Consider the following 144179-nt stretch of genomic DNA (forward strand, 5'->3'; position numbering starts at 1 on the left):
TTTGTCTTTACCATAATTAATTTAGAGACACATTTTGTTGTTTCTAAGCACATGACTTGGAAAAATCTGTTTATTGTGGACTTTCAACTTAATTGCACTAAGTCGGAGAACATGAAATATATGATAACAGTTCTTAGGAATTTGTAAAACTTTGTGAACTAGGATTTGGTAGATTATTAAAAATATTCCATGAGTACTTGAAAAACAATGTCCTATTTGTTAGGCAGAGTATCATCTCTCTCTCTCTCTCTTCGTATAGAGCTATTAGATAAAGTATTAAAGTTTATAAATTTTTGCTCGCATTTACTAAGATTTTATAGGAGTTTCTTTTTCTTTTCTTTTAAAGATTTATTTCTTTATTCATGAGAGACACAGAGAGAGAGAGGGGCAGAGACACAGCCAGGTGGAGAAGCAGGCTCCTTGTGGGGAGCCTGATGTGAGACTCTATCCCGGGTCTTCAGGATCACACCCTGGGCTGAAGGCAGATGCTAAACCACAGGGTCACCGGGGTTGCCCTTTCTAGGAGTTTCCAATCCTTACTAAGATTTTTGTGTGTGGTTGGTCTAAGAGTTTTGATGGTGATATATTTTTAAAATGTCTTCTATTAATTCTCTCACTTTGTGTTCTAGAGGTTATTCTATCTAATAGGTTCTCTTTGTGTGTGTGTGTATGTGTGTGTACTAGGCTTCTTTCTTCTTCTTCCAAATTTTAGGGGCTAAATTATTGTGATGGATTAAATAATCCCCTCACCCCAAAATTCAAGTCTGCTCAGAGCCTCAGAATGTGACTTTACTTGGAAATAGGGTCTTCACAGATATAATTGGTTAAGAAGAAGAGAGGACACATAGAAGAATGCAACACAAAGATAGAAGCAGAGATTAGATGTACTACAGGCTAAGGAATGCCAAGGATTGCTAGGGGCCACCAAAAAGGAGGGAAAATCAAGGAAGGATTCTTTTCTAGAGAGTATGACCTTCAGTGAGAGTATGGCCCTGTCAACTCTTTGATTTTGGATTTCTGGTTTCCAGAACTATAAGAAAATAAATTTCCTTTGTTTTTAAACCACACACTTTGACTTCCTTTCTTGTATTTATGGATGATCTTGTATTTTTTTCATTTATTTATTAAGATTTTATTTGTTTATTTGACAGAAAGAGAGAGAGCATGCAAGTAGGCAGAGCAACAGGCATAGGGAGAGGGAGAAACAGGCCCTTTGCTGAGCAGAGAGCCCAATGTAGGGTTCGATTCCAGTATCGAACTGGTCATGGAATCATGACCTGAGCCCAAGGCAGATGCTTAACCAACTGAGGCACCCAGGTGCTCCTATTTTTTACAGTTATGCCTACAAGGTATCCTTAGTCTATAATTTCCTCTTAAGTGAGTTCGGGTTCAGTTGTTGATTTGTAGCCTGTCTTAGCATTACATTTATTGATATATTTTGAACTTTTATTTTGCAGTTCCGTTTTGGGTGGAAAGGTAAGTTTTTGTTTGTCTGCTTGTTTTTCTACTTTTCTTTTTTTCTATGCTCTCTCCTGTCTTATAACATCAGTTCCAGGCTGATATTCCAGAGCCAGTTAGAACAGTCTGATTCCTCTTTCCTGGGTTTCTACAATTCTTTGTAAACAAGCAGTCATAACAGAGCTGCTGCTGTTGGTGGTGTTAAGAGCCAGGGAGAACCAGGAGTCTGTCTCTGGATTACTTTTGGTCCCTTCTTAGATCTAAAACATAGGCTAGTATAACCATGTTTTTTTCTGACATGTGACTTTGTGGGTTCCCTCCCCCTATTTTTAGTCCATAGAAATGTTTATCTTGGCTTAGGCTCTAGCTCCTTTTGTTTGCTTATTTTCTCATTTTAGTTTCCATATCATTGCTATGAATTTGGAACAGAGGTTCAACAAGAGAACCTTTTGTGTCTTCTTGCCAGTTGGCCTTTCCAGAGCCTAGATAGCTATCAAAAATATTTTGGGCTACACTTTTGTATTGCAATTAAGTAGAAATTAACTGAATGAACAATAATCTGATTACTCACCTGGTCCTACTCTGATCTATCCTTCCTATTACTACATTCCCCCCAATCACACATGCCAAATTTGCTTGCTTCTCTCCATCTTTATCTCTGTTGTTACCACCATACTTCAGGCTACCATCACCTTTCATCTGGATTACTTCTAGAGCCTCCTAACTGGGCATACTGCTTATCCCTCTATAATACGTCACTTATACAGCAGCCAAAGTGATTACTTAAACCTAAATCCAATCATGTCAGCCCTTTGTTAAAACCCTCTAGTGATTTCGTTGTTTAGTAAGATGAAAAGTCCTTGGAGTGGCCCCGAAGACAGACTTGGCTCCTGTCTACCACTTGACATCATGTCATACTACTGCCTTCCAAGGTTATCATATTTCTTTTCTTTTTTCTTTTTTAAGATTTTATTTATTTATTCATGAGAGACAGAGAGAGGCAGAGACATAGGCAGAGGGAGATCCTAGGTGGCACTTGATCCTAGGATCCCAGGATCACGACCTGAGCCAAAGGCAGATGCTAACCACTGAGCCATCCAGGTGCCCCAAGGTTATCATATTTCAACATATTATTATTTTTAAAGATTTTATTTATTTGAGGGAGAGAGAGAGAGAGAGCACACAAGTAGGGGGGGGGAGGAGAAGCAGGCTCCCTACTGAGCAGGGAGCCTGATATGGGGCAAGATCCCAGGTGAGCTGAAGGCAGATGCTTAACTGACTGAATCACCCAGGAGCTCCTCCATTCTTTTTTTTTTTTTTTTTAAGATTTTATTTATTTATTCATGAGAGACACAGAGAGGCAGAGACACAGCAGAGGGAGGAGAAGGAGAGGGAGCCTGCTGGCTCCATGAAAAGAGCCTGATGTGGGACTTGATTCTAGGAATCTGGGATCATGCCCTGAGCCAAAGGTGGACACTCAACCACTGAGCCACCCAGGTGTCCCACTTTTTTTTTTTTTAAAGAACTCTATTGAGTTATAATTGATATACTTCATTCATTTATTATTTTTTAAGATTTTATTTATTTATTCATGAGAGACACAGAGACACAGGCAGAGGGAGAAGCAGGCTCCACTCAGGGAGCCCGATGTGGGACTCGATCCCGGGTCCCCAGGATCACACCCCAGGACGTCGGCAACACTAAACCACTGTGCCACCGGGGCTGCCCTACTTCACCTATTTATTTATTTATTTATTGGTTTAAATTTTTTTTTATTATTTATTTATGATAGTCACACACAGAGAGAGAGAGAGAGAGAGAGAGGCAGAGACATAGGCAGAGGGAGAAGCAGGCTCCATGCACCGGGAGCCCGAACGTGGGATTCGATCCCAGGTCTCCAGGATCGCGCCCTGGGCCAAAGGCAGGCGCCAAACCTCTGTGCCACCCAGGGATCCCATACTTCATCCATTTAAAGTGCACAGAGTTATAATTGATATACTTTACCCATTTAAAGTGCACAATTAAAAAGTTTTTAGCATATTCATTTATATTTATATATCATATATATTACTACCTAACGTTAGAATATTTTCATCACTCACAAAAGAAAACCTATTCACATTAGTAGTCACTCCCTAGTCTTCCTTACCTCTAGCTCCAGGATACCACTAATCTTCTTGTCTGCATGGATTTACCTATCCCAGTCATTTCACATAAATGGAAGAATACAATTTGTGGCCTTTTGTTACCAGCTTCTTTCATTTAGAATAATCTTCAAAGTTCACTCATGTTGTAGCATGGATTAGCACTTTATTCCCTTTTTATAGTCAAATAATATTTTATTGTATGGATCTAACACAGTTTACCCATTCTTGATAGACACCTGAACTGTTTCTAATTTTGACTATTATGAACACATAATAGCTTGGAATATCTGTGTAGCAAGATTTCGTGTGAATGTGTTTACAAGTCTCTTAACTGGAGAGGAATTGCTGGGTCATATGGTAACTCTATTAACATTTTGATGTTTATTTTCAAAGTAACTGCCATTTTAGATTCCCAATAGCAACATGTGAGAGTTCCTATTTCTCCATATCTTCAACTCTTGCTGTTGCTCATCTTGGTTATAGCCATCCAAGTGGGTACGAAGCGGCATCTCAGTGTGGTTTTGAATTGTGTATCTGTAATGGCTAATGATATGGAGTATCTTTCCATGTACTTATTGGTAATTTATATATATTCTTCAGAAAAAATGCCTATTTAGATTCTTTGCTCATTTTTAAATTGTATTGTCTTTTTACTCTTGGGTTGTAAAAGGTATGTATGTATGTGTATATATGTATATATACATATATATTTTTTCTGGACATAGGTCCTTTAGCAAATATATGATTTGCATTTTTTTCTCCCATTCTGTGGTTTGTCTTTTCATTTTCTTGATGGTGTCCCTTGGAACACAAATTCAAAATTTTTGTAAAATCCACTTTAATTTTTCCTCTGTGCTTATGCTTTTGGTGTTGTATCTAAGAAGGTTTTATATAACCCAAGAATATGAAGATTTACTACTCTTTTCTTCTATGAATTTTTTAGTTTTGGATTTTACAATTTGGTCTATGATGTGTGTGGTCTAAGGAAAGGGTACAACTTCATTCTTTTACACATGACTATCTAGTTGTCTCAGCTTCATTTGTTGAAGTGACTACCTTTGCCCCTATTGAATTGTCTTGTCATCCTTGTTGAAATCAATTAACCGTAATATGAGGTTCATCATATCATGTAGAAATGTTATTTCTTTTATTATCCATTTTGACATTATCTGTCCTTTTTTTAAAGATTTTATTTATTTATTCATGATAGACATAGAGAGAGAGAGAGAGAGAGAGAGAGAGAGAGAGAGAAAGCAGAGACACAGGCAGAGGAAGAAGCAGGCTCCATGGCCTGACGCGGAACTTGATCCCGAGACTCCAAGATCCTGCCCTGGGCCAAAGGCCAGCGCTAAACCCTAAACTGCTGAGCCACCCAGGGATCCCTATCTGTCCTTTAATTGTTGTGTTTTTAACATTTACATTTAATGCAATTGTTTTTCTTTCTTTCTTTTTTTTTTTTTTTAAGATTTTATTTACTTAGTCATGAGACACACAGAGACAGGCAGAGACATAGGCAGAAGGAGAAGCAGACTCCCTACAGGGAGCCCAATGTAGGACTCAACTTGAACTCCAGGATGACACCCTGAGGCCCTAGCAGAAGGCAGACAGTCAACTACTGAGCCACCCAGGCGACCCATAATGAAACTGTTTCTATGCTCAGATTTAGAAGTAATGATATAACTTAGATATGAGATCTGGATATCTAGATATTTAGATATATAAATCTATACTTTAGATATAAGATCTGGAAAATAATAATAAAGCCCTTACGATCTGTTACTGTAAGAATTCCACAAGAATCCTTTTTAAAGACATTGACTATTAGAATTTCACTTAATTTAGGAAGTTTGTTCTGAAGAGTTTGCCCATTGCATATAAAACATAATATTGTATTATCATTAATATATATTAAAATCAGAAGACATAGGCTTGTCTCTTTAAATTTTTAAAATGAGATATAATTGACATATAACTTTGGATTAGTTGTAGGTGTACAATGAGTTATGTACATATTGCAAAATGATTCTAAGTTCAGTTAATATCCATCACCATACAGCTACAATTTTCTTGAGAAGTTTTGAGATTTGCTGTCCTAGCAACTTTCAAATGTACAATACAGTATTGGTTTTTTTTTTTTAATACTTTATTTATTCATGACACACACACACACACACACACACACACACACACACACACAGAGGTAGACACACAGGCAGAGGGAGAAGCAGGCTCCATGCAGGGAGCCTGACGTGGGACTTGATTCTGGGTTTCCAGGGTCACGCCCTGGGCTGAAGGCGGTGCTAAACTGCTAAGCCACCGGGTCTGCCCACAATACAGTATTGTTAACTATACTCTCCATGTTGTACATTATATCCACAGGACGTATAACTGAATGATTGTTTGAACCTATTGACCACCTTCACCCACTCTCCACTTTGGCAACCACCAATTTGTTCTCCGTATCCACGAGTTTTTTTAGATTCCACCTATAAGTGCAGTCATTTAGTATTTATCTTTCTCTGACTTCTTTCACTGAGCATAACGCTTGCAAGGTCCATCCATGTTGTTGCAATGGTTTTTTTATGGCTAAATAATTGTCCTAGGTGTGTCCGTGAGAGCTCGCTCCACATTTTTGTAAATCTAATTATCTGTTAATGGACTCATTTAGATTGTTTCCACCACGTCTTGCCTATTATAAGTAAGGTGCAATCAACATGGGGGTGGACGTAGAACAATTCAAAAACATCAATATTATCAATTTATTCCAACCGCCCGAAGATTCCTCTGGTTATCACAAATATAACAGAAATGTTTCCTTTCATACTCATTTTTAAAAAAGCTTTTATTTATTTATTCATGAGAGACACACACAGAGAGAGGCAGAGACACAGGCAGAGGGAGGAGCAGGCTCCACGCAGGGAGCCCGACGTGGGCCTCGATCCCGGGTCTGCAGGATCACGCCCTGGGCTCAAGGCGGCGCTACACCGGTGGGCCACCCGGGCTGCCCCATACTCCTTTTTCTACTTCTTCGTAAACTAGGAAGTTTGCACTTGACAATGAACGCGTTAAAGCATTACTGCCTTACTCCGCCTCCAACCTCACGGGTGGGTGCCGTGCTCTCCGGATGGCGCCGGGCACGCCAGAGGAACCGGCCTGGAACAAACCTAACGCCAGAGTGAGTGAGTAACCTAAATCGTAACCCGTGCAAGTGCCTCATCAGTCTTGCTGCTCCACATGTGATGGATGAGCTGTGATGCGCACAACGTGCAAGATCCATTATTCCAACAGGTTCCCCGCGTGCAGCCGCCGTGGGCCACTCTCCGCAGAGCGCCGCGCTCCCTCGGCTGCTGTGGCTCCCCGGTTTCTGTCTCTCAGAATCGTCCAGACTGGCTCCCTGGCCGGGGCCGGGGCCGGGGCCGGCGTTCCCAGGCTTCCGAGCCATTGTCCTCGGCCTCGGGTCACTAAGGTGCGTCTGTCTCCTCGGCGAGCTCCGGCGTCCGGCGGGGTCTCGCGCAGCCGCGTCCGTGGAGGCCGGACTCGGACTCGCTGCGAGACGCTCTGCCCCGCGCGCCGCCGAGCGGTCCGTTCCGAGACCTCCGCTCCGGGCGCTCGGGCTTCCCGGGGCCAGGCGGGGCCGCCTTCCCGCCGGCCCGGGCGGCTCCACCTGCCTCAGTACCCGGCCCCCTGGAGAACCGCCTCCGCGCTCACCTACGGCTCCGGGAGCGGCCCGAGGCGGCCCCGCGGCCTGCGCATGCGGACTGGGCGGCCGCCTCCCTCGGGCCGGCCGCGGCCGTTTGGAGCGCCCTGACAGCTCCACGACCCGCGGACGCAGCCTCGTCTCGTGCCTCCACGTTGTCCTATCAGAGACGGGGCGGGGCGGCGGCCCCCGCAGCCTATCAGCGCCGACCACGACCCCGGCGAGCCCAGTAGGCGAGCGGCCAGGAGGAAGGCGATTGGACGGCGGCGTCGCCCGGGCCCCGCCCCCCGCCCCCGCCCCCCGCCGCCTTCCTCCGCGGGCGCCAGCTGCCGCTTAGGCCTGAGCGGGAGCCGACGGCGGGCGGGCGCGCGGGCGAGCGGGCGCGGCTGCACCCTGAGCGCCGGCGGGGCTGCTGGGCCCCGCACCCTGTCTCCTCCTCGCCGCGGGCGCCCTCGGACATGGTGGCCCCCGGCTCTGTGACCAGCCGGCTGGGCTCGGTGTTCCCCTTCCTGCTGGTCCTGGTGGACCTGCAGTACGAAGGTGAGTCCAGGCTGCCCTGCCCGGCCGGGGGGCGGGGGGCGGGGCCGGGGGGGGGGGCTGTCCCGGGCGCCCGCCCCCGCCCCCGCCCCACCCCCACCCCCACCCCCGGCGCGAGTCCCGGGGCGGCCCGGGCGGCTGGGCGGGAGCCGGGGAGACCGCGCGGCCCGGCTGGGCCTGAGCCCGCCCCTGGGCGGGGGCCGGCGCCCGGTTCCGGGTTTGTGGGGGGGGGAGAGGCGCCGGGACGGGCGGCTTCGGAGCGAGGAGCGGGGCCGAGGGGAAGCGGGGGGGCTGCGGCGCGGCGACTCCCGGCGCGTCGGGGGACGCGGAGCCCCGAGCCGCCGTCGGGTCCCGGCCCCGCTGGGACTGCGCCTCGGCGCCGGGGCACTGGGTCGCGGTGGCTGGGAGCAGGCGGCGAAGGCGGCCGGAGGGGAGGCTGCTTTCGCTTTGGAGTTCCGGGCGGGGGGAGGGGAGCGTGTCGGCTGCGTGCGGCGGGGCCGGCGTCGACTGCCGCGAGTTGGGTAACCGCCGCCTGGCTCGGTTCGGCGGGTCGAGGTTGCCGGGTCGGGGCGTGAACCAGCCGGTGCAGGAGTTGCAGCTCCCGGAGGGCGAGGCACGGAGTTTGTGGTCCTTTACTACTTCCCCCCTGCGTGGTGTCCCCTTCGGCTTAGGGCTGGCTTTCCTTTTTTGCGAGTTCTCTGAAAAAAAAAAAAAAAAAAAAAAAAAGGTCCCCTTATTAAAAGGTACGGAACGCTTCGATTTCGCAAGAGTCCTACAGATTGGATGGTTGGCTGCTCTTAACAGAATAGCAAAAGTTAGAGGGCTGTCCCATCTTGAGATGCCCCGGGGGGGGGGCGGGTAGTAAGAATTAAAGCTCAAAGTGCCAGTGGAAGTCGTGCTGCCAGCCTGATGACCCCGGTAGAGTGACAGATCTCGTGCTCTGATCTACTTTCAAGCCTATGGGAAGGGCGAGGGAGGGGGTCACACATTTAGGTATGAGTTTTAATGTTAGATTTGGAGGGAGTAAGGAGCCACAGTTGGGAATTTTTTTTATGGTACCTCCCCCCCCCCCCCCCCCCCCAGAATTCTCAACCTGAAAAAACATTTATAATACACTCCACTTTTTAGGGCTCATTCAAGGCATTGTTGGTGGTGGTGTTCTCCTGGTGACCCCATATTTTTTGAACCCCAAATCAGAGCATATATCATGACAACATTGGGACAAAGTATTTGACAAAGAATTTGCCTAGATTGCCCCCAGACAGTCTAGGGAATTGAAATTTGGATGCCCGGACCACTTTAATATGGGTTGAGTATTCCAGTTCTCTTGCATTTTCTAATCCTGACACTCTCCTCCCCCCCCCCCCCCCGTTCCCCCCCCCCCCACACTTTGTCCAGTTACTACTAGTAATTTATTTTGAGCACTCAAGAAAAAGTTGCCTGTGTTCTCTTCAATGCTTTTTTTTTTTTTAAGTAATGTGCACATTTTTATAGGATCTGCATGTCCTGCTAGCTTTTGGACTACCTTTTTGCAATTGCTGTTCTGTGGGATTCTTAGTACTTCATTTCCTTCCTTTAGTATTTTCCATAAGAAAAAACTTCCTTAGTTTTTCTGTATAGAAGGCAGTTCTCAGAGGAGTGCCAGCTGTGCCAGTGCTGTTCTTGAGGAACATTGCCTGTATCAAGTAGCAGGGACTTGGTACAGGTAGTAGGGAAGAAAGGGAAAAGATCTTAAATTGATTAAAGGTTTGTGTGCCAGGCACCTTTCAATAAGCAATCTCTCACTCATGGGAAGATGTGATAATTGTACCTATTTTACAGATGAGGGAACAGAGGCTCCAAGAGTTTAAGTTTAGCTATGACGTCATAGAACTGTTAAATCCAAGCACCATAAATTAAACTCACTTACGTGGCTTTAAAGTTCATCTTGTGTGCAGGCTGGAGACAGAGATTAAGTGGGTGACAGTATCATGAGGGCCCCAGCATTTGTAAGTGGTGGCAGCTGAGAGAAATAAGCACTTTTTTTGTTTACCACTGGCAGTAATGAGGTGATTTCCTGGCATGTTGTTGTTTTGTTTTAAAGATTTTATTTATTCATGACACAGAGAGAGAGAGGCAGAGAGACGCAGGCAGAGGGAGAAGCAGAAAGAGCGCCACACAAAGAACTCGATGTGGGACTCGATCCCGGGACTCTGGGATCACACCTTGAGCTGAAGGCAGACACTCAACTGCTGAGCTACCCAGGCGTCCCTTCTGGCATGTTTTATACAGTGGTTCTCAAACTTGAGTGTGTATTAGAATCTTAATTGGAGGGCTTTAAAACAGTGCTGGGTCCCTCTCGCAGGGTTTGTGATTCAGTACGTCCGGATGGGACCTGAAATTTCACATTTCTAAAAAGTAACCACTGGTGAGAACCACCGGTCTAATAAGTCATATAGAGGAGTAAAATTAGGTGGCTGCCATGTAATAGACACTAAATTTGGTGATGGGAATGTAAAAGTAAGAAAGAACCTCTGACCTAAATTGGCAAACTGTTAGCTCCTGTTTTCCAAAATAAGTTGTGTTTGGCTTCAGTAACCTCAGAGTCCTCCAGGGGGATGTAGGTCTGAGGTTCAGAGGGAGAGGAAAGGAAGGAGAAAGGTGTGAGCCATTGAATGTGAAACAAAATTGCATGTGACAAGAGGGTCACCAGTAATTAGCTTAGTTGGCCTATTTTTTTTCTGACTTAAAAATATTCATCTTTTTTTCCCCCCTAGGCTTTTCTATTAATTGTGATCCAAAGAAAGAAACTATGTAATAGTCTTATGAATTGAAAGATTACATCTTTTAGCACCCCCTTTAGAAATGGCCTTTGAAAGAAGTCCAAAGCACTAGGTTAGGAATAGAATTTTTGGAGCTGAAAGAAAACTTTAGTAGTTTCTAGTATTCTCATGTTACAGATAACATAGCTATTTTAATTCTTTGCTAATGATTTGTTCTGTTTGGTGCCTTGACTAGGAACACAGCCTGGGAACCAGGCCTTCTTTTATCTTTTTTTCTTCCCTAACATGCTTCCTGGACCCAGTTTTTCTTTATTTCACTGAACTGACTTGACTAAACCATTTATTTGGCCATTGTAAAGAATAGTTGGAAATCTTTAGGTATAAATGATATTGATAATTTTTATATTCATCTAACCTACTTAAAGTGTGCTTTGTCTTTTCTTGGATTTTTTCTGGCATTATTTAAATTTGGAAAGAAAAAATAAAGTAGGGAAAATGAATGATACCTCAGTAATTTATATATACTAAGTATTTTAGCAGATGATCAGATAGCATTTAGAGTTCTTTTAATGTGATAAGCTGTAGTTAGTAATATACAAGTTCCAGTTCACTTGACTAGTTATCCTGAAATGTAGTAGTTTTGATTCTGTGGGACAGGTTGTTGCTCTGAGATGGGATTCCCTACAGGAATTATTAGGCTTCTCATATGAAGTGGATTAATTATGGTTAAATTTAATTTCTTTTTTCATGGTTTTCCTTTGATTAATGTCCAGCAGTTTATCTTTGTTTATATGAAAATATCATGGGAACCCAGTCACCTGCTTTTTAGATTTTAAAGATATATATATATATATTTATTTATTTATTTATTCATTCATTCATTCATTCATAGAGGCGCGCGCGCGCGCACACACACACACACACACACACACACAGAGGCAGAGACACAGGCAGAGGGAGAAGTGGGCTCCATGTAGGGAGCCTGATGTGGGACTCGATCCTGGGTCTCCAGGATCATGCCCCTGGTTGCAGGTGACACTAAACCGCTGTGCCACTGGGGCTGCCCTGCTCTTTAGATTTTAACCATAGGTATTTTTCTTTCAAGATCTTTAGAAAGCTGGTTTTAAAGAAAAATTATTTTTTGTTTTGTAAATCTAATACGTTTGTGTCTTTTGGAGTTCCAGTATATGGGAATCAGTCAGCAGAGGCTTACTCTAAAGCGCTTTCTGGTGAGATAATCAGAGTATACAACTCATGATTTTGTCATCGAGTTTACAGACCACTTGGGGGTATTAAGATATGCTTTGGGAAGCATGCATGTCCTCTTCCCTCCTTTCTCAGTTTGGATTTCATGATCCACCTATAGTCACTCCATTGCAAACACCCTTTAATTTCCTTGCCCCTGTATTCTTTTGTTTTACTCAACTATCAACGTTTGACACCTGTGAAACCCAACTTGGCCAATTTGTTTGTTGTACCTCAGAGTTGAACATAGGTGGAGAAAAATGGAGACAACCCTGCTGACTGGTCTCATTGTAAGCATATAACCTCAATTTCAGGAATATTGCCAATATTCCTACAGTTCCCTAGTATGTCTTTTCCTGGAAATCAGGATTTCAGACCTTTTCTTTCCTTAAATCTCCAGTGTAACCCTCTTTTCCTCCATCTCTTTACCTCATTTTTTTAGACTTTGTTCTTATTTGAGAAAACGAAAGCCACCACAGGGCGATTCCTTTACTTTCTTCCATGAAAGTCATTAGCCTATCTATGTTTATATTTGTCTGCTACTTTTCTTATATTAAAATGGATAAAGTATCTCTATTCCTGGCAAAATCCAATTCCTATACTTATGCCCTGGATTTTATTTCCTCCCATCTTCTGAAAATATTGCTCCTATATTTATTGTTTCTTTCCTTGTCATCACTTTGTTTCTCTCTGTGGGATCTGTTGACATCAGCACTCCAAAGTGCTGTAGGGTTTCCATCCTTTTTTTTTTTTTTAAACTTTTATTTATTTATGATAGGCACACAGTGAGAGAGAGAGAGAGGCAGAGACACAGGCAGAGGGAGAAGCAGGCTCCATGCACCGGGAGCCCGACGTGGGATTCGATCCCAGGTCTCCAGGACCGCGCCCTGGGCCAAAGGCAGGCGCCAAACCGCTGCGCCACCCAGGGATCCCAATCCTAAACTGTTCTTTGATGTCATGTGTCCCTTCTGCTACTGAACTGTGTCTTTGCTTCTCTAAAAAGCAGGACTTTGAAGAGTTGTTGATAGTCTATTTCCTCATCTTTTGTTCTTTCTTTAACACATTACTGCACTGATAACTGCAAATTCTTACTATGTGACTCCTATTTACTTACACCTCTTTCATCTTACTCTTCCCTTCATCATTAGGCTCTCACCATGCCAACTTCTTTTTTTGATTTATTTTTCTTTTATTATTATTTTTTTTAGAGAGAGAAAGTGGTGGTGGGGGGTTGGTGGGAGGGGCAGAGAGAGAAGAAGAGAGAAAATCTCCAGCAGGCTCCACACCCCGTGCTAAACCTGATTCAGGGCTCAGTCTCAAGACCCCAAGTCTCAAGACCCCAAGATCATGACCTGAACCTCAATCAAGAGTCCAATGCTTAGCCAACTAAGCCACCCAGGTGCGGCTACACCAACTCCTTTTACTTCCAAATGCCAACCTCATTTCTGACTGATTCTTGCTGTTCCCACAGTCTGGAAAGCTTCAAATGAGGTCTTCATTTTTTTTTTTTTTTTTAAGGTTTTATTTATTTAGAGAGAGAGCGCGCATGAGAGCACACACACGAGTGGGGAGGTGGGGAGGTGGGGGAGGGTAAGGGGCAGAGAGAAGCAGACCCTCCCCACTGGATAGGGAGCCCAATGTAGAGCTCCATACCATGATCCTGGGATCATGACCTGGGCCCAAGGGAGATGCTTAACTGACTGAGCCACCTAGGCTCCTGCACATAAGGTCTTCAAATGAACATTCATATTTCAGAGAAGCCTATCCTGACACACTATGTAAAAAGGACTCTCTCCTTCAGTTAATAGTCTCTGTTTACCTTTCTGAATTTTCTTCACAAAACTTCATATTGTCTAAATTATCTCATTTATTTTTCTTTCCTGTCCTCTCTAGATTATAAGCTTTATGGAAAGAGCTCTTGTCTCTGTACTTGAAACATAGTGACGTGAAGTAGATGTGCAATAAATATTTTTTAAATGGATGAGTGAAGTTGACTATCTGAGCTGGTTTTTTTTTTTTTTTTTTTTTGCATGGACTCTTCTAAAATTATTTTCTAAGTTTAGAAGATAAAATTCATTTATGCATTCAGAGTTAATTGAAGCAAAGGCAAATAATGTCCATTGAAATTGAGCAAACCTAGTTCAATAGATTTTATTATCCTAATTCACCTAGGAACATTTTAATGCACACATTTAGTTCAGATGTACCACACAACTATTCAGCCCTTTTTTCCTTTCAATGTGGCTTAACCACTTTTTGGGTCATGGTGGCTGGAGAGAGATGCTTGGGGTTTCCAACTCAGTGTATTTATATTGAAACTGTTTTGTCATTGGTCCTTAGTTGACCATGGAATTGCTAAGATAATGCACTTTTTGCTCTTTCTGTGGCCAATTTCCACTTTTTCTGTTTTTGCTCTGAAACTTCAGACTCTGCCCCATCTGTCTTGACTCTTGGATTCAGATCAGATTTTTTTACATAGTATTTTGTCATTTTTGCCTCAGGTGCCTTTGTAGGATGACCTGTGGGTTTTCCTCTTCCATCACATTTTTTTTTTTAAGATTTTATTTTTAGTGATCTCTACACCCATCATGGGCCTCGAACCCACAACTCCCAGGATCAAGAGTGACACTCTGCTCACCGAGCCAGTCAGGAGTTCCTCTCTTACCTCACATTCTAAGTTGCTCCAATTTGAATAACCACCCTGGGCTTGCTACCTGTGACATCACCTGGTCTTAGCTTGAACCTTAGAATCTTTCATCACTAGTTCTTGCCTTTTTCATTCTTGTTCTTGGACTCTTGATTCTGACTCTCACCACATTATACTTTTAACCCCTCAATTTCACATTTCTTAAAATTCTGTATTTCTTGCTCTCTAAAATATGATGGATTCTAATACTAACTTCATGGAAAGACTTAGCTACTGTACCCTTTTTCTTACACTTCCTGTATATTTTGCTGAACTATAGCTATGCTTGTCTAAGGAGAAACCTACTATTTAATACTGGTTAGGAAATGGCATGGCATTTGATTGCTTCTTTCTCTCTTAGAGAGTAGGAGATAGCTCTTGTCACTGTCTCCTAGTATGTGGCAGAAGAAGAAAAAAGTAACCATGGCTCAAAATAGGGTTGAGATACTATAAAAACAGCCACAATTTGCAAATAATTTTCTCTTTTTACATATCAATGTCTCAAAGAATCATCTTTGGTAGTATCAGTTTGATTTGATAATTGTTAATATGTATCCTGGATTCTATTCTTTTTTCTTTTTTTTTTTTAACTTTTACACTAAGTATCTTGTCGTATGCTGTGTATATAAAATGATTACCCTTGTAAAATAGAAATTTATGAAAATTCAGAGAGGTACATGTTAAGGACTGACAGAAGTAGTAGTATGGCACCTGTTTAGGGATAAGTTTTTGTTCAGGCTTCAAATTTAGTTCTTCTTTGAATATTCACTAATTCATGAAAAGTGGTTTAGAACATTATCCAAAAGATTCGTTTTACTACAAAAAGGAACAGACTTATCGCTTGTCAGGCTTTTGGCTAAGATCAAGTGAAGGAACAGACTTCCTGGAGTCTGAAGGGATTCCTACTTGAAGTTACTCTGGTCAGCTGGGATTGTGTTGAACATTCTGTAGACAGAATTGTTTCAAATCTGCAGCTACCTGGGAAACCTTCAGGTGGTTGAGCCTGGCTCACACAGGAGGAACCAGATAGATGATCCAGACATCAATTCTGTTATTCTGATGACTTGTGATACTTTTAAGTAAGAGGGAAGATTGGATAATGAGTGTCCACTTTGCACAAGGTACTGAATTAGGTGATTTAAAGAAGAAAAGATGTTTTTTTTTTTTTTCTTTTTTTCTCTGAAACTTTTTATCTGGATTGGGGTATTGTGTTGTGAGAGGCTAGCAAACTGTGAAGGTCATTATATTGAGATGGTGATATTGCAAAGTGAAGTCATGTACTTGTGAGTGTGGAGATGTCATAGCAGCATAGAAAGGGCTTTCCCCCACCCTCTCACTGCAGTAGTTAGGGAAGGTCTCACGTAGGAGCCAGCATTTGGGGGCAGAATCCTGATGGAGGAGTAGAAATTTCCCAGGGGGCAAGCGGGAAAGGTCTTTTGGAACAGCAAGTTCAAAGGGATGTGGCTTGAGAACATAGTCTATTCAGGGAAGTACAGCTAGTTCATTCTGGTATAGAAGTGTAAAGTAAGAGGTGGAGGAATGAAGGATGATAAGGCTGGACCCACATCATGGGATCTGATCATTAAGGGTATTATTTGCCTTTAGATCTGAAGGGGTTTAGACTGAATCTAGCCACTGATGTGAAAATACTGCATACTTTTTATTAGGAGTGCATTTTTTAAAAAAGATTTTATTTATTCATGAGAGACACACACAGAGAGAAGCAGAGACATAGGCAGAGGAAGAAGCAGGCTCCCTGCAAGGAGCCCAGTGTGGGACTCAATCCCAGACCCTGGGATCACGCCCTGAGCTGAAGGCAGATGCTCAACCGCTGAGCCACCCAGGCGTCCCTAGGAGTGCATTTTGGAAGGATTGCTCTGGTCCAGCATGGGAGCTGGATTTGGAGGAAGATGAGGGAGGATCCCAGTTGGGAGGCACACCATCTTTTGCAGGGAGAAAGGAGACTGCATAACAACCCTTAGACTGTGGCAGAGTCAGTTATGGAAATGGGACCAAGATGCACAGAAGGAATTCTTTCTGCATGATTGGGGTAGGCCATGGAGAATTTTCTTAGAGGAGGTGGTATTTACTTATTTTAAATGGAAATCATATTGGATAAAAATTGTGACATAATAAAGATCAGAGTTTTATTCAGAAGGGACAGAAATGCTGGATATGTCTTTTAATCCTAGAAGGTGAGAGAAATTGAGTTTGAAGAGTAATTTAACTTTTGGGGTGACAGTAGAGGGCATACCAAATTACTTTTATTGGAAGGAATAGTAAAAATGGAATAATTTTAAGTGGGTTTTGGTACAGTTTACAGAGAAGTTAAAGGTCACCCCGAGGCGCATGCCTGGCCTTAGTGACCATGGAAGTCAACCCCTAAGGCTTAGCTCTTGTTGTCCTGTCTCCCAGGATATGCTTATCAGAGAGGTAACTCTGCTATGCCAGGTTCTGGGGCCCCCGTTCTTTGATGAATTTCACCTGTTTATTCAGGTCATGAATGTCAATGAAATCAGATAAGTAGGGGTCATTTTTGTTCATGACCAGTTGGTGTAGTTCCAGTAGTGACAGATTTATGCTTTTTTCCAAGTGTAACTCTAGCACACCCTTATATTCAGCCAGTTCTCCCGGTTACCATAGTCTGGTCAGTCTTTCCTTTTTTCTCTCTTTCTCTCTTCTTTCTTTTTTAGATTTTATTTATTTGACTGAGAGAGAGAGAGAGAGAGAGAGAGAACATAAGCAGGAGGAGCAGCAGGCAGAGGGAGAGGGAGAGGGAGAAGCAAGCTCCCCTCAGAGAAGGGAGCCCAATGTGGGGCTTGATCTCAGGACCCTGGGATCATGACCTGAGCCAAAGGCAGGTGCTTAACCGACTGAGCCACCCAGGTTCCCCCATATTTGGTTTCTTGATATCCTGAAGAATTTGGGATTTGGCCATCTTGTTGCTCTGCAACTTCTGAGTTTCTCAGCATCTTTCTCCTCTTGAGATTGGTGAAGAAAATATTTGGCAAAGTTTCTCAAAGTCACACCACTGGGGTCAAAGTAGTAAGAAAAGGACAGGTAGATAGATGTAGGAGGCATAGAGCTCCAGGTTGATTTGGCAATTTGATGGTGTCTCTGATTCCTAGATGTAGTTTTGGTGCAGCTCTGAGAGGAATGCATAATCGTGATGGGTGGCCAAGAAGGGGTCCTCTGAGGGCACTGTTAGGAGGTGGTAGAGAGCCAGTGGGATGTTGAGCTCTTTTTCCTTCCAAAAGGCACTGTGAAAGTAGGAAACCACAATGACTCTCAGTGGGGAATGTCTGTCTTGAAATAGCTTGATATAACAAACAGTTTGAAGAGCTTTGCAAATGCATTCTTGTCTGCTGCTAGACTTAGGTTCAAATTAGCGTTAGAGGTTGGAAACCATTCTGCTAAGATGTTATATTAAATAATGGGTTGAGTGAGTGAAGCATACAGGGCTTAGTAACTGGAGCACCTAGCCTGGATTATAGGGAAGAGGATCGTGAGCTGTGCTGAAAAGAAAGTTGGGCTTTGGGATCGAATCTTGTTTTGCCAGTTGCTGTGAGTCTTCCAGCAGGATGGGTAACTTCTTTGAGTCTCAGTTTCCTGAGTTATAAGAATATGAAGGATATTTACTTTCTATGGTCGTTGTGAAAATTAAGTGAAATTATGACACTCAGAGTATCTAGCACATGGTAGATTCTTATTTCCTTCCGTGTTACAACTTTCCTGTTAAATATTTTCATAGCTGGAAAAGGAAAACATTTTGACTAATAGTTTATTTCATCCAGATTTCTTCCTTCCTCACGCAACCTGGAATCTTCTATTCAGTGCATTAATCTGATCCTTTGAGAAAATGTAACAGGGAAAAGTTTGAAACCTTCATGTTATTTTGAAGTCTGTCCCCTTCCTATTCCCTGCATTTTGGAATACACAGAATCCCATCAACATGCCACTGTAATTACTTGTACCCCCTGTAATAGGTTGAATTATTCCAGAGTTCATACACAGTGCTTTCATCATTCATATTTGATTCTTAGTTAGTCTCTACTGTACACATACTTCAAAGTGAATGATGCACAGATTTTTGTATTTTACACTAGGAACTATGTAAAATAACTATATTTATGGATGGATAATTCATATTAGAAATTATCTTTAAAAATTGAAAATGAGCAATCTGTTTTATATCCCTACCTCTAGTCCCTTAAAAAGATTTATTTATTTTTTTTAAAAGATTTTATTTATTTGTTCATGAGAGAGACAGAGAAAGAGAGAGGCAGAGACACAAGCAGAGGGAAAAGCAGGCTCCATGCAGGGAGCCCGATGTGGGACTCAATCCCGGGACTCCAGGATCACGCCCTGGGCGGAAGGCAGGTGCTCAACCACTGAGCCACCCAGGCATCCCCACATAGTAAGTTCTTTGTTAGAACCCATTCTAATGACGTCTCTTTTACTTAGAATAAACTGTGATTTTCCTACCATGGCCTGAAGGGCCTAGTGTGATCTATCTTGCTTATATCTTCTTTACCTCCCTCCATACTGGAGCCTCCTTTTGATTCCTTGAAGGTGAGCTAGGTGCTACCCAAGCCTTTTGTACTGGTTTTATGTTCTTTGCCTCGTCATATTTTGACTTCTTGGAGGCAGCATTCAGGATTCTCCTTCCACTCCCTGATCTCTTTCCTCTCCATTATGTTTGAACTCAAACATTATCTTCTCAGGGAAGACTTATTTGACCCTTTTGTCTGTATTAAGTTCTCTTCCTCCTCTTTTCCTCTGGCAGTTGGTCAGGGCATTTAGAAATGGTTTTATCATCTTCTCCACAGCTAGAGCAGTTCAGTGCATAAATACTTGGTCTGGTTTTTATAAATGCTGCATCCTTTTTAATTTATAAGAATGTCAATTATATTCATTTTTGGAATTTTTTCCCCTATTTTTTCCCTTAATTCTCTTATTTGATGTTAGTTTCTTAAAGATTGATTTTATCATCTTCGTAAATTTCTTTTTCTTTAAGATTTTATTTATTTTTTTATGAGAGACACAGAGAGAGAGAGGCAGAGACATAGGCAGAGGGAGAAGCAGGCTCAATGCAGGAAATCCAATGTGGGACTTGATCCCCGGTCTCCAGGATTAAGACCTGAGTTAAAGGCAGAGCCATAACTGCTGAGCCACCCAGGCGTTTCATCTTTGTAAATTTCAGAACTGCTCATTGCCAATCTGTGAATATTGATTGTGGGAGAGGGCTGATTGCCTGGCTGGAGGCTGGGAAATCCAAGGGTTCCTTTCTTTTCCTGTATCAGAGTTTGGAGCACTCAAAGAGTTGCATTCACCTGCATGGCACACTTCCCCTTGGGAAGGTGTTTGGATGTGATTTTGCCCACTAACCCTATCCTGTCCTTTCTGTGTCTTTTTTTCCCTAAAATTTTGTTTTTCTGACGGCCCTCCTTGTTTAAAAGTTTTTTTTTTTTTTTTTTTTTTCCTGAACAAGTTATGCATTTATTCTTTAAATAGCTTCTGTCATTTCTGGAATCTGAGCACATTGGGAGGTAGGCTCATGTTTTCAGTTGGCTGTCCTGATCTAGTCTCTGTGGTCCACTTCAAAACATTTTTTTTTTCAATGTAAGAGATTTTTATCAGCCAGTTGTCTCTTAATTGAAGAGATTTAAATAAAAAAAAATTGGTTTGGGGAAATATTAAAAATAAACCAAAGTAGAGAGAATAATATTGTGTACGAGGGTGTACTGTTACTCAGTTTCAGAAATTATCAACACATGGTCGATCTTGTTTCACTTATACTTTCATTTTCCTTTCAAGATTATTTTGAAGTCAGTCCTATTCTTCATATTTTGTATTCTATAAATACTTCAGTATGTGGCAGAGATGCCAGTGTAATGCTTAAAAACAGCCGGACTTCTTCCAGAGGGTGGTCTCCTAAATGGCTAAAGCTTAGGTGATTCTTCTCATTGCTTCTTTGGAAAAGACCATCCTATTCATCTCTGTTATGGCCACAGTTTTACACATAGTATATATTTAGTATCATTTGTTTAATGAAATACATTGGTTTCCATAATCTTCATTATGCAAAGCAGGCTGTGTTTTGGCTATGGTGTGGAATTAGGTGACCCTTACTATCAGAATATAACTGGTTTCTGAATTGCATAGTGAATTTTCAGAACAAGAGCCTCTATTCTCATTTTAAAAGGAAAAGCTAATGCTTTCCCAGCCCATTGAAAACTCCAAATAATTTCTCTAAATGTTACCCACGCACTCTTAAATAGGTTAGACATTTTTACATTGTTGCCCCAAACTACAGGGCTCTGCAGGAGCCTGTTTTTGGGTCTCTTTACCTCCCTCCCCTTGCCTTTCTCCTGTGGAGGGGTCCATCAGGCACCTTAGGAAATAAGACACTGTACAGAAATTAGGAACACAGAAAAGGCTACTTTGCTTAGTAGGGCAAATAACAACAAGATAAAGTGAATTTCTTCCAGCTCTCTGCTGTAGTAGAGGAAGAGAATCCAATTGCTTTTGATGACTAAAATGGCACACAGAGTTGTTCACATAGTTGTGGCTGGCATCCTGGATTCTGGTTCTTTCTTCACTTGGCTTCCACATCCAGATAGTCACTGTAAGCCATGTGTAGTCTTCTTTCTCTCTCATATTTCTCTGAGCAATCTGTTCTCTATTTCCATGGCTACTCCACAGTCAGATCACCATGATGTCACCTGGATTATTGTACCAGACACCTTATGGTTTCCCTCTTCCCTTCTGGCTGTTTATGACACTCACCTAGCACTTAAATCGAACCATTCCGGAATAATGAAATCATGACAGAGGACGGCTACCTAAATGTAAGACTTTAATTTCTCTGAAAGCCACATTCATTCTCTTACTTCTGGGCATTTAAATGTGAAGTTCTTTGTGTTTGGAGTGTTGGTTTTTTCCCTGTTAAGGCCTTTTCACATTGACGATGTTCTCATTTTTCCTTCAGGTTTCAGGTGAGACCTCAGGAAACGCCCTCAGTGTTGTCCAATAGAACTTTCTATGATGAAAGGAAATATTCTGTATTGTTTGCAATGTTTCATGTACTATCCACTAGCTTTCAAGCACTTAAACTGTGACTAGTGTGACTGAGAAGTTGCATTTTAAATTTTACTTAACTTTAGGTGTTAGGTGCCCTAACTTGTGCCCTTACAGCATCTTGTGTTTATTCCCCCCATCATAACACTGTATTACATATTTTCCTAAATTTTTTTATTAAACATTTCACAAAGTTGGAAGAATTTTTTAGTGTACATTCCTGTATCCATCACCCAGATTCTACCATTAGTACAATTACCATACTTGGTTTTAATACATATCCATCTGGCCTTTCTCTATCTATCCGCTAATCCTTTTTTAAAAATACAGGGATGCCCGGGTGGCTCAGTGGTTGAGCGCCTGCCTTCGGCTCAGGGCATGATCCTGGGACCCAGGATTGAGTCCCACATTGGGCTCCCTGTGGGGAGCCTGCTTCTCCCTCTGCCTATTTTTCTGCCTCTCTGTTTGTGTCTCTCATGAATAAATAAATTTTTAAAAAAATCTTAAAAAAATACATTTCAGGGGTGCTTTGGTGGCTCAGTCAATTAAGCGTCTGACTTCCTCAGATCATGATCCTGGGGTCCTGGGAGTGAGCTCTGCATTGGGCTCCCTGCTGGGTGAAGAGCCTGCTTCTCTCTCTCCCTCTACCTGTCACTCTGCCTGCCACTCTCTCACTCTGTCAAAGAAATAAAATCTTAAAAAAAAAAATCAAAACAATACCAGTACACATTCCTCTAAACACTTTAATATGCATATCACCAATAGCTTTTCTTGCTATAAAATTTATATATGATAAACTATCCATATTTTTTTAAACAAAGATTTAATTAATTTATTAGAGCAAGAGAGAGAGAGAGAACATGAGCCAGGGTGAGGGGCAGAGGGAGAAGTAGACTCCCTGCTGATCAGGGAGATGCCAGATCCTGGGACCACAACCCGAGACCAGCTCGACTCTTAACTGACTGAGCTACCCAGGTGCCCTTAAACTGTCTATGTTTAAGTATCTATTTGCTAAGTTTTGATTATTGCACATCCCAGTGTACCCCATACCTCTATCAAGATTAGAACATTAGCATCACCCCATAAGTTTCTCTCCTGCCCCTTCCCAGTCTGTCCTTTCTCCCACCTTCCCAAGTGATGACTGTTCTGATTTTTTTTTTCCTACAGTGTCTGTTTAGCATCCTGAATAGCTTAACATCATGTTCACTGTAAGAGAGAAATGCTTTGGCTTCTTAGTTTTCATATGCACCCTTCTACACACAAAATTAAATTTTGTATTTGGTTTTCAGCTAAATCAGCTCTGTGGCTACCAAAAATAAGAGATTGTTTTAGGGTTGCCCTGGAAGTTCACAGTGGGAGACTTGAGCTGAGGGTTTGAGCTGAGCTGTTTTTTCTCTCAGTAAGTGCTCTAGTGCACTCAAAAGAATCCTCCCCCCCCCCCCCCGAAAAAAAAGAATCCCTGCACATCACAATCCTTACCTTCATCACTACTTTCATTGCTGTTGTGCAACAGCCTTGGTTTTCCAGTTAGCATGTGATTATTGTCAACCACAAATGATATCTTGATTAATTCTGATTCTAATACCTGCTTTGGATTACTGATATCTTATTTCTTATTGACAGTGAGCTCAGCACTGTACTCAAGCTCAAGGGCATGACCAAACCAGTCCTCAAAACCTGTCTTTGTGGGTCTGCCTGCTAGGATAGTGTATAAGTTTGGCTCCATTTAGGGAGATACAGACCATAGAGTAATTTAAAACAGGGAAGTTTATATTAAGCAGGAAATAACCTCCTCAGGTATAGGTGAGTCTGGGTTGGTTGGCCTGTGTGTATGGGATGTGTGTGGGGGGACGCATGCAGCTTGGAGCTCTTGGTGTCCTCACTGGGAGATAGTGCCTAGTCAAGACTGCTGGCTTGCTGAGGGACTGGACCTGTGGACATATGGCTAGCATAGGGCACCACTGGATATCCTCCCCATATGCACCATGTAGCAGGAGCCAGAAAAAAATAAAGACAGCAACAAGATCCAGAAAATATGCTTCGGTACATTTTACTGTGACAGAGTGTACAATTGTGCTCAGCATAAAGAAGAAATGCTTAAAAACCAGTCCATTTTTATTTTACTTTAAAAGATTTTATTTACTTATTCATGAGAGACACACAGAGAGAGGCAGAGACATAGAGACATAGGGAGAGGGAGAAGCAGGCTCACTGAGGGGAGCCTGATGCGGGACTTGATCCCAGGACCCTGGCCGGGATCATGACCTGAGCTGAAGGCAGATGCTTAAACACTGAGCCACCCAGGCATCCCAGCTAGTTCATTTTTAAAGCCAGGTACTGAAGGATGAATTTAGATCGGAGAGGTAGCAGCACATTGATAATTGGCCTAGTCAGTCAGATCATGTTATTGTACTCACAATTCCTAAGTAGCTCTCCATTTTACCCGGACTGTACACAGGCAGGCCCTCTACTTCTTTGACCTCATCTTATACTACTGTCTTCCTTGTTCGCTCTGGGGTAGCCATCCTGGCTTCCCTGCAGTTTTGAAACATAACCTGGCATGCTTCTGACTTAGGGCCCCTGCACTCGCTGATCCTTCTTGAGAAGCTCTTTTTCTACATATTTGCATGGTGGATTCCTCACTTTGCTTCAAGTAAATCTTTGCTCAGATGTCAGTTTCTCGGTGAGGCCCACTCTTGACCACCTTCTTTAATACTGAAAGTCCCAATACTCCTGATGGCCTCACAAGGCTTGATTTTTTTTTCCATGGTACCTTTCACCTTGTTAGGTGTCTGTTGACTGTGTAATTTATGTATTTCTTATGTCTGTCTCCTCCCTCCATAATGTCCAATAAGTGGCAGAGGTTTTTGTTTGTTTTGCAGTTGTCCCAAATACCTAGGATAGTGCCAGGTGCCTTGTAGATGCTCATTAAGTACTTGAATATTAAAGTGGACTTGATGATAACTCATGAAAATGAAATTCTAGTTTAATAAAGCAATTATGATAGCAATTATGATTTTGTCATTTGACATATTTTTACTACTGTGTTAGGCAGTTTCCTTTATATTTTGAAGATTGGTTACATTCTTTTTTTTTTTTTTAAGTTTTATTTATTTATGATAGTCACAGAGAGAGAAAGAGAGGCAGAGACATAGGCAGAGGGAGAAGCAGGCTCCATGCACTGGGAGCCCGACGTGGGATTCGATCCCGGGTCTCCAGGATCGCGCCCTGGGCCAAAGGCAGGCGCCAAACCGCTGCGCCACCCAGGGATCCCTGGTTACATTCTTTTGACAGACCAGTGATATGGGTATATTTTGGGGTCACTCATACTCTATAAACTGAAGCACTGTGCTTTAGTGTTATCTTTTCTGTGTCACTCTTTAGCGTCTGTGACTCTTATCTGAGGTGCCTGAGGCAAATAACTATACATACATGTGTGTGTGTGTGTGTGTGTGTATACACACACATATATATATATATATTTTTTTTTAAAGATTTATTTGAGAGAGAATGCGTGAGCACAAGTGGGGGGACAGAGGGATAGGGAGAAGCAGATTCCCTGTTGAGCAGAGAGCCCCACGTGGGGCTTGATCCCAGGACCCTGGGATCATGACCTGAGCCAAAGGCAGACACTTAACCAACTGAGCCACCAAGGCACCGCATATTTTAAAAATTTTATTCTTCAGAACTAAATCTTGATCATGGAAAGTTAACTTATTTTTGTTGTTGTTTTTAGGTGCTGAATGTGGAGTGAATGCAGATGTTGAGAAGCATCTTGAATTGGGCAAGAAATTACTTGCAGCTGGACAGCTAGCTGATGCTTTATCTCAGTTTCATGCTGCAGTAGGTTTGTATCTTGGAACCAAAATCCTCAGTGGTCATCCTTGTGAATTCTAATTAACGGCTTCTTCTTTGGATAACATTTAAGAAAAACATTATTTAATGTTTTGAGAAAACATTTAAAAATATTTGCAGGATTCTGGATGAAATAGATTAATAAATGCACAACGCCTAAATGCATATGTATCTAACATGAGAGAATTTTCCAGATAATTTAGACTTTCTATTGTAAGTACCAAGAATAATTCAAAGTAGTTTTGACAGAAAGCTTTTCTGTCTTATACAGTTTTTTTGCCCTCAAAAGATTTCACTGAAGGCAGTTTAATTTTCTTGATGACTTGAGATTGTCACTATAGTTATTTTACTTTGAGGACTTTTGGGGATTCTGTGTCCATTGCCTCTTCTGAGTTGGCCGAACTTCCTCCATCTCTTAGGCTGTTCTTTTGCTCACTTGCATTTGTCTGTAGCGTCGATTATCTTTGCAGCTGTTAGTCTTTTGGGACTGAGAGAAACGAAATGACCACAGTAAATAGGTTATAAGTGAGCCCTTAAAAGATTTTCTTAGGAGTCACTGCATACACTTTTGTGCTAGGACTATTTGACACTGACTTTTCTGAATTCTTTTTAAAATTAACTTATACATTCTCACCTTTATTTGGGATGGTTAGGAATGACAAGTTAACTGCAGAGTAATGAGGTAGGGTTTTTTTTTTTTTTTTTTTTTTTAAGATTTTATTTATTTGAGAGAGTGAGTGAGTGAGTGACAGCATGAGCAGAGAGAGAGGGAGAAGCAGACTCCACACTGAGCAGGGAGCCCAATATGGGGCTCAATCCCAAGACCTTGGGAATATGACCTGAACCAAAGGCAGATGCTTAATTGACTGAGCTACCCAAGTGCCCTGAGGTGGGTTTTTTTTTTTTTTTTTATAAGATACAGTTCTGCTCATCAGAAGAATTATCATCCTACTCTTATAATTTACCTTATAAACAGAACATGATTAGATTTTGGTTTGGCAGTATTTTTCTTCATGTTTTTTAGTAAACTCAGACTTTTATTACTGGTGTTATTAACTTTCTGGAATAATAGGAAAGCTAGATTTTAATCCTGACTTTGCCTATGTTTGATAAACCTATGTTTATTGCTCAAGTTATGTAAGTAAATTTTGGCTTAAACAAGCTACTTGCATATTTCTAGCAGTTTTCACTGTGCCACCCACAAATGGATTTTTTGTGAAAGTTAGGTGAGAATAATGTATATAAAGATTTTTTTAAAAATAGTGTACAATCACACATGGAAGGTATGTAGAAATATAATTTTTTTTAAAATTTTATTTATTTATGATAGTCACAGAGAGAGAGAGAGAGAGAGAGAGGCAGAGACACAGGCAGAGGGAGAAGCAGGCTCCATGCACCGGGAGCCTGACGTGGGATTCGATCCCGGATCTCCAGGATCGCGCCCTGGGCCAAAGGCAGGCGCCAAACCGCTGCGCCACCCAGGGATCCCCGAAATATAATTTTTATGTCTCTGAAAATTAAGACTTTTAATAAACAGACTTGATATGTTAATAGTTTCTATAAGGAAATTCTTTCACTTTAGCGATTAGCTCACCTTGGCGAATGGTAGGTAATTGGCACAATAATTGCACAAGTTACTATATGACCATATCATTACTGAGTTCACACTTTTCTAGAGTTTTGAACTGTCTTCAATGCTGTGCAGGGTAATGAAAGAAAATTTCTGTTATTGTTTTAGATAAAGCGTGTCTTAAAAAAATACTGATTCTTCCCTAATAGTGCAAGAAGATTTGCAGAAACATATATCTTCTACCTACTTTATTATTTGCTTTCTTTAATCTCAGGTTTAGCAGAAACATCAGGGCCATGGCATATTGTTACAGTAGTTTAAAACTATTGCCTGTTTTTCTTTAGCTTCACTGCTAAAGAATTCTTGAGATGGCTCTTTCCCAAATACTCAATAAAATGTTACTGTATTCACTGAGAGATGTGAATTAGTAAAGCTAAAACATGGTAATCTATTTGTGGAATTCGGTGAAGGGAGAAAGTGAAGCACTACTGGTGCATTCAGAATTCAGAGAGTACCATTCTGGCTGTCTTAATTTGGTGGGTGTAGCAATTCTCAGATGGTGCCCATGTCATAATTTCTGAGGAAGACCTGTGTAGTTTGGGACATTCATCATTTTAGTTTGTGTAAAATACTGATTGTAACTGTAGAAAATAAAGTTTAAATTGTATATGATGGTAATATACAGGAGGTGGTGATGGGGATAGTGGTGTTATGGCCTGTTGAATCTCTTATGAGATGTGTGTTTATCAGAAAAGAGCTTTAGATCCTCTGTTTCAATTGTTTCATTTACCAAACAACAAATTTAGTGTGGCCACACTGGCTGCTTCGGATAGCCCAGTGAATTAGGGAGACCCTGTCACCAGCATTGAGTTAGTCTAGGTCTCCTGACTTGTAGATTAATGAGTTACACAGTTCCTGGTGTAGGCCATGGAGCCTTGTCTGTGATGAAATGTCATTTGTGTTTTAATACATTGCTTTAAATGGACCATATAAAGGACTCATTAAATGTTTACTCATTTATTATACTGCCCAAATTCTCAATTTTGTGATGTGCTTTATTTCTTTAACTTCTGTGATTAGAAATTGATGTTAAAGTTTGTAATTGAATTTGGCTTGCAGCATTTGTAAGTTATCAATGGATCATTTTTTATTATAATACTGTAGTTGACATTTTTTGTGGTTGTGGCACCCTTCCATTTTCATTTTTGAAAAATTAGGTGCATTTTGAAAATTACCTGGGCCTGGTATGTTTTATGATTACATTTTTAACACAATAAAAGGTTTATATATTAAAATTCCATAGCAACACAAATTGTTTCTGTACTGTGGTACAGATCTATCAGTGATTTGATTTGAAGCTTTTTTTGTATCTGGAATATGAATATTTTTTGGCAGGAGTTTTAAGATTTGGAACTGATGGAAATATTCTTGATCTGTTAAAGAACAGTGATGAGTACCACTTTCTAATTTGTCTTCTGAAAGTTGCATCTATTTCAGTGTTATGAACCAGACACAAGTTTTTTTTTTATAATAAATTTATTTTTTATTGGTGTTCAATTTGCCAACATACAGAATAACACCCAGTGCTCATCCTGTCAAGTACCCCCCTCAGTACCCGTCACCCGTTCACCCCCACCCCCCGCCCTCCTCCCCTTCCATCACCCCTAGTTCATTTCCCAGAGTTAGGAGTCTTTATGTTCTGTCTCCCTTTCTGATACTTCCCACACATTTCTTCTCCCTTCTCTTATATTCCCTTTCACTATTATTTATATTCCCCAAATGAATGAGAACATATAATGTTTGTCCTTCTCCGATTGACTTACTTCACTCAGCATAATACCCTCCAGTTCCATCCACGTCGAAGCAAATGGTGGGTATTTGTCATTTCTAATGGCTGAGGAATATTCCATTGTATACATAGACCACATCTTCTTTATCCATTCATCTTTCGATGGATACCGAGGCTATTGTGGCCATTGCTGTTATAAACATCGGGGTGCAGGCAGACACAAGTTTTGTTTAGAGATTTACCATTAGAGAAAACTGCAGTGCAGTGTGAAAATCCCCTCTTATTCTCACAGCATGATCTTATGGAGATAATGAATTCTAGGGTCTGAAATCACTTTTTTGATAGACTTAACAGAATGTCTTAGCTGTATCTGACAGGAACGAATGTCTCATGAGGTGGATTAAATGGTGTGCATTTCTGAAATGATATGTTCCTCCATTTATTTGGTAAGAAAACCAGTATCACATTTACAGTTTTGCTAAGTCAAAAGACAAAAGCCTATCTATATTTATTGTCACTTAACTATATCATGATGCTTTCTCATTACATTTGTACTTCATTTGCGAAATGGGGACAGGCATTACTATTCACATTTAGACAGAAGGACACAAAGGGTACTTTAGTGACTTTCTAGATGTCACATTCTAATTCAGAAGATTGTGAACTTCTTAGGGATAGATAGAATCTTATTATTATTTTTATTGAAGTATAATTAGCATACAATATTAGATTAGTTTCATTGTACATGTTGATTTGACAGTTCTATACATTATCCATTGCTCACCATGATAAGTGTAGTCATCTGTCACTATACAATATTATTACAATGTTGTTGACTCTATTCCTATGCTATACGTTTCGTCTCTGTGAGATTTATAAAATGAATAAGTCTGTGCCTCTTAATCCTCTTTATTTTACCCATCTCTCCACTTCAACCCCTCTGGCAACCACCAGTTCTCTATATTTGAGAGTCGATGTTTGTTGTGTTTTTTTTTTTTTTTTTATTTATGCTATTTCTAGATTCCACATATAGGTGAAATCATAGGAAGGGTGCCTGCTGGCTCAGTTGGTGGAGCATGTGACTTTTGATCTTGGGGTTGTATGTTCGAGCCCCATGTTGGGTGTAGAGTTACTTAAAAATAAAATCTTTAAAAATAAAATAAATGAAGCGGTGCCTGACTGGCTCGGTCAGTGGAGCATGCAACTCTTGATCTTGAGCCCCAAGTGTAGAGGTTACTTAAAAATAAAAAAAACTTTAGTAAAATAAAATAAATGAAATCATGTGGTCTTTTCCTTTTTTCTGACTTATTTCACTCAGTGTAATACCCTCTTCGTCCATCCATCTTATTCATGTTATTGCAAATGGTAAGATCTTTTCTTTTCTTTTCCTTTTCCTTTCCTTTTCTTTTTCCTTTTCTTTTTCCTTCCTTTCCTTTCCTTTTCCTTTCCTTTCCTTTCCTTTCCTTTCCTTTCCTTTCCTTTCCTTTCCTTTCCTTTCCTCTCCTCTCCTCTCCTCTCCTCTCCTCTCCTCTCCTCTCCTCTCCTCTCCTCTCCTCTCCTCTCCTCTCCTCTCCTCTCCTCTCCTCTCCTCTCCTCTCCTCTCCTCTCCTCTCCTCTCCTCTCCTCTTCTCTCTCTTCTCTCTCTTCTCTCTTCTCCTTCTCTCCTTCTCCCTTCTCCCTTCTCCCTTCTCCCTTCTCCCTTCTCCCTTCTCCCTTCTCCCTTCTCCCTTCTCCCTTCTCCCTTCTCCCTTCTCCCTTCTCCCTTCTCCCTTCCCTTCCCTTCCCTTCTTTTCTTTTCTTTCGATGGCCGAATGATATTCCTCTGTGCATGCACTTTGTCAGCCACATCTTAAGGTTAGGTGTCATCCTATTTTGTCATTATTTTAATCTCTGATAGGCACTCAGTAAAAGTTTGAATGAAGGAGTGGGTAGAGTTGGGTTAGCTGGAAGCGAGGATAAAAATTTTTTGTGTCTAGGCAAGGGTGTTGGTCTTTTCTGCTTTCCACCACCACTGTGTACATCATTTGTATGTATTTTCTGATGTATTTTCTCCAGATAGTAGTTGTGGGTTTTTTTTTTGTGGCTAATTTTCTCATATTTGAGTTGTTTGGTAGTTTGAGAATTAGACCTTAAATCTAACTCTTATGTTCAAATTTCCAATAAACTATTATAACAATTTGGGATCCCTGGGTGGCGCAGTGGTTTAGCGCCTGCCTTTGGCCCAGGGCGCGATCCTGGAGACCCGGGATCGAATCCCACGTCGGGCTCCCGGTGCATGGAGCCTGCTTCTCCCTCTGCCTGTGTCTCTGCCTCTCTCTCTCTCTCTCTCTGTGACTATCATAAATAAAATAAAAATTAAAAAAATCTTTAAAAAAAAAAACTATTATAACAATTTGAATGACCTGTTTTCAAATGAAATTTAATATTTCTATTTGTAGGCTTGTAAGTATTTTAAATAATGAACTGTATTGTATATTGAATGGATAACATAATGATTATTTTCAAAGTTATCAGATTTTGTATTATGAGAAACTAAGCATGAATTACTTAAGCCAATCTTTATTCAGCTGCTGCTTTATGCACAATGATACAGGAATGGACACTAGTTCTAGGAACTAACTGTTGGTGTTTTAAGATGAAGATGTGGGAAAGCCTTTTTTTTTTTTTTTTTTGCCATTCAGGTGACCCTATACAGCTAAGAACATTGGTTCTTTTTTTTTTTTTTTTAAGAACATGGATTCTTGATTCACACATTGAGCCATTATCATTTGATTCCTTGTTTTTGTAGGTTTTGTTACAAATTGGGGTTCTAATCCCATTTCATGTCTCAAGAAATACCTAAAAACTGAAGAATAAAGCAAATGAAAGTGAGCGCTCCAGAATTATTATTTTTTAAAGATTTTATTTATTTGACAGAGAACGAGCAAGCACAAACGGGGAGCAGCAAAGGGAGAGAGAGAGAAACAGACTTCCCACCGAGCAGGGACCTTGATGTGGGGCTCAATCCCAGGAATTTGGGATTGTTACCTGAGCCAAAGGCAGATGCTTAATTGACTGAGCCACCTAGGCACCCCTCTGGAATTATTTTATATAGATATTTTTAAATATATGCATAATCAAATACTTAATACAAAAGCTATATCATATATAACCCTCTTTGGAGGTTTTTCTATGTAGACTGTAATGATCAGTTTTTTCCTAAATAGAAGTCCAATGCAATTTTTAGTGAAGGTGCCTTTTTGATAAAACACCCAACATCATCACTGAGCATTCTTCTTTTCTTGAAAGAACTAGATACAGAGTTCAAAATAAGCAACATCTGTGTTTGCAAATGCCATTGCCAATCTCATATGAGAGAATGATCTGGATATCCTGGTGAGACACATCTCTATAAGAGCTATGTCTGTTCTCTGGAATCCCTGAGTGGAGTGGCTAGCAGGGAAAAAGGGAACTGTGTGATCAGATGTTTGCTTTGCCACCTGGATGGAAAGTACTCCAAATGGAAAACTTTCCCAGACCAATGATGTCACAATCTATGAGCAGCTCGTCTTCCAAAAGCAAGAGATGGCAGTGTCTGCCAGAGCTTCTGTGCCAACTCGGGAGGACTGCTGGGACCAGAGGACAGGCAGTGTAGCACAGACCTCAGCCCTCTCTCTCTCTCTGGTCCCCTCTGACAAAAACCTCTTCTGGACTGAACAGAGTGAGGCAACAAAACATTTACTCCCCAGGATTAGAGACCTGGCTCTGGAAGGTAAGACCCACGGGAAGGGAGCCATATTCATCTGGAAGCTGGGAAATGTTTTCCTTGGTCAGTGGCTGGGCTCATGTTGGCGTGCTTCCTTCTTGTCCACAACAGGTTGGCACTAAGGAGAGCAAACAAAATAGAAGCCAATTTAAAGGGTCTGTTGGACTTTCTCAATGAGAAGGACCCAGGAATCAGGGCCAGAAGCAAGGGACGAGTAGGGTAGGGGTGAGGAGACCCTGTGGGAAAAGCTGGCTAGCTCCAGGGACCTGTGAAGTATTACAGTGTCCTGTGGCAATAAGAAAGACCAAAGAAGCTGTGTCTCTTCTGACTTCTTTTAGTCCCTTGCTTGTCCTAGGCATGTCTCAGTGTTGGTATTTATTGTGGTGATCAGCAATTTGTTTCCATTTCCTTTTATTTGAATACCTGTGGGCCGGGTGATACAGTGACACAAAAGTGAATTCACTCGAATTTATTTCTCTAGACTGACGTGGTATATAATAGTATCAGAGGGAGTGGTAAGTGTTATGGGCACAGTAAGAGGCATACTATCTTACCGAATGCTATGGAAATGGAGGGAATGGAAGGTATATTTTCACATGTATAATCAAATAAGTCATTTGAGCTGTGCCTCTGAGATCGAATAGGATTTGGACATATGAAGATGATAGTGTGTGATGTATACTCCAGGCCTTAAATTGTGTTATATCTAGTATTTATTTTTTGCTTAGTGTAAATAAGTCATGGAAAACATGAGGTTTTTTTTTCTCTGATTAATGAATGTAGAAATACTCCCTGTTCATTGTGACACATTTTGGGATATGTATATACAGTATAAACAAAACCCCATCTGTCTGCCCAGATGACTTCTGTTGACCTGTGGTAAATTTCCTTTTACTTTCAGAGGAGGTCACTTAAGCATCAGAAATCCTCAGGTATCAAATCATTCTTACAGCCAACTATGCTGATCAGATTCACATATTTAATTTATTGCATATTCTAAATTGAATATGAACTGAACCTAAAAATATTCTATATCATGTGTGCTCTAAATATAGTTACTCTGTTTACTTTTTCTTCAGGCTAATTACAGTTTTTTGTAGGAAATGTCCTATATACAGGCTGCTGACCGTGTTCTTTTTCCCTTATCTTCTAAGCCAAATGGGCCAGGAAAGAAATTTCAGTGATACTTAGCTGGGATACATGGATTGTTTTTGGTTTTTGTTTTAGATTTGAGAAAAATTAAGTTTATTTTTATTGTTAAAATTCCCAGTTCTCTTCGTTTTTTAAAAATTTAACTACAATAAAATATGTAGTACAATAGAATGCATATTACAAAATTTACCATTTTGACCATTTGTAAGTGTATGGAGTTAGTGACATTAAGTACATTCACATTGTTGCATGACCTGTACGACCATCCATCTCCAGAGTTTTTTCATCATCCCAAACTGAAACTCTGTACCTATTAAACAATGTTCCCCATTTTTCTTTCTCATTTCCCTCCTTCCTCTTTCTTTCTTCGTTTCTTTTTATAATAGCCATTCTAATGGATGTGAAGTGGTATCTCAGTGTGGTTTTGATTTGCATTTCCCTAATGAATCGCTAATGATGGTAAGCATCTTTTTGTATGCTTTTGACCATTTGTATATCTTCTTTCATAAATGGTTTTAGAGCCTACTTTCTCCTCCTGCTCCACCTTTGCCCAGAAGTACTTCAGGTAGTTTAATGCCATTAATGACTGTTCGAAACCATGATTTTGAATGATTATATACTATCTGCCATACAATTTCCATTTATCTTGTTTTTCAGTTGATAAGATCTTTAGGGAAAGAACTTTCAGAGAGTTTTATTATTTATTTATTTATGATTGAATGAATGAATGGATGAGAGATGGAGAGAGCATGAGTGGAGAGAGGGAGCAGTAGACACCCCTGCTGGGCAGGGAGCCAGATGCAGGGCTCCATCCCAGAACCCTGAGATCTTGAGGTGAACTGAAAACAGACACCTAACCAACTGAGCCACCCGTATCCTGCCCCCGCCCCCCCCCCCCCCCCCCCCCCCCCCCCCCCCCCCCCCCCCCGGCCAGGGAATTTTAGTTGTAAATCTTATAATGTTGAAACATCTGTGTGCATAAATAAATATTTATTTGTTTAAGACACATGGCTGTATTTGATCAAGAACATATATATTTCAAAATTGCTTTCTAGAAGGACTGAAGCATGAGGTTTACTTCTAATTTTAGAGTAGAATTAGCTCAGAACCTAACGCATCCATTTTCCTTCTTTCAGATATTGTTAACTTAAATAGTCTTGCTCTCATTTCCATTCTCCTCCTCTGTCCTAAGATTGCACCTTTATTTTTTCATTGCCATTTTAGTTGGACTTTGTGAGGGAGCAGAGATTGCTCATTTAATATACCAGTTTAATTAGAAGTCTATAATGATTTTCTAAAATCCTATAAATAAAGCATAGTCACATTCTCAGTATTTTACTTAAGGAAATTTCCGTGAAGACAAAGATTGAGTTGCATACTTATAAAAGTTATGAGTTGAATATAGTTAATATCTTAACCCAGAGGTTGGCAAACTTTTTCTTGAAAGAGCCAGATAATGAATATTTAAGCTTTGCAGCCATATAGTCTCTCCGTACATATATTTTCATTTTTATTTTTTGATAGCTCCTTAAAAATATAAGATATTCTTGACTTGAAGCCTGTGGGTTGGTTTGGCTCAGAGACTCTAGTTTGTCAATCCTGTTCTCGTTTTATTTGCAGTGATCTTGCTAGTCAACACAACTCTTTATTGATGAAGAATTATTTATTTATTTATTTAGAGAGTGCTTGCACATGCATGAGAAAGAGCAAGCAGGGGGAGGGGCAGAAAGAGAGAGGGAGAAGGGAGAGAATTTCAGGGACTCTGCTGAGTGCAGAGCCCAACATGGAGCTCAATCTCATAACCCTGAGATCATGACCTGAGCTGAAACCAAGTCGAGTGCTTAACCCACTGAGCGACATAGGTGCCTCTTGTTTTAAGAGAACTGCAAACTCTCGTACTGTTCAGATTTTGGGTTTTTGAATAAATTACCAAGAGCTAATATTTATTATTTTAATTTTCAGATGGTGACCCAGATAACTATATTGCTTATTATCGGAGAGCTACTGTCTTTTTAGCTATGGGCAAATCAAAAGCAGCACTTCCTGATTTAACTAAAGTGATTGAATTGAAGATGGATTTCACTGCAGTAAGTGGGTCTGAACTTTCTTTAAAGGAGAATATATGGGAATTTGGAAGAGGTAATTTCACTTTTTTAAGGTGAGGATTGGTCTGCTAGGCATAGCTGGAGGATGTAGAAAACTGCTGTGGTGTAGTGGCCTGGGCAACAAGAAAAAATCCAAAGTCCTTGGAATCAAGGGTCTTTGTGCAAGATGAACAATGGGTATAGCTGCTGATTTTTAGAAGCTTGGCAATGGTGTTAGCTTTGTGGTTTAGAAAGACTTCTCGAGGGTGGAGTGTAGGATAGGATGTGAGTCTGAGTAACCAGTTGATCATGAAGCTGTTGAATTAAAAGACTGTCAAGTGACTGACAACAGTTCTAATTAAGGCTGTAGCAGAAAGAATAAAGAAAAGGAGATAGGTTAGATAAGCAGTGGTTTGTGGAGAGGACACAGTCAGGAATTAGACTGATCCTTCCCTGCAACCAACACACAAGCCTCAGAAATGGAGGAATTTACAGTCTAATGGGATGTCCTGATGATCGGCAGGCCAATGTAATGGCTTAAAATAATAGAATAAGTTAGATGGTTTCAAAATTAGTTTGGTAACTCATTTATTGTTTATATCTTACTGTATTCCAAAAAGAACTTGAGATAACTGATTAGGTAGGGGTGAATGTTTGGTTTGAAATATTACCCTCATTTTAGGACGGAATTCCCAAAGGTCAGATTTTTTTCTTTAATCTCTTTACCTAGCTAAGCACAACCTTTCACAGAGGGTAAGTAGTTTATTTTCCTAGTATTATAATAGCTAATAGGTAGTTTAAGTGGCTTTCATCTTGCTTTTTGTGTGTATTGATGCACTTAACAGAGGATTAGGGCCTTTTTTATGTATTGTAAAAGTAATATATAAGTTTTAACGGACTGTCAATGTGGTTTCTGTCTTATGGTCACATTGGTCATCAGAAAGTTGGTATTCTTGGAAGAGATGGGATTATGCACATAAGAGGAATATCAGACAGAGTGGGGGAAATGATGCATGTGGAAAGGAAGAAGTGTTGTTCTTTGGTTATAGTAGAGTGAATATTTCTACTGAGAATTAATAAAAACATAATTATTCCTAGAATTTTGATTGGTAAAGTCCCAAATTATATAACTTTTTTTTTGTGGTGACAAAAAATTATTACAATGGCAAAAAAAAAATTAAATTGAGATATAACATCAAATTCATCCTTTTTTAAATTGTATAATTCAGTGGTGTTTAGTATATTCACAAGGTTCTGCAAGCATCACCATTGTCTAGTTCCAGAACATTTTTGTTGCCTCCAAAGGAAATCTAGTACCTATTAGCCATCCCTCCCCATTTATGCCCTAGCCTCTGGCAACCATTTATCTTTCTGTCTATATGGATTTGCTTATTTGGACATTCAATATAAATGAAATCATACAGTATGTGGCCTTTTGTGTCTGACTTCTTTCATTTTGCATATTTTCAAGTCTATCCATGTTGTAACTTGTATCAGCACTTCATTTCTTTTTATGGTTGGATAATATTCTACTGAATGGATATATCACATTTGCCTATTGATTTTTTAGGTGATGGGAGTTTGGGTTGTTGCCACTTTATAGCTATCGGTATGAACTTTCATGTACAAGATTTTGTGTTGACACATTGTGAATTTTGGGGGGTATAGCACAAAAACTATTTTTAACAAGTATGGTTATGTAAAAGTTAATAATAAAAATTACACACATTCATTGGTTCCAGGAATTGTTCTCAAAGTGCCAAGTCAAATGGGCATTGGAAAAGTAAATATTTCATTAATGCTTCATTAGCATATTTGGTTTTGTTTTTTGTGTTTAAAGAAAATTTGGAAATGCATGGTACTCAGAACACCTTTTTTTTTTCCTAGGCAAGATTACAGAGAGGTCACTTATTACTCAAACAAGGAAAACTTGATGAAGCAGAAGATGATTTTAAAAAAGTGGTAAGTTCAGTTTGTATTTGACTTTATTAAGAAGATGTTGAACATCATTATGAAGATGAGTGAACATATTGGACTTTTTTTTAATAGTAAGACATTTAGTAATAACCTTATAGCTAAAAGGGAAAATCTTTTGATTTGTGTATATAAAATCACAGTTTCTGAATTAATACATAGTGGCTGACATGAAAGAATCACTTTAATAGTTGAAAGGTAAAGTTTTGAGAAAGAATATATAATTTTTTTAAAAGATTTTATTTATTTATTCATGAGAAACACAGAGAGACAGAGACACAGGGAGGGGGAGAAGCAGGTTTCCTCTGGAGAGCCCGACGTGGGACTAAATCTTGGGACTCTGGGATCATGCCCTGAGCCAAAGACAGACACTCAACTGCTGAGCCACTCAGGTGTCCCAAGAATATATAATTTTAATTCAGTTTATATAGCTCACATGTTCTGCTTTGTTTTCCAGGAGAATCAAGAGATGTCAGCTTAACTATTCTAAAACTCCCTTCATTTGATTTGAAAGGAATAATAAAAGGGAATTTTGTAATTACCCATATGGCTACAGATTGTAAAGTGTTTTGGATATGTTAGGGGGTGGTACAGATTACATGTAACTGAAAAATGATTTGGAGAGACAGCCGATGTCTTTTTGCCCTCATGAAGCTTGTTTTTAAGATTGCATTTTTGTTCCTTTTTTTTTTTAAGATTTTATTTATTTATTCATGATAGAGAGAGAGAGAGAGAGAGGCAGAGACACAGGCAGAGGGAGAAGCAGGCTTCATGCTGGGAGTCTGACGCGGGACTTGATCCCGGGACTCCAGGATCACTCCCTGGGCCAAAGGCAGGCGCTGAACCGCTGAGCCACCCAGGGATCCTTCATTTTTGTTCTATCTGGATTTGTTTCTGGAGTGGTCTAGAAAAAAGCATGTATAGGGTTGACCTTTGAGCAATATAAGTTTGAACTGCATGGGTCCACTTATACATGGGATGTGTAAGTACTATTAAGTGTATTTTCTCTTCTTTATGATGTTCTTAATAAGTTTTTTTTCTCTACCTTTATTGTAAGAATACAGTATGTAATGCATATACAAAATATGTGTTAATTGCTTGTTATTGATAAGGCTTCTGGTCAACAGTAGGTTACTAGTAGTTTTGGGAAGTCAAGTTATGTGCGGATTTCAACTGCATGGGGTGGGTGGCGTCAGATCTCTAATCCTGTGTTAAGGGTCAACTGTCTAAACTTCATTGTTCATTATTTGCATTTTTGTAGTTTTTAAAAATGCTTAGTTACTAGATGGTAACCACTCTGAAAATAAAACCGAAATTTCTAATATTTCATAACCTTTGTCACAATGCTCAGTCATATGCAGAGAAATCCAAAAAATGTTAGACTTAATTGTATTAAAATCTAATCAGTAGCTGTGTCATGGTCTCGGTAAAACTGGATGTCCATTTATGTTTATCTAATTTTCCCTACTAGGTAAGATCTTGAGAGCAGGCTGAAGGACAGGTGATGGGGAGATCATGGTGTTGGAGTCACCTTTCCTCAGCCCCGTTCTTGTATATAGAAAGTATTGTGAGAAATTTGTTGGATGGATGGATGATAAAACACAATAATGGATTTCCTTCTTTTTAACAGATGGTTAAATCTATTACAATTTTTTTTAAATCACAACATTAGAATAGTCTTTTAGAAATAACACAATTTAGAATAAAGCTTTAGCAAAAATTAATCCTTATTGGGCAATGGATGTGTTCTTTTGGAAAAGTGAGTTTTTGGAACTTTGGGTATGTCTTGAGTTAATATCTTTTTCTTTTCTTTTCTTTTCTTTTCTTTTCTTTTCTTTTCTTTTCTTTTCTTTTTTTTTCTATTCTTTTCTTTTCTTTTCTTTTGAGTTAATATCTTTTCTGTGATCAATATTAAAACCTCAGAAACATGAAGGGAGACTTTCATGAGACTTTCCACTTATAGATTGTTTTCTGATAGTCCTACTTCCACTAGTGCTTTCTTAAAACTGCTCTTATTATTGTTACAGGATTCTTCCATGAGAATGTGCATCTGTACTGAATGATTTTTCACTTTTAGTTGAAATTTTTATTGAGATAATTATGAAGCAGAGAGATCCTGTGTACCCTTTACCCGACACCCACTTTCTCCCAGTGGTCTTAGAAACCTGTAGTACCATATTACAACCAGGGAGTTGACATTGATACGATCTATGAACACTCAGATTTCCTCAGTTTTAGTGTTTACTTCTTTGTGTGTGTTTAATTCGATAGCTTTTTTTCTTTATGCCACAGTTAACATACTGAGTGCTTCTGTTGTCACAAGGATCCCTCCTGCTGCTCCTTTACAACCACACCCACTTCCCTACATACTGTTCCCGCAGCTCATCTATAACTTTGGGCAACCGCTAGTTTGTAATTCATTTTTAAAATTTTGGCATTTCAAAACTTCCCCTTTTTCACTGTTTTGAATAAAACTGCTACAAACATTCTTGTATAGGTTTTAGTGTGAACAAGAGTTTTCATTTTCCTGGGACAAATGCCTAGAAATACAATTTTCTGGGTTGTATCATAATTGCCTGTTTAGTTTTATAAGGAACCACCAAATTGCTTTTCAGAGTGCCATTTTATGTTCCTCTACATCCCTGCCAGTGCATGGTTTGGTCACTGTTTTTTATTTTAGCCATTCTGAGAAGTGTATAGTGACAGCTCATTGATTTTTAATTTGCATTCCCTAATGTTTAATGATCTTTTCTTGTGCTTATTTGTCATCCTTTTTGGTGTAAAGGCGGTTCGTGTCTTTTGCCGATGTTCTAATTGGATTGTTTGCTTGTTTTACTATTGTGTTTTGGGACTTATTTTTGTATTTTAAATGCTTTACCACATGTGTGGTCTGAAAATGTGCTTACTCAGTCCATGCCTTGTTTTCCCCTTCACAGGGTGTGTCAGAGAGCAAACATTTTTACTTTTGGTGATATCCAATTTATTGGTTTTCTGTTTTCTCCTGTGTATTGTGTTTTTGGTGTCATACAAAGAACTAGTCATCAAGCCATAGGTTTCAAAGATTTTTCTCCTGTGTTATTTTTAAAAACTTTTATGATTTTATGTTTTACATTTAAGACTGTGATCTATTTTGAGTTAATATTCATGTAATGTATGAAGTTTTGGTTGAGGTTGATTTGTTTTGTCTTTGGGTATACCATTGTTCCAACTGTGTTTTGAAAGGCTTTCCCTCCTTCACTGAACTGCTTTTGCACCTTTAAAAATAGGACAGTTGGCTGTACTTGGGTGGGTATATTTCTGGGTTCTCTAATCTGTTCCACTGATCTATATGTTTATTCCTCTGCCATTGCTATATTCTCTTGATTTCTTAGCTCTGTAAAAAGTCTTTTTTTAAAAAAGATTTTATTTGAGAGAGAGAGAATGAGAGAGAATGAGCAGGGGGGAGAGGGAGAAGCAGGCTCCCTTGCTGAGCAGGGAGCCTGATGCAGGGTTGACCCTGGGATGATGACCTGAGCCAACGCAGATGCTTAACCTACTGAGCCAGCCAGGTGCCCTTGTAAAAAGTCTTAACGGGGAGTGGAGTGATTGCTCTGCACTTTATTCTTCTCTGTCAATATTGTTTTAGATGTTCTCTGGCCTGTGCCTTTTTTCTTTCTTTTTTTAAAAAATATTTTATTTATTTATTCATGATAGAGAGAGAGAGAAAGGCAGAGACACAGGCAGAGGGAGAAGCAGGCTCCATGCAGGGAGCCTGATGCGGGACTTGATCCTGGGACTCCAGGACCACGCCCTGGGCCGAAGATAGGCGGCAAACTGCTGAGCACCCAGGGATCCCCTGGCCTGTGCCTTTTCATATAAATTTATTTTTTTTATTGTTTTTATTTTTTATTTTTTCATATAAATTTAAAATAAACTTGTCTGTTTACACAAAGCCTTGCTGATATCTTGGTAGGAAAGGAATTGCGATAAAGGTCAGTTTGGGGAGACGTGAAATCTCTATTATGCTGAGTCTTCTGATCCATGAATACAGTATGCCTCCCCATTTGTTTAAGTCTTTGATTTAAAAAAAAAAAGGGGGGGGGGGAATCCCTGGGTGGCGCAGCAGTTTGGCGCCTGCCTTTGGCCCAGGGTGCGATCCTGGAGACCTGGGATTGAATCCCACGTTGGGCTCCCGGTGCATGGAGCCTGCTTCTCCCTCTGCCTATGTCTCTGCCTCTCTCTCTCTCTGTGTGACTATCATAAATAAAAATTAAAAAAAAATTTAAAAAAGGTCTTTGATATCTTTAATCAGTGTTTTGTAACTTGCAATGTACAGATCCTGTACATATTTTGTTAAATGTATATATCTAAGTATTTCTTTTAGAGTGATCTTAAGTCATACTGTGTTTTTAATTTCATTTTTCACACTGAATAATCTTTTTGTTATTTTTTTCTTCAGAAAAGTACTCATGTATTTAATTCTGTAAGATAAATCTTAATGCATATGGATGGGAGGCCAAGTTAAATCTTACCACTAAAGAAGCTACATTTAACATGTAACAAAAATTGTGTTGTGTGTAAGAATAATTATAATTAGATTGGTTTTGGTTTAGAGAAAAATACAAGTACAGAATTTATGTAGTTTACAATTATTTTGTGTTTTATTTGCAGTAACTTGAGGTAACCTAGAAATACCTGGATTTAAGATTCAGATTAATAATAAGAAAATCTTATGTGTTGGGGTACCTGAGTGGTTTAGTTGGTTAAGTGTCTCCTTTGGCTCAAGTCATGATCTCAGGGTCCTGGGATCAAGCCCCATGGAGCAGGGAACCTGCTTCTCCCCCTCCCTCTGCCTGCTCCTTTCCCTGCTTGTGCTCACTCTCTCATTCTCTGTCTCTGTCAAATAAATAAATAAAATCTTTAAAAAAAATAGAAAAAGGAAAATATCACATGCATGTTTTTTGTCTGAACAGTAATTATAATGTCCTAGAGATGTTTGTATTAGAGGGTCAAAATAAGAATATTGGGAAGAACTTTTTCAGTTAACATATATGAAATTGATTACATTTTAAGCATTTGGGAATCTAGATTCTACTGGGCAAATAATAAAAGAATATTATCAGATGGACAAGAGATGAGAACCCAGTGTCTACAGTGTCCAGTGTTTGTAAATGAAGAGATAAACATTAGAACTATTCACAGGATCACTAGCTGTTATGTGTAGCAAAAATAAATAACACAGAGCCTAATATTGATGGGACTTTAAGGAGATGTTTCTAGTCATATAATACTGTTGATATGGCAAATATAAACTTTTGCAGAAAAATATGGCAATAAGTGTTATGGAAAAAACACATTTTGCTCAAAGATACTTATTAGAACTCTGTTTTGGAAACTCTTAGAGAATATTGTGTCAGTATGACAGAATAATGTTAACAAGAATTATTTATGTATGCTATTGATTTATAGATCTAGATGTACAAAAATAATGTCAATTAAAAAGCAAAATAAAAATTGTGTGTAAATGTTATTTTTAATTACAGAAAACTTTTATGTGTGTTAAATTGGTATAAGTGGCAAATATTTCAAAATCTCCTGCTTTAAAGTTGTATAAAACAAATTTTGAAGAAAGAAAAGTTTTAGAACAAGAGGCAGGAAACCTTGGGTTTTAGATCTGCCTTTGTACTTTAACCGGGTGTTTGCATAGCGCTCAGACTGTATGGGGCATATCACTAAGGGGTTAGTCTGGATTGTTTCACTTAATCACTGTTCCACCTTTGGAGTGTGGTATACTGGTAGTCTCATTTTACAGCTGAGGAAATAGAGGTTTATAGAAATTTGGTGACTTGTCCGAATTTACACTTATAGTAAGCATTTGGTTTTAAGATTCCAGATCTTGTATTCTTAAGCACTATACTATTGGCTCTTTGCTATCATTAGTAATTGTATGCATTCTGTGAGGGCTGTTCCTACTGGATTTGGTCACAGGACTCAAACACATGTATATGTTTCACATGTTGCAGAACATTTGTTGCTATTTGCATAAGAAAATGAGAAAACATGTATTTGCTTATATACAGTATACAGATGAAAGCCTCTGGAAAGGTATGCAAGAAACAAATAATATTAGTACCTCTTGGAGGAAAAGTATAAATTGACTTTGAAAAGTTCTTACTTTCTGGGGACCTTGTTTACCTCAGTGTGAAGCATAGAGATTGTGTAGGTGATATCCTGTCTTTAAAGTTTGGTACAGGGCAGCCCCAGTGGCGCAGCGGTTTAGCGCCGCCTGCAGCCCAGGGTGTGATCCTGGAGACCCCGGGATCGAGTCCCACATCGGGCTCCCTGCATGGAGCCTGCTTCTCCCTCTGCCTGTGTCTCTGTCTCTCTCTCTAGCTGTGTCTCTATGAATAAATAAATAAAATCTTTAAAAAAAAAAAAAAAGTTTGGTACAGTAAAATAGATGATTTCAGGGTCTGGTTTGAAAAGATAAATTTTGTGCTAGGACTGTATTTTATCTTTACCAATTCTTATACTTTAATATTTAGAGATTTGTGAATATAGATGATATATAATACCTTCTTTTTATGTTTTTAGTTAAATGGGCTTTCTGTGGTATTTAAGAGCATTTATCAGCCTATTAGGTATAGTAAAGATTTAATCTTACTAATAAAGTGCAATACACAACCAGGTAGATGTATTCAGTTACATTTTATATGATGGAACAGAAGTTTGGATATACTCTTTTTGAGCTACAGTAAGAATCTCATTCTTTGTCATGGGTACAGGTTACTCTGCTGCTGGAGGGTCTTCTGTAAATAAGCATCACCTCAGGTCCATACCAGCTATCCTATTCCTAAACAGTCTCTTCCATGATTTAGTTTGTCTTTGAGCTATCACTGACTCCTGCTGTAACCAGCGCATGTGGTCACTTGTTAGTTCAGTTACTACTCAGTGCGTATTATTTGCAAGGCAGGGTGGTAGGAGTTAGAGGTTGCTGATGAAGAAAATTGGTCTCTGCCTTTGGAAAGATTATTCTAGGGTAAGAAATGATAGGCAAATATTATACCATAATGACGAGTGTTATGATTGAGCCCTGTGGGAATGGACAGAATGGTCACCTACCTTAACTGGGATTTGGGGGTCTGGAGTCAAGAAGGGCTTTCTTAAAGGAGGGAATGTACTGGAAATTTGAATGTTAAGAGGATGAATGAATCTGTGTTAGCAAGGTGGCTGGGAGGGCCATCCTAGCAGAAGGTGAGCATCCTTGTCAGTTAAGAAAATGATACCTCTATTACGATGGGAGCAGGAGTTATGAAAACTGGACAGGGAAGCAGCAATCTAATTGCAGAGAGGACATATGTAGTGCCAGGAGCTGAGTTTTTGGGTTTTTTTGTTTTTGTTTTTGTTTTTTTGTAAATAGCTTGGAGGGTTTTACTTCTATAAAATCCAAGCTACTCTGAAGGATGAATTAGAAGAAGACGTGAGTGGAAGCAATCAGTCTGATAACAAAGGTGTTGCAGTAAGTAATCCAAGTATGACTTTATGGAGACCAAAGATGAGGCTAGAGTAAGTGGGGTTTGAGAGAAGTAGGTAGACATTTAGGAGATTGGCTCCAGAGAGATGCAATGAATGGGGTAAGGAAGAAGGAAGAATTAGGTATGATGCCCAGGTTTCTGGATTGTTCAAATTGGTTACAGGTCCATGCTATTCCCTAAGATAGGAGTCCAGAGAGAAATTATTTAGGGGAGAAGGATGGGTAGAGAAAATAGAACTCTCTTTTTCTTTTTTCTTTTCTTTTCTCTTTCTTCTTTTTTAGAGATAGAGAGTTGGTGGGGAGGGAGGGGCAGAGACAGAGAATCTTAAGCAGACTTTGTGCTGGACATTCAGGGCTTGATCTCACAATCCTGAGATCATGACCTGAGCCGAAATCAAGAGTTGGATGCTTAACTGACTGAACCATGCAGATGCCCCTAAAGTTTATTTTAATTTCAATTAGTTAACATACAGTGCTTAGTTTCAAGTGTATAGTGTAGTAATTCACCACTTCTATACATTACCCTGTGTTCATCACCACAAATGCAGAAGCTTTTTATTTTGATGTAGTTCCAGTAGTTTATGTTTGCTTTTGTTTCCCTTGCCTCAGGAGACCTATCTAGAGAAAAGTTGCTATGGCCAATGTCAGAGAAATTACTGCCTGTGCTCTCTTCAAAGACTTTTATGGTTTTAGGTCTCACATTTAGGTCTTTTATCCACTTTGAATTTGTTTTTGTGTATGGTGTAAGAACGTGGTCCAGTTTTGTTCTTTCGCATGTGGCTGTCCAGGTTTTCCCAGCACCATTTGATGAAGAGACTCTCTTTTTCCCAATTAGATCTCCTGCTTTGTCAAAGATTAATTGTCAAAGATTAATTGACCATATGAATATGGGTGTATTTCTGGATTTTGTATTTTGTTCCCTTGATCTATGTGTATGTTTTTGTGCCATCACCATCCTGGTTTGATGACTACAGCTTTGTAATATGAGTTGAAGTCTTACATTTTGATGCTTCCAGCTTTGTTTTTCTTTTTCAAGACTGCTTTGGCCATTTGTGGTCTTCTGTGGTTCCATACAGATGTTAGGATAGTTTGTTCTAGCTCTGTGAAAGATGCTGTTGGCATTTTTGAGAGGGATTGCATTAAAGGTGTAGATTGCTTTGGGTAGTATAGACATCTTAACAGTATTTCTTCTTCTAACTTGTGAACATGGAATGTCTTTCCATTTCTTTGTGTTGTCTTCAATTTCTTTCATCAGTGTTTTATACTTTTCAGAGTACAGGTCTTCTTCTTTGGTTAGGTTTATTCCTGGGTATCTTATTATTTTGGGTGCAATTGTAAATAGGATAGCTTTCTTTTTTAAAATTTATTATTATTATTAGTATTAGTATTAGTATTAGTATTTTTAGGATAGCTTCCTTTTCTATTTTTTTATAAATTTATTTTTTATTGGTGTCCAATTTGCCAACATATAGAATAACACCCAGTGCTCATCCTGTCAAGTGCCCACCTCAGTGCCCGTCACCCAGTCACCTCCACCCCCACCCACCTCCCCTTCCACCACTCCTAGTTCGTTTCCCAGAGTTAGGAGTCTTTCATGTTCTGTCTCCCTTTCTGATATTTCCCACTCATTTTTTCTCCTTTCCCCTTTATTCCCTTTCACTATTTTTTATATTCCCCAAATGAATGAGAACATACAATGTTTGTCCTTCTCCGATTGACTTACTTCACTCAGCATAATACCCTCCAGATCCATCCACGTCGAAGCAAATGGTGGGTATTTGTCGTTTCTAATGGCTGAGTAATATTCCATTGTATACATAGACCACAGCTTCTTTATCCATTCATCTGTCAATGGACACCAAGGCTCCTTCCACAGTTTGGCTATTGTGGACATTGCTGCTATAAACATCGGGGTGCAGGTGTCCCGGTGTTTCATTGTGTCTGTATCTTTGGGGTAAATCCTCAGCAGTGCAATTGCTGGGTCGTAGGGTAGATCTATTTTTAACTCTTTGAGGAACCTCCACACAGTTTTCCAGAGTGGCTGCACCAGTTCACATTCCCACCAACAGTGCAGGAGGGTTCCCCTTTCTCCACATCCTCTCCAACATTTGTGGTTTCCTGGTTTCTTAATTTTAGGATAGCTTCCTTAATTTTTCTTCCTGCTCTTTCATCACTGATGTATAGAAATGCAACAGATTTCTGTAGATTGATTTTGTATCCTGTGACTTCACTGAATTTGTTGATCAGTTGTAGCAGTCTTTTGGTGGAGTCTTTTGGGTTTTCTGTGTATAGTATCATGTCATCTGCAAATAGTGAAAGCTTTACTTCTTCCTTACCAATTTGAATGCCTCTTATTTCTTTTTGTTGTCTGCTGTAGCTAGCACTCCAGTACTATGTTAATGGAAGTGGTGAGAGTGGACATCCTTGTCTTGTCCCTCACCGTAGAGAAAGGCTAGGAAGAAAAGGGAATAGTACCTTTTAAAGGCATGAAATAAATTTGGTTGTAATTTAATACGAATATAGCAGTCTGTGCTATGAATGACTCAATATAGTTGCTCTAGTTTTCTTTGAATCACATGTAATACTGGATCATATAACATGATTCATCAAATATAAGGAGCCATCAGTTGTAACACATTATTGCCTTATGTACTCTTAAAAGAATAAATGCTGTTGGTTAAATAATACCTTCTTATTAACAATATTTTTACTTTGTGTTTATAGTCATTTGAGACTTAGATATCACACTGCTCTATTCATTGCTTTGTGCATACAGCAGCTTTTTGAAGACTTTATTTTACTTATTAAAAATTTAATTTATTTATTCATGAGAGACTAAAAGAGGCAAAGGCATAGGCAGAGGGAGAAGCAGGTTCCCTGCAGGGAGCCCCGTGTGAGACTTGATCCCAGGACCCCTGGATCACGGATCACGACCTGAGCCAAAGGCAGATGCTCAATCACTGAGCCACCCAGGTGCCTGTTTTTTGAAGACTTTACATGGCTGTTAAACTTATTTTGTATGGTACCAACAACGTTAATAACTGGACTAAAGTGTGCTAGACCATTTTATGCATATGCAGTCACCTTGATGGGCTCATTTGATAAGACTCCATCAATTTTAAGATTCATCGCACTTTGAGGGAAATTGAAGTATGCTTTATCACTGCTCAGATGTGAGGCAGAAGGGGAAAAGATACCACCAGTAAAATGGAGACAGACACCTAATTGCATAAAGGAAAGAAGAATCTAGCATGATGCTAGGCTTGTCCTAAATAATAAGAGGAACTATTGTTTGAACAGGATGGGATGGTGAAGGTGATGGTGGCAGTGGGATGGAAATGAGATGTGAAATTCTTGTTAGCTTTGTTATTGAGATGCCGCTAAGATGTGTTGGAGGGACACCTGGGTGGCTCAGTGGTTGAGCATTTGCCTTTTGGCTCAGGTCATGATCCCAGGATTCTAGTTTTGAGGCTCCCTATAGGGAGCCTGTTTCTCCCTCTGCCTATGTCTCTGCCTCTCTCTCTGTGTCTCTCATAAATAAATAAATCTTAAAAAAAAAAAAAAAAAAAGATGTGTTGGTGATGTCAGGTAGGCAATTGCATGTTTGACGTCGGTTACACATAAGAGGGAACAATTAAGAATGTAGACTCTGGAAATGACTTTAAGCCACAGATTTCTCTTTAGGTTTTTTTGGTTTGGTTTAGAAGTGTCTAAAATAGGGCAGCCCGGGTGGCTCCGTGGTTTGGCGCCGCCTTCAGGCCAGGGCCTGATCCTGGAGACCCGGGATCGAGTCCCACATCGGGCTCCCTGCATGGAGCCTGCTTCTCCCTCTGCCTGTGTCTCTGCCTCTCTCTGTATCTCTCATGAATAAATAAATAAAATCTTAAAAAAAATAAAATAAAATATAGAAAACTCTTAGTAAAAGTTTTTTGCTGTCATGATTGATCTTCATTATCACCATCATCCAAAGCAAGACTTCTGGCAAGTTATATAATCATTTGATTATCTAAAATTGGAGACAATACAACCTAGGTCATGGGTAACAGTATTAAATAAAAAAGAAAAATAGGCATGTAGTGTAGGCAGTAAGACATCCATCCTGTTTTTCAGCAGTTTACACTTTAGTTGGAGGAAATAAGCCCTAAATATGTGAAAAGTTAATAGCGCAGAGATATTTATAAGAAGTGATATATAAATTGGTCTAGATTACAAGGTGAGATTGAGAATGACACATGAGTAGAAGTTGGGAGACCTACCTCACTTTCTTCCTGATTAACTGTGTGATGTTCCGCAAGTTCCCATTTGTGAGACTCAGTATTTTCGTTTACAAAGTGACAGTTGATTGGGCAAGTTGATTTTTTAGATTACTTCCTTGTTAAGAGTTTAAGTGATTTAAACATTTAGAGAGAAGCGATTACTAGATTACTACCTTCGTGTGCAACAGTTAGGGAAGCTTGGAGGAGATGGGATTTGAAAAGGGTGTTGTTTTGATTTAAAACTGAGGGAACAAGAGAATTTTGGAATCTTGAGGATGTATTTTTTGTGTTTTATAATTGTAAGAAATTAGCTAGAGACTTATATTTTCATGTTTCATTTCTGGTAGGTTTTATGAATTTAACAAATATTTGAATTTATACTCTGCGAGGTTCAGAGTAAATGTCAGTGTAAAATGACATTCTTGCTCATTTTTCTTGTGCTGAGTCCCTTTAGGGCAGCAATTCTTAGGATTGGTCTCAGGATCCCACTATACAGTTAAATATTGAGGACTCCAAAGAGCTTTTGTTTATCAGTATGTACAGTATTAGAAGTTAATTTTAGAACTTAAAAAAATATTTACTAATTTAAAAGTGACAAACCCATTATATGTTAATATAGATTTTTTTGCATGCAAACTAACTATATTTTCAAAAACAAGAGAAGATTTAATATGTGGTATTTTTTACATTTTTGCAAATCTCTTTAATAGCTGGCTTACTTGAAGACAGGTTCCCAAATCTGATCTATATTTTGGTTGAAGTATTATTGAAAAAAAATGTGGCTTATACACTTAAGCAGTTGGGAAAGGAAGAATGTTTTAATAGTCTTTTTATATGGTTGTGGATGTTTTTGATGTTACATCAAACTCCAGTAGTTATTGGTTAGTTGCAATGTGGACTTTGGAATCTTAAGAGTGAACTTTTAGTACTCCATCCTAATGAAATCCATTGGTTTTATCTTGCCCTTTGAATCAGTTGTCTTTTATCCATATATACGTGGTCCCCACAGACCTCTCTCTGGAAAGGATATTGGGGGTTCCCAAGAGTCCCTGGATCACACTCTAATTGCTGCTATAGGTTTATACCTAAGAGGATAATTGATGCCTGGGTGGCTCAGTGGTTGAGTGTCTGCCTTTAGTTCAGAGTGTGATCCCGGGGTCGTGGAATCGAGTCCCACATCACGCTCCCTTCAGGGACCTGCTTCTCCTTACTCCTATGTCTCTGCTTCTCTCTGTGTCTTTCATGAATAAATAAATAAAATCTTGAAAAAAAAAAAAGATAGAGTTATGGGCATTTTTAACCTGGTCACACAGTTTGGCACTGTTCTGTTAAGTGGTTATCCGAATGTATATTCCCTCCAGGAGTGTAGGAGGTTCCATCTGCCCCATATCTTCAACAACACTTGGTATGAACAGCATAGTTTTTGCTGGTTGGTTGGTATAAGAATTACAACTTGACCTCTTGTGTCTATTTCTATTAGATTCTGTTTATCCAACTGTTTCGTTTCTGTCAGTCCACCTTCTGTTCCTTCCCTCCTACAGGTGATTTAGATTTTTCTTCCTTATTCTGTTCGTTCGTTCTTTCTTTCTTTCTTTTTATTTATTTATTTATTTGAGAGAGGGGAGAGTGTGTGAGTGTGCACAAGCAGGGGCAGAGGAAGAGGGAGAAACAGATTCCCCACTGAGTAGGGAGCCTGACGTGGGGCTTGATCCCAGGACCCTGCGATCATGACCTGAGCAGAAGGCAGGTGCCTAATTGATTGAGCCCCCCAGGTGCCCCTATTCTGTTCTTCCTATACCTTATACATACTATGTCTTTTTCTCTTAGTTGTTACTTCAGGAATTTCAAAATGCGTGCTTATTAATAAGATATATAGGTAATCACTATCTTTAGCTTCCTCTAGAAAGTTACAGGGATCTTAGAACACTTTAATTCAATCACCCACCCCTTGACTTGGATATAATTGTTTTTCAAAAATTGGATCTTTTTATTGACATGCAAATCAGTTGGCATTATTTTTGTATAGTTCTCTTAACAAAGACTGCAGAAAGAATTTGTGAAGGCAAATTCTAGAGGTTACTGGGGGATATTGCAGTATACCTCAAATATTACATATTTTTCTATGTTATCAATTAGTATCAAATGAAAAATGTAAATTTGTACTACTTACCTCTTAAAACCATAATTAAATTTAATAGGGTTGGAAGGATTAATTTCTTGAGCAACAAGCAGTTTGGTGAACGTATTTTATGCAATCTAATTTTATTTTGACCTCCAGTCAAATTAAGTTTTTATTCTGGGATTTTTTTTTTTAAGATTTTATTTATTTATTTGAGTGGGGGTCGTGCATGGGGCAGGGAGGAACAGAGGGAGAGGGACAAGTGGACTCTCCACCCAGCACAGAGCCCAAGGCAGGGTTTGATCTCATGACCTTGAGATCAGGACCTGAGCCAAAACCATTAGAGTTGGTCGCTTAACTGACTGGAGCCACCAGGGTACCATTCTGGGACTTTAATTGTGCTAATTTTGTAGAGGGCACCCAGTTTAAATTGGCTGATATATGCAATGCAATAGGAAATAAATTGAATGGCTGCTTAAAGTGTTGCATTCTGTCCTCATTTTGAATATATATACTATAGAAAGTTCAAAAAAGGAACTTGGAATTTTTATTAGCATTTTTTGGAGTACTTGCTGTGTGTCGTATGAAGTATCTTTTTAATTTCTCAGTGACTGCTCCTCAGGGTGTTAGCATTATTGATGTAGGAACTGTTGGGGTTTGGAGCTGACAGCCAAGAAAGAATTCTTCAGACATCTTTGGTACAAAAAAGGTGGTTTTATTAAAGCATGTGGACAGGACCTGTGGGCAGAAAGAGCTGCACTGGGGTTGTGACTGGTGACTGATTATATACTTTCAAGTTGGGAGAGGGTTAGGGATAGCACGGAGCTCCAAAGTATTTTGGAAACAAGGTTTCCAGGACCTTAAGGGGGCTAGCTATTGTTAGGAAAAGGTCATATGTTGCTGTCTAATAAAATCTAGTCATGAGGCCCCTCAGAGGTATATAAGTGGGCTGTATGCTTGGAGGGTGATTGCTAACATGAATCTTGGCAGGGTGGGGGTTGGGGAGGGGGGCAGATAGAGATAAAGGAAGTTTCCAAAGAAATTTTTATACATCAAAGTAGACTTATAGGATCCTGGGGGGGTCAGGGTAATGCTAAGCTAAGATTGCCTTTGCCCTTAGCAAAGTATTAACATCAAGGCAGCTGAATTCCTAGAGGAAGGTCACTCTCCCTGTTTCAAGGACTTGTCAATGGGCTATAAGTAGTAGTAAGGAAATTTAATTTTTTCTTTTGCTTTGTTTCCCACATCATTCCGCCCTGAACAATTTTGACTCCTTAAATCTTTAAGATTGCTGAGGGTGGAAGGTCTTATCTTCTGTAACTTCTTCCTGTCAAATAAGGCTATAGAGATGTCCTACCTATGGATCAACATCAGTCAGTTTGGGGCATATATATACAGGAGTTAGGAAAGGCAGAGGCAGCTGAATCCAAGGGAGACCACATGTGTGAGTCTTCCGGAGTGGAAAGGAACATCTGTCAGCTTGAAGTTACGGCAGTGAAGGCATTTGGGCACTCAGTGGAGAGAAATGGGAGGAGACAGCAAAACATGAATGACAAAAAAGCAAAGAAGCCCAAATAACAGCAATCCTTTGATAGTTGACAAAAATCCTTCTCTAGTTCAGGAGTTTAACCAATCATTAAAGGAAAGAGAGGGATCATTTAAAGTGCCAATTTAAGTATTCCCATCAGTTAGAAACCCAGAAATATTTTTGTGGAAATCTGGAATGTATACATAACATTCTGTTTTTATGATGGCACAAAATGTTCCTTGTGCTGCAGCAGTTAAAACATCTAATTCTATTCTATTTTGTAAAACTGCTTTTTTATGTTACTTAAGTATTTAAGAGAAGAATGCTATTTTGAGTCATTTAGGGCTTGACCATGTACTTACTAAGAGCTTCCATTTGCCAAACATCTTCCAGTCCCAAAGAGGGAACAGAGATGGATGGTAGGTGGTCATGCTAAGGAAACACAGAACATTCTATCATTGTTTTAAATTCGGAAGGTTGGCTGGGTTGGCAGTGGTTTTAATAATGATTTTTTGCATCCAGGCAAAACCAGAGTATAACAGCCTATGAAGCCTAGGGGAAGCTATGGACACAAGTTAGAGCTACATGGCCATTAGGTCCCATTGGAGCCAGGCATCCTTGAATTGCAGTCAGAATATCAAGGACTATTCGGTTTTGGAGGGCTGCCTTTCCAGAGGATTGTGGATGGCAGGTTTAATGTAAATAGTAGTTAATTGTTAAGGACAATTAACAGTTGTCCTTAATAGCTATTTAATTAATAGCTATTTGCTGAGCTATTTGTGCAACAAAAGTTGTCACTTTGTAGGGACTGAAGGATTCCAAATCTAGGGACAATTTCTCTTAGCAAAGTTTTTGTCACCTCAGTGGTCTTTTTACCCAAATGAGAAGCCTGGCATAAACCTTGTATTACCTTCCATTGGTTATTTTTGGGTATAAAGATTGTCCCTTCATTATTAATAAGCCAGTCCTATGCTTTTTTTTTTTTTTTCTTAATATCCTTGTTCCTGGGACAAATAGGACTAAAGAATAAAACCATTGAGAAACTCTCTCTGTTTAAGGTCCAGCCTTAATAATATCCTAGTTATAAGGAATCACTGGCAAGTGGAAGAAGACTGGTCTCAGGAGATAAGGGCATCCTTAGAAAGTTTTAAAGCACATGCTTAAGGATTTCAGCTCATCAAAGACCTGATAAAGAAAAACCTATAAACTTTTCTGGGCAGGAAAGAGAGGAGAAAGAGGTGCATCATCCAGTCCAATCACAGGGAAAGTGGGACCATCCATTATCTCTATCTACAGGTCCATAGTTAACTCTATGGAGTAAGGAAAGCTTTGACTTTTACGGAATGATTTTGTCATCCCAGCCACATGGAACTGGTTAAGGTGATAGTTGAGTTATACAATTGCTGAGGTATTCATCCCATTTTCCAGCTATTTAAATAAATAATCATATGTGCATGCTTATTTAATATCCCCACAGAATAAGAAACATGAAGATTGTCTATACATGAGCTATTGTGACAGTTTCTCTGAAGTTTACCTCAAGTTGTCTAGCTAAGGCAAACAACATTCAAAGACAATCAGAACTAGAGTTTCCCATCTTCAAAGGTGGGTTATTGAAATATATTTTTTCCTCTGTGAAATCACCGTTATTTCCAGAGATTGCCAAATTAAAACTAAAACTAATTTATTTGTAAAACAAGTGCAATTTAAACAAACTTGGCCTTAATTACTTACATAGGCTCCGTAAGAATAGTGATTGGCTGTATAAATCTTAAAATTTGCTTTGCTGGAACTTCTCATAAGGAATCTAAATTGAACTTTTAGTAGCCTCTTAAGGCCAGAAGCCGAACCAAATAGTTGTCATCAGACATGCCTGCAATACCTGTAGATTTGGGCGAATTCCTCTTCACAAGATCCCCAAAGTATTCTGAGGTTCCTGTACCTGCCAGGTAGTGACATTCTTTCCTCACCTGATAAGGCTGCTGGAAACTCTGTAAGTAGGTAGGGTAGGGTAGGTAATTAATAAGATAGGGTAGGAATTAAGGGTAGGTAAGTAAGTAGGCCAACATTTCCAAGGGGCTCTGTGGCTCCATATTTCATTAAGACAACCTCAAAGCTGTCTGGTCATAATCTGAGTCTATGCATGTCTCTCTCAAATATGACATTCTAGTCAAAGCCTTAAAATAGCCAATGTTTCCAATGACGTCCTGTTACAAGAACAGATTCTTACTGAATTGATGGAAATAACTATGATTGCTATGAAAGAAAGAATATTCACTGAGACTTTTTTGAATAGAGAGAAAAGTTAAATGCTTCAGTTTGTTCACAACTGAATACTTTAACACATTTTTTTAATTCATAAGAGAAAGTTTCCTTAATCTAGAAGGGCAAACATTAGAGAGCCAGCAATGTTTCAAATAAGAGTCACAATAATATAACCATTTTCCTCAGTTCATTTAGTTTCATGTTACTAATTCTTATTCAATTCGAATGCAGCTTTTTAGTTAGTTCTGGAAATTCTTACCATTTCAGTTTTAATCTTAAAGATTGCAGATACCTATATTTGGCCTAAAAGACCTTTTTATGAATCTCCTTGAAGATGAAACTCATTTTGTAAGAGTATCAGAACAAATAAATGACAAAAACTCAGCAATGGACATTGTTAATTATTTGATATGAAAGTTCATTATGATGCAGTTGACAAGGAAATTCAGTTATTTCTGTGACACAGGACACTTCAGTAATCAGAATATTGAGTGATGACTTCATCCCAGAAAGTAGCATACCAAATAAACAAGCCTAATTAATCAGAGACTCTTTATGATTTAAATCTTGGAGAAATTTGTTAAAACCTTAGAAAGTTTTAAAGCACATGCTTAAGGATTTCAGCTCATCAAAGACCTGATAAAGAAAAACCTATAAACTTTTCTGGGCAGGAAAGAGAGGAGAAAACAACTTTGTTTACATTTTCTTATCAAGAGCAGACCAATAGTCCAAGAAAACTTTGTCTTTTTAACAGAAACCTCTTCTGCCTCCTCTTCCCTGTTTCTGCACCACCTTGGGTGTGGCCTGCCTAACTGGTTCCCATACCATCCTCGGTGCCTCTGGCACCACTGGCTCCTCCTCTTCCCCTCATTGTCAGGAATGAAGAGTATCCCCCTCAGACTTAACATGGCCTACTTCAGATTTCCTCATGGCTATAGAGTTATCAGCATAAAATACAAAACTTTCATTCTACCAGGGATTACTGAAGGTCAAATAAGCTTGGTTATCTCAGAATTTCTTAGCAAAAAAGATGACTTTTAATCCCAGTTGTTTCCAGTGGGTTCAAAGGCATTCCAAGGGAGAGTCTCTGGGACTGAAGAAGAGAGGGGGTCCATTACCAGAAAAATCTCCCGCGACTCCCAGGTGGCATCCCACAGGATATGTCAGAGATTCCTGGTATCAAAGTGACCCAGCGTGTCCCTCTCACAAAATTGCTGTGATACCTGCTCTGCTGTTAAAGGCCCTAGAAGAGGAAAGCTAGGGTTCCCCCACTTCTCCATCTTATTCTAGACTGCAAAATGGGTAGCAGTGTATGCACCAAGATGCTGTGTGTCTTGCCTTGAGGGCTGTGCCTTACCTTTAAGAGCCTGGCATTCATTCATTCATTCATTCTTTCTTTCTTTCTTTCTTTTTCTTTCTTTCTTTCTTTCTTTCTTTCTTTCTTTCTTTCTTTCTTTCTTTCTTTCTTTCTTTCTTTCTTTCATTTATTTATTATAGTCACAGAGAGAGAGAGAGAGGCGCAGAGACATAGGCAGAGGAAGAAGCAGGCTCCATGCGCCGGGAGCCTGGTGTGGGATTCGATCCCGGGTCTCCAGGATCGCGCCCTGGGCCAAAGGCAGGCGCCAAACCGCTGCGCCACCCAGGGATCCCTGGCATTTTTTTTTTTCTAAAGATTTTATTTATTTATTTGACAGAAGGAGAGGGAGCTAGGAAGTATAAGTAGGAGGAGCAGCACAGGGAGAGGGAGAAGCAGGCTTCTGATGTGGGGCTTGATCCTAGGACCCTGTGATCATGACCTGAGCTGAAGGCAAACGCTTAACTGACTGAGCCAACTAGGTGCTCTGAACCCTCCATTTTTAACCCATGGAGAATAATAGAAAAGTTTTACAAGGGGAAATTGCCTAATGTAATTTAAGTAGTTAGTAGAGGACATTGACAGAAAAGAGTAAAGCTAGAAATCCATCATGGTTTAAGTGACATTACAACATATGTAGTCTTTTACAGCCAATTTCTCTAGGAAATGATCCCTGGTTGGGCTTTAATTCAACTGGATACTGGTTTCAGCCAGCTCCTAGTGGCTATGGAGGTCCCAGTAGAGATCTTGCAGCAAGAAGCGGCTAGACCAGAGATGTGAAGGGCATCACATTAGACCAGTGAGGAGGAAACCTCAGATAGGACTCTTTTTTTGTTTGTTTTAAAGATTTATTTATTTGAGAGAGAGAGAAAACTCGGCAGGGAAGGGCAGAGGCAGAGGGAGAAGAGAATTTCAAGCAGACCCCACGCTGAGTATGGAGCCTAGGGTGGGGCTCGATCTCAGGACCTAGAGATCAGGACTTGAGCTGAAATCAGGAATCAGTTACTCAACCAGTTGACCCATCTAGGTACCCTTCCCCCCCAACATGGGAGTCTTAAGATTGACAGCTGTGCTAGTCACTTAGGTGGCTGTCCTGTGTCTAAGACAGGTTTGTATAAGGACAGGAATGAAGAGAGAGCATCGAGTTTCTGGGTCTTACTACCATTCTGGCCAGGGTACTAGCTTCCAGCCAAAAGGCAAGCTTTTTCCTCCCTGTCAAGTAACCATGGGCTAAAGGGTTGCACCCTGAGCAATCAACATGAAAGTGTTCCAGTAAGACCATACTCCTTGAAAAGCCCCTGAAATGAAAATAAACAAAGAGAAAGTATTCAAGTTTGCACTGAGGCTGAGTCCAATAAGAAGAGTGAGCCCCACATTGGGCACCAAATGATGTAGGAAATGTTGGCATTAGCAGCTGACAGCCAAGAAAGAATTCTTCAGACATCTTTGGTGCAAAAAAGTGGTTTTATTAAAGCATGGGCACAGGACCGTGGGCAGAAAGAGCTGCACTGGGGTTGTGATAGGTGACTGATTATATACTTTGAGGTTGGGAGAAGAGGGATAACACAGACCTCCAGGGTACCTCGAGGAGCTTGCCATTGTTAGGAAAAGGTCATTTTTTACTGTCTAATAAAATCTTAGTCATGAAGCCCTTCAGAGGATATCAGTGGGTTGTATGCTTGGGGAATGATTGCTAACATGTGTCTTGGCAGGGAGAGTGATGTGGGTAGAGGTAAAGGAAGTTTCCAAAGGAATTTTTATATATATGTTAAAGTAGGCTTACAGTAAGTAATCAGGCTAAGATTGCCTTTTGCCCTTAGCAAAGTATTAACATTGAGGCAGCTGAATTCTAGAGGTCACTTTCTCTGTTTCATGGACTTTTTCTTTTGCCTTTGTTTTCCACATCATTATTATTCCCCTTTTATTAGTGAAGAAAATGCAAATAATATACAGATAGTAAGTGATAAAGTCAAGGTTTGGAGTTTTTTCCCTCCTTATTTAGATTTTAGTTTAAAACATTAATAATACAGAGGAAACCTAGGTGGCTCAGTGGTTGAGTATCTGCCTTTGGCTCAGGTCGTGATCCTGGGGCTCTGGGATCAAGTCCTGTTATCAGGCTCCTCTCAGGAAACCCGCTTCTCCCTCTGCCTATGTCTCTGCCTCTCTCTGGGTCTCTCATGAATAGATAAATAACATCTTTAAAAAAATAAAAAGAAAACATTAATACAAAATCTCTTTGGAAATATTCACAACTTGGCTGTTGAAAATGATAAAACTACTATAATAGTTACCTATTGCTACTTAACACATTCCTCAAAGTTAACAGCTTAAAGCAACACACATTTCTCTTAGAGTTCATGGGTTCCAGAATCAGGGCAGGTTTCACCAGGTCCTTTGCTTCAAGGCCTCTCATAGACTACAGTCAAGGTGTCACATAGGCTTGCAGTATTATCTGAAGATTTAGCTGGTGAAAGAACTGCTTCCAAACTCCATTGTTGGCAGGATTTGATTCCTCTTGAGCTATTAGAGGCCTCTGTTTTTTCTGAGTGTTGGCCAGAGGCTTCCCTTGGTTCTTTTTTCTGTGGGCCTCTCCATAAAGCATCTCACAGCATGGCAGCTTGCTTCATCGAAGTGAGCAGGTGAGAAGACAGGAGACTGCCAACAAGAGAGTGAGTGCTAGCCAGATGAAGTCACAGTGTTTTGTACCTAAGGAAGTGATATCCTGTCACCTTTGTCATATTCTGTTTTTTCAAAGGAGTTACCAGCTCTAATCTTATACTGTAGGGGAGGGGATCACTCAAAGGTATGAATTCCAAGAGATGGGGGCCTTTTGGGGCCATCTTAGAAGTCTGCCCACCAGAACTACCGACCCATTGTTTTCACTTGAAGTTCCAGAAAGAGGAGTATATTTGGATTAGAGAGCAGCTCACCCCTTTTAACAAGCCCTTATGCCATAGCTGTTAAGGGTGTATATCCAGAAGCTCACTCATCATAGTACATGGTAAGAAATAAGTAAAATATTGTCCTAAGTAGAGGTTTATCTGAGATGGTCAGAAATATGAAACACTAAATAAGAAACGTGAAAAGAGGAGGAAGGGAATGCTGCTAGCAGGGTCCAGTCTCCACATGTAAATATCTTTTTTTTTAAATAAATTTATTTTTTATTGGTGTTCAATTTACCAACATACAGAATAACACCCAGTGCTCATCCCGTCAAGTGCCTCCCCCAGTGCCTGTCACCCATTCACCCCCACCCCCCGCCCTCCTCGCCTTTCACCACCCCTAGTTCGTTTCCCAGAGTTAGGAGTCTTTATGTTCTGTCTCCCTTTCTGATATTTCCCACACATTTCTTCCCCCTTCCCTTATATTCCCTTTCACTATTATTTATATTCCCCAAATGAATGAGAACATACACTGTTTGTCCTTCTCCGATTGACTTACTTCACTCAGCATAATACCCTCCAGTTCAATCCACGTTGAAGCAAATGGTGGGTATTTGTCGTTTCTAATGGCTGAGTAATATTCCACTGTATACATAAACCACATCTTCTTTATCCATTCATCTTTCGATGGACACCGAGGCTCCTTCCACAGTTTGGCTATCGTGGCCATTGCTGCTAGAAACATCGGGGTGCAGGTGTCCCGGCGTTTCATTGCATTTGTATCTTTGGGGTAAATCCCCAACAGTGCAATTGCTGGGTCGTAGGGCAGGTCTATTTTTAACTCTTTGAGGAACCTCCACACAGTTTTCCAGAGTGGCTGCACCAGTTCACATTCCCACCAACAGTGTAAGAGGGTTCCCTTTTCTCCGCATCCTCTCCAACATTTGTGGTTTCCTGCCTTGTTAATTTTCCCCATTCTCACTGGTGTGAGGTGGTATCTCATTGTGGTTTTGATTTGTATTTCCCTGATGGCAAGTGATGCAGAGCATTTTCTCATGTGCATGTTGGCCATGTCTATGTCTTCCTCTGTGAGATTTCTCTTCATGTCTTTTGCCCATTTCATGATTGGATTGTTTGTTTCTTTGGTGTTGAGTTTAATAAGTTCTTTATAGATCTTGGAAACTAGCCCTTTATCTGATGTCATTTGCAAATATCTTCTCCCGTTCTGTAGGTTGTCTTTGAGTTTTGTTGACTGTATCCTTTGCTGTGCCAAAGCTTCTTATCTTGATGAAGTCCCAATAGTTCATTTTTGCTTTTGTTTCTTTTGCCTTCGTGGATGTATCTTGCAAGAAGTTACTGTGGCCGAGTTCAAAAAGGGTGTTGCCTGTGTTCTTCTCTAGGATTTTGATGGAATCTTGTCTCACATTTAGATCTTTCATCCATTTTGAGTTTATCTTTGTGTATGGTGCAAGAGAGTGGTCTAGTTTCATTCTTCCGCATGTGGATGTCCAATTTTCCCAGCACCATTAATTGAAGAGACTGTCTTTTTTCCAGTGGATAGTCTTTCCTCCTTTATCGAATATTAGTTGACTATAAAATTGAGGGTCCACTTCTGGGTTCTCTGTTCTGTTCCATTGATCTATGTGTCTGTTTTTGTGCCAGTACCACACTGTCTTGATGACCACAGCTTTGTAGTACAACCTGAAATCTGGCATTGTGATGCCCCCAGATATGGTTTTCTTTTTGAAAATTCCCCCGGCTATTCGGGGTCTTTTCTGATTCCACACAAATCTTAAAATAATTTGTTCTAACTCTCTGAAGACAGTCCATGGTATTTTAATAGGGATTGCATTAAACGTGTAAATTGCCCTGGGTAACATTGACATTTTCACGATATTAATTCTGCCAATCCATGAGCATGGAATATTTTTCCATCTCTTTGTGTCTTCCTCAATTTCTTTCAGAAGTGTTCTATAGTTTTTAGGGTATAGATCTTTTACCTCTTTGGTGAGGTTTATTCCTAGGTATCTTATGCTTTTGGGTGCAATTGTAAATGGGATTGACGCCTTAATTTCTCTTTCTTCAGTCTCAGTGTATAGAAATGCCACTGATTTCTGGGCACTGATTTTGTATCCTGCCACGCTACCAGATTTCTGTATGAGTTCTAGCAATCTTGGGGTGGAGACTTTTGGGTTTTCTATGTACAGTATCATGTTATCTGCAAAGAGGGAGAGTTTGACTTCTTTGTGAATTTGAAATCCTTTTATTTCTTTTTGTTGCCTGATTGCTGAGGCTAGGACTTCCAGTACTATGTTGAATAGCAGTGGTGAGAGTGGACATCCCTGTCTTGTTCCTGATCTTAGGGGAAAGGCTCCCAGTGCTTCCCCATTGAGAATGATATTTGCTGTGGGCTTTTCGTAGATGGCTTTTAAGACGTTGAAGAATGTTCCCTCTCTCCCTACACTCTGAAGAGTTTGGTCAGGAATGGATGCTGTATTTTGTCAAATGCTTTCTCTGCATCCAATGAGAGGATCATATGGTTCTTGGTTTTTCTTTTGCTGATATGATGAATCACATGGATTGTTTTACGAGTGTTGAACCAGCTTTGTGTCCCGGGGATAAATCCTACTTGGTCATGGTGAATAATTTTCTTAATGTACTGTTGGATCCTATTGGCTAGTATCTTGTTGAGAATTTTTGCATCCATGTTCATCAGGGATATTGGTCTGTAATTCTCCTTTTTGGTGGGGTCTTTGTCTGGTTTTGGAATTAAGGTGATGCTGGCCTCATAGAACGAATTTCGAAGTACTCCATCTCTTTCTATCTTTCCAAACAGCTTTAGGAGAATAGGTATGGTTTCTTCTTTAAACGTTTGATAGAATTCCCCTGGGAAGCCATCTGGCCCTGGACTCTTGTGTCTTGGGAGGTTTTTGATGACTGCTTCAATATCCTCCCTGGTTATTGGCCTGTTCAGGTTTTCTATTTCCTCCTGTTCCAGTTTTGGTAGTTTGTGGCTTTCCAGGAATGCGTCCATTTCTTCTAGATTGCCTAATTTATTGGCGTATAAGCTGTTCATAATATGTTTTTAAAATCGTTTGTATTTCCTTGGTGTTGGTAGTGATCTCTCCTTTCTCATTCATGATTTTATTAATTTGAGTCTTCTCTCTCTTCTTTTTAATAAGGTTGGCTAATGGTTTATCTATCTTATTAATTCTTTCAAAGAACCAACTCCTGGTTCTGTTGATCTGTTCCACAGTTCTTCTGGTCTCGATTTGTTGAGTTCTGCTCGAATTTTAATTAACTCTCTTCTTCTGCTGGGCGTAGGGTCCATCTGCTGTTTTTTCTCTAGCTTCTTTATGTGTAAGGTTAGCTTTTGTATTTGAGTTCTTTCCAGTTTTTGGATGGATGCTTGTATTGCGATGTATTTCCCCCTTAGGACTGCTTTTGCTGCATCCCAAAGATTTTGAACGGTTTTATCTTCATTCTCATTAGTTTCCATGAATCTTTTTAATTCTTCCTTAATTTCCTGGTTGACCCTTTCATCTTTTAGCAGGATGATCCTTAACCTCCACGTGTTTGAGGTCCGTCCAAACTTGTTGTGATTTAGTTCTAATTTCAAGGCATTATGGTCTGAGAATATGCAGGGGACAATCCCAATCTTTTGGTATCAGTTTAGACCCTGATTTGTGACCCAGTATGTGGTCTATTCTGGAGAAAGTTCCATGTGCACTTGAGAAGAATGTGTATTCAGTTGAGTTTGGATGTAAAGTTCTGTAGATATCTGTGAAATCCATCTGGTCCAGTGTATCATTTAAAGCTCTCGTTTCTTTGGAGATGTTGTGCTTAGAAGACCTATCGAGTATAGAAAGAGCTAGATTGAAGTCACCAAGTATAAGTGTATTATTATCTAAGTATTTCTTTGCTTTGGTTATTAATTGATTGATATATTTGGCAGCTCCCACATTCGGGGCATATATATTGAGGATTGTTAAGTCCTCTTGTTGGGTAGATACTTTAAGTATGATCTAGTGTCCCTCTTCATCTCTCACTACAGTCTTTGGGGTAAATTTTAGTTTATCTGATATAAGGATGGCTACCCCTGCTTTCTTTTGAGGACCATTCGAATGGTAAATGGTTCTCCAACCTTTTATTTTCAGGCTGTAGGTGTCCTTCTGTCTAAAATGAGTCTCTTGTGGACAGCAAATAGATGGGTCCTGCTTTTTTATCCAGTCTGAAACCCTGCGCCTTTTGATGGGTCCTTAAGCCCGTTCACGTTCAGAGTTACTATTGAGAGATATGAGTTTAGTGTCACCATGATATCTATTCAGTCCTTGTTTTTGTGGATTGTTCCACTGAACTTCTTCTTAAAGGGGAATTTTAAGAGTCCCCCTTAAAATTTCTTGCAGAGCTGGTTTGGAGGTCACATATTCTTTCAGTTCCTGCCTGTCTTGGAAGCTCTTTATCTCTTCTTCCATTTTGAATGAGAGCCTTGCTGGATAAAGTATTCTTGGTTGCATGTTCTTCTCATTTAGGACCCTGAATATATCCTGCCAGCCCTTTCTGGCCTGCCAGGTCTCTGTGGAGAGGTCTGCTGTTACCCCTAATACTCCTCCCCATAAAAGTCAGGGATTTCTTGTCTCTTGCTGCTTTAAGGATCTTCTCTTTATCTTTGGAATTTGCAAGCTTAACTATTAAATGTCGAGGTGTTGAATGGTTTTTATTGATTTTAGGGGGGGATCTCTCTATTTCCTGGATCTGAATGCCTGTTTCCCTTCCCAGATTAGGAAAGTTTTCAGCTATGAATTGTTCAAATACATATTCTGGCCCTCTGTCCCTTTCGGCACCCTCGGGAACCCCAATTAAACGTAGGTTTTTCTTCCTCAGACTGTCATTTATTTCCCTTAATCTATCTTCATGGTCTTTTAATTGTTTGTCTCTTTTTTCCTCAGTTTCCCTCTCTGCCATCAACTTGTCTTCTATGTCACTCACTCGTTCTTCCACCTTGTTAACCCTCGTCGTTAGGACTTCTAGTTTGGATTGCATCTCATTCAATTGATTTTTAATTTCTGCCTGATTAGCTCTAAATTCTGCAGTCATGAAGTCTCTTGAGTCCTTTATGCTTTTTTCTAGAGCCACCAGTAGCTGTATAATAGTGCTTCTGAATTGGCTTTCTGACATTGAATTGTAATCCAGATTTTGTAACCTTGTGGGAGAGAGGACTGTTTCTGATTCTTTCTTTTGAGGTGAGGTTTTCCTTCTAGTCATTTTGCGCAGTGCAGTGGCCAAAAACAAGTTGTACTGGGAAAAGGAGAAAAAGGAGAGAAAGAAGGAAAGAAAAGAGAAAAAGAAAAAAGGAAGAAAAAAAGAAAAAAAGAAAAAGAAAGAAAAAGAAAGGGAAAAAAACGGTGGGGGAAGGAAACAAATCAAAAAGGGGGAAAAAAAAAACACGGGGGAGCATCTTCTGATTCTGTATACTTTAAGTCCCTTGACTTCCCCTGGAACTTGTCCATCTAGTTGGTCTTCTGGGGGAGGGGCCTGTTGTGCTGATTTTCAGGTGTTAGCACTTGGGGGAGCTGCTCTGCCCCCTTCCTGGTGCAGGGCTCAGTGGGGGTTGTTCACCCCGTGAGGCCCCTGGAGGAACAACCGCAGTGGCGGGGCCAGCTCTGGAGCCCTGGAGTCAGCTCCCACAGTAACCCCGGAGCTCTCCTCTGCAAGGCCTGGAGGCTCCGGGGCGGGGCTGCTGATCTGCTCAGCTGGGGCAGGAGCGTCCTTGGGGTCCTGGGCCCTCCCGGCCTCTGCCTGATCCGGGGGAGGCCGGATCCTGGGCTGTGTCCCTGCGCCCTGTGCCGGGGTCTGCGCTGTTGGATTCGCGCTCCCGCCCCGCAGCCCCCTCCGCGGAGCCGCCCCCGAGCCCCCCCCGAGCTGCTCCCGCCCCGCAGCCCCTCCGCGGAGCCGCCCCCGAGCCCCCCCCGAGCTGCTCCCGCCCGGCAGCCCCTCCGCGGAGCCGCCCCCGAGCCCCCCCCGAGCTGCTCCGGGTCACGCCGTGCGCGCTGCAGCCCTTAGGGAGCTCGGCGCACTCTCCTGGGGCGCAGGTGTCTGTTAGTGTCCCAGGGAGCCTGAGGACATCCCCGCCCTCCTGGAGTCCTGCTCTAACTCCCTGCAAGGTCCTGCTTCTCCAGGGCGGGGCTTTCCTGTCCTGGGGACACTCGCCCCAGCCTTAGCCCGGCTCCTCGTGGGGCCCCTCCCCCTTGGAGGCCTTTTGTGTCTTTATTTCTTTTTCCCCGTCTTCCTACCTTGATAGAAGCGTGAACTCTTCTCACTGTAGCATTCCAGGTGTTCTCTCTTTAAATCTCAGGCCGAATTCGTAGATTTTCAGGATGATTTGAATATTATCTAGGTAATTGGTGGGGACAGGTGATTTGGGGACCCTACTCTTCCCACATGTAAATATCTTGAGAGGAGTCTCCAACCTGTGGTAAGAGTGAAAATGTTCATCTCACTTAACTCACTTTGAAACTCCTCACTCAGGGTTATAAGTCTGTAGTTTGTTTCTCAGACTCCTTTCTTACTTTCTTGTAAGAACCCCCTCCCTCTCCTCCTAGCTTCCTCTATCCTCGGAGAGGTCCAGAGGACCTGACCTCACTTCCCTTTTCCCATTCCCATTGTTTGAGCACTGAGGGAAGTTGAACCCTCCATCCTCAACTGCAAACTTTAGAGCTTTCCCTGCTCTCACCTTCTAACAAGAAACATCGTGTGGTAGAGATTAGACTCTAGCATTTGAGAAAAAAGAGATGCAAATTCCATTAAGAAGAGGTGATCTCTAATACATTCTTATGTATTCTATTCAAAAAGGAGCTATAGTGTACATATAGGAAACAAGTAATCAATTACCTTTACCCAGAGCAAAGTGACATACACATTTATCCTTTTTCCAATGTGGTCTGCCAGAAGTGTTCAAGACCATCCTGAGGATGATAAAAGAATCCTAGATAAGCATGCCATGGCCTTACAGCAACCCCTTTGAGCTGAGTAATTCAGTCATGCAGGGCCGGTCCTCCTCAGAGCAAGCTGAAGTTGTTAATTCCTAGTTACCTGTGAATACTTGAAGTCTTATCCATTCCTTCAGAAGCCAATGGTTAAATAGACAAAACAATACCTAAGGTAACTTAAAAACAAAATGGAGAAATATGGAGCCTCTACTCAGAAATAATATTCTTGACATTTGTTATTTGGAGTGTTCTCTACTACCAGGTAGCTAGTGGGGGTGTTTTTTTTAGCTAAAAGGAGGAGCAGTATGATTAGTCAGTTGAAGGAGAGACATTCTATAAATAATATACCATTGGCTGCAACTCACCCAGAATTGGAAGCTATCAGTTACAATTCCTATCTCAGTAAGAATATTAGATTTCAGAAATTATTACACAGAAACTCTAATAACCAGGAAAATAGTCCCCCCTTGCCTAAGTCAGAGCTTTTTTATTTTAATTTTTTAAAAGATTTTATTTATTTATTAGAGATACAGAGAGAGGGAGAAGCAGGCTCCATGCAGGGAGCCCGACGTGGGACTCGATCCCGGGTCTCTAGGATCCCGCCCCGGACCAAAGGTGGTGCTAAACCGCTGAGCCACCCGGGCTGCCCCTAAATCAGAGCTTTTTAATGTGGGCATCCAAGTTCTCTAAGCCATTAAGCTTAAGACTTTTCCATTTGGTGGGAGAAATTGTTAAGAGTCACTGTGGCCAAGGCTGGGCTGGGAGTGGGAATGAACCATAAGCAGACACAAGGGATCCTAAAAGGTTGTTAGAGATGGTCTAAAACTGTGGTAGTAGGTGCATACTTGGTAAATTTGTTAAAAATCAGATATGCACAGTCACATGAATTTTACAGTATGAATTATACCATAATAAAGTTATTTAAAAAGCAAGAAAATGTGTAGACCTCTTAAAACTCCATTATAAATCTTTCAGTATAAGGTATTACTCTCTCATCTTTCCCCATAAATTCTTCGTTTCTCGTTACACCTTAGCTCTTCTGATATCAAATTTTTGTCCTGTAACCTCTAAAAAACATGCCCTCCTTTCAGTTTCCCTGTTTTTCATTATTTTCATAAAATAATTTTATATTTAAAAATACATATTTAGGAAGTAGAGCTAGAAGGCAGAATACATGAAACACACATTACCCTGCCGAGCTGTGTCTAAGGGTGAGGGGAGATTGCGTTCTGCACTCTTCTCTGCCCTTTCACATTCCTGGTAAGGTGTGGGTGACGCAGGTCTGTTGCCCCCAGCTTCCAGCTCGCTCCTGTGTACTGTACGAGTGGAAGTAAAGATGCCCTCCCACTGGTCAGCCCTGAGGCGCAAGACCTGGGACAAGCCAGTTTGGCCAGCGTCTTCACCCTTTCCCTCAGTGAACGTATGGATTTAAAATAGTCAGAACGAGGTGTGTACTTGTGTGTACTGTGGATATTAGATTTAAGAGATTAAAAAAATTAAAACCCTGCTTAATTTCTCATTCTTATAGCTCAAATCTAACCCAAGTGAAAACGAAGAAAAGGAAGCCCAGTCCCAGATTGTGAAATCAGATGAAATGCAGCGTTTGCGTTCCCAAGCACTTGATGCTTTCGAGAGCTCAGATTATACTGCTGCTATAACCTTCCTTGATAAAATTTTAGAGGTAAGTTTCTTAGACATTGCGGCTGGCAGGCCTGACACATACTGCTTTTTACTCTAAGGCATGTATACACTTTGACATGTTAAGTATTACAAGAAACCTAAATAGGATAAAATCAGATTGGTCTTTGGGCTTTTCGCTCTAAGGTAAAAAGATGGTGTTTATTTAGTACAAAATTTGGAACTGAAGTTTTCGGTAAATGTACCGAATGTGCTGTGGAGTAAGAGTTAAATATTTTTATATATTTCTGGCTTTGCTACTTTTGTTTGCTTTTACATTTTGTGGGGTGGGGAGAGAACTCTAGAGGTTAGTAATGGGGTAAAAGATGAAAGTTGAAGGAAAAGGAAAAATAATGTTTGTGGCAAAGATGGAGTATTTAGAATGAAGAGTTTCTAGAGAAGAAACAGATGAAGAGTTGACAAGATCCGGAGTTCTTGATAGGAAACCTAAGTCTATAGTTTTCTTTCCTCTGTAGGACTTAGTGACAGATGGTTTCAGAAGAAAGTCTACTAAAATATTCAAGTAGAGGCAACTCTAATTCATGTTTATCATTTTCATAGGACTTTGATACATTGTTTCACTTAATCTTGGCAGTAAACTTGTATGTACAGTAGGTGCTTCTTTGATAATTTTGTAGGGGAAATTATGTGATGTCCAGTAGAACTAATTTTTTATTATTTTGTTAATGCTTTATTAAGGAAATATAAAGTTATAATATTTACCTTCCAGTAGTTAGACTATCCATTTTGACCTAGCTTATTATACAAGATATTTAATTAATGTACAGTGTTGATTTTGATATTTTAATGTATGTGAAAAGTTGACATGATTTTAGAAAGAACAACTCTAAGAGATAGGTAAAAGATAAGTCCACAGGCTTTGTTGGTGGACTTTGGCTTACATTTTGGAGAATACTAGTATATTTATGAACATTGTTGACTTTTTGATAAAGTAGACATGATAAAGCTTCAGCCTTCCCTCATTGTTTTCCTCTTTTCTTTCTTTTTGTGATATGAGGATTTGAAATTAATCAAAGAGACAATAATTTATAAAAGAATTCTGTTTAGTTATTAGAACAGAAATATTTTGCAGATGTGGAACCTAGATTTTTTTTTTTGAGACTAGAGATTAGAATTGTTGATTAAGTACAAAAATCTGATTATAGAATATTCTTTTCAAAATCAGATATGCTTCACTGGGAACAACCTTTTAATAGTAATGCCATGTATTCTTATTTTTGTCAAAAAATAAATAGTATCATTTTTTAATACTATTTACAGTATGGAAATCACATTAACAGAAGATGGTTTCAGGTTGATAAATATGTGGGATGTAAGTATGAGTGTGCATAGCTTGCTGTTTCTTAAAGTCTAGTTCTCTTGTTTCTTAAGGTTTGTGTTTGGGATGCAGAACTACGGGAACTTCGAGCTGAATGTTTCATAAAAGAAGGGGAACCTAGGAAAGCAATAAGTGACTTAAAAGCTGCATCAAAATTGAAGAATGATAATACTGAGGCTTTTTATAAAATTAGCACACTGTACTATCAACTAGGAGACCACGAACTGTCCCTCAGGTCAGTTCTAGTGACACATGCACATCTCATCAACTTTTTATTGTTGGCAGTATGATATTAATCCCATTTTCTTTTTAATTTTAAATTAAAACTGTGGCTAAGGCTGTTTTTACATTCTTTACCTACTTATATATTTTGTGTTATCCCTAAGTTACTCTGTTTCTATATAGTTTATTTTCATGAGCTATGTTTATTAAATAGGAGAGATACTATATTTGCAGAAGCAAAATGGGGTGTTTAATGTATAATCTACTTAAATCATTTTAATTTGAATTAATACATGTGGACAACAATGACATATGTAAAAGTGTTTGGTAAATTATCAAGTCTGTGTATTTTGTTTAATTGTTACAAAAAATACCTTTTGTGATTTCTGTATTTGGTATGGAAGACTACTCATTGATTTTTTTGACTCGGGGTATTTTCCTCTTTTTAAATACGTGAACAGCGAAGTTCGTGAATGTCTTAAACTTGACCAGGATCATAAAAGGTGTTTTGCACACTATAAACAAGTAAAGAAACTGAATAAACTAATCGAGTCAGCTGAAGAGCTCATCAGAGATGGCAGGTAAGAACATGCTGGTTGCACTGTGCAACCTCCCTTATATGTCTTTTCTGGGCACAAAAGAACAATTGAACTCCTTGCTCTTCTATTCATTAGCCATTGAAGATATAGTATCTTAGATAGCATTGGCCTTGGCAAAATTACTACAAATATACGTTTTTAAAAATAAGGCAAATATAAATTATAGTAACTGCATAGTATTCTTATCAGTGTATATATTTATATTTCACTAAATATTTATTGAGTATCTCCTGTGTCAGGTATTGACAATATAGTAGGGGCACAGAAATGAATATGACATAGTTTTTGGTCTTAAGAAGCTTCTGCAAGAGACTCATTTTAGAAGTAAGGACACCTACAGATTAAAAAATGAAAGGTTGGAGAACCATTTACCATTCAAATAATCCTCAAAAGAAAGCAGGGGTAGGAATCCTCGAATCAGATAAATTAAAGTTTATCCCAAAGACTGTAGTAACAGATGAAGAGGGACACTATATCAAACTTAAAGGATCTATCCAACAAGAGAACCTAACAATCATGAATATTTATGCCCTTAATGTGGGAGCTGCCAAGTATATCAATTAATAACCAAAGTAAAGACATACTTAGATAATAATACACTAATACTGGGAGACTTCAACATGGCACTTTCTGCAAATGACAGATATTCTAAGCACATCTCCAAAGAAACAAGAGTTTTAAATGATACACTGGAACAGATGGATTTCACAGATATTTACAGAACTTTACATCCAAATGCAACTGAATACACATTCTTCTCAAGTTGCATGGAACTTTGTCCAGAATAGACCGCATACTGGGTCACAAATCAGGTCTCAACTGATACCAAAATATTGGGATTGTCCCCTGCATATTTTCAGACCATAATGCTTTGAAACTTGCTCAATCACAAGAAGAAATTTGGAAGAAACTCAAACACGTGGAGGTTAAAGAGCATCCTGATGAAAGGGTCAACCAGGAAATTAGAGAAGAACTGAAAAGATTCATGAAAACTAATGAAGATGAAGATAACAACTATTCAGAATCTTTGGGATACAGCAAAAGCAGTCCTTTTTTTTTTTTTTTTTTTTTTTTCAAAAGCAGTCCTAAAAGGGAAATACATTGCAATACAAGCATCCCTCAAAAAATTGGAAAAAACTCAAAACATAAGCTAACCTCGCACCTAAAGGATCTAGAGAAAGAACAACAAATAAAACCTACACCCAAAAAACAAAACAAAACAAAACAAAAACAAAAACAAAAACAAAAACAAAAAACAAACCTACACCCAGCAGAAGAAGAGAGTTAATAAAGATTCGAGCAGAACTCAATGAAATAGAGACCAGAACTGTAGAACAGATCAACAAAACCAGGAGTTGGTTCTTTGAAAGAATTAATAAGATAGATAAATCATTAGCCAGCCTTATTAAAAACAAAAAAAGACTCAAATTAATAAAATCACGAATGGAAAAGGAGAGATCACAACCAATACCAAGGAAATACAAACGATTTTAAAAACATAAGCAGCTGTATGCCAATAAATTAGGCAATCTGGAAAGAAGAAATGGACACATTTCTGAAAAACCACAAACTACCAAAACTGGAACAGGAAGAAGTAGAAAACCTGAACAGGCCAATAACCAGGGAGGAAATTGAAGCAGTCATCAAAAACCTCCCAAGACACAAAAGTCCAGGGCCAAATGGCTTCCCAGGGGAATTCTATCAAACGTTTAAAGAAGAAACAACCTATTCTACTAAAGCTGTTCTGAAAGATAGAAAGGGACGGAAGACTTCCAAACTCATTTTATGAGGCCAGCATCACCTTAATTCCAAAACCAAAGACCCCACCAAAAAGGAGAATTATAGACCAATATCCCTGATGAACAGGGATGCAATAATTCTCAACAAAATACTAGCCAAGAGGATCCAATAGTACGTTAGGAATATTATTCACCATGACCAAGTGAGATTTATACCTGGGATGCAAGGCTGGTTCAACACTCGTAAAGCAATCAACGCGATAGATCATATCAACAAAAGAAAAAACAAGAACCATATGATCCTCTCAATAGATGCAGAGAAAGCATTTGACAAAATACAGCATCCATTCCTGATCAAAACTCTTCAGAATGTAGGGATAGAGGGAACATTCCTCAGCATCTTAAAACCCATCTATGAAAAGCCCACAGCAAATATCATTCTTTCTCTCTCTCTCTCTCTTTTTTTTTTGCAAATATCATTCTCAATGGGGAAGCACTGGGAGCCTTTCCCCTAAGATCAGGAACAAGACAGGGATGTCCACTCTCACCACTGCTATTCAACATAGTACTGGAAGTCCTAGCCTCAGCAATCAGGCAACAAAAAGAAATAAAAGGATTTCAAATTCACAAAGAAGTCAAACTCTCCCTCTTTGCAGATAACATGATACTGTACATAGAAAACCCAAAAGACTCCACCTCAAGATTGCTAGAACTCATACAGCAATTCAGCAGTGTGGCAGGATACAAAATCAATGCTCAGAAATCAGTGATATTTCTATACGCATAATGAGACTGAAGAAATAGAAATTAAGGAGTCAATCCCACTTACAATTGCACCCAAAAGCATAAGATACCTAGGAATAAACTTACCCAAATAGGTAAAGGATCTATACCCTAAAAACTACAGAACACTTCTGAAAGAAATTGAGGAGGACACAAAGAGATGGAAAAATATTCCATGCTCATGGATTGGAAGAATTAATATTGTGAAAATGTCAATGCTATCCAGGGCAATTTACACATTTAATGCAATCCCTATAAAAACATCATGGACTTTCTTCAGAGAGTTTATGTGGAATCAGAAAAGACCCTGAATAGCCAGGGGAATACTGAAAAAGAAACTGCAGCCGGGGGCATCACAATGCCAGATTTCAAAGCTGTGGTCATCAAGACAGTGTGGTACTGGCACAAAAACAGACACATAGATCAGTGGAACAGAATAGAGAACCCAGGAATGGGCCCTCAACTCTATGGTCAACTAATATTTAACAAAGTAGGAAAGACTATCCACTGGAAAAAAGACAGTCTCTTCAATAAATGGTGCTGGAAAAATTGGACAGCCACCTGCAGAAGAATGAAACTAGACCATTCTCTTATTCCATACACAAAGAAAACTCAAAATGGATGAAACATCTAAATGGGAGACAAGAATCCATTAAAATCCTAGAGGAGAACACAGGACAACACCCTTCTTGAACTTGGCCACAGTATCTTCTTGCAAGATACATCTAGGAAGGTAAGGGAAACAAAAACAAAAATGAACTGTTGGGACTTAAGATAAAAAGCTTCTGCACAGGAAAAGAAACAGTCAATAAAACTAAAAGACAACCTACAGAATGGGAGAAGATATTTGCAAATGACACATCAGATAAAGGCTAGTATCTAATATCTATAAAGAACTTATTAAACTCAACAGCAAAGAAACAAACAGTCCGATCATGAAATGGGCAAAAGACATAAACCGAAATCTCACAGAGGAAGACATAGACATGGCCAACAAGCACATGAGAAAATGCTCTGCAATACTGGCCATCAGGGAAATACAAATCAAAACCACAATATGATACCACCTCACACCAGTGAGAATGGGGAAAAGTAACAAGACAGCAAACAAATGTTGGAGAGGATGTGGAGAAAGGGGAACCCTCCTGCACTGTTGGTGGGAATGTGAACTGGTGCAGCCACTCAGGAAAACCGTGTGGAGGTCCTTCAAAGAGTTAAAAAATAGAGCTACCCTACCACCTAGCAATTGCACTGCTGGGGATTTATTCCAAAGATACAGATGCAGTGAAACAGCAGGACACCTGCACCCCAGTGTTTATAGCAGCAATGTCCACAATAGCCAAACTGTGGAAGCAACCTTGGGTCCATCGAAAGATGAATGGACAAAGAAGATGTGGTCTATGTATACAATGGAAGATCACTCAGCCATTAGAAACAACAAATACCCACCATTTGCTTCAATGTGGATGGAATTGGAGGGTATTACGCTGAGTGAAGTAAGTCAGTCGGAGAAGGACAAACATTATATGGTCTCATTCATTTGGGGAATATAAAAAATAGTGAAAGGGAATAAAGGGGAAAGGAGAGAAAATAAGTGGGAAATATCAGAGAGGGTGATAGAACATGAGAGACTCCTAACTCTGGGAAACGAACAAGGGGTGGTGGAAAGGGAGGTTGGGGCAGGGGGGTGACTGAGTGACGGGCACAGAGGGGATCACTTGATGGGGTGAGCATGGGTTGTTATGCTATATGTTGACAAATCAGACAAATCGAACTCCAGTAAATAGAAGCTTCTAGATTACTGTGGGAGATAGACATATATGTTGTAAAAGATAATGTGTCTAAGGTGTCTAAGACATGTACACGGAGTATATAGAAATCTTCTTGTGGTATAGGATTCTGGGTTAACCGTCCTTTTTGTTACAGCACCTGAAAAATACTGTACCATTTTCTTGTGCCCTCTGTGGTTTCTGAAGAGAAATCATTGTTAGTCTCATGGTTTTACCTCTAAAAATAAGGCATTTTCCTCTGACTGCTTTCAAGACTTTTTCCTTTGTCTCAAGTATTTACATGTTTCTGATCTATCTTGGTGTGGATTTCTTTGTTTTTATCCTATCTGGAGTTTACTAGCTTCTAGAATACATAGGTTTATGTCTTGTCACATTTGGGAAGTTCAGCTGTTATTTCTTTTTTTTTTTTTTTTTAAAAGATTTTTTTTAAAATTTTTATTTATTTATGATAGTCACAGAGGGAGAGAGAGAGGCACAGAGACACAGGCAGAGGGAGAAGCAGGCTCCATGCACCAGGAGCCCGATGTGGGATTTGATCCCGGGTCTCCAGGATCGCGCCCTGGGCCAAAGGCAGGCGCCAAACCGCTGCGCCACCCAGGGATCCCTCAGCTGTTATTTCTTGGGGTACTTTTCCAACCTTCCTGTTCTAGGTTCTAGCTGATGGAAACATTAGCTCTCCTGGACAGCCCTTCAGGTGTCTGAAGCTCTGCTCGTTTTTCTTAGCTCATGTTCTTCTGATCAGATCTGGTCACCTCCATTCTGCTGCTGAAGCATAGTCAGTGAACTTGTTATTTGGATTTTTCTGTTTTTCAGTTCCATTTGGTTACTCTTTTGTAGCTGAGGCCGAGGCTGCCTGTTGCTCTCATTCACTGTGAGTGTCTGTATCACTGCTGCTGTTTGCACGGCTGCTTTTAGATCCTTGTCAGATAGTTATAATGTCTGTCCTTTTGGGGTTGGAACTGCCCTTTTCTCATTCGGTTTGAGATCTTACTGTTTCTTGGTATGATGCGTGGTTTTTAATTGACACCCGCATACTGTGATTTTGTAAGACTGTTTTTAAATTAAAACTTCTGTTTTGGCTGGCTTTTTCTGACATGGTTCCAGCAAAGTAGGGGTGGGCATCATTTCGTTGCTGTTGGGGAGGCAGAGGTGTCCCGCTTGACCTTCGTTGATACTTCAATTATGGGGCTTCTCACTACTGCTGGGAGCAGCTGAGGATTCGGGGCACTATTTCCAGCCATGGGTCAAAGTCCTGGTTCCCCACTTGGCCTACTGACAACACCTTGGTAGGGGTGTGGGCTCCTTGTCATAGCCTTACCAGAACAGAAGGAAGCTGAGGCTCTCCTCTGGAGCTGCTAGCCTTGGTAGGGGAGGGACCTTACTTTCTTTCCTGTGGGGTTTGGCTGGAGTAGAGCTGTTATTTTCAAAAAGCTTTCCATCTTGTTCGGCTGCCCTTCCCAGGTTCTTCGGCTTGAGAGACCTGGCTTTTGCTGGGTTTTTGGTATAACTGTCTGCACCCACTAGCATTTCTGGGTTGCTGGCTTTTTCAGCTCCATGTCTGAGGTATATGAAGCCAAAAAAAAACCCCAGCCCCAGGAAGTTTACCATATTATGTTTCCCTCAGGTCCTAAGGTCCCTAGTTATGTTTTTGGTTTTTTTTTTTTTTTAAGTTTTACCATTATTTTAATTAATGAAACAAAATCAATGTAAGTCAAGTTATGTGCATCGGTGTCTCTAACAAATGTAAGAGGTAAATATGAATTTTATATGACAAAATGTCTTCTCTATTATAACAAATTTCCAATAATCTGACAATTGTCTTTCACAAAATTATCCTCAAATTCTAAGCAAATTGGAAGTTAATTCTAAACATGCATTAGTATCTTCTTATCCAGTTTGGTGTGAAGAAACTGAAGAATTTAGGTCTGACCAAGATACTAATGGTGAACACGAGGATTCTTTCCTCCTTGTGTCTGAGCTCCCAGCCCCACAAGTATAGCTACCTGCCCAGCCACAGTGCCCAGTGTAGAATTAACAAGTATATTACATCTGTATTATCGACACGACTTTGATTTGTGTGCATAAAACATAAGCATATCAGCATTAAAAAGAACACAGCATTTGGGGTGAGTTCAGTCTAAATGTGCCGTCTTCAAATGGTCTACTTTCTTCTCTTTCTGAGTCTTTTCATATTTTTACAAATAGGTAATGCCTTGGGTATTTTAATTTAATTGTACGTAGTTGGAGGAACTGGGGAGAGTACACCTGTTCCACTTTTCCAAAAGCTAGCTTCTTTTTTTTTTTTTAAGTGAAGTGCAGTTATTTTCTAATTGAACTTTTTAGGTTTAGCTAATCATACTTTCAGATGTAGTTGTAAGGCTAAAAGCAACGTTTTGTATTCTCGATTCAGTGAGAGTATTGGACCCTCTTGAAAAACTGCAGAACAATATCCCAGCTATGATTTTAAAATTGATAGCTTCTGTTTTAAATGTTATATTTAAGTCTGTGTTTTAATTCATCAGCATTTAAATGTGAAGATTGTAGTACATTTTGGGAATAATGTGCTACAGTGGTGTAAAAATAGAAATTTTCGTTTGCCATTGCTGAGGAAATTAACTTAGTATATAACATGACTAATACTTTTCACTAGTTTTTAAAAAAATGCCGAAATAGCTTTTACTGTTCTTAGAAAACTGAGAATTTAAGCAGTTTCCTTCTGCAAGAAACTACATTGTACTTAGCTGTGAATATTGACATTTGTTATATAAAATAACATGTAGCTAATGGGCTCTGTTAGTTCATGAAGGTGTATAGTAACCAAGAAATAAAACCTGATCTTTGTTTTGCTGAAAATGCTCTGTGTAAGTCAGACTTTCACAAGGTGTTTTACAGTTTCAAAATCATGAGTATTTTTCTGTAAAGAAATTCATCATTTTGGGGGTGCCTAGGTGGCTCAGTCAATTAAGCATCTGCCTTCAGTTCAGGTCATGATCCCAGTATCCCAGGATACTGGGATCGAGCCCCATGTTGGGCTCCCTGCTCAGCAGGGAGTCTGCTTCTCCCTCTCCCTCTCCCCCTGCTCGTGTTCTCTCTTAAGTAAATAAATAAATAAAAATTTAAAAAGAAATTAATCATTTAGTTTGATTGGTACTCACAGGTATGCTTTGATTTGTACATACACATTTCCTTTGATTGTGTGTTTTATCTCCTAACTGTTGATTGCAGAGGTGCCTTTTTTGCCGCTGCAGATTAATAAAGTAAAAGCAGTGTTTGAAGCCACCTGCTCATTCAGTTGAATTGATTAAGCAACATATAGTGAAGAGTAGAGGGTCCTTTCTTTAGCTCTAGAAATAGAATTTCATTGTTACTCATCATGATATGCTCATTCATAGATACACAGATGCGACCAGCAAATACGAATCTGTCATGAAAACAGAGCCAACTGTTTCTGAATATACGATTCGTTCAAAAGAAAGGATTTGCCACTGTTTTTCTAAGGTAAGATTTGATTGGTTCCCAGAAATGTAAAAACTTAATATGTGGAATAACAACCATAAATCATTTTCTCACATTTATTTGTAGGATGAGAAGCCTGTTGAAGCTATTCGAATATGTTCTGAAGTTTTACAGATGGAACCTGACAATGTGAATGCTCTGAAAGATCGAGCAGAGGCCTATTTAATAGAGGAAATGTATGATGAAGGTAAATCTTTAAGGATTTTGATTTGCAGTACCTAAAAGTTGGTGTATATGAAATTAGTACATGTTTAACATCCTTTTGTTTAGAATAAGTTTACCAGAGTAGCTAAAAATGTTGATGACTGTAGGAAAATGGCAGAGAACTTGAAAATTATTCTCCCTTAGTGGAACTTGAAAGGTATATCATATGAGGATAGCATTCTGCTCTTGAAACCAGTTCAGTAGAATATAAAAATAAAAAAATTTAGCCTTTATTTGTTGTAGACAAGTTAGAATAGGTAAATAGCAAAATAGAAAATTTGAGTAATAGATTTCATATCATCTGGAGCTAATTGCTATTCATCTGGGATTTAGATCTTTCAGACTTTTTCTGTGCATATATATTAGTTTGTTTTATGCATGTGCATGTATAGATATATTCTGTGCATATACACAGTATACATATTATACCTGTAACATACATATATGTGTCATATATGCCTGAATATAAAATGGTCTTCTGGACCATTGAGCTATTGAGTGACTTCTGGATAGTTGCTTTGTTCAAGCTGAGGTAATAGAGTTTCCTGCTAGATGTTGTAAGGGTCTTAAATAAATAAGGGCAGAGTCCTATCTTTGGAACATAACTAAGGCATATACAATAATATATATGTTTAAAAAAGAATCCTTTCATATTTGTTGTTTGTGACTTTTTTCATTTGGCAGTATGCTATGAACATTTAGGAAAAACAGTTTTTAAAAGAAGAGAGCCTTATAGCCCTTATTGCAAAGTTTTCATTTCAAATCAGGTAAAGCATTTTAAATTGAAAATGGTAAGAGTATTTTTCTGGTAAAACTAGGCTTGTGGTGCTCTCCCCCCCCCCCCCCCTTAAGTGCTAAATATTTATATGATAAAATGTGAAGTGTGAAGCTATTAATATGTCTTAAATTTAATGTCATGTTAAAGTAATTATATTATGGTAAGTCGTAATCCTTGATAACATTTTAAATGCAATGAGACTGTATCTGCAGCAATGATAATTCAGATAGGTTTGTGGTACTTTTTTTTTTTTTTTTTTTTAAGAGAAAGAGTGTGCAGGTGGGGAGGGGTAGAGGGAGATGGAAAGAGAGAGGGAGAGAGATTGAATCTTAACAGGCTCCATGCTTAGCAGGGCTTGATTTCATGATCCTGAGATTGTGACTTGAGTTGAAATCAAGAGTAGGATGCTTAACTGACCGAGCTACCCAGGCACCCCTCTTTTTTTTTTTTTTAAGGCACACTGATTATTCACTTTTTTTCCTGCTTTTTTCACAGTTTCAAAAGAATCTAGCTCCTAAGCAGTTTCCGATGAGTGATAACAACTATAGTTACTGCTATTTGTGGGACATTTTTTAGTATAGTCCTTGAGGTTTGATTGAGGCTTGAAATGTACGTAATCAAAATGATCTTCAAGAAGATCCTGTTAGCATCCTTGTTCTTTCACGTTTGAGCTACTGTGTCTACTCAGTGAGATTGGCTCTCAGATTTTGCATTGCCATTAGTTTTTGGAACTCTTCATCAAAGGTACTTTTGTCAATCCTCAACTCTAATTGTGAAATTAGAGAAGTTGCAGAATATAAAAAGCTTAGCTGTTAAAAGAAGGTTAAATCTTGTAGGCTGCTACAGATAATTTGAAGATGCTTTTGTGATTGAATAGTAAACTGATTTGTTTTTTTTAGAGAAACTTGACAGCTTCATTCTTGATGAAAAAGATGCTTAGTACTAATTTAACAGAATAGCTATGTCTTTGGAGTCTGTTTTTTCCTTTAAAAATTTCTTTTAAGTAGTTTATTCTTTGTCTTTGTTAGTATGTTTGGATTATACAGTAGGGAATCTTTCTGAATTATGGTTTTAGAGTAAAATGGTTGTTTGAGGGTGCCTGGATGGCTCAGTTGGTTAATAAGCATCTGCCTTTGGCTCAAGTCACGATCCCAGGGTCCTGGGATTGAGCCTTACATTGGGCTCCTTGCTCAGTCGGGAGCCTGCTTCTCCCTCTCCCTCTGCATGTACTCTCTCCCCCTGCTTGTGCTCTCTGTCAAACAAATGAATATTTTTTAAATAAATGGTTGTTTGAGTCACAAGTATGGCAATTAAGCAACCTTATGGAGAAATTGATAATGGAATTCCTAGGTCTCTCAATTTGGGGGGTGGATTGAGATGCCAAGGAGACCTGTATATCTGAAACTGAAGGGTATTACTTGACTTGTTTTGAATTGGAAGTTTAGTGAGCGATGTAGAGGAGTGATAATCTTACTTAACTAGGCTAAATCATATTTTGAAATCCCATGTTAAAATATGAGGGCTTTTTAATTCTGTTTACTGGTTTACCTTTAAGTAAGCAGTTTAAAACGAGGTAGGAATATAATGAATAAAGAAAAACAGTGTTTAGGTTAGTGAATAATGGAACATGGAGATTAATTTGGGGATTATGACAGAATCATCAGGAAAAATATTAGGGGATTCCACTCACTAGAAAGTAAGTAAAATAAGACTGTTGTTTGAGGATAATGCTGAAAACATGAAAAATGAAGGAGGCTCTTCAGATCTATATGAGTAATTCTTTTCATAGCTTTTGAGAGGAGCAAACTGACTTTGAAGCAATACTAAATAATCAATAAAGCTCCTTTGAATATAAGGATGATTCAGATGTCCTTATGACATAAGCAGTTTTATTGGCTAGAACTTAAGCTATATGATATATGAGGACCTGTGTCTCTTTTATTTAAGTGATCCATCTCTGCTCCTTGTGCCTGACACATAGCAGGCAGTCATATATTTGCTGAATGAATGAATGTAGTTTATTTATCAATAAGGTCCTAGTCGAAAGAGTATGGGGTTTAGAATTCATCCTGAATTTGAGTGTGACTGTACCATAAATTTTTTGAAATTGTTACTTGTAGGAAAATTTGTATAACATAAAACTGGTTATCTTAGCCATTTTTTTTAAGTTTTTATTTTAATCACTGGGTGCTCATTATGACAAGTGCACTCCTTAATCTCCCATCACCTATTTCACCCATCCCCTCACCTACTTCCTCTCTCATAACCATGAGTTTGTTCTCTATAGTTAAGAGTCTGAAGGGCGCCTGGCTGGCTCAGTCAGTAGAGCATGTGACTCTTAATCTTAGGGTTGTAAATTCGAGTCCCACCTTGGATGTAGAGATTACTTTAAAAAAGAGTATGTTCCTTGATTTGTCTACTTTTCCTTTTGCTCCTTTTGCTGTGTTTCTTAAATTCCACAATGAGTGAATTCATAGGTATTTTGTCTTTCTCTGACTTAATCCAGTTAGCATTATACTCTCTAGCTCCATTTATGTCATTGCAAATGGCAAGATTTCATTCTTTATTATGGCTGAATAACATGCTATTACAAATGTATATCACATCTTCATTCATTCATCTATATCCATGGACGCTTCGGCTGCTTCCATATCCTGGCTATTGTAAATAATGCTTCTATTCACATAAAACTTCATGTATTCCTTTGAATTAGTGTTTTCATGTTCTTTGGGTAGATACCAAAGTATTTGGTATTGTGATTGCTGGATGTAGGGTAGTTCTAGTTTTAACTTTTTGAGGAACCGCCATACTGTTTTCCAGAGTGGCTGTACCAGTTTACATTCCCACCAACAGTTTAAGAGAGTTCATTTTTCCCCCACATTTTTGTCAACACCTGTTGTTTCTTGTGTTATTGATTTTAGCCATTCTCACAGCTTTGAGTGATATCTTATTATAGTTTTGATACACATTTCTCTAATGATAAGTGATGAGCATTTTTTCAGGTGTCTGTTGACTATCTGGGTGTCTTTTTTGAAGAAAGGTCTTTTATGTCTTCTGCCCATTTTTAAATTGGATTGCTTTTTGGGTGTTGAGATTTACAAGAGTCACAAGTATGGCAATTAAACAACCTCCTGGAGAAATTGATAATGGGAATCCTAGGTCTCTCAATTTGAGGGGTGGATTGAGGTGCTCATACTTGTGACTCTGTTCTTTATATATTTTGGATACTAACCCTTTATCGGATATGTCATTTGCAGATATCTTCTTCCATTTGGTAGGTTGCCATTTAGTTTTGTTGATTATTTCCTTTGTTGTACAGAAGCTTTTTTTTTTTTTGATGTAGTTACAATAGTGTATGTTGCCTTTGTTTCCCTTGCCTCAGGAGACCTATCTAGAGAAAAGTTGCTATGGCCAGTGTTAGAGAGATTACTGCCTACGCTCTCTTCAAGGACTTTTATGGTTTTAGGTCTCACATTTAGGTCTTTTATTTTCTTTAAAGATTTTATTTATTTATTCATGAGAGATAGAGAGAGAGGCAGAGACATAGGCAGATGGAGAAGCAGGCTCCTCACACGGAGCCCGATGTGGGACTCGATCCAGCAACCTGGGATCAGACCCTTGGCCAAAGGCAGATGCTCAACCACTGAGCCACCCAGGTGTCCCTCACATTTAGGTCTTTAATCCACTTTGAATTTGTTTTTGTGTATGGTGTAATAACGTGGTCCAGTTTCATTCTTTCGCATGTGGCTGTCCAGGTTTTTCCAACACCATTTGATGAAGAGACTCTCTTTTTCCCAATTGGATCTTTTTTCCTGCTTTGTTGAAGATTAATTGACCATATGAATGTGGGTGTATTTCTGGATTTTGTATTCTGTTCCCTTGATCTGTGTGTCTGTTTTTGTGCCATCACCATCCTGGTTTGATGACTACAGCTTTGTAATATAAGGTGAAGTCTTGCATTTTGATGCCTCCAGCTTTGTTTTTCTTTTTCAAGACTGCTTTGGCCATTTGTGGTCTTCTGTGGTTCCATACAGATGTTAGGATAGTTTGTTCTAGCTCTGTGAAAGATGCTGTTGGCATTTTTGAGAGGGATTGCATTAAAGGTGTAGATTGCTTTGGGTAGTATAGATATCTTAACAATATTTCTTCTTCTAACCCGTGAGCATGGAATGTCTTTCCATTTCTTTGTGTTGTCTTCAATTTCTTTCATCAGTGTTTTATAGTTTTCAGAGTACAGGTCTTCTTCTTTGGTTAGGTTTATTCCTGGGTATCTTATTATTTTGGATGCAACTGTAAATAGGATAGCTTTCTTTTAAAAAATTTATTATTATTATTATTTTTTAGGATAGCTTCCTTAATTTTTCTTCCTGCTCTCTCATCACTGATGTATAGAAATGCAACAGATTTCTGTAGATTGATTTTTGTATCCTGTGACTTCACTGAATTTGTTCATCAGTTCTAGCAGTCTTTTGGTGGAATCTTGGGTTTTCTGTGTATAGTATGTCATCTGCAAATAGTGGAAGTTTTACTTCTTCCTTACCAATTTGCCTCTTATTTCTTTTTGTTGTCTGCTGTAGCTAGCACTCCAGTACTATGTTAATAGAAGTCGTGAGAGTGGACATCCTTGTCTTGTACCTCACCTTAGAGAAAGGCTCTCAGTTTTTCTCCATTGAGCATGTTTGCTGTGGGTCTTTCATATATGGTGTTTGTTATGTTGAAGTTTGTTCCCTCTAAACCTACTTAATTGAGGGTTTTTATCATGAATGAATGTTATACTTTGTCAAATGCTTTTTCTGCATCTTTTGAAATGACCAGATGGTTCTTATCCTTTCTCTTACTGATGGGATGTTGGTTGATTTGCAAATACTGAACCACATTTTTGCAGCCCAGTAATAAATCCCACTTGATGATGTTGAATGATTTTTTAAAATTTATTGTTGGATTCAGTTTGCTAGTATTTTATTGAGGATTTTTGAATTTATGTTCATCAGAGATATTGGCCTGTAATTGTGTTGTTGTTGTTGTTTTAATCTGGTTTTGGTGTCAGGGTAATGCTGGCCTCATAGAATGAATCTGAAAGTTTACTTTCCTTTTCTATTTTTTGGAACAGTTTGAGAATAGGTATTAACTCTTCTTTAAATGTTTGGTGGAATTCCCTAGTGAAGCCATCTGGTCCTGGAGTTTTTTGTAGGCAATACTTGATTCTTGATTCAGTTTCTTTCCTGGTAATCTATCTGTTCACTTTTTTTTTTGTTGTTGTTCACATTTTCCATTTCTTCTTCTGTTTCAATTTTGGTAGGTTTTATGTTTCTAGGAATTTATTTCTTTTAGGTTGTCCAATTTATCTTCACATAGTTTTCCATAATCTAATTGTTTATATTTCTGTTATGCTGGTTGTTACTTCTCCTCTCTCATTTGTGTTTTTTTTTTTTTTTTTTTTTTCCGCATTCTTTCTCTTTTTTTCTTGATAGTCTGGCTAGAGGTCTCTTAATTTTTTTTGTTTTTTTCCAAAGTATCAGCTTCTGGCTTCATTGATCTGTTCTATCATTTTTGTTTGTTTGTTTTAGTTTATGAATCATTTATTTCTGCTCTAATCTTTTTTAAATTTATTTATTTCATGAGAGACAGAGAGAGAGAGAGGCAGAGATACAGGCAGAGGGAGAAGCAAGCTCCATGCAAGGAGCCTGGTGTGGGACTCCATCCTGGGTCTCCAGGATCAGTTCCTGGGCTGAAGGCAGTGCTAACCCGCTGAGCCACCCGGGCTGCCCTCTGCTTTAATCTTTATTCCTTCTGCTGATTTGTTTGTTTGTTCTTTTTCTAGGTGCTTTGGTTATTATGTTAGGTTGAGATTTTTCTTGCATCTTGAGGGAGGCCTGTAAACTTCCCTTTTAGAACAGCTTTTGTTGTGTCCAAAGGTTTTGAACTGTGTGTTTTCATTTGTTTCCATGTAATTTAAAATTTCTTCTTTTATTGATTATTCATTGTATAGTAGCATGTTATTTCAGTAGCATGTGGTCTTCCCAGATTTTTTCTTGGAGTTGACATCTAGTTTCATAGTGTTGTGGTCAGAAAAGATGCATGGTATGACTTCAGTCTTTTTAAATTTGTTGAGGCTTGTTTTGTGGCCTACTATGTGATCTGTTGTGGAGGATATTCCATGTGCACTTGAAAAGATTGTGTATTCTTCTGTTTTAGGATGGAATGTTCTTAATATATCTGTTAAATTCATTCCAGTGTCATTCAAAGCCAGTGTTTCCCTGATGATTTTCGGTTTGGATGATCTGTACATTGATGTAAAGTGGGGTGTTAAAGTCCCATACTGTTATATTATTGATTTGTACCTTTATGTTCATTATTAGCTGTTGTATGCTCCTGTGTTGGGTGCATAACTGTTTACAATTGTTTATCTTCTTGTTAGATGGTCTCCTTTATTATTATATAGTATCTTTGTCTCTTATCACAGTCTTTGTTTTAAAGTTCAGTTTGTCAGATATAACTATTGCTACTCCAGCTTTCTTTTGATATCCATTTGCATGATAAATGTTTTCCCATCTCTTCACTTTCAATCTGTAGGTGTCTTTAGGTCTAAAATGAGTCTCTTGTAGGCAGCATATAGGTGAATCGTAATTTTTTATCCATTCTGCCACCCTAGGTCTTTTGATTAGAATGTTTAGTCCATTTCCATTCAGTGTAATTATTGATAGATATGTATTTATTGCCATCTTAATTACTTGCTTTGTGGTTGTTTCTGAAGTTTTTTCTGATCCTTTTTTGTCTTTCTTGGCTTGCTGGGGTTTTTTTTAGTGATATATTTGAATTTCTTTCTCTTTATTCTTTGTATATTTATTCGTGTTTTTTGATTTGTGGTTACCATTAGGTTTGTATAAAACTTCCACATATAGCAATTTATATTAAGTTGATGGTCATTTAAGTTTAACCTGTTCTTCCCCCCATGTTTTAGGTATATGGTGTCCTATTTTGTATCCTTTTATTTTGTGTGTTCCTTGACTGATTCCTTACATAAATATTCCTTTTTATTTCTTTTGTGTTTTTTGGTCTTTTGTGTTTCTTTTCCAGTCAGAGAGTCCCCTTTAATACTTCCTGCTGGGCTGGTTTAGTGGTCATGAACTCTAATTTTATTGTTTGGGATAGCCTATCTCTCCTTCTATTCTAAATGATAGCTTCGCTGGATAGAATATTCTTTGATATAGTTTTTTCCCATTTAGCACTTTGGATATCTTATACCACTCTTTTCTGGCTTGGAAAGTTGCTGCTGGAAAATCCACTGATGGCTTTATGAGCCTTCCTTTGTATGCATCTGTCTTCTTTTGTCTTGCTTTTAATCTTTTTTTTAAACAATTTTTTATTTATTTATGATAGTCACACAGAGAGAGAGAGAGAGGGGCAGAGACATAGGCAGAGGGAGAAGCAGGCTCCAAGCACCGGGAGCCCGACATGGGATTCGATCCCGGGTCTCCAGGATCGTGCCCTGGGCCAAAGGCAGGCGCTAAACCACTGCGCCACCCAGGGATCCCTTTTGTCTTGCTTTTAATATTTTTTCTTTGTCACTGTATTTTTGCCATTTTATTTTTATTTTTTATTTTTCTTATTTAAGAGAGAGAGAGAGAGGCAGAGACACAGGCAGAGGGAGAAGCAGGCTCCATGCCGGGAGCCCAATGCAGGACTCGATCCCAGGACTCCAGGATCATGCCCTGGGTCAAAGGCAGGTGCTAAACTGCTGAGCCACCCAGGGATCCCCTGTTTTTGCCATTTTCATTACAGTATGTCTTGTTGTGGATCTGCTTTTGTTGGGGAGTCTCTGTGCCTCCTGGATCTGGATATGTATTTCCTTCCCCAGATTAGGGAAGTTTTCAGCTGTTATTTCTTTGAATAAATTCTCTGGCCCCTTTTCTCTCTCTTCTTCTGTGATTCCTATAATATGAATGTCATATTTGATGGAGTCACTGAGTTTCCTAAGTCTATTCTTGTTCTGCATAATTCTTTTTTCTTCCTTTGGTTCAGCTTGATCACTTTCCATTACTTTTCTATAGGTCATTAATTTATTCCTCTTTTTTCCATCCTACTCTTCTTTCTATCAGATGTGTTTCTCATTTTGTTCGTTGAGCCCTTTATCTCTATGTTATTCCTTATCTCCATGTTAATCATCTCACTGATATTCTCTACTCTTTTCTCAAGTCCAGTGAGTATCCTTATGATCATTCATTGCTTCAAATTCTCCATCAGGCATGTTACTTAGATCTGTTTCACTTAGATTTGTAGCCATGGCCTCATCTTGTTTATTCATTTGGGACATAATTCTTCTGTTTTTTCATTTGTCCAAGTTTTGGTGCCTGTTTCTATGTGTGAGGAAAGTCAGCTTCCTCTCCTGTTCTTAAGGGTAGTGGCTTTATGAAGAAGAGCTCCTGTAGTGTCCTGCTGTGTGATGTGCCCCATTCCCCAAGGCCCTTCTCTTCCAGGAGTGTCTTTAGTGTGTACTTGTCTGTTGTGTCCTGGCCACTTTATCCTTCAGGCTTTTTGTCTGCAAAGGCTCTCTTTGCCTGTTGTGGACAGTGTTTGGTACCGACCTAAGTTTTAACTAGGTGTGCTCTAGTCTGCTTGTGAAATATCACCTGTTGCCACTGCCACTGGAACCAAGGCCTTGCAAAACCCAGATGGGAAGATGCAGTGTTGGCAGGGGTTTGTGCTGGTCTGGGGAAGGGTGCCTGCCCCACTGGGTTGAAGGATGGTTCTTCTAGGGCACAGCGTTGGGGGGACTTGGTGTAAGCAAGTTAGGTAGCAAGTGTTGGTCTTGCACTGGTTCCTGCAGGTCTGTGCTTATGCTGGGACCACACAGGGAAATGGTGGTGGCCACCATTTCCTTTGATCCTGAGGGCAGGGGGCAGGGGTGTCTCCGTGAATGCTGCCTCTCTGGGACACACTCTGAAATGAGCAAGTAACCTGCCCACTGTGTGCCCTAGGTATTCTTCAGATCGCGGTTTCCATGCTGTGTCTCCACGGGCTGTTTGCTTTGCCTTTTCTCCCAGAGCCAAACAAGCTGACTCCTAAAATTCCAGGCTTTAAGCCCCACTGGTTGTAAGAACCACAATATTTGGGCCCTCTCACTTTCCTAGCCACTTGTTATATAAAGCTGTTCTTTTCTCTCTAGTCTTTTTAAACTCTATTTCCATTTCCTTTTGTTAGGTCCTTATTTTTTTCCCATATACTGTTGCTTCCTGGGCTCCATCTCATTTCATCTGTCCTTTTATGATAGTTTTTATCTTTTTTTTTTGAGTATTGACTACTCATATTTTTATCTCTTCTTTATCTCTGGTGAGTTCTTACCCTGCTTTGGGAGTACCCTTAAAAGAGATGATTGGGTTAAGTTTTGAAAAAGTTATACTGTAATGTCTGCTCAGATTTTTCATGTATTTGGCTTATGTTCTAATGTATGTTCATCAGGTAAGTTTTTGGCACTCTTTTCCTGTTTCAATTTAAAAATTGTCTTGTGGGTAGCCTGGGTGGCTCAGCGGTTTAGTGCTGCCTTCAGCTCAGGGTATGACTCTGGACACCTGTGATTGAATCCCATGTCGGGCTTCCTGCATAGAGCCTGCTTCTCCCTCTACCTGTCTCTGCTTCTCTCTCTCTGTCTCTCATGAATAAATAAATAAAATCTTAAAAAAAAATTGTCTTGAGTTGAGGCTGCATACCATTTTAAAAAATGATCATAAAATGACTTACGTGGCCCTAGCTATTTGTGGGAAAGTGCTCTGTGTGTGTGTGTAAGGGAATGCTGGTGTGTAAGGGAGTACAGCACTGTGTGTGTGTGTGTGTGTGTGTGTGTGTGTGTGTAGGGGAGTGCTGGGGACAGGCAGCCTTCTCTATTTAACAGTTGCAATACTCTGCCTGTTTCCACAGACATTCTGCCTCCTGCTAAAAGGGCCTTTCCAAATGGCCATGCCCTCTCTGCTTCTCTGCCCTCTTCCTTTCCTACACCAACGGGGTGTATCTTTTGCGCTTGAGTCCCTCACATTCAGAGAGCATATAGTTGCTGGGGGTTCCTGGGGTGTACTGCCCAGGGCAATTTGCTGTCTCGTTGTATTCTGTTTTTTCCCATCTGTCTTTCCCCTAGTAAGGCCTCTGCTTTATCTCCACTGTGTCTGGTTCTGGATTTCATGGTTCTTGTACTATGCAAAGGACATATACGGTCACTTAGGGTGAGTCCATCTACACAGAAAGTATGTTTTGCTGGCATTTTCTGTGATTTTTTTTCTTTCTTTCTTTTTTTTTTTTCTTGCCATTGGGCTTTCTCACTGTTTGCTTCCCCCACTCATCTCGGATTCATGGCTGCCATTAGCTAATTTTAGCAGGCCTTGTGCAGTTTGTTTTGCATAATATGCTGGACGAGAAGATTGGTGTTCCATGGGCATGTTTATATTGGGGTCTGATGTACTTTTTAAAAGGCTCTCCAAGTCCCTGTACTGAGAATAGACTTTTAGGAGAATAAGGATGAAAGCTGGGAACAGCTGTTATAAAGCTGTTAACAACTGTTCAGGTATATTAATGAATGACTGCAGCACAGTGGTAATTGGGGAAATGGTGAGAAGCAGTGGAATTCTGGATATATTTTCAGGGGAAGCTGATCTGGGGTTTGCTGCTGGACTGGTGGAGTGAAAGAGGGCAGTCATTTGCAGCTGTGCAGGTCTGTCTTTGAGATGCTGCTTCTGCACCGGGGAGCTTCGGGCAGGCTTTAAGTGGGTAGGACTGATTCACAGGAGGACTTTCCCTGTGGCACTTGCCATCTTGCCCAGTTGCCAAAATGAGCAGTGCCATACTCACTTTACTGATCGGCTGGAATCCTTTGGTGTATTTAAATTCTGGATGGAACGGTTTTTCCTTGGTTTGTTCCAGGTCTGCCATAGAAATCTTGAGTGCCTGGGGGCATGGTTCTGCATCTCTTCTTGGTCCCTGTGCAGCCACACGAGGAGCCACTCCATATTCATATCTCCTATTCAGTTTAGAGGCTGGTCTTGGGCCCCACTGGGCTAAATGCTGTAGCTGCTTCACACACGAGGGGAAAGCCTGGGAGACGTTCTTTAGTCATCTCACAAATGGTTACCTTAAAGCTGCTCCTGCTTTCTAAGTGCTCAACTGAGGATCCTTGGCCATAATGAATGGCTCCCAAATTTGCTAGGATTGTGGTTCTCTATGCTTAGGTTTGTTATTAATATGATCCCATTTATTTCCTCTCTTTCATAAAAGAAAATAAAACTTTCATAAATTTCTGGTCTGCTGTTTTTAGTGCTGCCATGCTTCTATTATGTTTTTGTTTGTTATTTCAGTGGGGGCGTGGGATGTAAGGGAGGCACACTCCTGTGCTGTCTGCCATCTTGGTCTAGTTGTTTGCATTGTTCCTTAATAATTGAGTGTGTGTGGGGGGGTATATGGAAGAAAAAGGACATGGGAAGATTTTTTTTAGGTTCAGAGGATAGAAAATGAATTGGCTAATTTGTAGTAGTTGTTTTTTCAGGTCCTTAATATTTCTGGCTTATTCTACTTTTCATGGTTGCTTAATATAGGATAAGCCTAATTGGGTATTATTTACTTTTTCTCTGAAGATTCCTCCTTGGAGGATAGAATCTAAGAAAATATAATTTAAAATCTAGTTTATGTCTATGGGAAGTTTAAGCATCACTCATATTAATTTTCTAATTACCTACCTGTAATGATGTGAATGCAGGAAACCGCCTATAATTTTCTTTTTTTTCTGGATAGGGAAAAACGTGTCTACCTTAAGTTTTAATAAAAGGGTAGGATATAAACCTGTTTTAACTAGAGTTTGCATGAATAGTAAAATTTCATGTATTGAAACATTTTCTTCTTGTATTAAATTCCTTCAGAGTACATTTCCTTACTAGGTTATGGTATCAAGTGTTATTGGAATTGATTTTATTTTATGGGTATTAATTTTAAAGTTAAAACTCACTACTCTCTATGATAGTTTTGTGTACTAAATTGGAAAGGTATTTTATGTTGTCACTATGGGTTGGGTGACTGTAGTAATGTTTCATATTAGTATTTAATGTTAATGCATTGAGGCAGGAATTAGGATAAAAGCTTAAAATGTACCCTCCAAGGACCAGAGGTGGTGTTGATTCATTTTTTCCTGTAGTGCAGGTTACTTTCAGTAATTCTCCCATCTGCAAGGGATACCTTCCAAGACCTCCAGTGGATGGAGGTTACAGATCATATCCAACCCTGTCTACACTGTTTTTTCCTACACATAATACCAATGATACCTAGGTACCATAATACATAATTCATACTTAGGCATGGTAAGAGATTAATAATATTAGAACAATTACAATAATATACTATAGTAAAAGTTACGTGAAGGCGGTGTCTCTCAAAATATCTTATTGTCCTGTACTTATTCTTGTGATGATGGGAGATAAAACAGCTGATGCCTCCATGATGAGATAAAGTGAGGGCAATGGCTTAGGCATTGTGACATGGCATTAGGCTGCTAGTGACCTTCCAGCAGTATGTCAGAAGGATCATTTGTCTCTTAAATGCCTTCCAAGATTAGCTGTGCCAGGACAAATCCTCAGGCATGCTATCCAGAGAGGTTTTTTCCCCACGGTGAAATGCACTTCCATAAAAACTAGAATTTGAATCCAACAGTCCCTTATTTGAGATGTCTGCTTCTCAAGACCACTCCCAGATTTGGTGATGCAGTAGGAGGAGGATACACAGGATTCAGCATACAGTTGTACTCAGGCTCAGATTTATTCTACTGAAAGGATACAAAGTAACATCAGCAAAGGGTAAAGGACAGGTGGCACGAAATCCAGAGAATTGCAGGTAGAAGACTTTAAGAGTCTTTCTCTTTGAAATCACAAGACAAGCTATAATTCCTCAAGATGTGCATGGTGCTGTCTGCCAGGGAAGCTTGCTAGAGTGCCGGTGCCCTGGACATTTATGAGGGGTTGGTCAGCCAGGCACCTTCTGCCCTGACTGCACCCAAATTCAAGTTTCCCAGAAGGAAAGACCATGTTTAACATAAACTACAGTGTACAAACATTGAGGCACGGTGAGCCATTCTTACCAGGAAACGGCAGGAACACTCCTTCAGAGATGCCAGCCAGGACCAACCTTGCCAGCAGGCCTTTCTCAGGATAAGTCTCCGGTTTGCTGTGTTGTGACTCAGATATTCTGATGCCTTGTGTTCTAGATATTAAAGCATTCTAAGCTGAGGCATGCTAAAGTATTAAATCTGAGAAAGATTTAATGTGGATTGTTATCAGACTCCCTGTACTAGGACAGTGTCATCTGCTCTGGGTGACAGCTTAAAAAGTAACAGTTCCTGCTGAAGCCCTTGGGTGACTTAGATGTTCTGATTGCTGATGGTTCTTCTTGCTGCCTTTCTAATCCTCCGATTCTTCTGAATTGTGGACTCGTAGCTGACCGTGCAGATTTTCTTTGCCATAGTCTTATTTTCCTATGTAACAATCAGTTCAGTTGTCGTGATGGTAAGACTGCTTTGTATAAAGTACAGATCTTAAAATCTCTCAGAAGTGTGGCAAAGGTAATGTGGGAAGGTGGGCAGGTAGACAGCAGTGAGTTTAATTGACTGGGAGTAAAAAGCTACCTAAAGTCAGCCTTCATTATGCCTTTTAGAAGTTGGCTAACCCAATCATCACCACCACTTCTTAGGCTCTTAGCAGTAATGGCAAAAGAGTGAAGGGGCCAGGATGGTGACTTGAGAGTCAATCTTGCAGGATAAGTAGAGGTTACAAGTTACAGTTCCTTTGACAGCATTATCTTAAACATTTTGACAGCTATTCAGGATTATGAAACTGCTCAGGAACACAATGAAAATGATCAGCAGATTCGGGAAGGTCTAGAAAAGGCACAAAGGCTATTGAAACAGTCGCAGAAACGAGATTATTATAAAATCTTGGGAGTAAAAAGGTGAGTTATTTAAAATTTACATTGTTATTTTTAATCAACTGTTTTAAAGCTTATTGTTGCTCATTTTTCTCCTCTGATTCAGTTCCTTGCTATGTAATTTTAGTCATGGGTTAAACCTAACCATCTTTCACATCATAAACATCACATCACGAAGCTATTTTGTTACAAGCAGGTTTCTTTATAGAGATTAGTACTGTGACAATGGGAGATTAGTGATTGGTGACAGAGGTAGGACACTGTAGCATGATTTTTTTTTGGAAGGATAAAGGGGAGGGAGCTTTCTTTTGGTGGGGACAGGACGGGGAGAGCGGAAGGAGAGAGCAAACTTCTCTAGGCTAAGAATAAAGTGGCACTTTGAGAATCAATTTAGAGCCACTGAGATAGACAGAAGGTAGGTAATTTATACAAGATCCACCTTCCCTGAGCAAGGGAGCCATCAGCTTTCAGTCACAGTCTGCACCAGAACTAAGTAAGCTAACCAGAAGCAAAATAAAAAGTGTGGTTCAGAGTCAGAGCTCTCTCTTTTAATGCCAGGAATTGTATCAGGTTAAGTTGGAAATGCAAAGTTTAAAAATGGGTCTGATTTTTTTTTTTAAGAGAAAATTGCAGAGATCAAAAGTAATTTCTTCCCGTTGAGATTCTGAAGGCTGACCAGCTTTCATGATCATCCAGAACTGTACGTTAAGCATTCAGCCTATGACCCCATTGGCACTGTTAGGGAAACCAGTGTCAATTTGCCAGTGGGATCTTAAGTGTCTCTTAGTTTTTTTGTGCCAGTGTGTTGGCCACTTCTTAACTAATGACTGATAATATTAATACTGCTCAGAAACGCCAAAAAGCAAGAAATCATTAAAGCATACCGAAAATTAGCACTGCAGTGGCATCCAGATAACTTCCAGAATGAAGAAGAAAAGAAAAAAGCGGAGAAAAAGTTCATTGACATAGCAGCTGCTAAAGAAGTTCTCTCTGATCCAGGTATTGTTGGTCTTTAACATGTTCTGTGCTTCTGAAAGGGCTGAGTCAGCGGTCAGTGGCCTGCTAGCTCTGCAGTAGGAGGACACATGGCAGGCAGTGTCATGCGGGGGGTGGCGGGCTGCTCCGGGCCACCCCACGGGAGCTGGTGACTGGTCCCCGGCCTTGCAGTTGCAGAAGTCCAGTTTCAGGCCTGCCCCGGCCAGATTCCCGGCCCTCATGTGCCTGGTGCAGTGGGGAGACCAACAGTCATGGAGGCAGGAGGCCGGATTTACTGCCCTCCTCCTGCACAAGACACTAGAGCTTTTTGAGTCTCCGCTCTTTCACCTTTGATAATGAGAGCACAGCAGTGAGATGTCTTTAGTTCCTCCCACCACCTTCCCAGATCAGTGATGATTTCTTCATGCCAGACTTACAGGAGCTTGACTAGGAAACCAGGCTGCCAGGCTAGAAGGTACAGTGCAGAAAAGGGGATTGTACACCTAGCCTGGGGGCTTCTCTGGAATCTTGCCCTAAATCAAATGTTCATTAGATTTACTGGTTGCCAGAAATGTTATCACAGGCTAAAATGGCCTGGAAAATGAGAGAGAAAGCAAAGAAATTAGGTAATACTGAACAATATTTAGACATTTCTAAAGGGAATTTAATGTGAATTACTACTGCTTTTTTTGTGCCTTTTCATTGTCAGCAGGAGCTATGACTTGAGCTAGACAGATTCTTCAAAAATAGAAGGAAATCATGCTTTGTGCCCATTTGGCAAATATTTTTTGAACATCTGCTTATGCTATGGAATTGAAGCTTTACGATCCTCCGTTCTCATTTATAATCCCGTATGAGAGGTAGAAGTGTACTTAATGAGTACAGCAGGAAAGTCTGTTCTTTTCCTTAGCAAATGAGCGCCAACATCATGCTTGGTCTGTCCTCTGAGCCTGCACAGTGCACAGGTGGGGCCATGGTCCTGGAGTTGAGGCTCACAGTCACAAAGGCATCGAGAACTGCATTTGTAATTACCAAGAGTTCTTTTTTATTCTATTCCTTTTTCTCAAACCTATTTTAAGGCTGAAATAGTTTTTCTGGTCCCCAAGGATATTAGCTTGCTCTCGTGCCACCCGCATTTGTCCCATTTGTCTGCAACAGTCTCAGTCTCGTCAGAGACCTTCCTGGGGGCGGGCATAGCAGTGAGTTAGCGTCCTGAACTGTACACCGGGGGCTTTGGTTCTGTTGGGGTTTAAGACGGGAAGCTTGGTGGGTTGGTGAGGTGGAGGCTGCATCATTGGGGCCAGGATGGTGACATGGCTCTTTGATCTTAAGGAGTGTGACTTTTGGAGGTCTCCTTGGCAATTATTTTTTTTTCAGAGAAGAATTTCCTTGAGTAGCTGCTTGTGAGGCAAGATGATTTAAGGGGCCTGAATTTCAATGAATACCCATTTTCAGCCCTGAACGTGAACCCCTTCTCCGTGATGGGCATCCTCTAGGCTGTTTCTCCAGAGACCAAACCTGGAAGCGGGGTGGGAATGGGAGAGCCGAGGTTTGTGTATCAGGCACACCTGTTTGATGAGAGGAAAGTAAGGAGTCCTGCGCCCCCTCTCCCCTCCCCTGCGCCTCGGTGAATACCTGGGTCTTAATTTGCTCATTTCTTTCATAGAAATGAGGAAGAAGTTTGATGATGGAGAAGATCCCCTGGATGCAGAGAGCCAACAAGGAGGCGGTGGCAACCCTTTCCACAGGAGCTGGAACTCATGGCAAGGGTTCAATCCCTTTAGCTCAGGCGGACCTTTTAGATTTAAATTCCACTTCAATTAAACCAGCTGTTTTTCTGCTCTTCTTCCTTAATTTTTTTAAAAGATTAAAAACAAAGAAACCTTGTTCCGGGATCCTAATGAAAAAAATTCAAATCTTTTAGTTTGTCCATGACCAAAGAGTTGTTTTAATAGGAAAAATCGTTCTTACCCATTTTAGACTGGAGGTTGATGGGTTTGTGGAGGCAGGGAGGCGAAGACTGGTTCTCTTTCTGACAGAGCAGCCCGTGTAAATGTTTGAGGGTCTGGAAGAAGGGTCTGCGGTAGGCGAACCTGTGGAAGTGCTCACGTATCTTCCTACACTGGAGCACGCGGAAATGCTTCTTCACAGCCTTGCGAGGTACAGCAGTGCCTACATGTAGGAGGAGGAGCTGTGGTCTTCACAAGAGCGGGTTATGTTTTAGTATTCTGCAAGACAGTATCAACACTTTGAGCTGTATGTTCTTAGGGACAACTTTGCTTAGGTTCTGGTCAGACCAGTTGCTTGCAAATAATCTTACATTACAGAGCCTCCGTTAATCCACACACATTCCTATCTCTGCTGGCATGAGCATGGCTGGCGCAGGAGGAGGGATGGAGCCTGTCTTTTAGAAAACCTGCTCTCAGGTGGTAGTTGATGTTACCAGGTGCAGACTCTGGATGGACGTGAAGCACGTATTTTATGTTGGGGACCTGCAGGAGAATACTGAAGACCATGGTCATAGAATTACTTGTAAAAACCTAAGGACCCTTTTGTTTAATATGAAACAAATTTTAAAAATGTGTAACATAGGTTCGGATAATAGAGCAGTGGTATTATTTAAAATAAGCTTGAAGTGCAGAATGAAGTACTTTAACAACTGAAGTTGTGAAACAATTTCCTGTAACAGGACTGCCTTAGAAATATAAAGTTGCTCAATTGACAGAGAATGCCATGTTCCCCACTTTTAATAAAGGCGGGCAGCTTCTCTTCCATCCTGGCCAACCTCTTGGATGGTAGTCCCTCCCAAGTGGGACTGTCTGAGGCGGCCATTAGACAGGAGACCTGCCCCTTGACCGACCCTGATGCCTGTGAAGGTTCTCTTCCCTGGAAAAAAATTTATGTTTACAAATCTAGTCAGCTCTGGTTGCATCTCCACCACTAAGATGGCATCTCTTTTTGGGATACCTTCCTCAAACCTTTTAAAAAATGAAGTATTCAGTTTTTGTATACTGGATAATTTTTTCCCTAAAAACTGTTGATTAAGAACCTTAAATATTTATGGAACTAGTAATACTGCATTTAAAATCTAAGATAATTACTTTAGGTAAGAGTTATTACCTTCATTCTGGAAAGGTTTTTGTTTTGGCCTCAGAGCATTTTGATGAGTATGGGTCTAATATATTGTTTTTGTTTTTGTTTTTGTTTTTTTTTAAAGAAATCAAGCATTTTAATTTCAGGGGTGGGAGATGTCCTGACCACAACAGCCAAGCACAGGGCATTTAAGTTTCCTTAAGATGTTTAAGTCATCTTGAAACATATATGGAGAAAAGTTCTTTAAACGGAGACAAAAATCACACAGTTGAGCAAAACACCTTTGTGCTTTTTGCATCTGTTTAGAAGTCTATTTCTTACCAATAAACAATGCATTTTGAAAATTAGTAAACAGTTCGCAGCTTTCCTTTTCTTTTAAGGTCTCAAAATTCAAGCCAGTGCTAAAAGGATTTCCAAGGGAAATTCAGTTTTATTCTTTCATTTTAGTAATCTCATGACTCCATTATCTCAGTAATATCATTCACCAGTCTGGTTCTTTGGTAGATGATGTCACCGTGACCATTTTCTGATCTACCTACTTTTAAAGTAAGAATTTTCACACAGAATAAGGAGGAACTAGGAAATCACTTGCCTTTCCATTCAGAGAAGACCATGAGGAGTCACCCCAAGGAGCCAAAGGGCCAGGACGGTGGGAGGGCTGGCCAGTGGGAGAGGCATCCTGGGTACTGGTCACCTCGCTCACCGTCAGGCTGCTGCCCAGACGTCTGTTTGCATTATTTTGTCAATACTGGTAATAACCGGAATTCCTGTTCCTAAAATTTTACCGTGGATTCAGTTTAGCCCCTGTAACTGAGATGCACAGTTGCTTGCTGGTCTTCAGTGAAGAGACAGGAGCTATGGTGCCAAGTGCTAGTGCCACAGAGACTTGAGGACAGCACGGCCTGTAAGCCTAGCCTGGGCGAGCACCAGTGGGAGCCCAGGCCCCGTGCTGTTCCTCCGTGACCGAGAGAAGCCCGGGGGTGCAGTCCTCCCAGCCTGCTAGGAGAGGTCCTCACACCACAGAGAGCAAGGGACTGAAAGGCATTTGACTTGACTTGTTCTTGGGTTTCTTCCACTTGCCAGTCTCCTGGCTCTTGTTTCTGGGGCCTGCAGCTGCCCGGTAACCACTATGGCTCTTTCTGGAAAAGTAAAATCAGAGGGGTACCTAGCCTTAGGTTATTATATTCCTTTTTTAAACTCTTTCCTTCCTTTTTGGTAAGCTCCTAAAATGAAGTATCACTTGTCTGTACAACGTGGATATTTTCCACAGCAGCAAGTATTAAACACATCAGCCTATAAACATGAGAAGGTTCTAAAAAGAGAATTTATTGCCCATTTTTGAAAGTTTGTGCTTTCTTAGCATGGATAAATGAAAACTTGAAAACAACTTTAATAGTTTACTACTGTGAATTGGATGAACATAATGCTAACTTTAAAAATGTCTCTCTTTAGTCAGTATTAAAACTTTATCTTAATTATCAGTATGAAAACAACTTTTTTGGGACTCTTGAAAATGGAATGTAAAAACTACCTATAGTTTTTTTTCTTTTTTTTTTTTAAGAGAGAAATACTGATAACCAAGTAGGAAAAAAATTAATAGAATCACAATTTGAAATTGGCAGCATTTCCCATTTATGGTGGAAAATGGAAAATTTCACCTTTTTTTAAAGCATGGAATTGGTCAGAAGTTGTGACATTTACTGTGGGGAAAAAATGTGTAAGATTAGCGTAAGTTAAAAATGGTCCCTCAGGTTTTGTTAGAGCTGCCTGCCTGAAAGCACAGGACGCTGGGCAACAGGTCTTAGAAAAGTTGTAATGTCAGTAGTGTAACCTGAGAAATCCGTGCAACTCTGTTGAATGTAGTGGACTTTACCATATTTATAAAGGAAGGAGGAAGGCAAATGCTAACTTGTCAACAAATAATATCCTTATTCTAAATCAGATCATTCCTTTTGTTAGTAGCAGAGTCTATTCTCAATTACAAATGATATTAATAGGTGGGGATAATTTTTTTTTAACAGATGATCTCATTTGCTGAATGATTTAAGAGTAAAATTAGCCACTGCGTGGCTTTATGTACAGTGACCGGTTTTGTTGCACTCGTCTGTGGTGGACCCCCTTGCCTACAGTGGAAAGCAGAGTGTGGAGGAGGTAAAAATTGGAGATGTTTGAGAAGTTAAAATACTATTCCTACTGTAAGGCTGTTGCCGGTTCTGAATGAGACAAGTAATTTAATCCATCTCAATTTAGTGTTTTAATAAAAAAACCTGAAAATTAATTGAAATGGGTCTCAGATATGTCTGCAAATATGGGTACTATTTTTATGCCCGTGTATTTTCACATTTAATAAAAATATTTATGGTCAAATCAGTCTTTTCTTGCTTTCATTTCATTTTTAGTCTTTTGGAGAAGTCTACCTTCCAACTTTGCTTTACATGTGGTCAGGGACTAGGTGACAAAAGGATGGGTCCTCTATGTTGAGCTGAAGCATGAAAAGTAGAAATGGTTTTTGTCAGAGCACAGAAAGTAGAAATGGTTAAAACCTCTTAACCCCAAATGTGCAAGAACAGCGTGGACTTTAAGTGGACAGTTCTTTGGTTTCAATACCATTAAAATCTAATATTTAAATTGGCTTTGTTTGAAGACTTTTGGGTTTATACTGTCATTTGCACACTTCTGTAAAAGTCATAAAGGAGGTTTGCTTGGGGTGGGAGTAATGCTGTTTATTTCCATCAAAGTTCTTTTCTTTTTAAGTAACCCCTCCACCCGGCATGGGGCATGAACTCACAACCCCCACATCAAGAGTCACAGCCAGGCGCCCCTGTCTCAGCCAGGTTTCTAACTACAAACTCAAGCAGCTTTCTTCTCAAGTATTATGCACACCCTGAAAGTACAGGACTACAACGCTTTAGAACCTTCCCAGAAAGTGCAGTTTCCAAATTCTTAATAATAATCATGCCATCTTTGCATATATGAGGACTTGGCCTCCATCTGGGGTGTCTGGAGGAGAGAGAGGAAGGGCAGATCCATTTTCGCTTCCCTGATCTTCAGGACTCTTCTCGGTGTGAAAGGTGCTTTAAAGACCGCAAAGGATAGCTCTTCTATTGAAATTCCACCGTGTTAGGCTTTTCTTAGGATTTTATTAACTCTCCTTGTCACCTGTTGCAGTGTTTGGTTTCCTGCGACATTTAATCCCTCTCATTACCTCGTTACTAAGACCTCGTGAAAGTGGGTATTGTATGATTTTCGTGCAAATAAAAGAGCACGTCTTCCTCCTCCTGGACACACCTGGTATGTTAACAGGGCTGTGGGCTGTGGCCTTTCTACCAGGACAAATTTATGAGGGATGCTGTACAGGGAAGACAAGTGGCACTATCAAATCCCAGTAGGCGATCTGTCCTGGTCTCTGAGCTTTACCCGACAGACTGAGTGCTAACGCACACCCAGAATACACAAACTCTCAGCAGTTTCGGCTAAGGATTAACGGACGGCAAACCCATCACTGCACTTGAGGACCAGAGCACCCAAGCTCTTCCCATGGTCTACAACCCCCTGCGCGACCGTGTGCCTTCCCCTCCCCAGCCCTCTGTCCCCTGCCCAGCACGCTTCTCCCACCTCACCTTCCATCCCCAGTGTCACTCTCTTCCTGACACTTTCCTTTCAGAGCATTTTCATTTGGGCATTTGTTCAATGTCCTTTCTTCTGGTCTGGTTATGGAGACTTTTATTTTGGCCTTCCTCAGCTGAAACCTTTCAGAAGCATTTTCTGGTGGCAGCGGACTGTGGGAAGACAGAGAAGGTTTCGTGCCGGCAGGAGCATCCATGACTTCTGTCTGAAAGGGAGTCTGTGCTCTAGACTAGATTCTCCACAATTCATCTTCCTCAGCAGAGTTAGTGCATCGTTATTCCTTCTCTGCCTTCTCCCCCAATTTTCAATTACGTGAGGTTGATCTTTGTCATTCAAATGTTTTGGTTTTAAGCCCGTCTTTTGAAATTTGAGTAATTTTTATTCCCTTGATTTTAATTACTTTTAACAGATTTTTTAAAAAAAGATTTTATTTATTCATGAGAAAGAGAGAGGCAGAGACACAGGCAGAGGGAGAAGCAGGCTCCATGCAGGAAGCCCAATGCAGGACTGGATCCTGGGACTCCAGGATCACGCCCTGGGCCGAAGGTGGCGCTAAACCCCGGAGTAACCCACCAGGGAGCCCCCCTAATCTTTAAAGTGAAATCACAGCAGATGGGAAACAAGCCTGACATAGTTGGGCACATCCATGTGGTCAGAGAAAGCTTTTAAAATTCAAATGATTAAGAGCTGTAGGGAACAAGATTATTTCCCAAATCTGGAATCTTTGAAAAACGTGGTTAACAGTAACTCTTAAGTCAAGAGGTTCCACTCTGGAATTTCCCAGAACACAGAAGTTTGTGTTTGGTAACCTGAGCTTTACAATATTCTAAGATGGGCGCAGCTGTCCCACTGCCATGAAACCTGCAGTCTCCAGAGTGAGGCAGCATGGCCCCCTATGGCCCGCCACTCCTGCTAGGCACAGGCTTGCCTCTAGGTTGAGCTCTGGTCATCAGGGCCATGGGCCTTCCTGCCATCCCTCTCTCACCTGGTCACTAAAGGTAGGATGGTAACCAATCCAGTGGTTCTTTGGATGTGAGTGGGCTGCCTTAAATCTTAAAATTGGGAGAAGCAGGCAAGACGGATGGGATGGTGGCTTAGACTTCAGTACTGAGACTGACTCATCAGCACCTATCATCCTTGGAGCCAGGGAGCTGGGCCCTGTTTGAGTCCTTTGGTGAATAGTCTTACTTGTTCTGGTGGGAAGTTAAATGTCACTAACTTCTTTGAGATACAGCAGCAGAGAAGAAAACAGTGTCAGCCTGCTTTAGTTGCTGGTGGTACTGACTTGGCGTCTACCTGCTGGGGCAGTGTCAGCAGTCAGGCTGTTTCCCAGGTGCCCAGAACAGGACCTGGCACGTAGAGTAACCACATGAGCAGGCTCCCACTTGTGTCAAATTACATTTTTCCCATTAAAGAAAAGCCCGATTTTAACTATAACTCCAGGCTGAGATGGCCGAGGCGTTTCCCAGTATTCTCTCTCTAGAGGCTCCAGTGTCCTCTGAACGAGACACCTGCACCCAAAGGATGGGCACCTCCAAAATCCAAACTTTTGAATATGAGCTTCTGAATGGTATGAAGACTGGATGGTCTTCAGTCTCATATTCTTGGTTTACTTTATGCCTAAACTTGATAAGCTCTACATGATAAAATCTCCTAATTTTTGAATAAACTATTGACAGTGTCCTTTAAGGAGGGGGAAAGAGAAGTGGATTATAACTGCTCACAGAAAATATTTTCTTTTTCTTTCAGGATTTTATTTTTGTTAGTTTGATATGGGCCCTGCATCTGGAACTAGAATTCAGGATCTAGATAGAATGTACACCCAAGTTCCAGGCTAGATTTCAGCACTTCCCGCTCAGTGCAGCTGCTGGCTTTCTCTGTCAGTTCCCAGGCTGTGTCCCTGAGACGGGGAGATTTTTGTATGGCACAGCAGGCTATATGCACCAAACATAAAAATTTAAAAGTGAGCCATTTTATAAAAGAATCTCCCTGTAAAGAAGTATGTTATTTATAAATCTGGATTTTTAAAATTTAAAAAATTATTCTTTTTAAGTGGGCTCCATGCCCAACATGGGGCTTGAACTCATGACCCTCAGATCAAGAGTCACATGCTCTACTGACAGCCAGCCAGTGCCCCTTATTATTTTTTTTTTAAAGATTTTATTTATTCATAGAGAGAGAGGCAGAGACATAGAGGGAGAAGCAGGCTCCATACAGGAAGCCTGACATGGGACTCGATCCCGGGTCTCCAGGATCACACCCCAGGTTGCAGGGGGCGCTAAACCGCTGCGCCCCCGGGGCTGCCCCAGCCAGTGCCCCTTAATCTGGATTTTTAGATGCAAGCTATCACTCATCTGGAAATGAGACCTGTACACTGTGCCCTTCAAATCACATCATACAAACTAGAAGGGGAGCATCAAAGACTGTTTACATTACTCTACAATCTTATACTCCATAAAATATGAAGTCTGGCATATTGAAGATGGTAGGTAGTCATGAGCATGGGTCTCCAGTGCCTTTACCTAACCGATCGTTCTCCTCAAAAGATTCTTATGGACGTGAAAACAGAGGCTGACAATAAAGGAAAGCAAAATGCCATGCTACCATCAGATGGCGATTCTACCCCAAACACCATGGCACACCTCAGTGAGCTGGGCTGGAGCATTGGCCTACACGAGATGCTCAGAGGGTGTCTTACCTCTCCCCAAGCCCAGATGTTATACAGACTCCGAAGAGGAGTCAGCACCATGGAGTTGGCCACCCCAGGCTAAGTTACCACTCCAGCCTTTGACAGCATCCCTTAGGATCCTGGGAACTCACAGGAATAATCTAGTTCCATCAGGGCAGGGCACACCGAACAGTCCATTTGATCACAGACCGGCAGGAACAAACAGGGTGACCAGGAGAGGGAGAGCTCTTGACTTCTAATTAGGAATGAATGAAGCAGCTGGGAATAAGGAGGGTATTTTCAAATGCTATGGGTGTGCTGCCAAATAGCGGAGGGCTAGACTCATTCAGAAGAGCTCAGAGAGCAAGAGGAGACACCGTGAATGGACAACTCTGGCTCCAGTGGAGCTTGGATCTCCCGGCCTATCTCCTGAGGAAGACTGCTCCCTAGGGCCTGGCAGGTTCCACTGCTTGCGTGGGACGGGGGCCTGTCACCGTGGCTGGGGCTAACCTCTGTGGGACATTTCCCACACCACACTTGGCAGCAGATCTTACAGGGAGCTTCTTACACAGCCCAGCCCTATTTAATCAGCTTCTTCAGGGGATGGGGTTCAAATGTCACTGGGGTCTCTTCCATTCCCAAGATCCAGATTTAGAATAGGTGAATAGTTTTTGAACACTATTTCTATTCATCTATCATTAATATATAGCAGGAAAACAAACTTCATCTTCTTAGTTTCATAAAACTGACTATACTTTTTACACTCCTTTTAAAAGAATATATATATACCTCATAAGCCCATGAATATAATTTTGTGAAATAAAAATTAGAAACATTAAGAAAATACAAATTCAGCCTAGGATTGTATCATATCGTCTAAGATAAATAAATGATTATAGGACCATGCAACTCTTTTAAAGGGAGTTATAAGTGGGCTGAATTTTTTATTATTCAGAGGTAACCATGAGTCTTTTTCAAAAGAAAAAAAGCAGAAAGTAGGTTTCTCTAATTTAAAATGTGTTTTGTGAATAAGGAAATGTGGATGTGCAGAGAGGTGGAACACACAGATGTAGGTGGTTTGGTAAATCCCCATGATGACCAGTTAGATATGTTCCTTTACTGGGCTGTCTTTAATGGGTGAAAACCCAGTGTTTCAAACAATAAGGAGAAAGAAATAAGCTAGTTTTAAATACTCGATGGTCATTTTTTATATAACTTAAAATTATTCAGTACAATAAGTACATGTATTTTTAAATAATATTTGAATATGTCACTGATCTTAAATGAAATTTCCAAGTCTCAGCAGTAGTTCCACACTTCCCCAGCAGGTGGCAGACTTCTTGTCATACTTTCCTCTTCTTTCTCCTAGAAGCCAGTGCTAGAGCTCATCATGCGTCAAAACTGCAGAGGAGGAAAGTTTGTTTGGTTACCGAAATCTTAAATATCAAATTAGCTTATTAGCATAAATCTCACCAAAGTAAGAGATACAGAAAAAGCAGCACAGGTGCTGCCTAAGGATCCTTTGTTTTGTTTAGTACTTATTTGCCTCTTTACATGAATGAGATTAGTTCTCTGTACATTATGGTGTCTATCCATATTGTGTTACAGTACTTAGATTTTACCACCTGGAAGGGCACTCTCATGAGTCTAGGAGGACAAGAACCACATTTTTTTTTTGTCTTTGTTACCTCTGAAACCTAGCACCCCGTGCCTGGCAATGGAAGCCTTGAAAAATCCTGACCATGCACAAAGAGCCTATCATTAATGTAATGGAATAGAGAGCAGAAGCCATATGTGGCCCTCTTCTGAGATGGGAGGAGACTGAGCACTCACACACTGACATGCGTTGACACACGTGCAGGGATCAAGACTAGTGAAGACTTAGAGACCAAAATGGTTTCTTCTTCTGCATCACTGAGCTGTCACATACTAACTGATTTTAAAACACTTGAGAATTCAGAATTACATTTTCAGGCAGAAACGAATTAAAGTATAATTTAAATGAATCCTATTCCACAATTCAAGATGTTAGAGTATGTTTTTCTCTTCAGTAAATTCTGGAAGGAATTTACTGGAAATTCCTTGAGATAATAAGGAAATATAAAAGGGAATAATGAGAGTAGGGGAAGTGGTTATGAGACATCGTTGGAGCTGACTTATGAGTGAATTTCTAAAAATGGAAGACAGAACACAAAGCTGATATATGAGCACACAGTGTGGACAAGGGGCTGATTTTCCAGAGAGAGGAGCCTGGGAGAGCCTGGTGGGGTGTGAGAGAGAATGTGAAGCAATAACTGAAGTGCTGCTGGGGAAATCTCTGCCTCTCACCTGCCCACTCATCCTGTATTGTGCATTTCAGAGAGAATGGGACAAGCTGTTTATTCCAAGACAAAAAGTAAATGATGTTTAAAAAAAATTGAATATAAAAAAATTAAATATAGATTGATTGATTTTCATAGGAGTGTCAACGTGCTTAAATAAAATGTCCTCATTTCGGCTTTGGGCCAGGTCTATGTGTGGGATGGCCTTTCTCTGTTCCGTGCCCATCCATCCAGAGAGGTCTGTCATAGTTCTGCATAGGCTGAGGTACCTAGAGCTACTGGTTAAGCCTCCCAGTCAGGGAAGAAACAGACATCTTTACACAGAGGAAACCCTTGCCAGCTCTCTGTATTGATCAATCTAATCTTTTATTCTTAAAAATATACAAACAGCCAAGGATCTCCAGGCACTTGGGGAGGACCAATAGCAAAAGAAAAAAGGACCAAGATGAATAGACAAAACAACACACTCTAAAGAAATAAAGGTAACAAAGAGAACCAAAGAGGTACTTAAGATAATTCTAATATTTTCAAGATTATTCTGAAATAAATGAAACCATAAAACAGGAAGAAACTGAAATTCAAAGGCAGCAAACAGAGAAAAAGATTTGTTAAAAAGATGTGATTGCTCCCTTAAAAAAATATCAATAGAAGTAAAAAAAAATTCCCTGAACAGAAGGGGAAATCAGGAAATATAAAAAGAAAACAACCACAGAAATATAAGGAATCATAAGAGACTACTATGAACAATTGTAAACCTGGAAACTGTGACACAAGAAGAAATGAATAAATTCCTGAAAGTATACAACTTATCATGAACATAGTGACTTGAAGAAACACAATACCTGAACAACCAATTACTAGTAAGGAGACTGAATCAGTAATCAAACCTCCTGAGAAACAAAAAGTCCAGGACCAGATGGCTTCACCGATGAATTCTACCAAACATTTAAGGAATAATTAATACCAATCCTTCTTTAATTTTTCTAGTCAATAGAGAGGAAAGGAACATGTCTTTTTTTTTTTTTAAGATTTTTATTTATTTATTCATGAGAGACACAGAAGGAGAGAGGTAGAGACTGAGGCAGAGGGAGAAGCAGGCTCCCTGCAGGGAGACCGATGTGGGACTCGATCTCAGAACTCAAGGATATGCCCTGAGCCAAAGGCAGTTGCTTAACCACTGAGCCACCCAGGCATCCTGGGAAGGAACATGTCTGAACTCATTTTATAACACCAGTAATGACTTGATGCCCAAACCAGAAAAGGTCACTACAAGTAAATTATAGAGCAATACTCCTGATAAACAAAGATGTAAAAATCCTCAACAAAATATCAGCAAATCAATACATTAAAAGGATCACACACCATGATCAAGTGGGATTTATTCTAGAGATGCAAAGATGGCTTGGCTCAACATCCACAAATCAATCAATATGATATAGAGACATCAACAAGATGATGGATAAAAATCATATGATCATCTCAATGGATGAAGAAGCATTTGAAAAGACTCAACATCCATTTATGATAAAAACTAAACTAAGTGGGTACAGAGGAACTATACTTCCTCAATATAATGAAGGCCATATATGATAAGTCCATAGTAACATCATACTCAGTGGCAAAAAGCTAAAAGTTTTCCTTTCAGATCACGAATGAGATAAGAATGCCTAGTCTTACCACTATTATTCAGTACAGTACTGGAAGTAGTAGCCAAAGTGATTAGGGAAGGAAAAAAAAAAAGGCATCCAAGTTGAAAAGAAGAAAACTGTCACTATTTGCAGATGACAAGATATTATATACAGAAAATGCTAAAGATTCCACCAAAAAACTTAAAACTAATAAGTGAATTCAGTAAAGTGGCAGGACACAAAATTAATGTACAGAAATCTGCTGTGTTTCTATAAAGTAATACCAAACTGTAAGAAAGAAAAATTAAGTGGCACCTGGGTGGCTCAGTTGGTAAAGCATCTGCCTTCAGCTCAGGTCATGATGTCAGGGTCCTGGGATTGAGCCCCAAGTGGTGCTCCCTGCTTGGCAGGGGAGCCTGCTTCTCCCTCTGCTCCTCATCCTGCTCATGCTCACTTGTGCTCTCTCTCAAATAAATAAATAAAATCTTAAAAAAAAAGAAAAATTAATAATCTATTTACAACTGCATCAAAAGACAATATGTAGGAGTAAATTTAACCAAGGAGGTGAAAGACCTATACACTGAAAACTATGAGACATTGATGAAGACACAACTAAATGGAAAGATATTCCATGCTCATGGACTGGAAGAATTAATATTGATAAAATCTCCCTACTATCCCAATAAATCTACAACCCATATAAAAATCCCATTGCCATTTTTCACAGAAATAGAACAAACACTCTTAAAACTTATAAAGAACCACAAACCCTAAATAGCCAAAGTAATCCTGAGAAAGGATGAAGCTGAGGCATCAGGCTCCCTGATGTATGACTATCACAAAGCTATAGTAATCAAAACAGTTTAGACACTGGTATAAAAACAGATACACAGATCACTGGAATAGAAAGAAGCCCAAAAATAAAGTCATACATACATGGTCAATTAAGCTATAACAAAGGAGCCAAGAGTATGCAATGGGGAAGTACAGTCTCTTCAGTAACGGTGTTGGGAAAACTGGACAGCCACATGCAAAAGAATGAAACTTTGCCCCATTCTTACACCATACACAAAGATTAACACAAAATGGATAAATGTTAAGACCTGAAGCCATAAAACTCCAGAACATGGGCAAGTAAGCATCTTGAGATCAGTGTTGGCAATGTTTTTTGAATTTGCCACCAAAACAAAGGCAACAAAAGCAAAGTAAATAAGTAGGACTACATGAAACTACAAATCTTCTGTACAGCAAAGAAATCATCAACAAAATGAAAAGGCAACCTATGGAATAGGAAAAAATATTTGCAAATTGTGTATCTGATAAAGGGTTAATATCCAAAATATATAAAGAACTCCTACAACTCAATAGCAAAAAAACCCAAAAAACCAACCAACAACCTAATTAAGAAAATGGACAGAAACTCTGAAGAGACACTTTTCCAAAGATGATATACAAGTGGCCAACAGGTTAACATCACCAATCATCAGGGAAATCAAAATCACAATAAGATATCAGCTTGTACCTCTTAGAATGGCTATTATCAAAAAGACAAGAAATAACAAGTGTTAGCAAGGATGCGTAACAAAAGGGAACCCTTGTGCACTGTTGATGGAAATTGGTGCAGCACTGCGGAAAACATAATTCCTCAAAAACTTACAAAAAGGACTACCATGTGATCCAGAATTTTACCCCTGAGAATTTATCCAAAGGAAACAAAAACATTAACCTGAAAAGGTATCTATGTTCTCATGTTCACTGCAGCACTATTTACAATACCCAAGACATGGAAACAACCTAAGTGTCCATCGATGGATGAATGAATGGCTAAGGAAAATGTGAGGTGTGAGTGTGTGTGTGTAATGTATCAATTTAGCCATAAAAAGAAGGAAATCCCGCCATTTGCAACAACATGAATGGATCTTGAGGACATTATGAACTAAGACAGAGAAAGATACTCTATGGTTTCACTTATAAGTGGAATCTAAAGCAATACTGAGCTCACAGACACAGAGAACCATTAATGGTTGTCAGAGTGGGGCTGGGGGCTGGGCAAAATAGGTGAGGAGGAGATCAAAAGGTACAAAGGTACAAACTTCTATTTATAAAATAATGTCATAGAGATGTAATGAACAGCATGGTGACTGTATTTAACATTACTGCATTGTATATTTGAAAATTGCCCGGAAATTTTAAAAGTTCTCATCACAAGAAAAATTTTGTAACTGTGTATGGTAATGAATTATTAGACTTACTGTGATCATTTTGTAATATTGTAATATTACTAATAATAAATGTTATACACCTGAAACTAATATAATGTATCTATCAATTATATCTCAACTTAAAAAAAGGAAAAATGAAGAATAATAGGTCATGACCAAGCTGAGTTTAATTCTGGAACACAGGGATGACTCAATATTAGGAAATATATTAAAATAGTTTGTCATATTAATAAATAAAAAACCAGATAGTCACCTCTATTTCTGTTAAAGAGGCAGTCAATCAAATGAAACTCATTCTTTTTCTTTTCAGATTCTAGTTAGTCAATATACAGTGCTAAATGCAACCCATTATTGATAAAAATACTTAATAAGAATCAATGGCTACTTCCTCACTATGATAAATTTTTGTAGTCCAAAGCTATTATCTTACTTGATAGGGAAATACAGAAGATTGGCCAGGCAAAGTGAGAAAGAGGCCTCGTACACTACTGTTATTTAACATTATATTAGAACTATCAGCGAAAGTAATTAGACAAGTAAAAGCAATATGAACAATTTCAAGTAAGATATGTTTAATCTTGGGAGGGAAAAACCAAAGACAATTAAATATTACTATAAATGAGAATTCAGTATGATCACAGAAATAAAAATTCATATGCAGAAAACAATACTCTGTACAAGTAACCAACAATAAGAAGATATACTGTAAGAGAAAATCTCATTTATAATAGCAACAAAAAAGATGATATACCTAGGAAGAAACTTAAAAAGATATGTTTAAAACTCAGATGAAAAAAAAATAAAACTCAGATGATTAAAATGTTATGATTCTTGAAAACATTAAAACTGAACCTGAACATAAAGATATAACATGTTCTTAGATGGGAAGAACAGTTTTCATGAAGATGTTAATACTCTCTAAGTAATAGATTTAATCTCCCCTCCAACACCACCGCTCCCTAAAACTGAAAAATTTCGACCTAGATGATTCTAAAGCTTATATGGAGAAATGAACAGGAGTACCAGGAAAACAACAACAAAATAGCAATGAAGGGATATGAGCCCTACTTAATATTAAAACATGTTATACATCTTCAATAATTAAAGAAGTGTAAAATAGGCACATGTATAGACAAAGATCAATGGAACAGGATAAAAAAATGTGCCAAATGAGACATAGATAATACAGAAACTTCGTATATGATAAAGGTGGCAATACAGATCTCTAGAATAAAGATCATTAATTTTTTTCCAGAGTTGGATAACAATCCAAAATGAGAAAAGGATAAGAATAAACAGTTGAAAGACAGAAGAAATTACAAATGACTCTTAAACATCTGACAAGATTCTCAACTCCATCATGTCAGGGGTTGAACTGTATCCCTCCAAAATTCATAAGGTGGAATCCTAACTTGTAGGACTTCAGAATGTGACCTTATTTATAGTCTTTATAAAGGTAATGAAGTTGAAATGATGCCATTAGGGTGGACCCTAATCCAACATGACTGGTGTCCTTGTTGGATGAGGAAATCTGCACAGAGATATATACAGAGAGAAGATAAGGTGAAGAGAGCCAGAGAGGAAATGGGCACCTACAAGTCAAGATGGCCTGGGACAGATCCTCTCTCAATACCCTCAGAAGAAACCAACCTTAATGACACTTGGATCTTGGATGTCAAGCTACCAGAACGCTGAGACAAAAAAATGTCTTTTGTTGAAGCCACCTAGGCTGTGCTACTGTGTTAGAACCCCAGAAAACGAATCTGGTTTATAATGAGAGAAATGCAAAAATTATAAAAGATATATCACAGCCTTAAAAATGATTGACTCTGTGTCTAAGAGAGGTCTTCCAATTTTATTCTATATATTTCCATGTTGTTTTAATGTTTATAACATGTCTTACGTTTGTAATTCAAAATTAAGTAAAAAATCCAATAATTTTTTGTAAAACATTTCATTTTTAAAAAAATTATTTTTATACATAAATGCATATGTACATAAACACAAGCAAACATGCCATTCTTCTTTAATTAAGATGGGGTCAATCTTATTACAAATATTATTCTGTATTTTTAACTTGAAATATACTGTCAACAAAATACGTTTATTTCTTTTGCAAGGCTACACTATATTTCATTGTTTGTATGTAATGATATTTATATAATTAAGTCTATTAATGGATAAATTCTTAAAAAATTTTTTTTTTTTTTAAATTAGGTTCTATGGCTAGCATGGAGCCCAATTCAGGGCTTGAACTCATGACCCTGAGATCAGTACCTGAATTGAATAGATCAAGAGTTGGAAGCTTAAGCAACTGAGCCACCCAGGTGCCCCAATAGATAAATTATTTCTAGCTCATTAAAAACAATGGCACAACAAACATATGTATATAGGTATCATTCCTTTTTTTTTTTTTTTTAAGATCTGAAAGAGAGAGAGCAAGTACACACACACATACACGTGTGTAGGAAGGGGCAGAGAGAGAGTGAGAGAATTTCAAGCAGACTCCTGGCTGAGCAGGGAGCCCAATGTGGGGCTGGATCTCACGACCCTGAGATCATGACCTGAGTTGAATCAAGAGTCAGCGTAACCAACTGAGCCACCCAAGAACCCTGTCATTTCTCTCTCTCTTTTTTTTTCCATTTCTCTTTTTTAAATGTAAATTTGTTAAAGTGAATTGCTGGTTCAAAGGGCACACACATTTCAAGTTTTTGTATACACTAATATTTCATTAATTTATACAGCTACTGTATATATGAGTATATGAGAGTATTTACTTGTCAATACCCTTGCTAACACTGTATATTATTAATCCTTTAACTCCAGTTTGGTAAGCGAAACATTCCATCTCATGTTCTGTGCATTAAAAATTTTTGAGGTAAAAAATTTTTTTTTGAGGTAATTAGGTAAAATTTCCTTTCTTTCTTCTCTTTACTTTTTTCCTCTTCTCCCCTCTTCTCTATCTTCTTTATATTTTTTCCTTCAAAACAGTTCTACTACACTACTTACAGAATCTTCTGAATTTAAATAATGTTTTAATTAAATTATTTAATTCATTAAAGACATATGGGTGTGTTTTAAATACTGAACTTCTCAGAAAATAAACAAAATCACACTGGTTTTGCTAGGGAATACACAAAGTCAAGATGAAACACAATTTCATGCTTATGTGAGAAAGTTTATATACAACATTTTTATGTTTATACTTATCATTTCAACTTCTTGAAAAAATAAAGCTGAGGAGAATAAGAATTTTATTCTGAACCAATGGAAAAACTTACTGTTGAGGATTAATATAACCTGTGAAGGTCTCTAACACTGACTGGAGCCCATGGCTATTTTTAAAAGAGTAAAGAAAAATTGAGAGAACGAGGCACTGATGAGGAAAGAGAATTGTGAGGCAATCGAGAAGTTTGAATTAGCTTTACAAGAATATTCAACACTTATTTGTTGAGGGTTTAGGCAGTGATGAAATGCCCAGAAAAGCACAGTTTAATCTTGGAAATGGAAGCAAATCTCATCCAAGTCCCACTCCAGCCCTAAGGCTATTGGAACCAGGAACACTCGGGAAATCCCTACTCTATGTGAGATTAATTTAGGAGATAGCAGGTAGTATTTCTAGTTAGCTATGTATGCCTTTTACTAAACTTCAGGGCTTGGATTTTCCCATTTGGGAAATTTGGTATAATCCTAAAGACAAGCATTTCTTCTACTTTTATTTTTTACTGCTTGTGTCAGGAGGCTAATGCCACAACAACATCCACATATGTGCTGATATGAACTGAAGTTATATCCATGGGGGTAAGAGATTGTCTACCCATGTTTTTAATTTGTGAGCTTAGTCCACATAAAAAGGAAATTCTTAATAATGTCATAAATTTCTTAAAGAAATTCTGACCTAATAATTTGATAAATTCACCAAGAAATGAATCTGTAACTTATTATAATCTGTTAATACAACATATGGTTCATACATCACTGCAAAATTATGACTTACTTGCATTTTTCTTCTTGTTTTCAAGGTGATCTAACAGTTGTCGTATCTCAGTGTCATATTCCACCCATTCTGGGACAATCCTGGCAGCAGCTTTTAGCTTGGGTTCTTTTGTTTTGGGATTATTGCACTAAAAGTTTAAATTAAATTTTGTTAATAAAAAGCTATTATCCTTGTATGCTAATTATACTTCAATTAAGGAAAGAAAGTAGAGAGGGAGGGAGGGAGGGAGGGTGGGTGGAAGGAAGGAAGGGATAATTGTCTAGAAAACACAAAGGAAATGCTCAAGGATGTTACTATGTCACTAGAGCACACAAAACACATTTTGTACTATGTCACTAGAGCACACAAAAGTTGAGTCCTAAGTACTATCTAAAGTACTAAAATTAGTTTAATAGGGAAAGGATCAAATGATAATTACAAATCATACTTTATGGAAGCACTAAGTGTTTAATGCAAACACCTCAATCAGAAACTTAAAAATTGTTTAAAAACATTCTGATAGTTAACAAGGAGTTTGTCAATTCTGCAAATAGTTTTGACAAAGATCTAATTACACTGACTGTAAAAGAACACAGCAGACTACATTAATAAATATTTTATCTTTTCTTTGGACTAAAGTCTGGCTTATATGCTTAAGTTTTCCACCAACAAAAGTATTTGTTAGCCTTTAGAAATTTGAGTTTCTTTAGCAAAATACATTCATTCCCTTTCATATGCATCTGTTCTAATTACCAACTGTGATGATATTAAAAATCAGTTAATTGGAAAAAAATCAGTTAACTTGAACTCATCAAAATACTGATAGATGTGCAATTCAGAGTTGTTTATAAATCTCATGTCTAAAACTAGTTAACTAGTCTCCCTGACAGACACAGTGAAAAACCAGTGGATGTGGATCCTCCATCATGGTTCCAACTCTACACTTACTAGTAATAAGGCACATGCATTTCACTCAATTGTCTATGTGAGTGTGTGTGTGCCAGGCAGGGGGTGGGTCTTAGTGCTTTATCACAGGGGAAGAAGCCACGATAACCTCCAAGTTTCCAATGATACAGGATCCATTTAAACTACTCGGGAGTTTATAAATAGTTTTAAATATTTATATATAGTTTTAAATTAAAAGGTTAAAAGGCAACACTCATAGGATAGAATTCTGGATGCATGTGACAGCACAGCTGACAAGGTCTGCTAATGAGGTGCAAGGCAGTTATGAGGGGAGGGGTCAGAGATGCCCCCAGAGTGTTTGGCTTGAGTCATGTGAAGAATGGAGAAGCCAGTGACAGACATGAAGGGCTGTAGGAGGAGCACAATGCCCAGAGTTCCACAAGCATCCCACAAGCTGTCTATTAGGCATTAATAGAGAACACATCTTGAAGCTCCCTTCTATGTGATGTTGTAGTTGCCACAACTTGCTTTCTCCTTAGTTCCTTGTGGGAAAGCTATGGGTTGTGAGCAATGAGCCTATTATCTTGATCCTTTCCTCACCAATTATTTCCAGTTCACTCCACTGTGGATTTTTTTCTGTAGTAATATGTTCCTGAAGTAAGTGGGAAAAGAGGATATTCTTTGCAGAAATTAACTTTATAGGCAATACATTCTATAAAGTGAAGACAATGGAACTATTTTTTTTCATTTTAATTGTGTCAGAAACTATAAAATAAAAAGACTATGTTTTCCTTAGTTTTATGTGCTACAATTTTTCCCCTATAATCTATATCAGTGGTGCTTAAATGGGGCAATTATGCCTCTCAGGGGAGCTCTGGCAAGGTCTGGACACATTTTTGGGGGTCGTGATGGGGGGGTGCTACTGCCATCTAGTGGGTAAGGCTAGGGATGCTGCTAAACATCCTACAATGTGCTAGATGGTCCCCCACACTTACAAATTACAGGGTCCCAAATGCAAATAATGTCCAGGTTGAGAAACTTTACTGAAATGGGGTTGAGACCATCTCATGACATTCATAAGTGCTCTCATTCTCACCTTTAATACCACTAATTATGTTTTTTTCCTCTTCATTAGGCCATTTCCTTGGGATTTTTCTGCCCTCCCTTAACTTTTTCCCCAAGAAACTGACCCAAATTATCATGTTCTCTCATTTTTAAGTGCTTCTGTGGGAGGAATAGCTAGCTGCCCACCAAAATTTATGCCACCTTTTCTCTATGTAGACCTTTCCCCAGGAAGTTGCTGCCCGTCTGGGAATGACATTTCTTAGCTCTTCTTACATCTAGATGTGACCACACAAACCAATTCTCACCCAAGGGGCATGGTTTTTAGGAGTCAGGAAGCACTCCTCACACTTCCCCCAGATCAACATCACACAAGAGAAATATGACGGAAACCACATATGTAATTTTAAATTTTCTAGTAGCCATACAAAAAATATAAAAGGAACAGGTGAAATAAATTTTAATACTCTATTTAACCAAATATGTCCAAATTATCAGTCATTATGTAATCAGTATTAAAATTAGTAATGAGATATTTTTACATTATTATTGTAACGAGTCTTCAAAATCTGGTATCTTACACTTTACAGCACATCTCAATTCAGACTAGCAACGTTTTAAGTGCTCAATGCCACATATGGCAAGTGGCTGCCACAGTGGATAGATCAGCTCCAGATGGATACAGATGATGTCAGGCCCTCAGAGGCTGAGCAGCCACAGGTGGATGGAGGCTGGTCCCTGAGTCATGCCGGACAAGGAAGCTACTCACTGAAAGAACACCCACTTAGAGCTTTTCTTAGGTGAGTGAGAATCCACTGAAATTTGGGGGTTTGTTAGAGTTAGCTCAGTTAACCTAAGTATTACGGATCCCAAGGAGACCGGTCACTAATGTATGAGTCATAAACTTGTGTATCCCAGCACAACCTTAACAACCTCTCATGAGTTTCCTTCAGTAATATTCTTGACCTCTCTTAAGAAAGTCCCTTCCTTTCTTCTTAACGATGCCATCTTACTTGTTTCTGCTACATTCTATTACCTTTGATTGCAACCTGACACATTGGCATGCCTTTTTTCTATGCATTTCTACACATACCTAGAAAATATCTCTATATTTTATTGTCTTATTTTGTTCAAAAGTGTATGAATGTTAATATTTTTTACTGAAGACCTTATAAATATTTAAAACTTAAATTAGCCCATAAAAACAAGATGGTCAGAAGTAGAATGACAATATCTTATAACTATTAAAGACAACATAGTAATGTAATGTGAGTTTGAAACAGCTGGACAATAAATCAGTTTGAAATATTTCATGTAAAAAATATTTCATGTCTAGGGAGTTAAACTATGTAGCACAGTTAATCTGCTTAAAATTAATATGAAAAATATTTCTCAAAAAGAAGAAAAGCAGACATGTATAGGATCATTTAAGTAAACAGAATTATTTTGGTTGTTTCATTTGGGGAAAATACTGGCAGGAGAACCAAACTGATTATATATGAAGATGATAGTTAATCTATGAACACTTCAGGCAGCTCATGGCCTTTTTTTCAGAAGCCCCTGTGTACAAAAGAGTAACACAGCAAGCCCGAGATCACTATCCTTAGAAAGTCCTGCTTGCAAGGATGGCCCCTGGCTGGCAACTTGGGAACCTGGGTCTCAGGAGTGTTCCCACCATTCCTGGTAAGAGTGCCCAAACTGTGCCAGCACTGAGGTTTATGCTGAACACCTGCTTTCCTTCTGGATATTGGGAATTTTAAGTGTTTTAAGTGTTAAGTGCCTGGTATGCAACAGGTTGGGGGAATGCTTATGTGATCAGCCCCCAGTAAGAATCCTGGGCACTGGGTTCCTAATAAGCTGCCCTGAGAGACAACACTTCACAAGTGTTGTGGAATTTCTCACAGCTTAAGGGATCAAGCTCGTCCTGTGTGAGTGCACAGGCTCTTGGAAGCTTGCACCAGGCTTGCTCTGGACTTATCCCTCTGACACTGGCATAAAGCACAGCCATGAGTAGGGTGGTATTCTGAGTCCTGTGAGTCCTCTTAATGATTCCTCAAATCTGGGGGTGGTTCTGGAGGCCCCGTGACACACCCTGTACTTGGCCAACCTAAGTATATAGAATAGTATATAATGGACAAAGCAGAAGTGTGCCATATGGGTGCCATTCTGTCTGTAAAAGAGAAAATACTTCTATTTGAACATTTTCACATCTGCTTACAAGCAGATGATTATGCACTTACCAGATCAATGGTTTTGGCTCTCTGTTTGGATTCATCATCACACCACGTTTCACACCACAGCCAGTCTTGAGGAAGAGACTTAATGGCAACTTGGTAAATCATATTGTTGGGAAGATCCTATATAAATATGATTTAAACAAAAAGACACAGAAATTAGTCAGAGGGAATAAGGTTGATGATGTTAATTAAAATAAAAATAGGTTTAAAAAAATCAGCAGATCTATGATATCTATTTTTAAGCTATTAAATACTTACTATGACCCAATCATCTTGTGTCATGATGAACCCATGCACTAGAACTACGTCCACAGCTGCTCTGGTCTGGACTTCACCCCTGGCATCAGGGATAAAGTGGGAAGCCCAGACACCCACCACCCCCATTCCTCCAAATAGCCTCACTGCCTCCACCTGCCCCGAGACACTAAACGATCACCCACACTATGCCGGCTCTAGCTGTTTCTGTCAGCTACCACCCCACTCTAGATTCGGAGGTGACCTTTTACTTCCCTGTTAGGGAACAGTGCTCCAGGTATTTTCACATTTCTGCATCGTTCAGGACTTTCTAATCAAAGATTGCTGGCTCCTGGGTTAAAGGAACTTTATAGGGGATCCCTGGGTGGCTCAGCGGTTAAGTGCCTGCCTTAGGCCCAAGGCATGATCCTGGAGACCCGGGATTGAGTCCCACATCAGGCTCCCTGCATGAAGCCTGCTTTTCCCTCTGCCTTTCTCTCTGTGTCTCTCATGAATAAATAAATAAAATCTTAAAAAAAAAAAAAAAAAAGGAACTTTGTAAGGTAAATAAGCCTCATAAGTGACAAAGACCTTTAGGTCCTGCCTACAACCACGTGAGTGCCCAAGCCCAGCCAACTCTTCAGATTAGATGGCAATCTCTGGCTCCCCAATGGTTTTGGCCTCATGAGAGACTGTGGGGCAGAATGCCCAGCTACGTCAGGCCCACCAAAACTGTGTGTTAGTGTAAGTGCTATTTTTGGGTAAGTCATAGGGAGCAATAGATAAGGATAATGGGATTGTTGTAGGATTTGCATGCACAAGTCTTTGTGTTGACGTATGTTTTTATTTCACCTTGAAGTAGAATGGTCACAGGGTAGGTATAAATTCAAGTTCATAAGAAAATTGCCAAACTGTTTTCCAAAATGGCTACACAGCATTTTACATGTTCATCAGCAATGTATGCGAGTTCTAGTTGCTCTACATCCTCGTCAACACTTAGTATGGTCAGTCTCTTTAATATCAACCATTCTAACAGTGTGTGGAATTATTCATTGTAGTTTTCTCATTTCCCTAATGACTATCTTCCAATCTTTCCAGGGACTTCTGCCATTTGACCATCACCTTTGCAAAGTAAAGGGTCTGTTAAAATCTGTTTTTTTAAAAAACAAGATTATTTTCTTTCTTAGTAATGAATCTTGAAAGTTCTTTAATGTATTTGTTAATTATTTTCGATGTAAATCATACTTTTAACAGGTCTAAAAACATCTGCATAAGCAAAGGCCACAGCGATTTATTTTCTCATCTTCTGAAAGTTTTATAGTTTTACATTTTAACTTTAGATTCATGTTACATTTTGAGTTAATTTTTATATGTAGTATGTATTAAGGATGGGAGCGTTTTTTTTGTTTTGTTTTGCAAATGGATGTCTAATTGTTCCAGTACCATTTGTTTAGAAGGCTTTTATTGCCTTCACACTTTTGTCAAAAGTCAATTGTTCAAATGTATGGGTTATTTCTGGAATCTCTACTCCTATTTATGGATTGAATTACCTATCTTTACACCAAAGCACACTGTTTTGACTACAGTAGCTTTATAACAAATCTTGAAATCACGTAAAGTAGGTCTTCAAACTCTATTCTTCAAAGCTGTTTTGGCTATTTGCATTTCTATATGACCTTAATTTTAAAAATGCTATTAGAAATAGTATCTTTTCAGTTTTAATTTCCAACTGTTGCTAGTAAATAGAAATACAGAACTGATTTTCATATATTGGTCTTATAGCTGCAGTATTACTAAGTATGCTTATTGGTTACATACAACTTTTTAGTAGATTACAGAGGATTTTCTACATAAATGATTCTACTGTCTCAAAAAAGAGTTACTTATTCCTTGTTAATCCAATGCCTTTTATTCTTCTTGCCTTGCTGTATGTACTAGTACCTCTACTACAATGTTGAATGGAAATGGTGAGTAGATATCCTTGCTTTGTTCCCGATCTCAGGGGGAAGGTATTCAGTATTTCACCATTAAGTATGATGTTAGCTGTAAGTTTTTCATAGGTGTCTTTTTAAAAAAAATTTATTTATGTATTTATTTGTTTAGAGAGTGCAAAAAGAGGGAGAAGCAAAGGGAGAGGGAGAGAAAATCTAAAGGCAGGCTTTCTGCTGAGTGCACAGCCTGATGTGGGGCACTATCCATGACTGGTTTGTTTTATAAATTTTCTCAAAAAAACAGCTTTGGCTTCATAAGAAAATTTATAAAAACATCATTTTTAATTTCACTAATTTTTACTCTAATATTAATTATTCCCTCTTTCCACTTAATTTGGTTTTAATTTGTTCTTTTTTTTTTTTCTAGTTTCTAGGTAAAAAGCTGAGGTTGACACCTTTTTTCTTTTCTTTTAGGGAAGTGTTTAGTCCTATGAATCTACCTCTAATACCTGTTTTAACTGATTCAGATGATGTACATTATCATTCACTTTGTATGTAAAGAGAAGGCTAAAATACAAATAAATTCAAGTGAAATGGTGGATGGCTTAGGTGACTGGTCAGAAGCCCAGAAAGGGGGGCGCCTGGGTGGCTCCTTGGTTGAGCATCTGCCTTTGGCTCAGTTTGTGATCCTGGGGTCCTGGGACTGAGTTCCATATGAGGCTCCTCACAGGGCCTCTCTGTGTCTTTCATGAATAAATAAAAATCTTAAAAAAAAAAAAAAAAAGCCCAGAAAGGAAGATTAATGACAATGAATTCTGGGGTAGGAGCTTATGGATGAACCTATGAGAATGGCAAAAATGATCAAGATCTTTGTGTACTGCATGTTAAATATCTACCAGAAAGCATTCAACAGAAAAGTAGCACCAGGTGACACACAGAATGAATGTGGCCTGTTGATGTAAGCCAGCCAGCCTTGGTCACTGACCACTCCAATGGTACAATGGGTACATGAAGGGGTATTCAATGATGGCAGAAATGGAAACTATGTGTGGGCCCAATGGCATGGGCTCCCACTTACCAAGTCTGATCTAGCTCTTAGAGCTGCCAATAGCAGAGACAAACAGTGAGCTTCTGACATAGCATTTATACTTTGTAAAGACTAATCAACTGCTTGGTGGCAAGCTGACTAGATTGGACCCTTTCTAAACCAACTAGGGACATAGATTTTTCTGAACTGAATTATATACATTCTGTGTATAGGTCTGCCTTTCCTGCTTGCAAAGACTGAGCGCCATTGCTGAAGGGCTTACAGAGCTATCCACTGAGAAGGGATTCCGTTTAATATTGCATTAGACCAAGAGACCCACTTCATAGCAAGGAAAGGAAGCCTGGCAGAGAGCACATGACCAAGAGATCCCATGGTCCTGTCGCATTCTACACAGAAGCTGCTGGCCTGACAGAGCAATAGAATGATTTACTGAAGGCACAAGAGGTGCTACCTTGGAGACAGTACCCTGCAAAAGTGGGGTGTCGTCCTCCAGAGGCAGCATTATAGTCTAAATCACCAGCCATTATATGGTGCTGTGTCATCACATGGAAGAATTACATGGGTCCCAGGGGGCAAAGTAGAAATGATTCTGCTTATCCTCACTTCCAGTGACCCTCTTGGGGAAGCTGTGCTAGTTGTCCTCATAATTCTGGGAGGTTCCGGGTTATATCATTAGGTTAAGTGAATCTGGAAATTTGTTGGCTAATTAGTTCAGGTGGGACACAGGACGAAGGGTATTTGTCTTAAAGATCAGAGATAGAGACATGTTTAAATGATGATGGAAGTAAGAAAAATATATGGTAAGCAAGACAGAGCATGTAGTGGGGCAAAAAGGTCTAAGGAGAGAAAAGTGAAGATAAAGTATGATTTGTTTTGAAAATGTTGAACTGAAAGTGAAAAAATTATGCGTGAGTCAAGATAGTTGAGATACCCAATACAGAATTGTACCAAGGGGAGAAAGAGGCTGAAAATGTAAGATTTTGAAGGTTACAAGCAGGGAATTGGAACAGTCTGTATCTATGTGTCGAAAATGAGTCTGGGAACATTCTACTTACCTGATCGAGGTTTGAAAGACTGTTTGGATCTTGACTGAGAGCTTGGTACTGGCCCCGGAGCCTGTCCCCTGCTGCAATTCTTCGGAACTTCTTGAGATCCACTACATACAAGGCACTGCAACAGTGAACCGTCTTGGTGGCTCAAGTTGGTCATGTATTTTCACTTCCCCCCAGTGACTGTCCACAGTAATGGAACTGACATTAGATAGCCCTGGGTCTAATAAGAATGAATCCTTTCATGAATTTTCTCCCAACTGTTTCTGAGAGGTCTGAGGTTTGTTATAAATACTGTTAGGATCATATCCTTGTAGAGTCACCTCAAATTTTTTTCTAAGATACCATGAAAGTCATGGCTCTACAAAACAACAGCAGCTTTGAAGACAGTATGCAACAAGTTATTCTGTAACAAATTATTATTCTGTAGTGGTTAGGAGCTTCTCACTGGAGTCCTATTACTTGGGTTTAACTCCTGGGCTCAGCTATGCACTAACAGTATAAGCCTGGGCAAGTTACATGAGTGCTGTGTGCCTCAGTTTCCACATCTATAAAAAGGAGGGTAAGAGTATCTCAAAAGGTTGTCAGACAGATTTTATGAGTTAATTCATGTAAAGTCTTGTAAGAGTGACTGGTGTGCGATAAACATTAATTGGCTGCCCTTATTGTCTGATTTCAAAAAAACTGAGTATTGTGATCCAATAAGTTATTTAGTTACTAAAAAGGAAGAGTAGAAGTTTTCTTACCTGATATGGTATTTCCTTCTTAAAAGATGTGATGCCCAGTATCCCTTTTTCCAGAAACGATATCCATCCATTTCAGTGCGGCTATCACAAAATGGGGTATACCCATAAGGTGCTCCATCCAGATCAAAATCTCGGAGTTCTGTTAAGTCATGTCTCACAATCTAAATAATTAAAATAGTTTCTCTGATGAAAACTATCAACTAATATAATGTTATTATTATATAATAAGCCCCTTTTTATGAGAATTTCAAATCATTACCTGACTGTGGAAATAAAAATTGTATTTTTTCTCACAGCTCTTTCAAGCAGTAGGGAGTTTACTAAGTTCCTTTTCTCTTGTTCTTATAGATTAAAAGAAACCTAAGATGTATATGCCTAGTCTATATGACAGTGGTCTTACTCAGTAACAAGAAGAGTTTGTTCTGTCATTTTTTTTTTTAAGATTTATTCATTTGACAGAGAGTATGAGCAGGAGGAGGGGCAGAGAGAGAGAGGGATGAGCAGACTCCCTGCCAAGCACAGAGACCTACACAGAGCTTGATACCAGGATCCCGAGATCATGACCTGAGCAGAAGTCAGAGCTACCCACACACCCCTTGTCATGCCACTTTAATGAAGACAGTTTAAACAAAGTGTATTTTGGGAAGAAATTAAATATTTCATAGTATGCCACTCTTAGTTTATCAAGGTATAGACTAATAATTCAAAATAATTATGATAAATCTCCATTATTGTAGTATTGACAAATATTAGTCTGAATGATAAAGAAAAACCTCCTGATGAATCTTCAATGGCTTTAATGAAATAATATTAGTATGTTTCTTTTTTAAATAAAAATTTTATTTATTTAAGAGAGTGAGCAAGTGAGTGTGAGCAGGGGAAGGGGTAGAGGGGGAGGGAAATCATCCCAAGCGGACTCCATGCTGAGCCTGATGCAGGGCTAGATCCCAGGATCCTGACACCATGACCTGAGCTGAAACCAAGAGTTGGACGCTCAACCAACTGTGCCATTCAGACACATATTTTTTTTTTTTTTTTAACAGATTCAAGCCTGCTGGGAAATATCACTGTGTAAGTTGGGGGAAGACAGGAGAAATATATTTTATGTTAGATGGTATGTGTGGAAGTCCTTAGTTCATTACTCACATTTGCCTGTTTTCTTAATTTTTAATTATAATGATTTATACTTCTCAATTTGGAAAATACTACAAAAATAATAATAGAGTTTATAAGTAAATTCTAATACAGGATTTGAAAATATACTTTTTGTCCTAAATATAAATTGTACTAACTTGTACAATTTATGTAATGTTAATATTTACACCTCACTGTTCTTAAAAATTCTGTGTATTTTTCAAATATTTTTTCCCATTGATGATTACAAAGGCATGCAAAGGGTAAATTTTTAGATATATAAATTTTGAAAGGTGAATACTGTAATGGTTTTTTGGGGGCTAAATTTGGGACATTTATCTCCCTTAAGTAGAGTGAGGAGGATTTGGCTAATGCCCACAATTGCCATGGGAGACTCAAGGAGAGTTACCTGTAATAGCCAATTTTTTCAGCAAGAAGAAATAGCTCATTTTAAACAATCAGCTCATTTTCATAAGAACTCAGACAACTACTTTTATTGTGACTAATGTCAGTACTTATTTTTTAATTACCAAAATTAAAAAACTACTACTTCAGAGAGAAAACTACCATGTTCTAAATAATAAGTGGTACTTTTTGTGATACATTGGATTTTCCCCTGGAATTCTGACAGTCTTTTTTTTAAAATTATTTTTAAAGATATTTTCCTTATGTATCATATTCCTGTCACATATTTTTATGTGGTGTGGTAACAAAGATAATAATGAACACCAGCAACATAAATGGAGTCCCTACACTCAGACAGAAGTACAAAAAAAGTTAAGTGATACTAAAAACAATAATTAATCTTATTACCTGGTCAGCGTCCACAAAAATGATTTTGTCCACTGCTAGAGGAAAAAGGACATCGAGGAAAAGAATTTTGTAACCCCAAATAATCCTCTGTTTTTCAGTCTGCTGATGAAGCCAGCGGGGCCATCTATATTGCACTAGTTCATACTGGAATCCATACTCCTCAGCCATGTGAGGAATTACCTCCTAAAAACATACACATACACACAAATCCAACATGTTCAAGAGAGAAAATAATTTTTGTTTTAGAGAAAAAAATTAACATTGTAAAAAGTAGAGTTTTACTATAAATTGTTATAAGCTAATTGGTAAAATGCCTAAGTTACTTTTACAACTTATATCTATTATTGAAGAATACAAAAGTGCTGACAAATATAAAACAACAAGTATAGATGACATTAAAAAATAGGTACACCATATTGACTAGCAAGCTTATTAACTAAAATAAATGTTCCTCTAGTTTTTACTACCAATGTTTGACCTGAGAAAGCCTGACTATACGAGGAAAAGTGTCTGGATCTTGGAACATGGATGCATCAAACAGTTTATGTGAATGTGAACATGTTGGCTGGTCAGACAGATAAGACATGAAGAGGGTGTGCAAAAAAACACAAAATGAGTTGTAAATTGATAAGTTAGGTTCTCTACAGAAGTTTCACATTTGAGATTTATGACTAACTCAAAAATTAAAAATACAGGGCAGTCACTGTGGATCTGGATGTTTGATATTAGATTCAGAGTCTTACAGACTTAGACTATCTTATTCTGTTTAAAACAGACCTGTTAATGAAATACACTGTTGGCTAGGCTTGGCTCAAGAGCCCCAGAGTCAAAGGGAGAGTGCTACAACAGTGAGGAAAGATGGCTCAGCAGATAATAGAACTTGCTTTTTCCTCCTTGGTTCTCATTTGTAGCTTGTTGCTGGTTATGCACCTAGTTTAATTTTCTTCCTGCTTTTGTAGGCAATTTTGTGGATTTAAATTACATTCCTTAGAGTAAGCAGTGGTCTTATCTGTGAATTGAAATGTTGCAATTATGGCTGGGACAGTTGCTGAGAACCATTGTTTTGGTTTCAAATTTTTAAAAAAGTATACTAGGAGAAAGTAGAAAAGCTAATCCACAAATATGCATTAACATTTTCACAGAGCATGTACTAGGTGCCAGGCGCTACTATAGGCCCTAGGGATACAGAAGGGAACAAAGTAGATACAGGTCATGGTCCCTGTAAGGCTTTTATTTTAGAGGTGGTGGGCAGAAAATAAAAGAAAGTCATCTACAGAACATAGTGCTAGGGGGGGAAAGTTTTAAAAAGGAGAGGGAAGTAGAGTGAAAAATCAGAATGGACTGTAATTTGAGATTATGGGTCAGGAAAGGATTATTCACTAAGTAGGTATAATTCATCAAAGATTTGAAGGAAAAGATGAAGTATGTTTTGAAAATTGGAAGGAAAGATCTAGGGTACTAGTGATTTCTGTATCTGACTGCTGGTTATGCGGTATTTTAACTTTTTAAAAATTCATCCAAGCTGCACACTTATGATTTGTACACACTGTGCTTCACTGAAAAGTTTCAAAAAGATAAACATTTTGAGAGAAAGGAACAGAATTCCAAAAAGACAGAAAATGTTATTTCAGATATGCTGTTACTTTTGGCCATGTGGTAGAGTAAGAACATTATGTAGACACGGCACTATGTTTCCACTGAATGGTATCACTGCCTGCTAAGAGAATCTTCAGATTGTACTATCTTGTACTTCTGTACTTCTACTATCTGTAGAATTAATCCCCTTATGTAGTGTTTGTCAAGTAGGATAACATGAAAAATTTGGTAACATGGGGATGCTTGTGTGGCTCAGCGGTTTAGTGCTTGCCTTTGGCCCACGGCATGATCCTGGAGTCCCGGGATTGAGTCCCACATCAGGCTCCCAGCATGGAGCCTGCTTCTCCCGCTGCCTGTGTCTCTGCCCCACCCTCTCTCTCTCTCTCTCTCTCTGTCTCTAATGAATAAATAAAATCTTAAAAAAAACCCCACAAAAATTTGGTAACAAACTAGTATGACTTATTTATATTCATGAGTTCTTTCTTAGTTTGTCTACTGCTAAATGAGCACAACAGGTAGCACTCTTGGTGGTGGCGGTGGGAAAGGCTGTGACATAGGGTAAAGCACCTGGGCTTTAAGGGCAGAATGCTTGGGATCAGATCTCAGCTATGTTCTTAATTAGCTGTTTGATCTCAGGCCTCAGCTTTAAATGACAGATTTTGCTCAAAGAAGCATTAGGGACTTTGCCCCAGGTTCCTAGGAGGTAGCCTCTATCCTTGTACTGTCCTGTCTTGGGCCACACCAAATAGTCTCTGCTAACAATGGGACTTACAGTTGGGACTCTGAGCCACAAGGTATCATGACGCTCAACCTCTGGAGGGGCTGGAGGCAAAAAGGTCAGTCAGGTGGCAGTCTGGTGGGTCTATGTGGCCAACCCCCCAGAAAACTCTGGACACCAAAGTCTGAGTGAACGTTCCTAGCTGGCATCATTCCACGTGTATTGTTACAGGTTTGCTGGGAGAAATAGGCTCTGTCCACCAACTGGGACAGTACAGCTGGAAGCTCTGGCTCTGGTCTCCCCTGAACCCTGCCCTGTGCATACACATCTCCTTGCCTTATTCATTTTAATCTGTATTGTTTTGCTGTAATAAACTGTAACTGGGAGTATAATGGCTTTTCTTAGTTCTGTGAGTCCTTCTAGTTAATCTCTGAACCTAAGGGTAGGCTTGGATACCTCCCAACTGTATAGGCCGGTTATGTGATTTCTGCATCTTGGCTTTCTGGGAACAGAATGTTATGAAGAGCAACTAAATCATGTAGGTAATAAAGTACTTAGCAATGTGCCAGCAATATTAGGGAATAAAAACATGGCTGGCTATTCTCATTTCTGCTTTTACCACTGGTTTTGGATTAGAAAAAGTGAACTCCTTTGAACTGCTAATGAATGAGACCCTAACTTACATGAAATCTGATGAACCTGTAGGATGGGAGAAACAGGGTACAGTTTGAGGCAGGAGTGTGAGGCTGAGTAAAGGGTAACAGTGGTTGGCCATTTGAAAACTTCTTAAGATAAAATGCCTCACACTTCTAAATATAGTACCCAAACCACCACCATAGCAATCACCATACTACACAAAGATAAAAGAGCCTTTTTATTCTCGAGACTATCAAATTTATTTCCTATGATACAGTTTTTCATATTCTCCAGATACTACTGTTCTAGCCTATCTTTGTAAAATTATGACAGTATCTAATTCTTTTTATTGACAATCTGTACATATTTTTCATTGCCAAATTTTAATTATATTCATTATCATGAAAAGCCACTGATCTTCCTGATTTTAAACCATCTCCTCTGTCCTTTTAAATACCTTAAAAACAGCATAGAATTTTTCTTTAGATAAAATAATAGTGAATACCAAAGTTTTAAAATTGATTAAAAATAGTAATTTCAAAAGACTCATTCTGAAAATATTATGTGAACTTACAACAATATAAAGAATTTACTATTCAAATATTGAACCATTGTATAATAAAAAGATTAATGCACTTACTTTAAATGTTGGTGAGAGATAATTTTTTAGAAACCAGAATTTCACTGGTGTTTTGGTGTTACGTAAAACAGAAAGCATCATAATTCTGTAAGGGAACATTAAACCCAGTAAGTTAACATTAATGGGAGTTCATCCTGTTTTCCCAAAGGCTTTTAATTATTATATATATACCTACCTACAGATACTAAGTTTTCACTATGAATTATGGAGAAATAGACTTAAGTACTTTCACAAATTATGATTCCTTGGCAAGTATATACTGTGTAAGGATATATACATTACACACACACACACACACACACACACACACACACACACACACTCTATGCAGAATAAACTGATTTTCATTTGTTTCAGTAGACCCCGAAATAGTCTTGTTTAGTTGAACTACATTCTAATCTCCACTCTATTACTATGCTGCTAATATCAGGTATATGAAACAGGAAGAGTTGAATAACCTGTTTCAGTAAATTCACTGGATGGGTCACTTTTCTTCCTATGCTAGACCTCTGGCTGGAGAAGATACAGATCTATCTAAAGTGCCATATTAAAATCTCAACACATATTCAAATATTTTTGAGAGATTCTCTGACATCCTTCTATATAAAAAATTTTAAAAACAGCCCTTTGTAGTTTGTAATTAGGCTTTCCTCCTCTTATCCTACCCCTTTTTGTAAAATAAGGTATTTCCTCACCAGAAAAGGGAAATTTACTGTATATACATTTTTTTACATATCATATTGTTACAACAACATATGTTTATTTCCTAGCCATACAGAACCAATCTGTGTTTCAAAAATACACGTGGGGCGCCTGGTGGCTCAGTCAGTTAAGGATCCAACTCTTGATTTTGGTGCAGGTCATGATCTTGGGGTCATGGAATCAAGCCCTGTTCTCATAATTTTAAGTTAAGAAAGAAAAAAGTAGGGTGCTTGGGTAGCTCAGTTGGTTGAGCAACTGACTCGGTTTTGGTTCAGGTCATGATGTCAGGGTAGAGTCGTAAGATCAAGCCCCCATCTAGCTCCATGCTCAGTGGGGCGTCTGGTTGAGATTCTCTTCCTCCTTCTCTGCTCTTCCCCCTAATTGCATGTACTCTCTCTCTCTCTCTCTCAAATAAAGAAATAATCTTCAAAAAGAAAGAAAAAAGCAAGGTGAACAACATATACTTTGTTATTTTTTAAGTAAAAAGTTAAAAATGAAGAAAATATATTTGCTTATCTAAATATATCTGACAAGTTATGAAAATAATATTGGTTTCCTGTTGGAAGGAGACTGGGTAATAAGAAAACAGGTGGATTTTTTTCACTGTACATTCTTTTATTCTTCTAAACTTTTGAAATTCTTTTTGAACTATGTATTACTTTTCAAAGCATTGGATAAAAAATATACGTACCTTAAAAAGCGTTCATACAGATGGCCAGAAGCAACTGAAAAAATGTTTAGAATATCTGCTTCGTTTTTGTCTTTTTCTTTGTGCAACCTTCTTGTGAAACTTGGAATAAAAAAGTAGTGATTGACAGTTTCATTTTATGCATTTGCAAACCTTACATTCCTAAATACTAAATTTAATACACAATAAAAATAGGAAAATATCTCAAGTCCCATCTCATACACAAAAGTGACTGAATCTTTTATTTAGAGTATTCATAATGCATAATTTTCCTTCCTATTTAATAATTTCATTGAATTAACTTTTTCATTTTTATATGCACGGATATTTGGAATGACTAAAATTTGGAAAAACATAAACAACTTATAATTACTACAGATATATTTTGCTAAACACTGTTAGGACACAATTTTTCAAATCTTTTCTTGTTGTAATCTCCCAGATAAGAAAAATGTGATTGACACTCCCAAGTTATGATTACAATTAAGATTTAAAAAGTGAAAGCATTATATTATAAACAAAACTTATGTGTCTGGAGGAGCTACCTTCCTGAACACAGGTCTTCTCCTTTCCTAACACAGCAGGGTTTGCTTCTGGTACCCTTTCTGTACAGAAATGGTGAGCAAATGGTGATGGTCACCTGTATTCATTCTTGTCTCCATCTTCTGCATTTAATGGAAGCTTACGGATAGATACCCGCTTTAAAATGCCACATTCTGCTTTATTATCCTGTCAAACATACCTAACCTCCAAATGATCTCAAAATGAGGGGGTTTGAGCCCTTCTCAATCAATGCACATAAAGGAATAGGAACACCATTCTTATCAAACAGGGAGTCAACTACAGAAAGAGGCCTAAACTGGGCACAATTCCAAATGATGGGAGCGCTTCTGATTGCCAAAATACAATCTGACTAGGTTGTTGAATCTATTTGGCTTAAACTTTCTATTTCCCCACCCTTGATAAAAATGATCAGTGGTTCTCCATCATAACTCAAATGAAACTCAGATCTCTAAAATGGACTTTCCAAGTTCCCTACAATGTGGATCTACAGCAGTTTTTGTTTTTGCATATCTAACATCCTTTATACTTCTAGTAACAATAACCCGGTATTTGGTCGGGGGGGGGGGGGACATTCCTCCTCCAGTTTCATTCTGTGAGGTCTGGGGGGGGGGGAACAAGGCCCTCTCACCAGCTCTAGAGGTAGGCATATGACCCAAGCATGCAGAATTACAGTGACCAGTTCTGTTTGGAACAAATGGCTAACAACTGGACAATGAGCCAGCCCTGGGACTTCTGCTCATACTATATGGAAAGAAGCAAGCTCTTCCCACTGGAGATGGCAAGCTTTTCCTTATAAAAGTTCATTTGAAAATAAAGGAGGCACAGAGACTAGAACTAAGACATGGAGGAAGGGTTTCTAAACCATGTCACCTGAATGCCCAAAGCCAGCTCTACTCCTGGACCCTAACCTAATTTATAGACTCCTTATTACATTCAATGTCGCAGTGTTTCAGCTAAGCTGAGCTACTTCTGTTCCTATGAACATACTCAATATTTTTGTCTTCATACCTTTGCTCTATCTCCAACTTCTGAAACCCTGTCCCTCCTTCAGAACACATCTTGAGCACACACTTCTCCAAGGAGTCCTTCCAGAGATTCTTCCTTACTAGATGTAGTCTTTTTCTCCTGTGGTTTGCAGAGCACTTTACTCTCAGCTGTCTTGCAGCTCTAGTTCCTATCCTGGTTGTATTAACATTTATGTGTCGATCTCACCCCTCAAGAGGAGAGGATCTGTGCTTCACTTAGATGTTTACCATCTGCAGGCCTGCTGCATACTAGATTCCTGATGGATCAATCATCAGATGTTAAAACATTCACTAGTAATTACCTTTTAATGGAATCCCACATTCCTTTTTTCTTTTCATCTTTATCGGTAAGGATATCCTCCTTAATTTTGTCTGGCTTTTTTTGCACCTAGATAGCACAGTAAAGAAAAATCTTAGAACTGTGTGGCTTTAAATATTATGCTGCATGCTTAGAAAGTGAAACACATGGGGCAGGGTGACCCCTATTATAAATCTAAGACAGGTATAGTGACAAGGCAAGTACAACATCACAGGCACAATCTGGTTTCAGTGATCAGTTCTTGTTGTTTGTTCTTTTGGTGATTACCTCCAGACTGCCAAATAATGTGCTTATGCTTCTATTTACTGATTTATCAGCTTCAGATGTCATCTACTAGCATATCTGGAATCACAGAGTTTAGACACTTTTCATTCTTTGTGATGAATAGAGGAGTAGAGCTTCCCTTATATCACTCTTCCTCTCTTTGTCTGGAAGCTTTGGTAGTAACATCATTATCATTATCTACCGAGTATCTTCACAGCTTCAAATAATACTTCAATATATATATTTTTTGTTCCAACACTTAGTTTCTCTTGTATTCTAAGATAAGGATACTAATATTTCTACCCTTTCCCTCCACCTCCCACCTTACATTAGCTGAACTTCTACTTAAGCATTGTATATACAGATAATACCTATATTTACTTTGATAGAACATTGTATCTTTGGCACTTTGCTGTTTATTCTACAGCTTGAAAGTCAGTAGGTAGTGCTTTATTGTGACAATGTAAATCTCATTCACTGAAGAGTCTGCAAGGCCACTATCACTGTGTTACATCTGTACAGTTACAGTAATGTGACCCCTGTGCCAAGTGCAGGAAACTGGACATTTCAAATGGATTCTGCTTTCTTGCATTCCTCCAACAAACATTTTTTTTCGGGCAGCCCTGGTGGCGCAGCGGTTTGGTGCCGCCTGCAGCCCAGGGCATGATCCTGGAGACCCTGGATCGAGTCCCACGTCGGGCTCTCTGCATGGAGCCTGCTTCTCCCTCTGCCTGTGTCTCTGCCTCTCTCTCTCTCTCTCTCTCTCTCTGCATCTCTATGAATAAATAAATAAAATCTTTAAAAAAAAACATTTTTTTCTTGGAATTTTATTGCATTTATTTTGTTCTTGTGATGAGATAAATTTCTTCTCTACCACATATCTAACATGTTCCAGTTTATTATTCATGTTAATTGTGTGGAATTCTTGTCTTCTTGAAGATATTCTCTTTGGAGTTCAACAATTAACTGCCTATTTCTTTCAAAGCTTTCTTTGCATTGGTTTTCAGATTAATCTCACCATTTCTCGAAATACCTAACTTCTTTCTTGGTCTTTATTGTGCTCACAAATACCTTCAAGAAGGGGTGTTAAAAATAATTTTTCTAAATCTTCACCCTTCAGAAAATAACTTTGTCATTACGTCTGAGTCTGATTAAGAATTTGGCTAACAGATCCTAGCTTCAAAGTAATTTTCCTCTGAAGACTAACGACTTTATTTTGCTGTCTTGTAACATCCATCTTGAAAATAAAAAGTCTGATGCTAGTGTGAGGGTCATTCTATGGCTGTGGCCTGCCTTTTCTCCTTGAGAGTTATTAGGGTCTCATGTGGGCCATTCTTCACTCATACTAACCTGTGGATCCTTTTGACATGAACATTTTTCTCTCTCCTTATCTGTGAAATACCTCCCATCCTCCATTTTCTGTTCTTTTCTGTGGAACTCCTATTCACGGGCTGATCCTTAATGTTATCTTTTTTACTTCTCCTTTTCTATGTAATTCTGAGAGATGGGCAGTGAGGAGGTAAAACTGTATTATTAAAACCAACTGAAGGACCTAGGTGATTGGGCTACAGAAAGTCTGACTCTGGCAGGGGATGGTTATTACGCTCAAAGATTTGGTGGGTATGGTGAAAGAGTTTGACCTTCTTTGTACTACAGCGTTACAAGTCAAATTAGAACCAATACAGAGAGTGAAAAAATTCAGCTCATGAATTTATGAAATGTTATGTTTTTACATTCTGTATATTTTTAAAATCCTCCCAAGACTTACTATTGTTTTATATATTCACCGTTCATAGAATTATCCACAAATTTATCATTTTATCCTCTCTTCATTCATTTAAAATTTAAATCTTCCAAGATAATTTTTTTTTTTCTGCCTATGGTACCTCTTTTTAAGAACTTCTTTTATAGTGTGAATGTGCTGGTGGCAAATTAAGTTTTTTCCATTTGTCTGAAAATACCTTGTTTTATGTGTCCTCTTGAAAGATATCATTTTAGGGTAAATTATTCTAGGTTGCCATTCCTTTTTTCATTCAGTGCTGTTAAATAACATTCCAGTACCTCCTGGGCCTTCATTCTTACTGCTGAGAAATCAATAGTCAGACTACTTATAGCTCTTTGAAGGTGATTTTTCCTTTTTCCTCTGATTACTCTCAAGATTTCTCTTTTGTTTGGTATTCTGCAGTTTTATCAGAGTATAGGTGTGAATTTTCTTTTAATTTTCTTGCTTGGGATCACTGGACTTCTTGAATATGTAAACTCGTATCTTTCATCAATTCATGAAAATTTTCAGCCATTAGTGCTTCAAATATTAGATGCACCTCTTCCTTTTTTTTTTTTTTAATGTGAGTATAGTTGACATGCAATGTTACATTTACCTCATTCTTTCATCTTTATTTGGAACTCTATTTAAAATGATTTTAATTATTTACTACTCATAAAGCATTTTACAAACTGAACTACTTTATCCTTATAGCAGACATGTAAGGTAGGTTCCATTATTAACTACAATTTATAGATGAGGAAAATGAGACAGAAAGAAGCTAACTAATCTATCCAGAGTCACACAGCTAGAGAGTGATAGAGCCAGATTAAGTGTAGTCCTGGAGTCTCACATTTTTCACTCTATTCTCTATGCCTTTTATGCTCTCTGCTGTATTATCCTCTTTTTAAATGTCCCTCTTGCATCAAGAATACCTTTTCTGGTCTATTTTCTGATTCACTAATTCTCTCTTTAGACATGTAAAAGTCATCCATTGAATTCTTAATTTGGGTTATTGTATCACTCAGTTTCAGAAGTTCTACTTTAAAAAAAAATCAGATATACACTTCTATAGTTTTCTGTTCCCTGCAATTATTTTCAAACTTATCTTTTATTTCTTTAAATATTGTAAGCACAGTTGTTTCAGAGTCTGGTCAATAATTCTAATATAGAGAGTGTTTCTGTGTCTGCTTTCTGTTGTTTCTGCGGTTTTCTCTATGTATTTGGATACAGTAATCTTACTCCAGAGATATATAGATGTTTCTGCCAAATGCCTGTACAATCTCATCAATTTGGAACTAGTTCAGTGCAAAATCAAAGCTCAGGGTTTCCTGGACTACTTGCACGATAAAAATTTGGGCTAAAAGACTGTGTAGAATAATTTACTAGGGTTCATCCTTACCCTGAAGCTATAGCCAGCTTATTGCAGAGAGGGTCTTCTAACAGATTACCCACTTTATATGGGTCCAGGGTTTTACTTTCTGTCCCCATCACCCTGCAAGTTAAATTAAAATGATAGTTCAGGTGTATCAGGATGGACAAATATTCTCAGGACAAGAGAAGCTTCTGTGCTTGCTTACTTCACTAGGCTCTTATTTTCCCTTTAATTTTGGTTTTGTATTTCCTTGTTATCCTTATTATTTTGTTACTGTCAGATCCTCATTGCTTTTAAGATGTTTCAAAAACATTTACCTAACATTTTTACTAGTTTTAAGTAGGTAAGTGCTAAGTTCATCCAAAGAAGTAAATCTACCATCATTAAAATCTCCTTTTCTTTCTCTTTTATTTCTTTTTTTCTTTTTGGTAAAGTAAAGAAGCATCATTTTTTCTTTTCAGGGCTAACTTTCAATCTGTGTTCCTGATCTCATCTCTTGAGCCTAATTTGTAACATTATCTGGCTATGGATACAGTAGATATAACAGACATATCCTAACTTAACAAAAGTTGTTCCTTCTCTTCATGAACTTAATCCTCTTCTTTCTTTTATGTCAGAGTTCCAATAAAATATTTTAGGTAGTAAAACTGCAAAATGAGTTGTAAAATAAAATTAATCAGCTAAGGACAAAAAAGATAATTCTTAATACTAAGAACAAACAACAAGAGTTTCTGCCTCACACACTTGTACTTCCAGTATTTTGCTCTTGAAGCTGTTTATCACAACAATGACATCTTCCAGGTCTGGTTCAGAGTCAGTTTCTTCATGCCTAAAAGCAGAAAAACATGTAAATGTTTATAATCAACTACAGAAAAGACATGCAATTATGATGGTATAAATAACAGAATAAATTCATTTGCAATAAACGTAAGCATAACATCACTGTGTATATATATTTGCTGTTTCTATAGTCAAGATATGCTATAATATACAATTTTCAAAATTATCCAATTTTAACTTAATACAAATTAAAACTGCACAAAAGCAACTCACTAAATTCAATATTGCCTAATCACTGAGCAAGATTGAATTATTGCTTATCTTTGCTATCTATCAAGATTATCACAAAAGCCGAATCTATCATAGGTCTTTGATATATTACAGTGACAATTAAAATATGAAATGTTTTCGAGACTTTAAAATAAGTTGTTATATATCACAATTGAAGAAATTCTATGTCCAACAGCTTTTCAATATCCAGCAGCCATTTTCAAATACCAAAATTTGAAGTGTGTTGTTAAACCTGTAAGACTGAAAATGTGTCTATGATGGTCACCTGCATGACTTGAATGTTTCTATTTTGTTATACATAATGTATCTCATTGTCTAATTTTCAAAACTGTATAAACAGGTCAAATATGACAGCTTTGACCAATAATTTTTGATACCATTTTATGTATAGAAAAATACATAGAATACTGTTAAAAACATTTACAATAAAGTTGAATTGTCAAAGAGGGGTCAGAGGTCAAATTAATAGATATTCTGAGTCTAGTCAAATTCATAGCACGCACCTGAAGACTTTCCTAAAATGAAAATCTGAGGGATTATGGAACTATGCTAACACTCCCTCTTTCTCCCAATTCCCCAGCTGAGGTGGCTAAACCAAAGCAGAAGGCACAGCCATGCCCAACAATTACCACTATGAAATAGAGATGGTTCTAACTTATATACTAGTGTCAAATTTCTTAAAATTTTCAAGACTTTTCAATCATAAATGTTGCTCAAGGGCATCAGTAATTTTAGCCACTGAATCCACTGTCCAACAAGAGCAGGGTAGAGCCAGGTCACACACACTGTAGCTAGACTCACACAAGATCTAAAACAAACTCCCACTCTTTAAAAGGACACATTCTATTTTTCTGGGAATTCTAAATATAAAAATTAAATTTTTGTAGAGGAAAAATAAATCACTCTTTCATTTCTCACCCAAAACACTGAAAACTTAATTTACACATAAAAATTTAAAAGTGGTTTATATAACTCACCCAATTATTTGATAAATATAACTCACCCAACTATTTTATAAATATCTTCAGATTTTCCTTGGCGTAATTTCAGTATCCAAGCACCTGGGTTTGCTTTTAATTGAAAATATCCCTTTTAGGATGAGAAAAATATGATTATAGTTATAGGACTAAACATCCAATTGTTCAAAAAAGATAATACGAGGGTGTTTACTAACCAGAGTGAGTAAACTCTATAAATGAATTCCAAAGAGGAAGTTTTGCAATAACCTGAATAATACATCATGAAAGTATGATTCCCTTCATTTTTGTTTTAGTTAATTACCTTATTTAAGGATTCAACTTTGTTTTCTGGGAGCTGTTCAGCAATAGCAGGATAAAATCTATTTTGCTTTATTATTAGGAATACTTAAGAGGATTTTACCAAAACATGTAATGAAATACAACTGATAAAGTATTTCTAATACTTACGAGATTGGCCATTACTATTGTATCAACCACAACAGGATTATTTTTTGTGCCTAGTGTAAACTGCAGACCTCGAGGAGGTTGTTCTGTCATTGTATCAAAGCAATGTCCTTCAAGTAGTAGATATTCTAGTTCATATTCTGCTGTAACAGTTCTCTCAATCTATGGGAAAATGTCATTGTGTTTGGTATTAGTAACTCTCATAACACAAATTCTGTAATAAATAAACATAATTATCTTAATATTAGCCCATGTATTGTGGGGGCAACTTCAAGTCTGTCTTTTTTGAGTGACTTAATAGTTGAATCAATTTCTTAAAGACCAAAACTCATGATGAGTTTTTTTTTCCTTTCCCATGACATCAGCTCTACTCTAACTTCATGATATATGCACGAGTATCACAAGCAAGCAAGAGGTCATAAAATTGTAGTATTTGAAGATCTCTTCAAGGCCGAGTGAGATGGGAAACTCCTCAAAGAATCTGCTCCACTGGCTGTTGACCTAGAGCTAGCTCCTTTGGATCTGGCAAGACCGTCAACTTATCATATCATTCATCACCTTTCTTGTTATTAAAAAAAAAAAAAAAACTAATGTTTCATTGTTTTGCACTCAACATACATTCACCAAAAAATTTAGCAAATGGAAAAGAGAAAAAAATAGAAATCACCTACAGACTAAACATTCCTAATACATACCAACACTGATTTCTCTTTATCTTTTCCATAAATTTTTTTCTAAGAAAGTGTATCCAGTAAGGATGCTTGGGTGGCTCAGTTGGTTAAGCCTCTGCCTTTGACTCAGGTCATGATACCAGGGTCCTGGTATCAAGTCCTGTCATCAGGCTCCTTGCTCAGCAGAGAGTCTGCTTCTCCCTCTGCCTGCCACTCCCTCTGCTTGTGCTGACAAATAGAGTCTTAAAAACAAAAAAGTATAACCTGCATTTTCATTAAATATAGTTTTCTAAAATATATATATATATATATATATATATATAGTTTTCTATGAACATGTCTATTTCTACAAACATCCTTCTAAATGGCTAGACAGTCCAATTGTTTCCAGGTTTTCCTCTATTGCAAATGTTATAATAAATATTGTAGGGATAACACTGAAAAACATAAACACAAGAATAAATCAAATGGTAAGTGATACTTACATAGTTTGGTAATTTTGTTGAGCAGATAAGATAGCTATGCTATCTATATCTTATTTCATTATAAGCTTCTGACACTTTTTAAATGGGTTTAGGATACAAAATATTTGAAAATATTTTCTATTGTATAGCTGCTTTTCTTTGTAATCCACAGAAATAATACTACTTGTCTACAGCATTTCTGAGTCTAGTTCTTAAGAATGGGAAATAGTGTTTGTTTCGACATTATTTGGATTCTGAGTCAGTTGCTGAGCTATTACTAGTGTAGCAATGAACTTCATATACTTCACTAATTGTGTCCCCAGTCCTCACAGCACCATGTGTGGATGGAACTTTCACATGACACAGTCTCAATGTGAGAATATTGTAAGTCAGAAAAAAATTGTAGACCTTCTCTAAGTTCAATTCCTTTATTTTATAGACATGGGAACTGAACTCCACAATAGTCATGAAGCTTAAATGTTTTTCTCTATGAATCAGATATCAGGGCAGAGTCCAAATATGTTCAATCATGTTGTGACTAATAATACCTTTATTTCATACTAATGTAAAACTTTCTCTTGTCCCTATAGTCATATAGCAGACAACAATCCTGTGGACTTACTTAAACCACAACACCAAAAGTAGCCAATTTATTTTTCAAAGAGTTCTTTCTAGTGAATATTTGAAGTTCATTAATAATTTCATAAAGGTAATTTAAGTTAAATTTGTTCTTATCAGGGTTTGTTTTTGCAAGGATAGGAATTTGTGATATTTTGTGACAGCTCCTTTATATATTTACTTATCTGCTTCTAAGTATTAACTGTTGATATGAGACACGATTTTAATATCTTTCAAATATAACTTTGGGTGCATATTAATATTATTAATAGAAGCGTTTATTGTATTGTTCTGTGGCTAAATAGTAAGGAAGTTAACCCCTTCCTTTAAAAGAAGTATAAGCTGGGATCCCTGGGCGGCTCAGTGGTTTGGCACCTGTCTTTGGCCCGGGGCATCATCCTGGGGTCCAGGGATCGAGTTCCGCATTGGGCTCCTTGCATGGCGCCTGCTTTTCCCTCTGCCTGTGTCTCTATTTCTCTCCCTCTCTCTGTGTCTCTCATGAGTGGATAAATAAAATCTTAAAAAAATAAAATAAAATAAGTATAAGCTTAATTATAAAGATTATCACTTGGGCTTATTGACAATTATCTATGGTAGTAAAATAGGAATTCTTTAACAATTGCATTGGTAACAGGTGTTTAAATTACAGCTGACCCTTGAACAACTTGCGTTTGAACTGCGTGGGCCCACTTTTATGTGGAGTTTAATAAATGTATTTTCTCTCCTTTATGACTTTTATCACATTTTCTCTTCTCCAGCTTACTTAGGAATTAAAAAATTAATTTATTAAGAGTACAATATATAATGAATGTAACATAGAATTGTATTGACTGACTGCTTATGGTTTTTTTTTTTTTTTAAGATTTTATTTATTTATTCATGAGAGGCACAGAGAGAGAGGCAGAGACACAGGCAGAGGGAGAAACAGGGTCCATGCAGGGAGCCCGATGTGGGACTCAATCCCAGGATTCCAGCATCATGCCCCTGAGCGGAAGGCAGATGCTCAACAACTGAACCACCAAGGAGTCCCTGCTTATGTTACCCGTAAGGCTTCTTGTCAACAGTAGGCTATCAGTAGTTAAGTGTTGCGGGGGGGGGGGGGGGGTGTCAAAAGTTACAAGTGGATTTTCAACATGTGCTGACCCTCATGTTCAAGGGTCTACCGTATTGCTATTTCAGAAGCAGCTAGTACATTTTCCTGTGAATTTTTCTCTGGCATAGCCACATCCTATTGTCCTTCAGCAAACTTTTCTTCCTCACTTCCTCTTTCCTGGTAAACAAACATCCACTACTGTTTCAGGTGTTCTGATACCTTTCAGATAAAGGCTGTAACTGAACACAACTGAATAGTCTCTGGATGCAGTCCTAATAACAAGTTCTGAGAAGAACCACTTCTCAACTCCAGGTAAAAGGGACTGCTTCTGTCTAAGCTTTCCTATAAACCACTTCTGTCACCCTTAATTATGATGATGAAGGATAGTTGGAAGGCAGGCAGGCAGGGACAAGGGCCCCTCCTAAGAGGAAACACCCCTTAAAAGGTTTTTATACCCACCCTGGAAGGAGCCCTCCACCCTTCCCCATGCGATAGGTAGATGAAAAACCTGACTGGATGACAGTCTGCACGAAGGGTTAATCAGATTAAAACAGCCTGCCAACAAGGCCATAAAAATCCCTAGACTTAGAAACTCCAGGGGCAACCCTTTCAGCTCTCCTCCCTCTTTGGGAGCCTTGTACTATCTCTAAATAAGCCTTGCTTTACTATCACTCAATAAACCTTGCTTTGCTGCCCACCACTGTCTGGTTTGCCTCCTCATTCTTCAATGTATTTGACCAAGAACTGCAGGCACCAAAGGAAAAAATCTTGTAGTACTGGCAATAATGCTGGCTGTGCCATAAACCACGTGAACAAAGTTGTGGTGAAGGAGGGTTTTTCTCAAAATGTTTTAGGTCTTTATGTAATATCCAGGGATTAGACACGGCAAGGAGTACGCTGAGCCAGTGTGTGTCACAAATCTCTCTTTACCAGCCTCATTTTTGCCAGTGTGCACTTTCCTTTTTACCTACAAATCCTTCCTTCTACTCCAGCAAGTGTCTCTACTTTGTTATTTCATATTCTTCTAGGATTGTTGCCAGTAATATTCTATGTACAGAATGTAGTGGAAGAGAAGAGCCTTAGAAGTAGTTAACTTTTACAGCTGGAGAATTTATAATTTCCTTCTGTGTATTCATATAATCTATGAAAACAGAAAAAATTCCCTTTAGTCTTCTCAAATAAATAGAACTACTGTTCATTTAAATAGCATCTAGGGGTACCTGGCTGGCTCAGTTGGTAGAGCATGCAACTCTTGCTCTCGGGATTGTGGGCTCCAGGCCCAAGCTGGGTGTGATTATTTAAATAAATACATAAACAGCTTCTAAAAAGACACTGATGTACCTGCTACTCACGATAATAGTTAATCTCCATTAGTTAATAGCTGGTGAAATTTTTACCACAGATTCAATTTACATCTTTTCTAAGCTGTGTTAGTTCTCCCACCACATGCTTCTTACATTTTGGTCAGAGTCTGTAAATTTATCTCATTGGTATAGGTCACTGAATTCTCTGAATGAGGAATCCAGTAGACCCTTGATCACAGAGAAAAGGGGACTATTTTCTACTTTTTGCCAAGTTCATTTCTGAATTTTCCCTCCTGGATTGTATTATTTTGCTGCCTTTCCATTCCTTCCCTAGATGTGAAGGGCTGGTTTCTGGTGATGGCTAAGGCTCAGTTAGGGCCTTTTCTGGGTGTCTAAACTGGCAGCCTCAGTGGGTGAGTTCCAGGGAAGTGATAAGAGACCACAGGATCTACTCAAGAGTGGATTTGAAGAAACCTGCCTGGAAGGAAAATCTTTAGACAAAGTTAAGGTGAGAAACATATTTGATGAACAATCTTCACCAAATAATCAGCAGTAAACTGTCTGTGCCTAGGTCAAGGCAATAGCTTTGAGAAGCTGTCACATTCAGAGCTGGAAACAGGTCAGAACAAAGAGGAACCAGGCAAAAGGAAGACATTGAGGAGGAGGGGTTTGCTCCCTTTTCTGGATACCTGTTCTCTAAGGAAGCTCTTCTAAAATGCTTCTGATTTTTGTGGTTTCTGAACACAGTGTTTTGAAAGACTCAGTATATTTTAACAGTCTCCTCTCCTTTTTTGGGCAGGCTGAATGCAGCAGGCAGGAGGTGAAGGTGAAGGAGGATCAACAGGTGGGGATGGGAGGGGGTGGGAATGGAAGGGAGTGGGGGTGGAGAGGGTGGAGGGGAGGTGGGAGTGGAGTGGGGGTGGGGATGGAAGGGGGAGCAGGTGGAGGAGGGGTGGGGTGAAAGGAGGGTGGGGGTGGAGGGGTTTGGGTGTAGGGATGGAGTGGGTAGGGATGGGGTGGAATGGAGAAGATGTGGGGGTGGGGATGGGAATGGCAGTGAGGGTGTAGGGGAGATGGGGATGGAATGGGGGTGGGGTGGAGGGGAGATGGAGGAGAGGGGAGATGGGGATGAAGAGAAGGGGATGAAGAGAAGTGGATTAGGGGCAAGTAGGGAGAGCAGCATACCTAGCCTGCAGCTTTGAGTGAGCATTGTCTCTTGCTTTCTACCTGTTGGGGTTGCTTTCTCGGGCCATGAGCTGTGGGGCAAAACAGAGTTTCAGATGAAACTGTGCCTTTCAGAGTGAAAACAAAACCTGAGGGGAGAAACAAGTAAGTCATGGTGTCATCCTAAGTTACCGAGGTATTTTCTATATTATTCACCTTAGAGGAGCGCCTGTGAACGAGGGGCTGAAGCAACAAAGTAGGTGGGAGCATCTAGGAACCTGGAAACTCAAAAAGCTGAACTGGAACTTAGGAAAACTCAGAAATCAAAGGAAAGACTGGCTCGGGACCTAGAATCATAAGGAAGAAAATTCTGGGAGCCGCCCCAGCACGATCCCTCTCTTGCTACAATTACAGGGGCTGGTAAGAGTTTACACCCTGCTCCTCTTTCTGGACAGAACCTTACACAACCACTTACGTCCTTGAGATGAATATTATCAAGGTCACAGTTGCTGTACACTGTTTCAACCAACCAGCCTTCAGGAGTAATCATGTTGAGGGTGAGAAGGGGCGCTTCAGGGATGTCTGAGAATTTTGCTACGGGCCCAGTAATGCCATCAGCTGCTAACACCAATTCTGGTTCCAGAACAAAACGATAAAAGCTGTCAACAGAACATAAACAAACATACATACTGTGACCAAAATTGAGATTTTGTCTGTTTAAAATATTTAAAAACTGAAAATGGCTTAAAAACATGACCAAAAAGTCTCAAGTTAAAAAAACAAAAACACTATATTGCAGAAGACTTAATGCTTATAAATGGTAGACAACTATTTTGTTTACATTATCATCTATTATAAGATTATATATATTATACATCCTTGTTATTTCTTAATGAATATGATTAGAATGGCTTTAATATATACAGATTTGTGTAGGTTCTGCTAGTTTATGATTTGTATTTGCTCACTGATCCTTCTTTAGATTTAACCATGGTCCATTTTTCAGCCATTTTATTGCATCTTAGCACCGCTAATCATATGAAGAGAAATGATAACCAGAAAGCAATTAAATTCAGGCAACTTAAAATTCTGGTAAGAGTTCAGTTTAAAACAAAAAGTACTGAGTTGAA

The 144179-nt window shown here is 39.0% G+C and overlaps 2 protein-coding genes across 4 annotated transcripts in view; one reads left to right on the forward strand and one right to left on the reverse strand.

Annotated features, from left to right (window-relative positions):
• The first annotated feature begins 7662 nt into the window (after positions 1-7662).
• DNAJC3 (DnaJ heat shock protein family (Hsp40) member C3) lies at positions 7663-99719 on the forward strand. Its single transcript, XM_038569878.1, has 12 exons — positions 7663-7842; positions 25349-25459; positions 35686-35810; positions 37695-37769; positions 68216-68368; positions 69757-69938; positions 70387-70506; positions 78229-78334; positions 78419-78539; positions 93173-93305; positions 94132-94280; positions 95923-99719. Exons 1-12 carry the CDS (start codon positions 7761-7763, stop codon positions 96078-96080), a joined length of 1515 nt encoding a protein of 504 aa, XP_038425806.1. The 5' UTR covers positions 7663-7760; the 3' UTR covers positions 96081-99719.
• A 4849-nt stretch (positions 99720-104568) lies between these two features.
• Positions 104569-144179, reverse strand: part of UGGT2 (UDP-glucose glycoprotein glucosyltransferase 2) — a 184336-nt gene continuing 144725 nt past the window's right edge. For 2 of the 3 annotated variants that reach the window (XM_038569879.1, XM_038569880.1), the window contains exons 27-39: positions 143525-143708; positions 137739-137897; positions 137315-137400; positions 135985-136069; positions 131823-131908; positions 129935-130033; positions 128542-128626; positions 124952-125134; positions 123005-123165; positions 122265-122379; positions 118000-118116; positions 113813-113939; positions 104569-105045 (exon numbers count right to left, since the gene is read on the reverse strand). In XM_038569879.1, coding sequence (XP_038425807.1) covers positions 105023-105045; positions 113813-113939; positions 118000-118116; positions 122265-122379; positions 123005-123165; positions 124952-125134; positions 128542-128626; positions 129935-130033; positions 131823-131908; positions 135985-136069; positions 137315-137400; positions 137739-137897; positions 143525-143708 — 1510 coding nt within the window. In that variant the 3' untranslated portion in view covers positions 104569-105022. Of the gene's footprint in view, positions 105046-113812; positions 113940-117999; positions 118117-122264; positions 122380-123004; positions 123166-124951; positions 125135-125739; positions 125961-128541; positions 128627-129934; positions 130034-131822; positions 131909-135984; positions 136070-137314; positions 137401-137738; positions 137898-143524; positions 143709-144179 lie in introns of those variants that run through there. The other variant, XM_038569881.1, reaches the window with a different exon arrangement.

The sequence above is a fragment of the Canis lupus genome, chromosome 22 (assembly GCF_011100685.1).
Source record: "Canis lupus familiaris isolate Mischka breed German Shepherd chromosome 22, alternate assembly UU_Cfam_GSD_1.0, whole genome shotgun sequence".
NCBI lineage: Eukaryota > Metazoa > Chordata > Mammalia > Carnivora > Canidae > Canis > Canis lupus.

Coding starts and splice junctions, on each gene's coding strand:
- DNAJC3 (XM_038569878.1), top strand. CDS start 7,761: ATGGTGGCCCCCGGCTCTGTGACCAGCCGGCTGGGCTCGGTGTTCCCC. Junction 7,843..25,348: donor GGTGGACCTGCAGTACGAAG/GTGAGTCCAGGC, acceptor TGTTGTTTTTAG/GTGCTGAATGTGGAGTGAAT. Junction 35,811..37,694: donor TGAAGATGGATTTCACTGCA/GTAAGTGGGTCT, acceptor TTTTTTTCCTAG/GCAAGATTACAGAGAGGTCA.